General features: G+C 41.3%; 4 protein-coding genes across 6 annotated transcripts; 1 reads left to right on the top strand and 3 right to left on the bottom strand.

Annotated features, from left to right (window-relative positions):
* Window positions 1–19,822: 19,822 nt before the first annotated feature.
* On the top strand, window positions 19,823–93,331 carry agap3 (ArfGAP with GTPase domain, ankyrin repeat and PH domain 3). The gene is made up of 18 exons (XM_085253249.1): window positions 19,823–21,973; window positions 29,163–29,221; window positions 31,642–31,729; window positions 34,888–34,973; window positions 38,363–38,504; window positions 38,937–39,071; window positions 42,375–42,502; window positions 42,776–42,931; window positions 47,880–47,963; window positions 52,212–52,316; window positions 54,088–54,259; window positions 60,075–60,224; window positions 66,118–66,273; window positions 77,829–77,983; window positions 78,469–78,559; window positions 79,317–79,539; window positions 89,090–89,345; window positions 90,315–93,331. The coding sequence occupies exons 1-18, from the start codon at window positions 20,398–20,400 to the stop codon at window positions 90,537–90,539; spliced, it is 3,987 nt and encodes a 1,328-aa protein (XP_085109375.1). The 5' UTR covers window positions 19,823–20,397; the 3' UTR covers window positions 90,540–93,331.
* Window positions 93,332–97,832: 4,501 nt separating this feature from the next.
* gbx1 (gastrulation brain homeobox 1) lies at window positions 97,833–100,099 on the bottom strand. Its single transcript, XM_085253974.1, has 2 exons — window positions 99,431–100,099; window positions 97,833–98,774 (listed from the first exon to the last, which is right to left on the bottom strand). Exons 1-2 carry the CDS (start codon window positions 99,879–99,881, stop codon window positions 98,260–98,262), a joined length of 966 nt encoding a protein of 321 aa, XP_085110100.1. The 5' UTR covers window positions 99,882–100,099; the 3' UTR covers window positions 97,833–98,259.
* A 1,808-nt stretch (window positions 100,100–101,907) lies between these two features.
* On the bottom strand, window positions 101,908–110,957 carry asb10 (ankyrin repeat and SOCS box containing 10). Of its 3 annotated transcripts, XM_085255655.1 has the most exons (6): window positions 110,878–110,957; window positions 106,413–106,514; window positions 104,551–104,818; window positions 103,627–104,131; window positions 102,998–103,111; window positions 101,909–102,621 (listed from the first exon to the last, which is right to left on the bottom strand). In XM_085255655.1, the coding sequence occupies exons 2-6, from the start codon at window positions 106,498–106,500 to the stop codon at window positions 102,436–102,438; spliced, it is 1,161 nt and encodes a 386-aa protein (XP_085111781.1). In that variant the 5' UTR covers window positions 106,501–106,514; window positions 110,878–110,957; the 3' UTR covers window positions 101,909–102,435. The 3 variants fall into 3 exon arrangements, with proteins under 3 accessions (XP_085111779.1, XP_085111780.1, XP_085111781.1); XM_085255653.1 differs by lacking the exon at window positions 110,878–110,957 and having other exon boundaries at window positions 101,908–102,621; window positions 106,413–107,140; XM_085255654.1 differs by lacking the exons at window positions 106,413–106,514; window positions 110,878–110,957 and adding an exon at window positions 105,508–105,835 and having other exon boundaries at window positions 101,908–102,621.
* Window positions 110,958–111,528: 571 nt separating this feature from the next.
* h2bk1 (H2B.K variant histone 1) lies at window positions 111,529–112,136 on the bottom strand. The gene is made up of 2 exons (XM_085255224.1): window positions 111,950–112,136; window positions 111,529–111,850 (listed from the first exon to the last, which is right to left on the bottom strand). Exons 1-2 carry the CDS (start codon window positions 112,061–112,063, stop codon window positions 111,614–111,616), a joined length of 351 nt encoding a protein of 116 aa, XP_085111350.1. The 5' UTR covers window positions 112,064–112,136; the 3' UTR covers window positions 111,529–111,613.
* Between the last annotated feature and the right edge of the window lie 774 nt (window positions 112,137–112,910).

Here is a 112,910-nt window from a genome sequence, read left to right as displayed (position 1 = left end):
GGTTGGTTGGCAAATGTAAATTAATTTACTTGGACTTAATCATGAACCGATTTGCTCACTGTGACCTCACATCTACAGAATGTATCCACTAATAGTCTAAAATGACAATTTGATGACATTTTATATCTAAAAAGGTCAAAGGTCAAGACTGAACAGGCATGGATGTAAAGTGCAAGCTGACTCGATGGTGGAGGCATACTTTTAGTTTTTGATTAAGGTGATAATCAGCGCATGGCTCCTCCTCTAAACTAGAATGTAACCTTGCTGTTATCATCAGTAGCAGCTACAGTTCATGTCCCCATTTGCACCATCAGACCAGTTTATGATCTTTTAAGATTTTTAATATGGAAAATAAATAGCCTTGCATAACACGACCGCACTTTGTTTCCCCCGTTGCTGCTTCTTAATTATGAAAGCCGCGTTTCACAAACAGATTTCATAATCTTGCTGCAGTATTCTGAGTTTGAATTCTGTCTAGACAGAAAAAGCAGCGTTTCTTGAGCATTGCTACGTTAGAAAAACATGGAAGCTGGAGTTGTTCGCTTTCCCCCCCGTGAAAATCAATGTTGTTCTGACCTGAGGGATAAACAGTACCTGAGTCTGTTGAAGTGGATTTCAAACAAAATGAGTTTCCTTTTTCCTTTAATTTAATTAACCAGAAAATTGCTGAAGTTCAGGAAGGACAAATGTGTTCCCCGCTGTATATACATAAAAAACCCCAAAAACAAAACATAAACATAACCTATTGGTGAACACATTTAGAGTTTGCGTATTTCCCTTCTGGCTCTAGTCAGCCGCTCAAACGGGGCGATAGTAATCAAGGCCTGGCACGCCGCCTTCGATGTGTATAATATGCGAGCGTATTGTTTGTTCGTGTAGTCGTTTGTAAGAAAAACAGCATGGAGCAATATGGTTTGTCCTCCCATAATGTATTGTTGGTGTCTTACTGTGAAAGCAAGGTTTTCTCCTGTACTCCCTCCTACTCTAACTCCCTCCCTCTCTATCTCTCTCTCTCTCGCACTCTGCAAGGTTGAACGTGGGCGGCTGTACAGAGCATGACAGCAGTGCTCTGTTGAATGTAGACTTGAAATGAGGAATAAAGAAATCCAGCACCCATGGAAACACTGAGACAGTCTTGATAATGGTGCTTGTTTGTCTTTAGGGCAGTGGATGTGCAATTGTTGAGCCGATAGTTGCAGCGCCATTTTGTGGTTTTTGTTTTGTAGTATGTCCACGTTTAGGGAAAAAGGTGGATTGCGAGACTTTCCATTCTATTTTATTTTATTTTAAAAAATTTGAACGTGAAGTTTGTTTTTTTAATCGATGCTGTGTTTGTGGGCCAATTTCTAGTTTGAGTGTGTTCGTGATTTTCTCTGTCATGCTGTATATTTTGTTTGTTCATGCCAGGGGATGTTTGCATCCCATAAAGCCTTTGTTTCTATGTTCGCCTTTATGTAAGCATCCTTTTTCTTCCATCGTCTGCGCTCCTGCTGTGAATTGTTCAGCGAGGGGCTCAGCAACAGTGACACTGATGAGCACAGCATCAGCCTCCAGCAGTGTGTGTGTGTGTGTGTGTGTAGTTGGGGTTTTGTGTGTGGTTGTCTGTGCATGTGCCTCATAGTGAGTTTTTCTATTTGTGTCACGCCCCTCTTGACAGTGCGATGGCATTGATGAATGCAATTGCAGCTGGGCTGAGCTGAATGTTGCTTGTGATTGTGTATCTTTTCTGCCTGCTCTTTTGTTCTTTTGGTCTCACCCAAAGTCAAACAGCAGAAAGACGTTTTTCCAATTTCTTGACACACTTTAGTTTCTGATAGAGAGAGGGGAAATGGTGTTGATTAGTTGGATGGCTGCACAGCAGTCAAACTGGGTGTGGAGCAAAGGCTGCAGTGGGGAGCTAGTTGATGGGTGACTGTGCAGAAATCGCAGCAGAGTGGATTAAATGTGAATTGAAATTTAACCTAATACTCTTTTAATGTTCTTAGATTTTAGACATTAGAAGGTCATTTAAATGTAAATAGCTAGCCAGAGAATCTCATTTATCATGTGTACAAGTTTATGGAAAGCATTAAACTGTAATTCCCCATTGCATTATGGTAAAACACTGGCAGCTAGATTTTCTGGTGTTAAACTGTTATTTTACTGTGCACCTATCTTATTCCAATACAGTACTGTGCTATTATCTTGGTTTCATAATGTTATTTACTGTTCTTGCTGTAATGTGAAAAAATAACAACAACAAAAAAACTGTTTATTTTTATTGATGTACTAAAGTAATCTGGAACTATGCAAACACGGTGCCTCGGCTTTGTCCGAGTACCCTGAACTTGTGGGCGTTGTAGCCTAAATATTATATCAAGATAGTTCAGGAAAATGTGCATTTTATTGATGCTTGCACCAGTATTTAAAAGTGTCAGTAAATTAAGAGTATTTTCCATCCTTTTTTTCCAGTCAGTTTCTGTCATTGATGATGCATCACATAATTTGAAGTGTGAATCTATTGAAACAAGATGTTAGCACATGCAGCAGCAGCATTATAGTGCAACAGTAATGACACGCCATTATATTTAGTAGCTCCCATTTTAGGTATTAAATTGTAATGGCAGTGTGACACAGCTCTTGCTCTCAGACATGCCCGGGCTTGTCTTGTTGTCTTGTTGTTGGAAGGGGAGTTAAATGTGTGGCATTGCTGTAGCAATGATATCTAGATATTTTTAGTTCATGTTAAAAATTAAGGCCGGTATTGTCACGACAATGAGCTTTTGGCTCCCTTGCTCTTAAACACTTAACCTTATGGGAATGCTCCTGCATTCAACATGTGAACATTTGTACACCTGAGCCTGACATGATTAATTGGACTCTTTCTTTGTAACTTCTTAGAAATCACGTCACACATCCAGAACAGTCACAGTTTAAATGCAGCATTAAGATTGGAACTGAACCATTGTGATACTACTTTATATTTTTAGCTCATCATCTGTCCATCAACAGTTGACAAGAAGTACTAATTACAAACTTGCACAGATTGTGTCAGGGTCACATTTAAACCAGGACATTCTGCTTCTGTGTGTGACTTAAGTCATTCAAATATGATGCAATGTGATTTTTCCCACATGATGTAGGAGCTGAAAGAATTGAACTGTGTTAACTGGGAATGGTAATGCCCAGAATTCCTTTATTTTATTTTTTACGGCAAGTTGTTAGAGTGTATAGTCTACAGCAAACTCTTGGTTTGAGTGGTTTTATTTCCAATACTTAAGAGCTCAATAAGACGCCCTCTTTCAAAAGAAAAAAAAAAAAAATCAGACTCCTGTTATGTAACTGCAATTATGCCAATATCTGCCTGCTTAGTTGTTTTTGTTTGATAATTGATTTTGATCATGACTTTGGCTGTGTTTCACTCCAGCTTCATTTTTGCACATATAATAATTGCTTTGATGGAAACAAGCACATAGTAATTGGAATTCAGATTATACTCATCCATCTGAGCTATTTCAAGATGATCTTAATCATTTTTTTTCGCTGCTCATGGCCTACTTTGTAAAGACTAAAGGCTGCCACTTTTTTTTTAGTTCTTATCATCTCATGACTGATATAAGTCAGCATCTAATTGGCTGTTTCAAAAATTCTCTTCACTTTTATCAGGATGCTGTGGGGTTAAAGTCTGAGCACCAGGTTTTGCTTACAAAAAGCAACAGGCAGATGTGGAAATAAAATCATGAATGAACGGATGAATGAAAAATGAAGTGTTGTGCAAGTAAAATGTAAAACAGAATTTGTCTTGACACTTAAACAGGCACGAGGGCTTTGAGGTTGCCTAGGCAACTGGTTGCCTGTGCGATGGATGGGCAAGTGGGCGTGGAGTCAATAGGGGTTTGTGGGCCGGCGAGAGCGGAGGCAGCCGATTGGCACACAGCACATGCAGCACGGGGGCTTAAAGCAGAGCTCATCATCTGACAGTGGTGTCTACCCGCGTCCATCTGCAGAGAAATGAGGAGGGTCACGGCAGCGCGGCATCCTGGGAGTCCACACCTTTGCCTTTGTATCCCACAACAGCTGTTTGTGAAAATGGCACAGTCATGGGGACTCCCTCCCCTCGATTTTTTTTGATTGCCGCGTTCTCTGGATGCAGCTTTAAAAAGTCACGTACTGCGCCTCTTAACATCAGACTTTTTAGTCATGAGCTTGAGCTAGAAAACAGAATAAGAAATGCTTATTTATTTTTTGATTACTGGTCCATATTCCAAACTAATGTCAAGATTATCCTGGCAATATTGAAACCTATTGATCTCCAATGAAGTCCTGTGATCTAAAACCTCTTCAGAGATGACATACAAAAGCATCAGATCATCACCTACTTGCAGCAAAGGCAACACATTACACACATCTGGCAAAGCTAATGAGTCTTCTATTGTTTGAAAAGCTATGTAATCAGCTAATATTTGCAGCTCTGGTTTACTGTAAAGTGAGACAATGAAAACAACAAATCCTCACACTGGAGAATAATCAGCCTTGAATTGCCTTGCAGTAGTCTCACCACTTTCAGTGTTGACAACCTAGGCATGCAGCAGTGTTTCCAGCAAAAACCACTGAATAGAAATTCAAAGCTCCCTATTAAAGGTCAGAGGTCTTGTGGTTTGCACATTACTGTGCGCTCTAACCGCAGCGAGGACTCCACTGACCCCCACTCTGGTGTTTATTTACAGTTGTGTTGCAAAATGATACCCTTAGCTATAAGACAGGTAGTGGTTTAGCATGAAATAAACAGCTATTTTCACGGGTATATATTTGTTATTCCAGTGCATAAGTGTTGTTTTTGTTTGCAGTAAGAGCCTAATTAGTATTCCCTCCTGATAGCATCTCGTCTGTATAAATACATTTAGCTTATGGGGATGTCAGCAGCCATTTCTCCTCAATCATACAGCCACCCAGGTCATTTGCATTAAGTAGCCTCTTTTTAGGAGCTAATTATTCACATGAATTTCTAGCCTCTGCACTGTTTTTTCCCCCTCAGGCTGTCACCTCAGCCATTTTGTTCTTACTTTGAGTGAGAGGCTGATCAACAGTGAGAGATTCCACTGAGGATGCATTGTGCGTGGGCCACTACCCCACTGATGAGCTCCTTATGTAATATCCGTCTTCCAACCTCTCAGTGCACACTGGTGGTGGATTGTCCACAGTCAGCGCGACCTGGCAGATTTCACTCTTGTGTGGACACATTTAACATATCTCACCCATGCATGTGTAATATAGTAGCTGCACAGGAATCTGGAATTTCTTTTAGGTAGATTCAGATGGGTTTACCCTAATACACACATGCAGTAAAAAATATGCCATGTGTGTCAGAGGTCATCTTTGTTTCTTTCTGTATCTCCTGTCACTCTGGGTTAAAAGGGCCTTTAAATATATATATATTTTTTATTATAGTCTGTCTAGTGTATTTGGTTTTTATATAGCAACAGTGGCCCCCTGTGGTGAGGCTCTGTCACCACATACACAACAACTGAGGCAGGTTTTGACCTTTGGTGTGAAAGCGCTCTTTTCACATTTCATCTCACAGAGAAATAAAGGACAAAGTGAAGCCAGACTGCAGCAGAATCACTGCAACAAGCAGTATTACCCACCAGCACCGGGGTGGGGGGTTTGCAGAAAATGAGGGTGTCTGTTGTGTTGTGCCCTGCACTAAGTGGGCAGAGCTTATGCTGGGATTGACATCAATCTCTTTCGTTTATTGTGTCAAGGCTGCGCTCAGTCGTTGGCTAAAGTCAGATTAGCCATTTATTTACTCTGCAGCTGTCCCTTCTCCAGACGCAGTGCAAAGGCATTATTGTGTTCGGGTTATTATCTCTGGATCTAGCAGGCGATGGAGTACCCTCCTCAAAAAAAAAAAAAGAAGAGTCTGTTACAATAATTCCCTTTATCACTCGTCTGGCTAAATTGCCTTTTTTACCATGTAGGTTTGGTTGGTTGAATGAATGGGAACATCCTTTTCCAACCTTTTAATATTCTGGAATCTGGAATTTTCCGGATCCGGAAGTTTTTCAGCCATTTTCTCTGGTAATTCAGCATTTATGACAGGAGCTTTAAATGACTGTGCTGACTTTGCCTCAAGACGCCCTGCATTTTGATGGCTGAGATGCTCATTGAGAAGTCAGAAGGCATATAGGGACAGACAGAGTGAAGAAATCAATTAAAACATCATTACATCTTCACAGCATTCACGGCATTGCACCGCTGATGGTCTTCACAGCAGCTCTGAATCATGTGACCGTCTCCTCTGATGATAAGGCATAAAATAAGTCAGAGTATCCGAGTCCTAACATGTATAAAGGCGCCTGACATGCAAGTAAAGTGAGGTTCATGAATACTTTGATAGATGGATAAGCCGTAGATGTGTTCTAGCATGAGTCATTGCCGGACCATTAGGAGATATGGACACACCGATAGGATTACAGTGCACTGAGCAGCTGTTTATATGTAAAGAGGATAATTAGCAGCGCTTCTCCCACATATTTTTATTAATAGAATAGACTTCAGAATAGTCAAGAGAGTTTATTTGCGGTCAGTGCCCCACAGGATGCCGGCAAGTACGGCCTCTGTGCAAGTAATGCATTCTCTGTGGTGTTTGTTTCATGCCGAATGTGCGTGTGTCATGACTTTTTCAGTGTGTGCTTTGAAAGCAAAGTCTACTTAGCACAGAGAAAGTGAAAGCCAGCACAAATGAGACTGAATCCCGAGAGCAGCTGCTTATCTGTCAAGTATTTCATGTGCAAACATGTATTTACCTCCTTAGACAGTTTACACAGGATGATGATGATTTGCCATTCGAGCGCCATAGAGATCGACGCCATATACAGTTTCTTGGTTCATGTAAATATTTTCTGTGCTGCTGATTCCCTCACACACACACACACACACAAACACACACACATATACGCACCATTCTGATTTTCATTTACGTTAATTGCACTGTGTATCTTTGTTTTTTATAATTTCCACGCCGGACACCAAGATAATTCTTTGAATAGATGGAATTTAATTTGCGACTGCAGCGGACTGTGTCAGGGTGATTCATGAGAAAACTCATATCGGCCGCTGTGAACCCACAAGATCATCACTTCTTGAATTTATGCATAACAATAAAATCAATTTTAAATCTCTCTGATCACCCCGTGCCTTGGTGTAGCACATAAAAATGACCATCACTAAAATAATCATTCATTTTGACAGCAGCAGCGTGGAGATAATCACCCGATGGCAGTGCAAGATGAAAGCAGTGATGTCACCTGCATGCATGCATGTAGATGTTCACTGGGAGGTTGGATAATGATGAAATACGCTGAGGGCCGCGTGGTTCCTACCGATCATCAATGAAATGCACATCAGTTAATGGAAACCATCGTTCTTCTCATTCACTTGCCACAACTGATATGAAAATGCACGCTTTCAGCTTGTTTTCTATTAGAGCGTCAGCAGTTTTATTGGCTTTCAGGTGCTTTAATCATCTGTTTGATGGCGCTCTTTCCATTAGGTAGTCTGCGTCAGCGTGCCTGACTACATACCAACACAAAGGAAGAACATCAAAGGATGTGGACTTGTTTGTTACACACTCCTTGGGAAACCCAGTTTTTTGTGTTGTAGCTTATAATAATTTCAGTGGAGCTCATTTAATTTTGAGTATGTTTTCTTTCCTGTTGCATCATTTCCTCAAATGTCCTAAATTCCAAGACTGCATGCTTTTTAGTTTGCTTATATCTTTGACAGGAATTTGCCTGAAAGAAAGAAACAGACTTTTTGCACTCAATTTATCCACAGTGGGTCACAGAATCTGTTACTGACTCAAACAATCAAGGCTTTCTATTCGAAAACTTGTACAAGCATATATCTTATACAAGAATCGTGGCCTAAAATTAAGTTTTTAACTTAATTAAGTTTTTAACTTAATTTTAGGCCACAATTTTAGGCTCAGATGTGATTGGCAGCATGGGGATAAACAGTTGTTGAGCTGGTCACAACTGCTACACAGCAACTGGTCACAAGGTTTTGCAATTAGCCATACCTTCTTTTTAAGTGGCCACAAGCCAAAGGGACAGGAAGTCAGTGACAACCCCCCCCCAAAAAGCATAGCATATGACTGAAGTAATGGTTAGCATTTAACAGTAAACCACACTGTTTTTGATATCTGTCACAATACACATCTACTCAGTAGTTCGCTGCCTTCTCTCCTTTTCTATTGTTATTCCTGACCAGCTTCACCAGCTCTCTGAACGTTACCAGCCCTGTGTCTTTACAACAAAACTGTAGATGAGGCAAAAGCGAGCGATATGCCAGCCATCCTGCAGCTGTCACTCTGAAGAGGCGCAAAACCTGACACTGCGGCTGTGCTCATCTCATTGGCATGCACCAGCAGTGACCAGGCAGTCGGTTCAGACTCAGTACAGACAAAAGGGCCTATCAGAGAAAAGCGACAGCAGGCTTCACGCGCCTTTACCTTTTGATCCCCAAGCACTGACCTTGACTCCCAACTGTTTAAACTGCCTTTGTTGCTGCAGAGGTAAGACAGGAAGGGAATGAGGCTTGGGATCTCTGTTATTTTTTTGCACCATGTGGTAGCTTTCCATCATCGGCCCTGAAACAGTGGTGTGCTATGGCACCTTTCAGCAGGTTTCTCTCATACCTGATTCTTCCTGCTGGGAGCCCAGAAATAGTGCACTGCAGCAGTGTGCTTCTCCTAGGGGTGGGCCGCCATGTGACCTCAGAAACTACCTATGGAGATGCCTGAGTAAAAATAGCAGAGCCGTCATCTTCTGCTAATACTGGAGATCAGGCTGTGTGTGTGTGGGGTGGTGTGGGGGGGCTTCCCCTGAATTTCATTAATCTCAGAGTGTCTGCAGTTATTTATCACGCAGGATTGCATAACAGAGAATCGCATTAAAGAGCTGCATCTTCCCAGAAGTGCGGATGAGGCTGATGCATCTTGGAGGGTTTGAGGTAGCAGGTATTTGTAATGGTCCAGTTAAAGAACAGGTCTCCCTTCTGCTAGGGACTCTGCTGATGCAGTGTTCAGCAAGCACAAGAGGGGGATGGAGGATTGTGGGCGGATAGGACTGAGTTAAGGATGAAGAGATGCAGAAGGAGAGAGGAGGAGGAGGTGGAGAAGAACCAGAAGGAGATCACATTCTTGTGTCATTTCTGCTGCTGAGGATTGTGTTCCTGTAGCCTAAACCTAAAATTCACAGCTCATTAGCCTGCTTATTTCACTTTGGAGTACAGAAAGGAAGATGTGGCGTGCGTGTGGAGTGTGTATGTGTGGCAGTGTGTTTATCATATCGAAACACATTAAACCTTAGTGGCAAGGAAAAAAAATCAATTGCTGAAAAGTTAGCATGGATTGGAGGTGTAGGAGGTTATGACACTTCAAATCTCAATGAGGCCATAGTGTTGAATAATAATGCACACTGTACATGCTCTGCATACAAGGTGCTTTCTGTTAAATGGATTCAAGAGGACTCTGGAAAATGAAATGTTTAAAACGGGTTAGATCGGCATCTCAAGTGCAACATTGTTCACTCTTGCTCATTAAATGGCCATTTATTGCAATTTAGATGCAATTTTCTTGGCTTTTAATAATTTGTTACAGGTGAGAGGGCGCTAAAATTTTCAGCAAATGGCTCAGTTACTGATATTAGGGCAGGCTACGCCTAACGTCAGTAGCAGTCTGGCTTGGCGAAGAACACGATGTTGACGTCTCAGCAGTGAAAGCGGAGAGATGATGACTGCATCATTCCCATGGATGTTTCAAGGTCTCAACTGTACTTCTGTGGCAGCTGTCTGCCTGGACACTCTCCACAGAAGTGCAGAAGTTATTAAATTAATCTCTTTGGTACAGCAGCTACAGTATGTTCCTCCATTAAACTGACTAGATTGTGACACATCCAGAAGAGAGAAGTCCCCCATGTCTAATAAAGACCACTTGTCAGCATTTTAAAGAATCCAATCTGTGGTTTGGATGTAAGCCCGAAGAAGTGTGATCAGTTAATATAAATTCCAAGTACATTTTATATTTTGCCCGCAGGTCTGTTCACATGATATCTCACAAGCCTTTTGCCCCTCTTAAAAAGAAAATCCCCCCCCAAAAAATCAAAGTAATAAAAAAACTGATCAGTGCTGCTTCTGTGCACTTTCTGTTTCGCTCATTTGACGGTGATTTTTAAAAGGTCTCTCGTTCAAGCTTTTACGTGTTTTTGTTCCACCTCGTCTGTGTCAATACCCGACAAAGGCGCTGCGGTAAAATATCAGATGGAGGCACAGAAGCTTCGCATCGAGCTCTCTGCGGTCATGAGAACCGTCAGAAGTTGACAAACGGGGGGGAAAGTGCTGAGCTTATGTGTGTGCGACATATTACCGTTGTTTCCGTGATTAAGCAAAGCCGTTGTGCGTGTCCTAGCTAGTCCATTACTCTCCTGCCATTTTCAGATTTGGCTTACATTGTAACAAAAGCCCTCCAGCAGGCCTCAGTTTTTTGGAGAGCCAAATTGCAGGAAACACTGTTTGGGCACCATTACTCAGTGTCTCCATGTCAAGTCTAATCAGGTCAGGTTTTGTGATTCATTTCGGCCTGCTGCTCGTGCCCACACCATGCTGGACAGAAGCAAATAGCACAGCGAAGTGTTTCCTCCTTCAGTGTACCTGTCGGGGACAAGATGATAGGCCATTATGTTAAGGGGACCTAAAAATGTCACAAGGAGATGCACAGCTCCATATTGACTTGCACTAATAGAGCTGTCACGAAACTTCACCAAGTACGATACAGATGTTTTCACTGGTGTCCTCAACTTCTTTGTCATTCAGCCCCTGTAGATAGCAGCTGAGCTGGAACTAAGCCTCTGTGTCTGGCTGTCTGGGTGAGGACGCGTTCTCCTCCAGAATACTGAATGTCTGTCATTTCTGATAGAGGTTCAAAACGTTTACTGCCTTTGATGGATGTTAGTAAGCATGTTTCAATGGCATTCACTCGACTGAGTGCCATTAAACTGGAGCCGCTGGAGTGGGAATTAATTTTCAGTCACCTGTAGAAGTTTGTCTCCCATGGCTTTTCCACAGGCTGAAGATATGAGATTCTCATCAGTCACAGATATGCTAGTTAGGCGAACATAACAACAATTAATCCCACACTGAATGCAGAAATCGACGGTGCGTCAGAATTCTGGAGCCGTTATCTGTTGAAAACAAATTGCGTAACTGTATGCTGTAAGCCAGCAGCACCGAATCTATTCACATGCAGCTTTTATTTTGCAAACCTGGGGTTCATGAACTCAATTCAAAACAAATAAATGCCCCTATTAGCTGCTTCACAGGCGTGCATGAGGACGGGTCACTTGTAGGTATGATTGTATCCTTCCTGACTTCTTGGTTGTTGTTGTTTTTTTTTTAATTAATTATGTTTTTTAAAGGCGCTGTTGTCAGCTTCATAACGAAGCTCCCAGCTTATTGTTTCAGCATGCATGGGCGGCACAGGAACGGAGACAAAAGGCGTGGGAAATTACATGGGAGCTTGTGCCCGAATGTGTCGCTATTCTTGGCCCTCTTTTTGGAACAGCACAGGAAGAAAAACCTTGAAAAGGAGTGAAAAGACTCGACAGAATCAGACAATATACTGTAGATTCTGTGGTAACGCAGCAGAAAGAAATATGGCCCACTTACGTATTTTGCACAATTACTAGCTTGTGAAGATGGAAAGATAAAGAAAACAGTTATATTGCAATCGGAACTAAAGTAAAAGTCTCCTAATAGTTTCGAGTTGCTTTACTGTGCTTTAGCAAGATGACAGCTGCGATTGGCTGCTCCATTTATTTTTCCAACTGCAGGGTTGCTGCAACAGGATGCCAGTGAGATACAAGAATGAAGCTGAAAGCCAGATGGTGCATGACAAATTACATTTTGCTGCTAGTAGAAAAAGAAAAAAAAAACTGAGGGAAAAGATGATCCAGTGATGATCCAAATATAGTCCAACTCCAAGTTTAAAAAAAAGACCACACAGCTTGATTAAAAGGATTTCTTTCTGTTTAAATTGCTTCTCACAAACCGTGCCCTACCTCTGACCTCTTTTTTATTAAGCAACAGTTTAGCTCACACAGATGTCAGCGAATCATTGCACATCCTAGCCATCGCGGCTCGCTATTTTGAGTGGATTAATTCACTAAAAGCGAGCATATCTCTTATCAGCTTCGCAAAAAAGATCATTGAGGATCGCCTTTATGTAATAACACTCCAAATAATGCTTATATTGCTGCTGCTTGCACATTTCAATAAAGATTACACAATATGTGCAATAGCACATCAAAGCTATTAGATAAAAGCAAGTTCGAAGGCAAGTATGAAAAGATGATACCAGAAGTAAGCGGGGGTTTGCAAACTAATGTGGAGAGGAGGAGGACTGGGAGCCACCAGCCCACACAGATCTGCCTGTAAAAAACAAAACAAAACAACAAAAAACAACAAAAAATGTGCATCTCTCTACAGCTTCCTCCTACGTCTTCTTAGTGGTCATTTTGTCATCTTCTGCAAACCAGTATGTTGCCTCCGTGTTTCCCTGCTCATGCCCAGTTAGTGAATTCCAGGCTGACCTTTCCTGCACGCACTTGTTTCATTCTCTTCTGCCAAGTGTGCAAACCTCATCTTTTCTGCACAGTGAATTACTCCCTGTGGCATCACATGGCCAGTAGTATGTTAGCTGGCAGGGGCGGCTGTGATGATTACATGACACGAAACTCAAAAAGTCAAGTCTCCCGCCTATTCATGCCCCCATGCACATACAGTAGACTTGCAGATACAAAACATAAACACACAGCAAACAAACACTGATCCCTGGTACTGTTTTATTTTCTGTCAAAGGGAACAAGAAAATTAGCAGTGAGCAGCTTGGATGTCAAACATTTTAATTAGGGCTTATACAGCTTAGGTTACGCAACTAATACACACTCTTGTCACTGTCCCTCTCTCCCCCATTCAATCTTGTTGCATTCTCTGTCTCCGTCGTTCTCTCACACACACGCTATACAAACGCACAAGCGCTCGCTCTCAAAACCTGAATTTTAGAGACAGAAGCGTCTGGAATTTTTTCACAGCCTCCCACAGACGTCCTCGAACCTATCATTTTCTCTGCAGTGGAGCAATGGTGACGTATGCTCGTCGCTAGTGCAGCTGAATTTTAAAAAGCTCTCCACCCACGCTCAATACCACTACTGCAAGCATAATTATCATAAACTTTCCTTGCTGTCTGTAGCCCCTTCTGTGTGTGATTCTCTTGACTTAATTCATTTGCAGATATTAATTCAGCATCGATGTGGGGAAAAGAGGAGTGGTGGGGTGAAAGTGGTCTGGTAAATTTATGTCTTTTTCAAAATTGGCAGGTCATTGTGTAATTAGCAGCACTGTGTAATCACCTGGGCGAAGCGCTTGTTTGCATATATATATAGATATATGTTTTTTTTCTTGTGCCCGGAGGTTTGTGTGTTTTTACGTGCACAGATCGGCTTATATCCCTCTCAAACTGTTTGTTTACATTGTGTCCGTGGCTGATTCTTGCTTGGGAATAAATACTGTTGCACAATATTTTTTTAGGGGAGGAACACGTTGTTTTAGTCCTGAGCTGTATGCAGTATTCACCTGTGTTTCTGTGTAGGTTTTATTAGATGTTCTGCAGATGTTTGTTGAGGATTTGCAGATCTTATTTGTGGTTTTTGAGGGAAGCCACCGAGTGCTGAATGTGCCACACAGAGACCTGAATATTCACACTCCAGAATAATTCCCCCTTAAGACTGTTAAGGCAATAATTAATTCGAGGGACAGATTTTTTTTCATTTAATTTTTCGGTTTCGCTTACTTGTCCTTGTGCAAGAGTGGCATAATCAGTCAGGAAATACTTCTGTATTAAAAAGATCTGTTGCATTAAAAGAATGTGAGAGCATGCACCGAAGCAATCTTAAAAATAACAGTTACACTATGATTACTGGTTTTCATTTTCACTCATGCTTGAATAAATCCCCCCATACCTTCCCTGGATACTGATTCCTGTGATCTCAAGGCTGTATTATCTCCTGATTGCTTTCCAGATTATTTGATTGCTCTGCAAATCTCATATAGTAGTGAGTTTTGCATAGCCAGTAAAGGTTATATATGTGAGATGTTACTGATATAGTTCCCATTTTCTCCCCCAGTTGCCCTACTGACTCCTGGTCTGTGTAGAGCAAAATTGGGTCTACAGAGGGGTTTTTTAGTGTTAGCACAACTGTTATTATCTCTAGATCTAAATACAGCGTGGAAACAGTAGAAAGAAAGACGTGCAGCTGTGTGAAAACTGACTGCTATGAGTTTGGCATCATTATTTTGCAATATGCAACTGTCTGGAAATCATGCCAGTGATGATTAACGGAGCTGATAAGCTTGGAAGGACATAATTTTGAAGGATTGGGCAATTTGGAACCTGTTCTCATTTCTCATCTCCACCTAAAGCTCCAGGTTAAAACCAACAAAATTGCTTGTTTTTACTGACACATTCTTGCCAGCTAAAATCTTGTTTTCATGATCACTGAGGTAAAGCCCAGATTTTAAACGGGTTGGTTTACTTGAGAGTCAGCCAGGGAATTTAAAGACAATTGACTTCAGTCACTATGTACTGATTTCTGGTTTCTGCTTCTGTAATATTACAGAAGATTCACCTTACAGGCACAGAGTTCAGTTCAGGTTTACATGCTTTGTCTGCCCTGTGTATACGCTTAAGGAGCTACATAGTTTAAAATGCAATCATCCAATTTTATTAAAGATTAAAATTGGTGTTATCAACCTTAAGTTTCCCATGTTTTAATAAATCCTTGTTCAGCCTTATATTTTTTAAAACAAGTGGTCGCTTGGAAACTGTTCCAACCAGTCTTGCCATGTTCAGTCTTTTTTTTCTTTTTTCTGAACCAGGTCAACTGGCAGCACGTTACGTTTAAATGCTAAAGCTTCAGCTAAGCTGATTTGAATACAGTTATCACTAAGATCTTGAAGGAAGCCACACGGGTTCCACTTCTGTCAGCAAAGAATAGGAAACCGAGGCAGCAGTTTACATGAGCTCACCAAAATTGGAAAATGACAGATTACAAATTTGTTGTTTGGCCTGATGGATCTCATTGTGTCATTCAGATGGTGGGGTCAGAATTAAATAGCATGAAAGCATGGATCCATCCTGCTTTGTATCAATGGTTCAGGCTGGTGGTGTAATGGTGTGGGGATATTCTCCTGGTGCACTTTTGGCCCCTTAGTACCAAATGAGCATCTTTTCACCACCACAGTCTACCTGAGTATTGTTGCTGATCATGTCCATCCCTTTATGACCACAGTGTACCCATTTTCTCATGGCTGCTTCTGGTCAGGATAACACGCAGTGTCACAAAACTCGAATGATCTCAAACAAGTTTCTTAAACATAACGATGAGTTCGATGTACTCAAATGGCCTCCACAGACATCAGATCTCAAGCCAATGGAGCATCTTAGGGATGTACAACTGACAAATCTGAAGCAACTGTGGGAAGCTATCATGTTGATATGATCAGAATGTCTGACGAGTGTTTCCAGGATTTATGCCATGAAGAACTAAAGCAGTTCTGAAGGCAAAACAGGAGTCCTCCCTATTTGTGAGGTGTACCTAATAAAGTGTCCGGTGATGGCGTTATTCTGACGAGTGCTCTGAGAATTGTTTTTTGTATTAACCCAAACTACACCCCAACCTTCTCCCTTTTCTCTATCAAAAGAGCACAGCACTTTTTCTTGCATTTTTTGGAAATCCAGAAGATGCCACCAGGATTCCTTTGTTATTAGAGCCTCAGGCAGTCTTGCATGAGGTCAATTAGCAATCCCGAGCTCCTGTGTTTCGTCTGTGATGATGATGATGATGATGATGATGATGATGATGATAATCACAGTACCTGACTCTCTCCAGTGAGGGCAAACATCTCTTCAATCAAGGGGTATTTCTGATAGCTCTGAGTAATTTTCTCCTGTTTCTCCATGCTGCGCTTCCTGAGCAATATATTACATTCACATGTTCACACGAGGCTATATTTAAAGCGTGACATCAACACCTATGAAAAGTCATGAACATTTCTGTTCTCATTAAAGCTTGTTAGTCACTGTGGCAAACTTTGCCACCAATTTGTCACACAGAGCTCAGTTTGAAAAGTTCTGAATAAATGTATTTGTGTTTTTTAGAAAGCAAACAACACTGGAGTTTTGTTTTTTTTTCTCCTTTCTCCCCTCATACGTAATGCTGGAGAATACCGGATGCCTGAGGCTTGAGCTGTGCTGATGTGTGAATGAGGTCAGCAAAAAACCATATTCGAGAAGAGTTGGGCTACAGCCTGCTACCTGCCGAGTGCTAATTATAATAAGTCGGGAGGCCGCCTTCAGTCTCTCTTCCTGTCACCCTGTTTGCCGGAGGAAGCAAACCGTCTCCGCCAAGGAGTTTACATATGTACGCGGCCGTCTTCCTCACACTGACTCATGTTCTAATACTGACGAGGAGTTAGTAAGCTTTACTCATGTGGCTTGAATGCATCATGCAATCTGCTAGACAGCACCAGTGTTTGTCGCACATAGTGTCTGCGTCTTATATAAACACACTAGTTCTGACTGTCTGCTATGTCTGCTGTTGAGACATTTCCGTTATGTGTGTGTGAGTCTGTGTGTGTTTCCAGCTAATGGTTATCCAGACATCATCACAAGCCCCAAAACTGCTTGAGTCTTCCAGATAAGTGATGTTGCTGTAAAAAAAAAAAAAAAAAGGCCTTCCCAATTCAGCCTCTTAGTTACCCCGGGCTTACAGGGCCACAGAGACCAGTCTGAGTGAAGCTTCTTAGTTTTGAAAGTTTTCTTTGTGTTATGAAATACTTTGTTATTTTAATGTAACTGATATAATGTTATAATTAGGATGCAATTCCTTAGCGACGTGACTGCCCCCCACTGGAAATGTGGTATATTGTGTCAAATGATCTAATATGAAGAGAAATACTGCTGACTGGCAAAAGCCTTGATTGAATTCGATTAGAAAGTGAAGGCGAAAACCCCAACAGGCAGTCTAATTAGGGATTTGACGAGATTGTCCAGTCAAATTTTATAATGATGCCTGCTTTGAATTAAATTCTGATGCCGCCATAATAACAAAAATGAAAGTACTGTAGAGATGATGTGCACGCTGTATTTGTGACACATTTAAAATATAATGTCGTCTTATGGGATGCTGGAAAAGTACCAAAGGGGTTTTTTGGGATGTTAACCTGACAAAGAAAGATTCCAAACGTAGCTTATAGATGAGATAATAATCGCATGGCGAGAAAATTGTCTTGCAAAAGTACAGAGCGTACCTTTCTGTTGCTGAACGACTAAGGAATGTAGCCTAAGAAAAATTGAAAGAGAAACTCAGGTCGGGGTGTTGGCAAAACAGCTACGCCTGTGTTTGACAAGGTGACGCACAGAAATGAGATAAACGGCCAACACACACAGTATGACCTCCGCTTACAATCAGGCAGATGTGTACACATACACACAGGGAGATACAGACGCAGAGGGTAATTCTGAAACCTCAGAACATGCCAATCCAGTTTTTCAGAAAAGGTTTTCCCTCCACCTTCCATCAAGATATAGTTTCAAGACGGAGAAATATTTAGCTGCAGGACAGGGTTAAACACAAGAGAGGCTCTGTTACCTGGTCAGCACTTTGAAATGCCAGGATTTACCGCAGCACAGGTTTCCTTTGGACCGGACCACAACAAAGACAACAGGATAGTGGATTAACTTTAATCCTATCAGGACTTCCTATGTAGGACCCTGCTAACCAACACCTGCATTAAGGAAAGGACTCAAAGGGAGCGATACCACATGGCCTTTCTGGGCCGCCTCCTCGGACTGTCCATTAGCCGCTCCGGCTTCTGCTTGTTACCACAATATCAGGCTGGCATGGAGTGCGTGCCAGAAATGACAAAATAGGTTTTTTTTGGTTTCTATGCTGGACAGAAAAAAACTGGGGACTAACTGAGCTGCAGATGTCAACAGAAATGTCTGAAAGAAGCAAAGGAAGATAAAAACCCAGGAGTGGCGCAATGAATCAAAGATGATCAATAATCTGAACGTGGATTCAGGCACCTAAATATCTTTGTTTCTTTTTGGTTATATCACGGAAAAGTGCCTCTGAGGTTATAGCTAGAATATGTTGATGTGCTTCGGGAGTCGCAAGCAAACTCGAGACCGGCACGAGATCCAGTGGAGTGAAAAGGACCGTTTACTCGACGATGAGACCCACATCCTTTCAAACCCCTGCTTCCTAGACACAGGTAAAGGCCGAAATTACAACCTCTGACAGCCTGATATGGGATTCAACTTTGCTGCTGTACTTGCTCACTTCAGATTTTTCTGGCGGTGCACGCGCTTGGTTAGAGTTTCCTGTAACAATATCTAAAATGCTTTTGATTGTTTTCATTCTAACACCGCTGAGTCAGTTGATAAAGAGACATAAGGGAGAAAGAAATGTGCCAAGAAACACTTCAAATATCAGGAATATCAAACGTACTGTAGATGGCACACAACGGCAATAGCAATTGGAGGACTTTAGGGAGACGTTACGAAAAAACAAAATCAGTTCAAGTCAAATGCTGTTGAGATTTAGCGTTTGGCACAAACTGCAGCAGTTGGGCTGTAACTTTCTGCCTCCCGGTTATTCTGGTTTCCCCACAGTGATGCACTCAAGGAATGGCCACTTGTTGTTGTTGTTGTTGTTATTCTTCTTTCCTCATAAGCAGTGTTGTTAACTTCTGATTATGCATCTGTTTTAGATATATGTTTTTTGTCCAGGCAAATCACACCAGCTTTGAATGGTTATCCAGCCGATAACAGTACATGCCCAGTGAACATTTTCCCTTCCAGTGTGCTTTCTCTTGTTGACCACAAAGGGGCAGTGTTCCAGTCTTAACCACACTGGGTGCTGCAGAGTTGTGGGGGTAAAATCTGCCTTGATTCTTTGTGGTGCATGGCTGTCTAAATGAGCTCTGCCCATTACGCTGCACTAATGCACCAGAAGATTGAATAGGCCACGTAAGGCTGCTCAGTCTTTTTATTCTCTGCATTTAATCGAATGCCAGCGTTCTCAGTAGCTCAATGTGCTAATTTTCTCAATGAAGTTAGATGCAGGACTGCCCACGCAGTGAATGTGTAATTATGTTTAGATTCAGAGAATGCCATTTTACATAATGTCCAATGTACTGCTTTCTGCCATGGTAACCATTAGTGCTTTAAAAAGAACAAGTTCCTCAACAAAAATAGCTGTCAGCCAATCTTGGAATTAAGTTAAGCTCTCCCATTGAATGTAGGCTGTATAGTGGGAGCCACTGGAAGGTTGGTGTGTGGTTGTGTGGGTACTCCCATGTTACTCCGTGGCTGTGCTGCATTAGTATTCTCATAGATCCTGGAGCGAGGGAGACATTTTGACTTCTGCGTCCCCGTAAAAGTGTTTAAAACCTAAGCAGCGTATCCCCAAAGCTGATGTGTTTAGGTGAATCAGTCAAGTGTCTAAATAAATACGAGAAAGTTTATAGTTTATTCTTTTCTTCTACCATTGGTCAATCCAAATAAAATGCCCACTTATGGCTGTTTCTTGTGGCTTGTAGTCTGTATATATCAGTGTGTAATCAGCAGAGTCTTATCTCGATCCTGTGTGTTCACTTTTGTCTGTTTATACCTCCGGGGGCTGTTAGCAACTCTGGTGAAATCATGAGGGCGTGTTCAGTGTCCTTGGGATCCACTCCTTGTTTTCCATGTGTCCCGGGGGTTGGAAGGCAGCTGAAAGTTCAAACAGAGACACACTCCCTCATGCTCTACATGGCAAGAGCTCAGAGATTAAGGGGTTTCTCTGCACCGCCAACAACAGGGATTGCTCGCAGTTTGCAACTTGCCAAAGAAGAAGGATGATTCAGTTTTTTTGAGCTGTAACTTTTGTGTCTGTTACAGATATGCCTTTGTTGCAAAATCAGCAGTTAAAGTTTTGTTTTTCTTCTGTGCATCTACTTGCTCGAGACAGGTAGAATAGAGCGGAGCAAAAAGCAGCTACCATCTAAATGCCTGTTTGATTCTGCTGAGGAAAGGAGCCAGAGGATGCAGGTGGCAGCGAGGCTTTGAACTAACTTGTTTGAAGTTGTTTTTTTTTTTTCTTTCCTCATGTCAAAGGTGAAAGATTATACCTGGCAGAGGAATTTAGTCTTCAAATGAAGGACTTCATGAGCTGAATCTCAACTCTCTGGCAGAATGTAACACACTGGTTTCAGTGTGTTAATGAGGATGATTGTGTGAATCCGTCTGAATGAAGTGTGATGCTTTTCCTTAGCAGTGGGAACGTGGATGTGACCCCAAGGAGTACAGCTATAGAACAGCAGCAGCAGGAGATAACTGTATACCAAGTCTCTGTAATCTTGAAAGAAACACATACAGATGCACCGGTGTCAGAGCTGGAAATGGGCCAGGTCACTCACACCCTGGTTGGGAATTGTCAGCCAAATGGAGAAATGACTTGTATAGTCCAAATGGAGAAAAGCCCGAGGTTGGGCAAGGCACAGCACGAGCTCAGCAGGTGGCTCTCCCTCAGTAGCGCCGGGAGGCATAGAGAGGAGGTAGTGGTGGAGGAGGATGAGGAGGAGTTGGAGGAGGTGATTGCGGGAAAAATGAAGACAGACAAGTTTTTTAAACCACCTTCAAAATACACAGGAAACTCCTTACTGCTAACAGCTCAACCAGACGCCAAGGAGCAGCTCATTCAGAGCTCAACATCGTGCTCTGCCACCATCCAGGCTAAAGGACTTGTTCATGGGAATCATGACAGTGCACCAGGAAGAAGGTCTCTGCCTTGGGCCCTGCTACGAAGGTCACATCAGGATGAAGCCCTGCTCGGCAGAAGGACGATGAGCATGTATGACGGTCCGGTCAAGGTCCAAAGAGATCGTCAGCCCGAACAAGAACGACGGCTGCTAAGGCCCAGGAGCGTTTGCATGCTTCCAGGCGCAGTCGCAGTTCTGCCAGAGCCCCAAGCCCAGGAATCCTGCAAATGGACAGGAAGTTTAGACAGCCACCAGCACAGGAGCAGGAAGGCTGAGCTAAGAGCAGTGGATGGCCTCAATCCTGTTGTGGCTCAACGGCCATCAGGCCCTGCGGAGGTGAACCTTAGGGTCCGCCAGAGGAGCTGGAAGCCCAGGCCCGTCAGTATGACAGTACTGGAACTAAAAAAGAGGGGCTCTGATGATGAGATAAACAGCGAGAGGAGTGGCAGCCACAGAGGTGGCGAAGGAGAGGGATTTTTCAAAGGAGGCTTACGACGGAAACTGTTTGGCAAAACCTCTCAAGAGAAGAACAAGGAAAAGCAAAATGACAAAGATGCTAAAATTTCCCCCAAAAACAACAAATCTGATACTTCAAGAAGTACACTGAGCTCTTTAAGACGGAGTCTTAGTCTGCGAATCAGGAGGACTCGTCCTAGGGATTTGGGTCCTGGGGTAGAGTCAAAGGAGTACTCTCAGACTAAAAGTACTGCTGAAGAGGCAACGATGCCTCCTCAACCCTTCTCGTACCTCACAGGAAGAAAGATTTCAACTTCCAGTGATCAGACGGAAGATGGAGGCATGCAGTACATTCAGTATCACAGCAGGGGGAAGGTCAAGGTAATGGAGGTACCTCTCCATCCACCAAAACTGACTTCCAAACCAGTTCAGGAAGAACAAAGTATATGGCAGCTCATAGCAAACCGTTTCAGGAGGAAAGACCAGCCAAGCAGTGGCAAAAGTGAAATTCAGCAGTCCCAAAGCAAAGACAGTGGTCAATATCCCCAGACTGGGAATAATAAGTCACAGCCTGTCACCATAGAGACTCTGGCAGGCATTGACTCCCACAAAGGTCAAGGTAAGACCTGCAAGACTGCTGATTTATTTCTCAGCTCAGTGCTCCATTTTATATACCCCCTCTTGCTCACTGCACAGAAAGTTACAGCTCGATAGAAATAAGGAAGTGCACTTTTTTTAGGCCAAGCAAATGAAAAACATGTGGGGGAATTGTGAGTTTGGATGGCATTCAAAAAAAGTCCAAAGAGTCCTTTTGGAATTTCTATTTCGGGTATTTTATTTCTCCAGTGTTTTTCATGTGTGAACCTCAGTTCGTGTGCACATGCACAGCAATTACTTTGCCTTCTTTGAGGTTTTTGTAGTTCAGTCAAAAAGTAGGTGAAGTGAAATCACCAGTGACTGCAAAGAACACATGATAACAGTTTGTTTTACAGAGGGGCGGCTGTGGCATAACACAGTCCCCGTGCTATCTCTGTGTTATCCTGACCCAGGCCTGCTTATTGGTCTCTCAGAGACGCAGCTTAAAGAAGTAGCATTAAAGCAGTTAGTGGCTGTAATGGGGATGCATTTGGCAGTCTCGCAATGCTAAATTAAGAGGGCTTACATACTGTAATGATGGGGAGAGGAGCAAACGACTTAAGCGCTGTGTTTAAAGGTTAACTCTGACAGTGAAGTGTGTTTGTCCAGTTGCCTGGAAGAGCAGGCAGAGAGGCAAATATTTGTAACTATCTGAATTAATGGCTGTGATTTGCTGCGTTTTGTGCGTCAAGCTCCAATTTCACACCTTTTCAAAGAGACCTAATTAGTCGTCTGTGACAACCTAATAACTTCCCCCGATGTCAAGTTGCACATGTCATGTATATATTCGCAACTTTTGAACCAGCAAAACATTTCTTTTGTTTTAATTTTCATGTTAAATTGAGACTCATGAAGGGGCTGAGGTCAGACTTGTTAATCTCTTGTCTGTTTGTATTCTCCCATGACACGTTACCAAGGATACCTATTGATTTGTTTTCCAGAGTCAAGTGGTATTTGTCCATTTCTTCCACTGCAGTCAGTCAGTCAGTCAAGCTTCAGGAATGTAGGTGTGCCGATCAGCTTCAGTTAAGCTGGGTGTTCAATGCCCTGGGCGGGACTCTGCGCTTGTTGCTACCTGCCTAACTGTTGGTCTTAAAGTAAATTAAATCCAGAAAAGCCGAAGCCCAACTCTTCTGTGACTGAACGCTTGCATACACTCAGGCTGTACTTGAGTGTGTGTATGACGTTTGGGTGGAGGAAGGGAGTTTAACAGGGGGAAGAGTTTGAGGTGTCCCCACCCCCACCTGTCGAGTAAACAAAGCCATCCTGTTGGATCCAGGAGTGGCCAGTGAACTGTGTGCTGAAATGGGGAGTGGGGTGTGGTCTCTGGGGTCGGAGAAGCAGTGTAGGTGGTCAGCGGTGCACATGTGTAGCAGAGGTTGAAATACTGCAGTGGTGCTGCAGATAGAACTCTACAGTAACCTGTACTCTAACCTGTCAATGTAGCTTGCAGACAGGAAAACACTCAGTGATGGGTACTTTTTGGAGTTACCTTTTAGAGAAGAAAATCCCCCCCACGAAGGTGAAATCCAGACTCATTTATCTTAAATCTAACACAAAATATATTCATGAGGATGGAATTCCCTTTGTTTCCCTTTCGCTTTGCCTCCTTCGATATTAATTCATGTGGTGCTTCCTGTATGTGCTTTACCTTTCAGATGGAGTGGGCCTTACTTTAAAACCTGCAGAGGGAAAAATAATTAGAAAAAAATGCTTTTGTTTTTGGCGTTCATATCAGCAGGTGTAGTTGAGTCCCCAGCAGGTAGCTATGTTCAAGATAAATACACTTTCAGGGGAAGTTGAATAAACAGTGACACAGCGATAATGCCCTCTCAGCTGCAGCAGGACACATAGGGAGACGGCAAGATATTGAAAAACCACTGAATCGCAGACAGTCTGGTTAGGAGCAGAGGGAAATCTGTTAATAACTGAATGTAACTTGTATATGAGCAGCTGCCACTGCAAATCTCAGCTCCAGTACATTGTGTTTTTCAGAACTGTGGCTCATTTGAAGCAGGATCCTGCTGTTTCACCAAGAGGTCTACCAACCATTTGCCAAAAAAGCTGCAATTTGTGGATCTTCTCTAACTTTGCTTTCAGTTTCATTCATGCATGACTGATTCCTTTGGTTTTTGTTCTTTTTTTATTATTCCTTTTTGTAGCTGCAACGATAACCTCTGGCACATTCCCTTCTTAATTTGACAAACTGAGTCCGTCAGCCTGGGCATTCCACTGCAAGGCTTCTTGAAAACCCAATTTGCAAATCTCATGTTAAATGTGAATTGGGATGTCCAATTTATTTTAAGGGGAAGTGATCAATGCCTTTCTGCAGACAACACAAGGCTCTGGGAGCTTTAAGTAGGCCAGACCATCCAGGTTGCATTAGACGAGCTCGGGGTAAAGATTTTCCCCTTGTTCTCTGGTGACTGTGTTTGTCACTTACCTAATTTGATGGAAATGACTGGCTTGTGCTTGGGAGCTCAGCAGAAGAAAAGTAAGAGCTCTTATGCTTGTTTTTTTCTGTAATTTCTTTCTTTTTTTTTTTTTTTTGTAGAGCTACAGAAAGAAGATGCTGCAGGACCGTCTTTGTCATGACATGCATGATAAAAGTAGCCAGACAGGGAATGTCAGTTGGTGAATCATCAGAGTAGAAACACTAATTGCTAGCTAAATTCTCACTCTGTAATTCATGACGGAAGGAAAGTATGGTTGGAAAGTTGGTCAGAGTAAGAGTGGAAGTTTAGATCTCAAGGTTGTCCTCTCTCGTTCCCCAAAAAACCACTTCAGATTCACTGCACATTGGCACGCATGCATGCATGTGCATACGCACGGACTTGCTGCTCACATTAGATTTTCTTTTCTCATGGAATAAGTTGGGGCTTCGCTTGTGCTTCGCTACCCTCAGACTGAGTGGTCATTTTTATCTGAGCAGACGTGAGCAGTGAAGTGAAAGACCTGACAAACATGCTGCCAACAGTTTTACCCTCACAGAGACAAAGACACTGGTGTCCTCTGTAGGCATCGCGAGTCCCGGGGCTCCCTTGTTTCCATAGGCATTCTGGGACACAGCGATATGGGGATGGTCATATTTAAAGAATGACGTAATGCTGACCACATGGATTCAATTAGGGGTTTTTCTTTTAGTGGGGGAACAGTTCGGTTCCACTTTATCTCTTTCGGGATGGCAAATTTCAGGCATCTTCACCATGATGCTGTTTCTTTGTTGTGTTCTTGATTTCAATATTATTTTAGTGAAAGGCACTCATTTTCTATTGCTTCCTTTTGTTGTTATTATTGTCTGTGAAAGAATAAGTGGTGCTGTTTTCCGGTAGTCAATGCGGTGCTCCAGAGATGAAGCGATTGTCAGTGGCCAACAACACAATTTCTGCATTGACCTGCGATGACCCAAAATTTCCCTTCATGGCTACACGTTAGTTGGGTTGAGTTTAAAATACTCCTTGTTTAAAATCTGAAAATCATGTTTTTTGGGGGCTTCATTTATCAAATATTATTCTTTATTCATTCTGCTTTATTTCACTAATAACCAGTTCTTCATTAAAAGGACAATCTAGGAACTACTTGCTAATTATATTACTGTACTGACGAAAGCATCTATGTACCCATGATGGCAGGCTTGTGCTAATGATACAGTAACAGGATGTAAACATTAGATGGGCTGTGATGAGACAGTAGAAAGAAAATAGTTCCTATATGAAAGTGCCGGACCATTCTAGTAACAAGGTCATGATACCACGTTTGACAAAAACATATTTGTTGGCACTTTAAGTACAACAAAAAAAGCTGCGTTGAGTTCCATTATATTCAAGAGAAAGCAGATATTACTACAGCCAGTATAAATGACTCACAATCTAGTCAGATAAATAGCAATGCAGCCCAGAGGAACATACAGAAAGTTTGATTTTGGGTGAGCTGTTAACAAAGCCTGAAAGACTGGCACCTTAAGATGGGTTCATGTAATTGCTATTTTTGAGCATTACCGCTGGTTGACCTTTCAATAACAAGAAACAGGAACTGTAATAAAATGGGGCGGCAGCCTTATCGGAGATCGCCCCAGAGAGCCGTGACCTGCATTGAGTTTCCTGCACTTAAAAACTGAGGCAGTTTGGATGTCTCCGCTCATGTTCTGACATGTCAAACCCACACTGAGAGGGCTTAACTGGAGGCGTGCTGTTTAAAGACTCCTCTGCTCCAAACAATGGTTGGTGAAAGGCCCCTGTGTTCGGGATGCACTCTCCTCTCCCACAACAAGTGAGACATCCACAGCAGAGTGACGCTCTTTGTAAATGGATTGGAGAAAAAGTCAAGATTTTAACTGATTTTTGTTTTTGTGGGTTTTTTTTTTAATGGACAAGTCAAGGGGAATTTTTGGCTCATGTCTCCCCGTCTATGAGTCATTTATGCTTTTAGCATATTTTGGAAAAAAAACCCTGAAACATGTCCTATAATGACACTGGGGTCCTTACTGTTTATGCTTTGTGTCTTTTCATATTGGCATCGCCTGCAGCAAAAAGAAAAACCGCCATAGCTGTGTAATGATGGTGTACGAGTAGTTTAATTGTTATGGTTTAGAGATGTGGAGGGGGTTACCTGTGCAAGGCGGCATGTAGGCTCCTGTATTAGAGATGGTATCTTATTTGGGAGGTTCAGATGGCAAGAAAGCCTTGATCCAAAACAGGAAGGTGGTCTTTGTTCTAATAGATGTTATGACACATAGCTGTACTCCATCTCTGTGGGAAATGGGCACACCTTGTGGAGCTGTCATTTGTGTTTTTAGTTCTGAGGGTTCACATTGTACTTTATAGTGTTCTGCCCTTTTTCAGAGCTCTATTATCTAGTCAATGTCTCCAAATGTCACTGGTAAACCTACCATGCTGAATCAAGCCTGATAATAACTGCCTTTTAAAACAGATTAGCAAAATCCCCTCCTAAGATTGGGCTGTACATTGAAATGGCCTTCACAGACTGCATTAACTACTTCTTCACACTTGTGTTGTGTACAAATAAACAAATCTAGAGGAAACAGAAGAGTCGGACAGATTGAAAATCGTGGGGATCGATCCATCCATCCATGCATTTTCTTAACCACTTATTCAAATCAGAATCTGGGGGCTGGAGCCAGCTGACATTAGCTGACAAGCAGGGTAGTGGCTCTTGGGGCTTCATCTAATATCGCCGTTAGTTTTTGGTTTAAGTTGCTTTAATCAAAGTGCTTCTATCATTGAACTAAGCCTGAAAAACTGGCACCTTAAGATTCCTTATACTCTGAATGCAGGGAACAGTTTTTCCAGGTATCCGTTGTAACCAGCAGATACCTGGTCCAAGGTATTTTGTGATGTTTACAAATGGAGATAAACTTTTTAAAAAGTTAATTCGTCTTCAGATGTTAGCTGATGAATTTAAGATTGCATTTCAGTAAACGGGGTTCCACTTTTGAGGGGACCTGCATGCAGCTAAGGCCTGCTTGGATTTGATTGGTCGATTGAATTTGAACTAGGAGCGGACTATAGACTGAAACCAGAAAGCTTCCAGCACTAGAAATCACCAGAAGGTTCGAATTCAGCTCATTCATATGCAGATATGTTTCTGGAGGATTATAAAAAAAATCCTACTTTATGCAAATTATTATCACAGAAATATGAGATGCACTGATTGTAATTTTCTTGGCTGATTTTTATTTCTTATTTATTTATTTATCTACTGATTTATTCATTTAGTTATTTATTTAATTTTATTTTTGCTTATTCCAGTTTTCTAAGCTCTATAAGGGACAGCTTATACAAAAAAATCAACTTTTTTTTTCTATGTGGGATATTTTTACACTAAAATAAATTATTACGTTTCTTAATTTCCCACAAACTGGACATGATAGACTCTCACTGAAAGAACTGAGAATAAAGCTACAGATAATTAGCTAAAATGGGTTTCTATACATTTGCCTTTACTTGACATATTTTACCCTACCAAACAAAAGCAGGTTTATCAGATTTATATATCAACACAAATGCAAGTTACATAAATAATATAATAATTATGTTTATAACTTCATCAGATAGCAGCACGTGGAACCTTTGCTCTTTTTTTTTTTTTTTTTACTTGGCTAAACAATTTTTTTTCTTTTGTTCCTGCTTTGAGCCCTTGCTCATACCGAGTCTGTAGATACTGAGCTCTGGATAGCTTTAGCTTTAGCCACTCTTCCTTTATTAGCCTCTTTAAAATGTCCATGTTCAGCTGGGTGAGGGTGATTTAAGTGTCTCATTAGGTTTAACATTTCATGGCGGTTCCTCCATGGTTTACTTTGGCCAACTTTGTGTCTCCCTCAGAGCTCAGTAATGGCTGTGAGCAACTATTAGCCTGTGCTGCTGTGCACATGTTGCACATGCATAATCAGACATATGTGAGGCTGTCCTATTGGTCACCAGTCAAGAACACAGCATGACTGTATCTTTTTCTTTTTACTTATTTAAAAATTCTACTTTTTTAAAGTTTTTTTTTTTTTTTACCTGTCTTGTCCAACAGCATTTATTATCATAATTATGATCTGAATTCACTGTTTGCCATACAAATTTGGTTTGCCTAAACTCTATAAATAATGTTTTAATAATTCATATATTTGTATTATTATTCACATAGGATATGTGTAATTTAGCAATGCCAAAGCTGACAAGCAGGGAGGGGTTGAAGTGGTAAAGAGAAGAAGGGGGGAAATTAAAGAAAGATAAAAGAACAATGAGGGAAAATAGGAAAAAGGTAAAAATAAAAGGACAAACATTAGAACACGACAGGCCAAATGGCTATATATTCATAACTACACAACTTTTTCACTAAAGTTGGCTCTATCTATCTGCCATAAAACTTTGATTCAGTGGTTCTGGTTAACATGTGTGCAGGAAATCTTTTTTTTAAAAAGGGCAACAACCCCACAATTCCTTTAAAAATGTTTTACTGTAATTGACTGCTGTGTAAGTCGAAATGCTTGATGTGACTGGTGTAGCATTCAGCATAAAACTTATTGCAGACTCTTTAAATTCAGCCGCTAGCAAAAGCTGTCGGTGCCATATTATAGCTGGGGGTCAAATAGAACAGAACGCATATTATCGCTTAGTACTTTTTGCTTTTGTCATTTACGTCTTCATTTGTCTTTTTCTTTTTAGACTCTTTTGTCAACAGCCAGGAATGGACATTGAGTCGATCAGTGCCGGAGCTGAAAGTGGTGAGTAACTTTTTTTTGTTGTTTTTGACAATCCTGGTGTTAATTTGCCCTCAGAGGTTTCATCTTACTAACAGATTTAAATGTCAGTGGGAAAGCATGTTCTCTCCATGTAATACTAGTTTTGCATTTCACATGAGAGGGAACATTTGAGAAATTGGCTGGACTTTTTCCCTGGCACATAGTGGGTGATTTTTAATGAGATGCGTTGGCATGGCGATACAGGGTGGTTTTGCAGCAAGACACAGGATGAGTGACAGTTTTGGGCTAGGCCGGTGACACATCCTGGGTCCGCTCCCACCCGCCAGTGAAGCACACGCACAACCTCTGCCAAATGCACTACTAACATCCTCACATGATTTAATGCCATACCCACATAAAGACTAGCAGCCTTGGAAGGCTCCGGTCTGCCGTTCTCCCAGTGGATATGATATTTTCAGTGTTAGGTGAATTCATTGTTGTGGCACCTCGAAGAAGGGGAAACTTCAATGGGGGGATTCACAGCAAGCACAAAGACAAACTTCCTTTATTGGCTTCAAACACTTTTAAATGCGTCTGTTGCTTTTTATGTTTCTAAGGTGTTAATTGGCAGCTTCCATGCGGGGGTTTGTTAAATGGACCCGGTAAGACTAAATTAAGTGTCGCAAAAATAGTAATCATTCTTTTCAAAACTTTCACAGAGTTACCGTGCAGCGACAAGGTCGTGCTGAAAGGAAGTTGGTTACAACTCTCAGAAGCTTTTAAAAACGATAGGGGGGAAAAAAGCAGGTTTTGCTTTCTTCCTCTTTGATACCACAGTAATAGGGGTCAAAACAATTCCTGTAGATGAATTAAAACGATTAAAACCATGTGAGAAAACCTCTAATTTTTTTCTGCCGCAACAGTGAGCTGTACTCTGGTACTGTTGATTTCGTGCTGGTGACTTGACTGTGGTTAAATCCTGTTTTATTGTCATCTTTTGATCATCTCACATCAGAGCTAAACGTCTACAAAGAAGAGTGAAGGTTCTGTAGTAGCATAATGCTGATACAGCATTTCGAGATCATAAATCCTATATACCAGCGGGCCACAAAGCCCAGCAGTTAAACAGCAGGAGAATGCTGGTTCTGTGGCACATTCAAAGCCTTTTTTTTTTGACTCACAGCTTTTACAGCACCACAACTTTTTGCTAACTTTGAATTTATTCATAGCTTATTCTTCTGGGTACCTCATGATATACATACTTCAGTTATAAAGAAGCTAGACTAGGAAAAGACCTTGAACACACCTTTTCTCTTGTGCCTCAAACGTCCCTATAATTAGAACCATACCTGCTTTAACACCCACTAATGATCTGTGGAAGGAGAGGGCGATGGTGGGTAGAGGAGGAGCTGGAGAGGGAGGAGATGAGGCATGTTGCAGTCTTTGTTCTTCCCAGACATGCTGGCATCGTCAGCCCACCCTCAGCCATGCATCACCCCGAAGGCACTGCAGTTTGGTCTGGTCTAGACGGCAGGGAGAGGTAGAACAGGACAGACTACAACCAAAGTCGGGTGTAAATCAGAGGCACTTGGACAATATTTCAAACTCACATGCCCTACGAAAGGGACCTTTACCCCCTTGAACACAAACCATATGGAGTTTCTTTTACTGCCTACTACCTTCTAAAGTTTTTAATTTGATTTTCTTCCACCTAGCCAACACTTGTTTTCACTTCAGGCCAGTGTGTAATAAAAATCTACTTAGCAGAGAAGCTAAAAAATGGAGTCACCTTTAGGTTTAGTGTGAAAGTTTCATTACTTTTTCAAATAATTACACCTTGACCAATTTTAAGAGTAAAAAAAAATAATAATAGAAAAATCACACCCACAAAACTACATTTTTCATTTTTTGAACAAGAAACTTGCATACTGGTAAAAAAAAAAAAAAGAGTTAGTCTTTTCAAAGATGCCTTAAATGCAGCACTTCTTCTTTTTTACTTATGTTCTTAAATGCACACACATTGAAATATATGCGCAATAAAAATGCCCAGAACGTCAGTCTTTGATTTTTCAGTTGAGTTCTGATGGTATGTCTCTGTAGAAAGAATAATCTCTAAAACTTTAGTGACTCATACAGCTAGGATTTAAGACTTAGCAGCATAACTAAAGATTAGGAATTAAATAAGATGTGGAGATGGTTTTATTTCTGATATTATTGACCTTGATGCAGTGTTTTCCTTTTTGCCACACACAATTTGCACACACTGGGCTGAAAACTTGCAAAGCCTTTATGATTGAGGTTGAAGCTTCAGTTTTTTGGAAAGAAAATATAAAAAAATAAAACTCAAAACAGCACGACTTATGCAATTTCAGTGCCTTTGTGGTAGGATTTTTTTTCTTTTTCTCTGTCAGGTCACTTGAACCTGTACATCATCTCATAGCTTTTTGCTCTTGGACTTGCAGGGGATTGTGGGAAACCTGTCCAGCGGGAAGTCTGCCTTGGTTCATCGATATTTGACAGGGACATATGTGCAAGAGGAATCGCCTGAAGGTAAGAGCCTGCTGAAGAAAGCGTGGGTCAGGAGGTGGATTACAAACATGATGCCCAGCACAAAGATCAGAGCATTGCAGATTAAATGCAGCATGTTTACCGTGGCTCTTTTGACCTCAGCGCCTCAGCTGCCGCAGCCTGTCATATGTATTACATTGTTGACGATGTGTGAAAAGCTGGTTTTGTCAGCTTTCTGTTAGGATGGGACGGTTGGGTGACCATATTTGGAAGAGTGTAATAGGATATTTAAATAATGAAGAACAGCACTGTTTTTTGTTTTTTTTGCCGCTTCTGTGCGTATTTTTATAATTAACTTCCATTAAACTGTTTTGTTTTGGATTTTGTTAAGCTTCCAAATGGCGAGATTGATAACTGGCTCAGTTCTATTTCTCCCTTCACTGAAAATGGAGGGAAAATGACAAAATGTAACATTTCTAGTAATTTGAAGCTCATTACTAAAACATGCAAGTAAAAGTGGCACTGTAAATGAAGGTTTTTGTCACACTCAGGTGCTTTTTACACATTTAAAGCACTTGATATGAAAGGAATCCTTTTATGTGTGTGTATATATATATATATATATATATATATATATATATATATATATATATATATATATATATATATATATATATATATATATATATATATATATATATATATATATATATATATATATACACACACACACACACACACACACACACACACACACACACACACACACACACACACACACACACATATATAAACCAAGAATGCCCCCCTCTGGCCTGAAGACTGCGTCCTCTACAAATTCCAGCAAGATGTTGGCAAACCCAGAGTTAACTGATGATCTTTGAGGGGTTTGCAGTGTTTCATTTTAGTGTAATTATAGTGAGGATGAGACATGAAGCGCATAATTAGTTTCTGGCATTTTGCTGCACCATGGGAGAAGGAAAAAAATCCTCATAGCTTAATTAGTCCTTGAGAAATCAATGGCTGAAATGCTGGGGGAGGAAAAAAACCCCAGATCGACCCTTGTTGCTTTAATCAGGGAAATGTATCGGCTCATATATGTCCGTGTCCCTTCATATCGTTGCTCTGATACGACGTACCTGTCTGGCGAACACCGGGCACCTCATTGTTTCTTGCGCTTCAACACTGGCTTCACTCCAGACTGACTATTAACATTGCAGAGAAGCTTCACCCAGCAGAGGGAAGGTTCATCCGTGGCTGTTTCTTCACTGTTTTGTTCCTGGGCTTTTGCTATGATATCTGAAAAAAGGTACTGGGGTGTGTTACTATGGCAACGCCGGATGGAGCTCCGTTGGATTGTGGCTCTGTGTCAAGGTCTAAGCCTCCGTGTAAGCAGAGTATGCTTACTGCGTGTTAACCATGCCTACCAACTCACCGTCTCTCTGTAGGCTGTGTGTGCAATGTTATCACTCGCCTGTTTTTTTTTCTCCTTTATGAGACGTTGAGCACAAATTCACATTATTCATAATTAGTCTTCATCACTCCAGGAAGAGAGAGTGAGGTAGTCTGCCTCATTTATTCACAGCATTGGCTTATTCAGGCTCTAAATAGAGACGACGACATTCTGGATGATTATGTAACTGAGATGTTTGCTTTGAATTTCCATCCATGTTTTCTCCAGAGCCGTATGCTTTCATTACAGATACTGGTTTCTGAGAGTCTCCTCCATAATCCGTTCTGGAGTACGAACATGTTGCCAGCTTCCATGCAAACCCTTTTCTCTGATAAATCTTTGGTTTGCTCTGATGCAATCAGCATTCACACATACAGATGCATAGTTTCTCAGTGCTTTGTCGGAATCTGCAAAGCGCTTTGACTTCAGTAGAAAATATAAATAAATAAAAAGCTGACTGGTGGTTTATGAATCTCTCTCTCTCTCTGCATGTTATGCAACCAGCATCCAGCAGGCTTTGAGAGCCCGTGCAAAAGGCTGGGAGAATCCCCGATTTGCAGAGCGGGCTAAAATCGACTTAAAAGCGTGGAAGTGTGGCTCAAGTGCACGCTGACACAGGAATAGTGTCCGACTATTAAAAAGAAAAAATCTGGGGCCCCGCCCACTTACAGCTCCTCTGATGTGTGATCTTTAGTTCTGTGGGCTGGTTTAACAACACGATTTCCAACTTGTTCTTACTCAGTCGTTCCAGGAGTGCACACATCTGCTGCCTTCAACATAATTTTCCTTTTTTTTTCGGGGGGGGGGGATACATTTCACGATCATTCGTAGACCTTTTTAAATGTGTGCCTTATTCAGTTTTTGAAACGGCTTTTGGCATATTTTTTTGTATTCATGAGACATCGTTTTCACTCCCAGGGACATCTCTAGCCTCACAACTTTCTCATTTCAATGTTTTTAATCTCCACAGGATCGAGAACCATTCAAATGATATGCAAAATCTAATTTACAGCGTGGTTCTCCCATTGGTGTAGTCTTTATCTGCAGCCAGCTTTGCTAACGGCAAGGAAAATCTATTTGGGCTACAAAAGAAATGAAGAAAAGGGGAGAGAAACTCAAGGCAGTATGGATGCTACGTTCTTAACTTTCCACCAATTTTTCTGGGATGTGACTTAAAGCAGAACAGTTTCGGAGTCACGACACATTTACTGGATTCTGATGTTTATCTCCCATTGCTTCCTTTCCATCCTTTTATCATCTTTTCTAAAATGAAGTCTATTTGTCTTAAGATATCATTTATTACAATTAGCCGGAGAGTGTTTGTGAAGCAAAAGTCGGGCCTTTTCGTGACTCATGGAAGTGCAGTGATAGTGGCGCTGAACTGGTTCCCTCAGCAGCTGTGCATTTGACACGCTAAATGGCAATTTCTCGCCCACATAATTGGCTCCAGAGAGACCTGGTTTCCTGTCAGCATGTGATCCAGGCAACACCGTGTTCAGCAGGTCTAAATTGAGAAGCTGCACTTAAATTCAGATGCATATCAACAAACTTTTAAGAGCCATACATTTCAATTGCTTTCTTCTTCTTCTTCTTTTTTAAATTATCAGTGGGTATGAAATGTGTCTGCTGTCTTTCCTTTTTTTTGACAACCCCCTGGTGGTTGGTTTACGTTCTAACAGACAATTTACACTTTGATTAATTGACTGGCTGTGGAGTAAACTCTTGGAATAAACATCTCTTCCTTTAGGTGGACGTTTCAAGAAAGAAATTGTGGTGGATGGACAGAGCTACTTACTTCTGATCAGAGATGAAGGGGGGCCTCCAGAATTGCAGGTAGGATCCTTAAAAAGGTCTCTTTAATCAAAAGCTGCTGGGTAGAAACTGTCAAGCTGACAGAGCCTGCTTAGAGACAGACCATTACTTCTCTACAGGACTGTTTGGAGCAGACAGAACTCTGTGGGTGTTCTAACAAAAGCAACAACGGATCGATGCAAAAGCCAAGTCGAGATGATTTTTGTGGTCAAAGAAACAACGCCTAATTATCTTATTAGTATGCGAAATCTGAAGAGTTATGGTTAATTTTTAGGAGAAAATGTGATGTTGTGACACGTGTTATGACAGTGCAGCCATCAAAATCTTATCTTCGATTATTTGTGAACAACGGAGGGCCCAATTTTGAGCTACTGCAGGACTTTGTGACATTGGCTGTCTCCAATTTATATACTTTATCCAGTCTAAGAAACTATGAAGCTGAAGCATCAATGTCTTGATCAATCATCCAGGTAAGGAAACCCCAAAAAGTTTATTCTGTTCATCTGGACGTAGCATTTTCGGTGGGAGAAACATTTCATCGCTCATCCGCGTGACTTCTTCAGTCTTAGCTGACTGCAGGTTTCCCCAGCTTTCCCCAAGAGTACATTTGCAAAAGGAAAATAGCACCACTGGCAAACAATCATCATGATCAAAATGCTTTCCTTTGTAAAGCACGATGTTAGAAATGTAGTAGAGAAGTAAGAAGAACATTGTCATGCTACTTTATTATTTATACTTGAAGTAGAATAAGTAAATCCACTTAATTATGGGAGTGCCTGTGATCACTGGCACTGTTTGTGTCAGCAAAGCATGATATCTGACAAATCTCCTTGTTACACCCTACCTTCACTCCTACAAGGCTCTACTCAGACCGATTTCCATAGATGGGAGGATTCAGTTTCCCATAACCAATCATGAGAGACTAACGTGCCCCCCCCCCCTCCCCACCCCATGAATGTAACCTAATTTCAAGTCCACCTTGATGCATGCTAATGGCACCACACTGTTATACAGCTGCATAAACCGTGAGTTTAGCCTGTTCCTTCGTTTAACTGCTGTGCCTCAGGGGTGCCAACAACAAACATGCACTGGCCGTTTAAATTTAATATCGCTGTTGTGGCACAAAGCTTGACTACAGCCCATGTCAGTGATTGGCTAATTGGCACTCATGGGACACCTGTTTTTGTAACTGAAAAACTGTTGTTTCATGACGTAATGTCCGGCCAATGAACACGTCCAAAGAGCTTGACTCATTCAAAGCTGGCGGAGCTTTACTTATAAACTTATCTGAACTGATGACTTCCTCATGAGGTCACAGAGGAATGTGACGACATCTACGGTACCTTTTTGTCGCCTAGCGGCCGTAAGCTCTCGAACACATGAAGGAAGGGTTGGGAAAACAAGGGGCAGGGGTCGTCACACTCCTTACTGTACAAAGTCGGGCTTCCAGCAACACAAGCTTGAAACAGTGTTTGATGACATGGACAAAGAACAAATATAGATTCCTTAAATTTTAGTGAGATAAGAAAAAAAGTAAAGTTAACCCTTATTTATGTTTTTTTTCCATTTGACAGCAGTAAAAATACCATAAAGGTCATTTTTTTAGCTTGAAATTTGATGACTTTCTTAAAGTGCCCTGATATGCCACATTTGCACACAGAGATGGCCAACTTCTGGCTAACCCATCTAACTAATTTTTAAATAATAATAATACAACAGAATAATAAAAAGTCCAAACTTTATGTCCTCCTTAACATTTGTACTTCATATGTACTTAACATCTTCCAAAAGTCATCTAATGGACGGGATTGAAGTGTTCACCGGGCTGATTCTGGCCCCCAGATTTCTGTTTGACACTCCTGTCTTAAACCAATAACAACATATAAAAGGGGTTAGGGTTAGAAAAAAATCACACTGATGTAAAGGTCTAAAAAACACGTGTCAGATGTGATACACTTGGCGTTACAAAGTTAATACATGCTTTGTGGTCACCCATAATTACAAACTCACAGATTTAACGTTGGTTCTACTGCCCACTTCTTAGACATTAGGATTCACTCTTCCCATTCTCACCAGCATGGTTTCCAGCTGCAGCAGGCAGCTGTTTTAAGCAGAATCTGTGATAAGCCCAGTGTATACTAAACAGCCCAGCACTAAACACCAGTTGAGCAGTGTTAGCAACAAACACACAGGGGCACATTTAGCAGGTAGAAGGCTTTATATGAAACAGGACCCATTTGCCTGGTGATCAGAAACAAATTAATTGACTTTTTATGTTCACAGGTTATACTTATTGGCCCCAAGTTGGCTAGTCACAACATCTTTTTATACACTGAGTAATATGTACTCAGTTACTTTGCACCCTTAAAGTAAATAAACTCTCTCACGTGAGTCTTTCTTCTAACTGCAATGTTATTAATATTTTCTGTTGCTAAGCTTACATAGATTTGATGAGGGATTTAAAAAGATTCAAATGTAATAATCGGATTCAATTAAAGGCCCAAGTATCAAAACCACCAGCCCCGGAGAATATAGACAAACTTGCTTGTGGCTTCATTCACAGGGTTCAGTGTTTCCGGTGTATTTACCCTGCAGTTGTTTTAGCGGCTAGTGATGCCTGGCTTGGCAAAGCTCCGATTTACGCTTGCATTACGCTCGGCGAGATTAGGGAATAGAAATGAGTGCAGCTCAGTTGTCAGCTGCCTGTATAATTACTGGCATAATTAAAGGCCTCCATTATGTTCCCACTCGCAGGAGGCTGAGCACAGTTGTGGTTTGGAAGCTCGATTTGCCATTCAGTCCCTGTGGGGGTCTGGGCAAACGTAAAAGCTGAATAAAGAAGAGGGCATTACAGGAGAATAGTTTGTCACTTGATTGTCACCGTTACTAGTACTGTGGAGTCAGCTTAGCCTATTTCCTGCTGTGGATGTTGAATCAGATTGATTCGCTCTGCTCCCTGTTGGATCATAAACTATCCAGAAATTCTGACATATATAGAGATGACACAGAAAATACACATTTTCCTGTATTATGGTAGCTGTGGGGATAAAGAAAGCAGATACGCATTCAGTAGTAATCATTATTCATTCAGTCTGTTCACCTTGGTCTGGTATCTTGCCTAAAAACATGTTTCAGTGTCCTAAGATTGTTGCTACACTGCCCCCTTGTGTAGATATACATGAAGTACAATAACAGTAAAAGTGCTGCAACCTATTATAAGGTAAAATGTATTCATAAAAGCTAAAACAAATAATGGTTTCCATCCCTGTCTCCCATTATCCCTTTTAAAATAAAAAAAATAGTATATTTTTGTGGTCAGTGCATCAGCGATAATAATGCAAACGTTAATTTGTGCAAATGTTCTTGTGGTAGCTTTTTTCTTTAACACATTACCTCTGCTCTGCCCTCAGTTTGCTGCCTGGGTGGATGCAGTGGTTTTCGTTTTCAGCCTGGAGGATGAGATCAGTTTCCAGACGGTCTACAATTACTTCTTGCGCCTTTCCAGCTACAGGAACACAGCAGAGGTCCCCATGGTCCTCGTTGGAACACAAGGTGCTTGCCCTGCATCTGATATGTATATACAAATGTTCTTTATTGCCTCTTACATAATGAAACTATAGCTGTTATATGCTATTCTTTAATAAGTGAGGTATATTGAATTTATATCTTAATGTCAACAAAAGTCAGGAGAAGACCAAAACAGTTTTTGTGGTTTGAGTGCCGATTTGTTTTTGTGCAAAACGGACCTCTGTTGCTGTCCACACATCATTAAAACACACCAGCAAAGCACGCTGTTGCACATCAGTACCCATCAGTTTTGGAAATATGGAAATATGTAGGCGTCTTTCAGATTCCAAGTATATATTCGGGACTTCTCTGTGGGGGTTTTTGGTGAAAGCTGTTGACACTGGGTATTGCCAGCTTCATTCATGGAATTAAATGTTTGATCCACATCTTTTTTTTTTTATTGCTCTCTTCTGCTAGATGCAATCAGTGCTGCCAACCCCAGAGTGATTGATGACTCACGGGCCAGAAAGTTGTCAAATGACCTGAAGCGCTGCACGTACTACGAGACCTGCTCCACCTACGGCCTGAATGTGGAGAGAGTCTTCCAGGACGGTGAGAGGGGGTGTTTTAAAAGTGCAGATAGGTTAAACAGGAAGGTGTAAAGCGTAGCTTGAATGTAAATGTTCGATATACTTAGTAGGTTGTTTATCCTGCAACGCTTCAGTCAGTCGAAAGAGCAAACACTTGTCAGCATTTGCTAATTTTAGAATAAACTAGTTCTTCAAATGTAAGGATATATGCTTAGGAACAATGTTGCAAACTTTGGATAGGCATTTTACATTTTTGCTGTTTGTAATGACCTTCATCTAAATTGCCTTATTCCCAGGTTCCATTGCAGGCAAAACATTTAAATTAGCCTCATTTCAATTCCACTCTCAGACTTCCACTTAGGATTTCTTGACAGTTTCTTGAAGAAACATTTAAATTGCAGTTTTTCAAATACCGGATTTTGTGTGAATCCGACTAAGATATGCAATCTTGTCACCTCCTTCCAATTTTAGGAAACACGGTCCAATTTGGTATAACTTGTATTTGCAAAACTATGAGCCTAGTAATTAGTGTAACCCTTATATTACACCCTCTGGAACTGGCTCAAACTGGCAGGGAGGGCATTCACAGAAGAGTTTTTCTCAAAACCAATGTAACTTAATAAAGCTGAAACTCACAAGTCGGCATTATTAGTGTTAGTTATTAGTGTCCTGTTTGCTGTGGAGGTGCTGAAAGGTGCAAAAAAAATGAAGGGAACAGGAGGTTTGAGGGAATAAGCACATTTTTATAGCCTGGAAGGTCCAGCTGCCAGTCTGCCAATGTCAGCCAGTTTCCCCCTGATGCACAGCCTCCACTGTGTGATGCCGCTCCCTCACATGGGAAAATGTTGGATCAACTCAATAAACTTGGATCAACATTTTCCTTGCTTTCCCGTGTAACTTTGTAAAAACGAGAAGAATTTGTGTCGAAATTTCCATAATGACAGTTGTTTCTCTGTTTCTCTTTACCTCAGGCTACATGCAAAGTACTATAATATTTCACATTCAGTAACATATGATTGTCAGTACTGCAATTAGTCATTGTGGAAGTTAGATTCATGATCAAGGCTCGCATGTAAATGTGGACTTCATTCAGTTCGGCATAAATGGCGGAAAAGCACCATCTTGTATATTGTCTCTTTTTCAACTTTCTGGAAACTCTTGAGTTTTTCCCTGAATCCATAATTGAAGTCATGAAACTGTTATTTGGAAACTCGGCTGCTTCAACTCTGGCACATTTTCCCCTCGGGCGGCAGCTCCTTTGAAAGGCTGTCATCCCTTCAGAAAACATCTGAATATGTAACGCTGTGTTCACTTTGCATTTAACTGACTGTTGATGCGCAGGCACGTTGTCTTCCCCCCCCCCTGCCTTAATTGCTTCCTGAAGCTCAATTTGAAATAATTAAAAGAGATGAAGGGAGCGCTGGCTGTCTGGAGAAGTCGCCCAGTATCACTCGCACCCTCTTTCTGTATTTGCCATGCTGCAGCAGGCAGCCGGGCGTTATGGTCCCAGCTGTCAGCACGACTTCAGATCATCTCCCCTTCCCTCAATGCTAATTCACGTCACGCAGCCCCGAACATCACCTCCCTCCTTCGACGCCTCGCGCTCAACCCAGTCGCGTGTGCAGCAAATTAACGGTTTACGCCACCACCAGCATAGCCAATCAGGCTGTGACACAATAGTTCCATTTGGCTAACATCACACTATAGAGCTCCATGAATGACAGAAAAAAATTAAAGCAAGTCATTTTGTATGATTACTTTTCTTGGTAACCTTATTGTCCCAGGAGACATGCATAAGCAGTATGTTCCTTATTACCTGCCTGGAAAACAAATGGCCCGAGGAGGTCTAGATAATGTGCGTAGTTGGGAGTGCTAGTTTTCTTTCATTGCTTTTAGCGCTCTACAAAGACTTTTTTTGGCATTTGAATTGCATTAAGACTGAATGTTGTGATGCTGTAGTCCAAATCTACAGCAGTCACAAGGTGAGATGCCTGATGTAGTTTTTCTTCTATCTCTTGCTCTAATGCTGTCAAGAAAGAGTGGAGAATTTTACATACATGCGACCTTTAATAGCTTTTGAAAGAAAGCTATGCAAGTAAACGCATCAATCTGCTATTTACTATAACTAATAGAAAATTATGTCTGCTACTAGCATATCCCAAAGTGGAACTGTTTCTCTAACTTTTTATAATTCTGTAGCTGGTTTATACCTGAAACACATTCTTACAGTCATGTCTAAGACTGGTAGCTTGCCAGAGCCAATTCCTGTTAATCTTATTGTACTGTTTTGGACAGTCTATTTGGGCACTCCTGAATCTCTTTTAGACCCTGTGCACTCATATGGGGAGATTAGATCTAGTCTTTTCTGCACCTTTTACTTTCGCACTTTGTTGAGCAATGACTTTATTGTGTTATGCTGTAAAAGATACCCATTGTGCCAATATGAGGACATACTCTTTTTTTTTTTTTTTAATAACAAGAGGATCTATAATGAAGTAACAGCTTCCTGTTCAAAGAGGAAGTTGGTTTTTGTACTTATCAGGTCCAACTACTTAAATAACTGGGAGAAATTTAAAAAAGCATCTCAGACAAGAGCTCGAGTCTCAGGAGATTCATAGTGAGTGAACTGAGCTAAAACCCCAAAGTGTTCTTCAATTTTAATAAATATAATATTTTTGTGTTTGATTTGATGTCTGAATCGAAATAAAAACAGTCAGTTTTATTTGTCAGTTTTTGTCTGTAAAACACAAGGATGCCGCTGACGTGTGCTGATTGGTTGTAAATATTGTAACCAACCTATCAGCCGACGCATTCCCTCGATGGCACTCAGTTTTGTTCAGTGACCATAACAGACATCTGAACTAAAACCACTGAACTAAAACAAAAACTTTTGTGTCAGAAACAGCTGACACAAAAGCTCAAAAGGGAGCGCTATGGGTCCAGAAAGAGGCTTTTGGTTCTGTTATGTCCCTAAAACTTAAAGTGTTTTACTAAAACCTAAACTCCATAAATGGTAAACATAATAAAAATTCATTTTATTTCTGTTTTTACTCCCATGAACATTATATTTTTTGGCTTAAATGGCATATTTATTCTGGACTGTCGCAGAGACCACCTGTTAAACCTGAAGTTGAAGAACGGGAATTCTCTGTCTAGGAATTCATTGAGGTTTCCCACTGTTGCTCAGCAACCGAGCTACTCTGCATCATCACACGTGATCCTGGGTTTCACATTCTCAAAGTGTAACCCACTAAATCCCTAAAAACTCTCCCAAGGTTGGCTGACCGGACTAGTTGACCGTATCTTGCTGTGTGTTTGCCTCCAGTTGCCCAGAAGGTTGTGGCCATGAGGAAAAAGCAGCAGCTCTCTATTGGTCCATGCAAATCACTCCCAAACTCTCCCAGCCACTCATCAGTCCCCGCTGCATCGATCCCCTCTGTTCACATTAACCAGGTAAGATCCAGATATTCACAGCCCACACTTAAATCCTCCACGTGAATATGTAAAAAATCTCCAGTTTATGTAATTCTTCTCATGGTGATTGGTTGTATTGTTAGTGAGTGGGTAATTTTGTCCACATCATATTTTTCCTAAATTGACCTGGTTCTGTCTCCCCTGTTGTTGTTTTTTCTTTTCCTTTTTTCTTTTTACTATCCTCTCTCCTCTTCTTTCCTCCCACTTTTCCTCTGATTCTGTCGGTTCGTGTTAATCCCTCTCGCTCCCCAGGCGGCCAATGGTGGGGGTGCATTCAGCGACTACTCCTCCTCCGTTCCCTCCACCCCCAGCATAAGTCAGCGGGAGATGCGCATTGAGACCATCGCTGCCTCCAACACGCCCACGCCCATCCGCAAGCAGTCAAAGCGCCGCTCCAACATTTTCACAGTAAGTATGCGACAGCTGATGCAAAGCAACACCCACTCACACTACTAGGAGGCATGTTGCCGAGCGCACTTTTTCCACCAGAGGGAGACAGGTAGCTCAAAATGCATAAAAAAAGCCACCTCTCCTGCCTTCAATGCAGGCAAAGACAGTGTCTTGTTCACACAGCACAATGGGCAAAGGAGAAAAAGACAAAATAAATCTCATTAAATCCCTGAAATGCACCAAAAAATAAAAAAAATAAAGAAATAAAATGAAACCTTAAAGCAAATATCAAAGATAAACACTGTGGAAGAAAAACATTAACTCTTTTCATGTCCTTTTTCTTTTCTAATTGGATGTAGTGAGTGCACATGAATTAAGTTCCTCATCTCACCCATAACAAACTGGGCCCTCTGCGCTGTCTAAATCTTTGACCTCCCTCCCCCTACCCCTCTTATTTTTGCTAGATCCTTTCTTTGCAGTGACTTCCCTTTTGGGGGAGAGACGGCAGCGACAAAACCGCCAATGCCACTTCTCCTGCCCCGATCAAGCTAAACTTTAAAATCCCAGCCAACCTGTGGCCCGTTTACACGCTGCTAATAATGCATGCTGGCACCCTTAGCACCCCTGCTTCAGACAGAAAGTGCTCTAACTGGCCACTAATCAACTTGCTGAGTCCCCATTTTACATTTGATTTCGATCGCTAAGATTAACTACCACACCAGTATCCCGACACCCCTGTCTGCCTGCTCTTTACCCCATGTCCTGTCACATTTGCCCTTTGCCCTAACCGATAGCGTATATGTGCACTAACCACTCTAATTTCCTTAGCTGTCCTAAGCTTGTCTTTTACTTGTAGCCTCTGCCATGTTTTTCTACCCAGCCTGTTCCCCTTCTCCCCCTTTTCTCTTCCCAGCCTTCTTCTTTGCTGCTAAGCCTTTCCTAAACTCGCTTAGCCGGACCTGGGCCTCCTTAAGCTCAGGGAGGTCTGCAAAAAAAGTACAAATCAGCAAGCTTTAAAATCAGTACAAACAATTCTCTAAAGTTCCCTGGTTGGGGAAAAACAAATTCCCCTGCGAAACCAGTGTCTCATTCACATGCCATCTTTGTATCCAAGTTTTAAATTTTTTCTCTGCAGAACTTTTTGAGCTTTATGAGACAGATCAGGCTATGTGAGATTACCCCTTTCCCTCTCCCTCCCAGTCATATCCCCTTTCTTTCACCAATCTACCTCCCTCTCACCTCTTGCTGTCACCTGTTTCCCATCTCATTCCTATTTCCTCTCTCCTCTCTTTCTAACCAACTCCTTCTCTAACCCTCCCCGATCTATCCCTTCCCCTCCTCTATTTGTCCTACCGCCTTCATCTTGTTGCCCCAGCTGCTGGGGAGCCGCAGGTTTTGTGGCCACCGAGCAGTACAGGCTGTGTGCTAGCTCCCCTTGTTGTCTCCCTTCCCCCCCGCTAGGTAGTGACTAACCATGTCCACCAGAGAAATGAGCCTCTCCCAGTCCGCGTCATGGAGATGCCGAAGCACGCCACCTACCCAGTGTGGGTGCCAGAGTGGCAAGCCGAGCGGGAGTTTCAGCTCATGACCTTCTGAGGAGCAGCGAGCCGAGGGAGGGAGGAGGGAGGAGGGAGGGGGAGGGAGGAGGAGGAGGAGGAAGGGACGGAAAGTTGACGGGGCGATGTCGACATTTCTTCAGTGACACTCGAAGAGAGCAATGGGCTCAGGAGAGGAAGACTTGCTTTGCAAAAACCTCCTTGCCATTTTACGAAAAACAGCAGAAAGAGAAAATATTTCATCAACACAACAATGCCGAGGATGTTCCTTTCCTAGCTTTGCACGTCTTAAAAAAGAAATTGGTATCTGTGTTACAAGTTCACAAAAAGTTCTGCTGGTAGATCGCAGGTTGCCAGGCACAATCTCGAAAGTAGGTGAGTAGATTGTAAAGCAGATCTCAGAAGGCCTCAAGAGAAGGTCTCCAGAAAAATGCCTTAATGTCATTGATAGACGAGCTCTGGCAGATCAACAATAGACTCTCTTTAGTCACTACATACGAGGTCCGGTCCTGTTATAAATCTGAGATAATAGTAACACATGTAACAATCATGGCACTGGCATTGGGACTCTTAAAAATGAAGAAAAATCCTTTGCATTGTGCAGTTTACTTAGATAATACTGCTCCAAATATACCAGATATGGTTTACGTAAAAAGAAAAAGCCCCTTGAAATAGATCAGTGCTTTGCATTAATACATTTAGATTTTTTTTAAAGTAAGTAAATAAAACTCAAAGCTTTACATCAGAAGATCTTATCACTCCGTCTTTTCACCACCCTCACAAATCACCAAACCACAATCATTTCAAGCCAGTTTCCACCATAACTGTCATTGGCCACTAGGTGTCAGCACAGTACACATTATTCTTTCCTAGTGCTTCCATAGTCAATAACTAAACAATGTGTTTTGTAGTCTGTCTGTGGTTTCCTGAGGTCTTCAGGTTGTCTGTCCCCTTTTTGTGTTGAAAAGCACACTATTGAGGAATATAAATGAATATTACAGCATTTTTATACTTAATTCCATCATTCATTCGACCCATTTATTAATGTCCGCCATTCAGTGTTTCTCCATTCTGTATTTCAGTCCCTGAACTTGTTTCTCGTGTGAAACAAAACTCCAACAACAACACAAACAATATTCATTTGACACTGTTTTTTAATATTTGCAGATTTGTGCTTCTGTTTCCAACCTTTCTTCAACAAAAAGGGCTTTCCAACTCCTTCCGAATTAGAAGAGCATGATGGTTAAAAAAAGAAAGAAAAAAAAAAAGAGTCCCCCTGCTTTGCCAGTCCTGATAGAGAGGAAATTATTGGTTGAGGACTTTCAGCTTGTTGCTGCTTTACCCTCAGTGCCCTATTGCATTTCGGGTAATGCGTAGAACGTGTGGAAAACGTAGGACTTTGCGTCAAATGCAACCTAAAGTCGAGTCCACTCAAGTGTTTGAGTGCACTCAGAGTAGACCGTCTAATATCACAGCATGAGACAAACTGTAGGGACTCTTGTGGAAATGCCCCATCCACCCCCTTTTTTGCCCTGCCCCACCCTCTACTCACTACCCCGTGCTCTCATTCAGACACGCCACACAAAAAAACAAAAAACATGCTGTACAGTCGAGTCACTTTTGGAACTGTTACCCAGCCACCTAAAGGACACAACCTTTTCCTTACATGACATCACGCTGCCTTTTGCCATAAATGAGGACTCAAGGACTAGAGGTGCCAAGTTGTTGTTCTTTTTTTGTTTGTTTGTTGTTGTTGTTTTTTTCCTTTTAGATTTTCCTCGATTCATTTGGTCTGTTTTTATTTGACTCGCTCTCCTTTTCCAGGACGTTTTGAAGTACTGAATGGATGTTGAAAATGTGATCTAAAGGTATTAGCGCAGAGGTATTTTAGATTAAAGCAGTTTGGGGTAAATTTTATGAAGGCCTTCATAAAAACTAGTGTAGATCGTCAGGGTGTTGAGGTAATACAGAGGCATAATATACGAAAAACAAATGAAACTGGGTTGCACCGACTTGTATGAATGTAGTTAAACTTAACAGTTATTTTCCTTTTATTTATTTTTAATTTATTGGGTTGGGGTTTTTTTTTTTTTTTTTTTTTTTTTTTTGCAGATTCAATTTTAATTTATTTTTTAATTTATTTTCATTTTCCTCGGTTTAGGTTTGGTACAGAGATTATGAACTCTTGCATAATCGCTTTTCTATCATGAATGGATTGACAAAAATATAGACTGCTGTATATCTTGTATTGTATTTTATTTACAATGGTACTCTATAAAAAGTACATACATATAAGGAATATATGAAATAACTGTCCATCCTATATTTTGTGGGAACTGCAATGTTTGGCTCAATCTGTTGAATATTTTGAAGTGACTTTGTGACTTGCTTTGTATGGTGTCTGTATAGAAGCTAAACAAGTCATCATAAAAAAAAATAAAATGTTGGAAAAAAATATAAACGCCAGAGTTGGTTTACTTGAACTCAGACTACCTCTTTTCCATTGGTGACTGGACATCTCTCATGTTCTGAGTGAGACCATACACACTCATGTCTGTCCCTACCTGTACCTCATCTCTTTATTTGTGTTGGGGTGGGAAGGTTATGATTAAACTGTTTCATGTCAAGTTTCAGTCGCTGTACCACTGGGTTTTCCCCCCCCTCTCCACAGGCATTCCCGGGAGTTTTAATGCTGATGTATTTTAACTTCTCTTACACTTAAATTGTCTGACTTTGGCAGATTGATTTTGTGTCCTTCTAGGTTTTGCAGGCTGGAGGAAGAAATACTACCAAAGCCTTTTTTTTTTTTTTTTTTAAAGAGAGAAAGAAAAATAACCACTCTCCTTTCTTTCCTTTCTAACCTGTTATGACGTTTAACATATTGATCGTGCTATACAAGCACTTATTATTTGACTATGTGAAAGGCACAGCTGATGCTGCAGTGGGTACAGCAGCAGGTGGTCTGCAGGTCCACTAAGGGCCCGCTCTGGGTCTCAGACAGAGGGAAGGATCTACCAAAGGGTTTCAGGGCTGAGTCATGACTCAATGTGTGGTCGTCTCTGGTCTCCTCTGTGTTGAGATGTGTCCAGTGTGGTCTTGGTTTGGTCTCTATTTTTCTTTAAATTTCTTATTTTCATTTTTTTTTGACTTGCACGTCGGTGTTAATGCTGTTTGTTCCGCTGGTCTGCTTGTCTGTTAATTTGAGGCTTCTTTTGAGACTATTTTTTATTTTGCAACGCTTAGTTTACAGCAAATGTTCCAAACACCCTCTGACCCCCAGTCTCTTGCCCTCACGCACACACGCCCCAACACGCACGACCCCACCCAAATTCTCCTCATACCCCCACGGCTCCCATCTCGTGCTCTGTGCGTCGCTTCGGTGTCTGACTGACTTTCTTGTTTCCTTGCAGTCACGGAAAGCCAATGAACAAGCAAAGAGCGTTGACAGTAAAACAGACAGCATAGGCAGTGGAAGGGCCATACCTATCAAACAGGTAAGCAGTCTTACTAACCCTTTTTAACTACATTTCCCACAGTTCCTGTGGTAAGTATGGCTTCTTTGGTCTGAGTAGAGGTTTAAAGTAATTTTATATTCAGTGATTTTGGAGAAAAGCCGTATGCTACAAAATCCACTAGATGGCAGCACAACCCAATGTAATAAATGCTTTACAAGCAGGCACCACTACCACTATGATATGGAAATCACACACACACACACACACACACACACACACACACACACACACACCTATCAAAGTGTACACTTCCAAAAAACTAAGGCGGAAATTTTAAACCCTGGAGAACTGATGAGTTTGGTTACCTTTGACCATTGTTGGGTCATTTTGTTCTCAGCAAATGACACGATCTGTCAGGAAAAAAAGAAATCAACATTAATATTTGATGTGTGATTTTTCTGAGCAGCAACTATAAATTTATAGATTATATTTAAAAAAACATCCAACTTTGTGTACTGCAATTTTCCAGTCACAGTTTAAGGCTTGTTAGTGGATAATAAAGATTTTTGTGTTTTTCCTCAGCTGTTCCTTAAAGGATATATCTTGTTTTGACTGTGGCTACTAAACAAATATTTACGGGATCTCAGAACATTATTTAGGGTCAGTCTCATCTTGTAGTTGAACCACTGACTCCTCCTGATTGTGCTGAACTAATATTTAGTTCATTCATTCATATCTATATATTGTCCCAATAGGCATTTTATTTGATTTTTTTGAGCCATGGTAAAAATGCTACAGCTTTAATGGTAATGATTATTACACAAACACTGCTGGAATATTAGTCTAATATTGGTTTGTTTTAAAAAATCTTGTCATTATTTATTGATTTTTTTTTGTACCTGTGTTTCTTTATTGTTTCCCTATATTATATTTGTTTTAGTCACACGCTGCAGTGAATGGAACAGATGCACAGCAGCAAACCACCGAATAAAGCGTTTTCTAAATCCTTTCTAAAGGTCCGACTGTAAGGAGGAGTAAATGGTACATTCATTAGTAATCACTCCTGATTATATGAGGGCTTTTGAAAATAGGTCAGCATTCCTGTATTATCATCTTTACCTGCAGCTGATAGAGGACACTGTCCTTTCTTTCGAAAATGTTTTGCCAGACCTCCTCGTTCCCTGTGGGAGAAAATTGCCAAGGCTTTGGGTCTAGCTGAAATAATGGCAGGGTGATGCTTTCTTAATCAAAAACGTTCCTTTGTGTTTAAAGTAGAAATAGTTGGCTATGAGGTGATCACTCCGTGGGCAACGATAGTTGTTTGTGTAATGGATAAGGCTTTTTATTTATTTTTTTATTCAGCAATACGAGTTCAAATTATGAGTCTGAGAACAGCAGCTTGAGAACAGCTAAAAACTCCTTTAAAAATGTTTAATACTTCATGATGGCTGTTCTACAAAGATGTAATTTAGGTCTCAGCGAAGTGGCTGCGTTTTTGTAGATCTGTGTAATTCCCTGCAGATGCTCGTTAGTCCACAGGTGATCAGGAGTTTGATTTTCACAGATTAAACGAAATCCCCCTCAGAGCAATCTTTAGTGTAAACTCTTTCAGTCTTAGCCCGTGCATTAGTGGGACCTCCTTTCTAAAGTGCGCAGCCAATTTCCCTGAGTATCGCAGCCACTTTTGGCAAGATCAGAACCGATGCTTTATCTAAAGAAAAAAAAACACTCCTTCTTTTGGATGGGTAGGGATGCAGTTCACATACAGATGTGGAGGGACAGATGGAGTGTTTTTGTGTGTGTGTGTGTGTGTGTGTGTGTGTGGTGGTGGTGGGGGAGGCATGTGGAGGGGGACTGACTAGCTGATCTCCAGGCCAGTGAAATGCACAATCAAGGAGATCAAAGCATCAATGCGAGCTTAATTACCACTACTCCCCGCGCCCCCACCCCTCACCCTCACACCATCAGGCCAAATTACACATTGCATGCCCCCCCCCCACACACACACACACACACTTTCTATCTATAAAAATAGTGAGTGAGGATAACAATGCACTCACTGCTGAGGAGCCGTCAGCAGCTCTTCACCCCCCACACACCAGCACACACACTTTTTTCCCTTCTCCTGGTGTGTCACAAAGGGCCGGCCTATCAGTCAGCCACAGTGGCAGTTTGCAGCTTTCCTCCTGGTAATCTGACAAAAGGAGAGAAAGACACTATCTCCTCTGTGTAGATATCACAATTGTGTGGACACAGAGAGCGCGTCTGACAACTGGCCCGTTTCCTTGTTTCGCACAAGCTTGACACACTCATCCTTTTGTGTGCGCGCGCGCACCCTCATGTGTGCGTCAGTGTCGAGGGGAAGCGCTGGACTCCGCACCTCTCCTCGTGATGTCACACTATCCCATTTTCTAATCTGAGACAGAGCCCCGATGATTAATTCAATTAAATCGTATGTCAGGCTTCCAGTTATTGAAAGTGACCTGATCTATGATGATATTTATCACAGTCGTAATGGGCAACTGTTCACATAAAATAACAGAAGAATTAGTGTGCATGCGTAGATTTTCGCATAATTGCCTTAGCATCTTTATCGATCTGCTTCACGGCTCTGATGAATAATTTGAAGCTCCACACTGATTGCGTGTATAGATTTGTGTATGGTTCAGTAAGGCCACAAGATGAGGAACATATTTGCTTGTAAAACATGCATTATAAAGTTGCTAGAGGCCCTCTGACTGCATCATTTACTTTGTATGATTAAAGACACGTTTAAAAAGTGTTTACAGTTCTTTTATTGACCATATTGAGAGAGAGCCCGGGCAGTCAGCAACTAATCGATCAAAAGGACACAAGTTTCTTCCTGGACAAAAAATCCTCTTCAAGTATGAATAGTTACAAAAGGGTTAACAGTGGCTTTTGAATATTAAAAAATATATATAGTTTAAATTCTAATTTAATGGCCTGTGTTTTCCCTGTCCTCATTTTCCATCAAAACTTTAAATGGTTTCAAAATATTGTTCTCATTTTTGATTCATCTTGTCTGAAAACTTATGGGTTCTTAAATGTATTCCAGTACAAGTAATTCAGCAATACTTCATCTTAATAAACAACAGGCTGTACCCAGTGGTACGGGATCTGACAGAGCCGGCCTGCTCCCTCATTTTTCAAAGCTTACATTTGGATTTTCTTTTTTTCATTATAAAAATGTTATTTCTACTCTGTAAAGTAAAATTCAATTATTTCAGATGCAGATTTGTTGATAGGATATGAAGCCTGTACTTATGAGCACCAGCGTACAGCCCAGTTGTCAGGACAGTCAGGATTCATTTGTGGGGGGTGGAGGGTCGTGGCAGATGAATCAGGGTCTGGATTAAAATGATTGTCGGCAAACAGCCTGGTGCCCAGGTCACCGAGGGTCAGCTCTTCCTGATGTGTTAATCAGGATTAAAGCCTGCGGGATGGTCCTTACTAGCAAAACACTACCCCTTTGACCCCCCTTTTTTCAGCTCACACACACACACACACACACACACACACACACACACACACACACACACACAGGGCCGGGCTGTAAAAGCACAAACATTGCCCCGACTTAATCCCCTAATTAAGCAGGCCCCTCCTCACTATTTAACCTCAGAGAGAGCCTCCTGGCCCTTGCACTCAGCAGCCTTTGGTCACCTCCAGCAGTGGAACTCTATTGTTTACTAGTGGATTTACTAAACAGATAAGGAAACCTTGTGAGGCCTTAAAAGGCCCCAGAAGATAAAGTTGAATAGAATAAGAGATGAGTGGGCTTTGAAGAGGGTAGATCACACTCTCTAATCCCAGGATTGAGGGGTCTTCCAGAGTTCAGCATGTTATGTGCATGAATGCAGGGAGGAGGTCTGGCAAATTGGATTGTCTCTGTTTCTGAATGGTCCCTATAGCAGAGGAACTTGTCCAGCTTTGTAGGTTCAAAAGGGCGCAGAAGCAAAAGCAGCATTTCATTAAACCTGTCAGCCGCCGAGCTATAACAGAAAGAGATTAATTGCAATTGTTAGGTAATTGCCAAACTGTTTTTAATGTAATTACTTCCATACTGTTTCATAATTGTCATTTAATATGATCTTTGTTTGCTTTATGGTGTACCTCCAAGAAAATTCTCCATGAAAGCGCAATAACAAATCTGTAATAACAATAACAGCACTGTTTTATGGTATTTAACATCCATAATGGCTCATATCATCGACCGCGCTGCTCTGAGAGGAGCATATGCTCACCGTGATGGCTTGTCTCTTACAGGGAATCCTTCTGAAGCGAAGTGGCAAATCCCTCAACAAGGAGTGGAAAAAGAAATATGTCACACTGTGTGATAATGGCGTCCTCACTTACCACCCCAGTTTACATGTGAGTCCCCCCCACCTCCACACACAGACTTTTGCTCCTTCCTTTGCTATTTCTTTTCCACTCGGCTTTATGGGTTTGTTACACCACTGTTTGTACTCGTGGGTGCTGCTGGATTTTTTTAATGCAGGTCTTTTGTAACCGCTGAGCACGATTCTCTTGATGCGATTACATTTGCCACCATTGCTGTAGGAAACTGGATTGCAACCACATATGCACACGATGTCAACAGAGACTTATTGCTGTGTGTAACGTAACGGCCATATTAGCAAACCCTGGGACTTTGAGCTTAGTATTAAAAAACGGGGTGTCCTAGTGGTCATCTCTGCCCACCCTGTGGTGCCAATCCACGGTGTCTGCTAATGGAGACATGGCTGTGCTGCTGCGTGCCTGCCGCGCCCAGGCCTCACGCTGGCTTGTATTTATAATGGTTCTCACCGCATGGCAGCAGAGCCTGACCAGCCTCCCACATCCATCTTTGTCAGAGTCCCGCTGGGCTGCTAATACCTCTTAAACACTCGGCTGGCTGGCAGCAGACAGCTGAAGAGCCCGGTGCTCCACTCAGAAATGCCCGTCTCTGCCCTCGGATTCCCTCCATCACTCTCTGATTCTTCCAGCCTTGCGTTCGGCATGTCTAGATCATTCGGCCACATGAAATGAGCGATATTTTCAGCATCTTGTCTCTAATGAGACAACTCAAACTTTGAAAATGGGCCCAGTGGTTAGACATGAACCCTGTGTGTGGTCTTTTTTACTCTGACATTGTGTTAGTGGTTTAATTTACAAGCAGTTATTAGTAGAGCGGTGCCAGGCTAAAGTGATGTATGTAATTGACTGAACAGGCTATCTCTTGATCATTACAGCTATTACAGGTCATCGGGGCAATCTATGAATCTATGAATCTGTTGACTTACAGAGGGAGGTGAAATAAGGCTGACAGTTACATTAGCTCAAGCTCATTTTGAGCAGTGGAGCAGAGAAGGAGTAAGAAAAGGAGGGGAAAAAAGGGGGGAAGAGAGAGATTGAGGAAAGGCGCGAGGGAGGGAGGCAGCCTGAGAGTGAAAGAGGGGAACCTTTAATTTCGCAGTCAGCCAAGCCATCCACACAATCACCTTCTGTTAATTCTATCTGCTACATCAATTAAATTGTTTGTAGAAACTAATTGAATGTGGCTTAATCACACATCTTAATAGCTTTGCACGCTTCGATCTGGCTGTTAATTCCAGCAATAAAATGAAATGAGAGCGCTCACTGGGTAATTAGCGAGGAGGCTTGGGAAAGAAATGAGTGCTTTATGACACGGTAATAAAGCAGAGGAGCCGGTGGGGGGACGGCAAAGGCCGAGCTCGCCTCTATCTGGATCTTTTTCTGCTGAGCCCAATGATTTTCACCTTGGCTTCCCACATTTGGGCGGCAGTCGCTTTAAACCAAATCAAATGACCAAATTGAAAGAGAATGAGACAGTTTGCATTCATTAAGCCTACCATCTCGCTATTTGGAGAGACGGCGTGGGCACAGGTGATGTATAATGGCTTTACAATCATTTTCCCACTATCACGCAGCCGTAGTGGAAGGTCTAAGATGGGTTGTGACTAATGGGGATGGAAATTGAATAGTCTTTTAATTTGTTTTTCTTCTATAATTCCTGGATTCTTGTTGGTCCACAGACTGTAATCAAGTAGGTAAATTGTGGGATATATCTGGAAATACGAGCTTGTGTAGGGTGAAGGCTGCTTGATACAATTGTCATGCTCTTATTTATTACTTCCTGTAGGACTACATGCAGAACGTGCACGGAAAAGAGATAGACCTGCTGAGGACAACAGTTAAGGTGCCTGGGAAGCGACCGCCCAGAGCAGTGGCCACCGTCGCCCCCACTGCTAGTCCCAAAACCAACGGGCTGACCAAGGACCGCAGCACTTTGCAGCTGGGCATAGGAAACACAGGTCAGAATCCCTGCTTCATTATTTGTCCAATGGGCAGAATTTCTGCTCTTTTTTCACATAAACAGTTATGATACGATAGGATTAATAATTTTAGGGTGCTGTGTCACAACATGAATGACGGTATCACCCTCTTCCTCCCTGCTCTGCGTCCACTACACTTACATCACACTGCACTTTTGTACAAAGAGCACAAATGTGAGCAAAGTCTAATTATTTGAGGAGCTCATAGTTTGCTCAGCTTTGCAGATTTCAGATTTAATATTTTATGTTTAAAAACTTTATACAGCTTAGTAATGTTAATGTTAATGTATCAAGAGAGGCACACTTTGCAGTTTTGGTATAGTTAGCTGGCACACCTGATGCATTCTGCTCATCTAGATCTAAACCTGCACCGTTCTCTCAGCTTTGGGCTCAAATAAACTAGAGCAAAGTGTAGGACTGCACATGTGAAAACACCCTTAGATAGACTACAAATATGGTGGTGCAAGCTTTTTAAAAAAAATTGTATTATGACTTTTTTTACATCATTGTGGTTTTGGACAAATCTCAAAAAACATGTTCTAGTCATCAAGTATTTTTATTTTGTTGTTGCCATAGTACAACCTTCACTTCATCCTTTGGACTTCGGAGTGTCCAAAATGTAGTCTATTGGGAAATGATTTGTATATTTATATAATCTACTGATCCAGCTTAATCATAAAAGTTGCAATTTTAGCCGTGGTATTGAGGCTAGTGCCACATTTATAACACTCACTTATGCTGGTAAATTTAAAAGCATGGACACTTTTAAGTTAAGAGAGATCATATATATACATTTCAGGCTCTTAGAAGAAATAAATCATACCTTGAATATGTAATGGTTACTCAATTAGGCTTTTATTACATTACTAATTTTATATTGCCCTCTGTTTGCGATTAATCACAAAAATGGCTCCCAACAGGTTAATTATCTTTCTGTATGTTTCATATATGCAAATTAGCTGCCGTGTAGTATACACACTGATGACTTAATGAGCATCTATGACAAATCTATTACTTCTCTATATTACTGAACAGGGAATCGCAAGTTGTGTTCAAGTAAATGCTGCAACCATGTTTAAGAAACAGTTGTTTATCGTTGTCTTTTAAGTCACTGACCTACTTATTCTCCATCCTCTGTGGTACTGTAGTGGTCACAGAGACAGCAAGCAGTTTAGTCCTGAGCATCGTGCCAGGATTTTTCCACCTTCAGGCTTAAAAATAGAGCTCTTCTCTCAGCAAGCAGTACCACTGGAGGCTGCTGAGAGTCTGGCAGCCGTATAGAGAGGAAGCCCGTGATTGGATTTAGGGGTTAGGATTAAGAGTAATTAATACTAATTAGCAGAGTGATCCCCGAAGGGAGGTGGGGTCCTTCGTCAGCTGTGAAATGGGCACAGTGTTTCCATCATTCAGGCTAAAGCTAACTGGCTGAGAGTGGGTTCAGTGCCAAAGATGGGCCACCAGGGACCGTTAGGACTGTCCGGGCAGGTTACTTTCAAATGTGGCCAAGGTGCTGCCACAGCTGAATGAGTTAATCAGTCACAAGCAGAAAGATGTAGGAGTTTACAGAGCGCAGGACAGGAGATCAAGGTTGTGTCATCCTGCAAAGTGTTGACCTTGAGTGCAGGGTTGAGGAGAGTCGTCTGAGTGGACGAAGGGCGGTGAAAATCAGGCCAGATAAGGTTTTGGGGAGAATAAAACCCACCACCAACTGGGTTGTTTTCTTTCTTGTTGTTAACGCAAAAGTGTTGTTTTCACCTGATAATCATTTCTTGGAAAAGACTCATCAATGATAAATTCCCAACATTTTCAGTTTTCATCTATGTCTGCATCAGGGAACAATGTGAGAGAGATTTGCCTTAATCTCCACTTAGGAAAAGAAAGGTTACAAATCACATCAGGTCTCTCTCCGGGTGGAGGACCCTCTTCTGATTATGCGATCGGGATTTTGATTTCATTAGACATGCAATTGATGAAGGGAACAAAGGGGTAATTTTTCATTCACAGCGTCCAAATCACAAGCCTTGTCTTTGCCTTTGGTAATTCATTCATTCCTTAGATCTAAAGACCTTTATAATCACTGGGAGAAGAGGGATAGCAACCGGGAGAAGGAGGGGCAGAGTGGATGGGGGGAGATAGGAAGATGAAGAGGAGAGGTTGAGAAGACAGAGAGTAAATGTGGGAACGCACGCGCCCGCGAGTTTGCCAAGCGGCCAGGTTTAATTCCTTTGCTGGGTGCTGAGCGGAACCATTTTAAATATGATCCTCCCTGTTAACATGCGTCCTGCCGTGTCACCAGCGACAGATACATTGTATCAAAGTATTAATGGGCCCAGTCACTTTTAATCAATCCTCTGGGAGGGAGAGATGCGCTCACCACAAGGGAGGAAAAGGAGAAAAGTGTTTCGCCCATTCCCTCCCAGCTCTGCGCCATGATTTGTCTCCAGCTTATATAGTGCTACAGAACTAAGAACCACACACTCCCTAACTAACAGGCCAGTAACAACTTCGGCAAGTTGAAATATTTCCCAATCTCTTCAGTCTGAATCCCTCAACCCTGTTGGGTAAGCGAAAACCATCTCCCATATTCCAAATGTGCTTAGCTTAATTATCTAAAAGTGAATGTTGTTTCTCTAAAGTTGCTTTATTGCAACACGGAAGTGCTGCTGGGGATCCCTCTGAGATCCACTGAGAGAGTTAATTGTTCGTATCGAGATCTGTTTTGTCAATAGAAATAGACGTCATCAGATGGAATCTGAAAAGGAGCTGAAATGGAGAAGAAAGCATCCGTAAAAATGTCTATTTCCAAAGATAATACAGGCTGTACTTTCATACACAAGGGCTAAAATCAATATTTTAATGTTAATTTGTTGCGTACAGTTTAAGAAATCATTGTATAAAATGCATAAGTCTGAATGCAAATGCTGTAGTGACTTGTGATTGGATTAGGAGCCGCAGTATGAGAGGCGAAGGGGGACGTCTGGGCGTTGGTCATGATGATGATGGTGGTGGTGGATTACACAGCCGCAGATGATATGTTGCTCGGCCCACATTAGCATGAATGCTTCATTATCTCACTACTTGTACATAATGGGAACAACTCCACGGAGGGGTCAGGCCTCGTCACGGCTCATCAGCCCACTGACGGCCCGGCCTAAAGAGAAATGAGAAGCAAGGCAGAGCTGCTCCCCGCTAATCCATCGCCTGTACTTAACACCCGAGCCTTGGATCGCCTGCAGTAGAAACTATATGGCTTTTGTTATCTCTTTTTACACATGACAATAAAGTCCACAGTGGGTTTTTTTCTGTGAAGAGTTTAAGCAGGAAATGAACAAAAGTTAAATGTTTAGCGTGCTTTCTTTATAAGAGAATCAGTGTCAGAATGTGTTGAAGAAAAGTAGCAATTTGTTTTGTTTTTTGGTGATATTTTTTTAATAAGTAGATGCAGTGGTAAAAGAATTATAGTCTAACAGATAGCAATATTCCAGTATAATAATGCCCCATTACAAATTAAATTATAATGTAATAATATAAGTAGATCATTATGGTACATAGCACAGTATTTTTAATGACTGTGCAGAAGGGTGGTTTAATCTATAGAAATGCTATTATTCTAAGCTTAATGAGGAAAGCTGTCAAACAAATAAAGCTGGGCAAAAAATGTAACATCCCAGTAGTCTAATATTTAGAACTAAGCAGTCTTTGTTCATCCGGATTTGCTTATTTTACTGTTTATATTTCATGTAATGTCAACATAAATGGCTGCAATGGTTTTTCATAGAGACTTAAACAGCGACTGGACAGAATGAGGCCTCAAACTGGGGTTTTGGTTCACCCACAATTCAAAATAAATCCAGTTATATTGTCAATAATCATTAATTACTAATATTTTGTATTGTCTATGACACCAAAATCCGTGTGAGAGATTTCCAATTGAGTATTAATCCCTTGAATCTCAGTTTGAGTCATAATGTTTCGTCATTGTCAGTCCACCGTAGTGCCACTGTTAAATCTATAAAATGTAAAGGAGTCGGGCCTGGCTGGAGCTTTGAGTACAGTGTTCTTTTAATGCCACAAGCTGATTATTTCTCCACTGTAATTACATTATCCTCCCCTTTATGCAGGAGTGGTCTCTGGGGACTAATGGATACAGCCATGTATAATTCATTAATCATTAGCATCCAATTTGACAATTAGACATGATTGTTGAATTTTAAATATCAATCGAAGTTGCCTTGGAGTTATCTAATCCTTCCCCCCCCCTCTCCTCTCTATTTTAAGGTATCACAGAGTGAAACTTTGCACTCTGTGAATTAAAACACATTTTGAATAGTGGAAAAATGGATTTTCTGTTACGAATGCCTCTAACTTTAAACAGTAACACTAACGTTGGCTCTGGGAAATAACATGCAGTGGTGCACTGCTGTCCAAAATCACATAATAATAAAAAAAACACTTACCAAGAGCAAATGTATAGAAGTCAGAGCTTTTTAAAAAAAAACTATATAATTTATGCGGCACGTTTTTGGAAAACAAAGTTTCACATTTTCTTTTCAATTCTCCTACTCCAAGGCTCTCCCCCTCCCCTCCTCCCCCCCTCCTCCTCCTCCGCTCTGATTTCAGCATGCTAATTTAGTCGGTGCTCCTCAGCATGATTCCCTCGCTCTCTCTCCTATTCTTGCTGCGATTCTGCTCCCTCCCCTCTGGGACCTGAAGATTAATATTCCTGGGCCCAACAAGATAATTACTGATACTAATTAGACATGATTATGTGAATTTGATACACTTATTACTCTAGATAATGAGTAGGACATATTATCCTAACAAGCACCCGTGCCGCTTAGTTTACTTTACACACGAGCCACACACTATATTTTCTGTTATTGTCACCTCAATCAGAAACTGATATTCTCTTGTAATTATTAAATAAAGGGCCTTGATGTGTGTTACCTGTAAGATGAGGAAGCTTTGTCAAGAAAATCAGAAAATTGTGTTGATTTCCATAACAAAACCTCTGATGTTTTAACCTTCTAAGTGCCAGTGTGATATCTATTGGCCTTATTAAACTGACTTGTTTTTACAATGTCATGCAGCATGTGTGTGTGTGTGTGTGTGTAGACGCCCACGCTACTTTTAAGTAGCACTTACTTTCCGTTACTTTTATTTATTATTTATTTTTTAGAACATATTTTCATGTCACATGAGAGATTCCCATTCATCAGATTAACTGTCGGAGCTGTATTTTCCACCTCCGACAGTTAATCTGATTCCGCTCACATGACTGGAAGCATATCGATGAGTTTTTCAGAGTAGTTAGGACGTGTTGTAGGAGCTACTCACGAGCAGGAGGGAAGGACCCCACATGGTTCAGCCTAGCCCATGAATTAGTAAAGAGAGCCAGGCGTCCGTGGCTTGCCTGATTGGAAGTTAGGGGGAGAACGCCTGCTGACGCCAGTGGAGATCGATGTGGCAGTCAGAGGGATGAGGCGAGATAATTAGCGTTCAGAGTGTATCTTGTTAATTAAGGGCTAATTAGAGGCAGAGGCGGAGGGAGAAGGGTTTTGTGTGTGTGTGTGCGCGCGTGTGTGTGTGTGCGTGGGGGGTTGGTTGACAGAGATATGTGCACAAATAGGGTGGCAGCAGTGTTGCAGTGCAGTAGAAACTACCTAAAACTGTTAACTCAATTACATCATTATCCTCTGAGCTTGAAGAAAACAATCCTGCAAGTAAAGAATTCAAACAGCTGTATGCAAAATAAGAAACGAGCATTAATTTTTAATTTTTTTTTATTTTCCAGGCGCTTCTCACTCCAACAGCAGCACATCCCTCCAAACGGGCGGGTCGGCGTTTGGCGGCAGTAAAGATGGCATGCACCAGCGCTCCTTCTCTGTGTCCAGCGCCGACCAGTGGAATGAAGCCATCAACACCAGTACAAGCAGCGGAGCCCGTAAGCCCTCCACCTACGCTTTCTACATCCTCACTCGCCTCCCGAGTTCTTATAATTCGCATATAATTCATTATTGCCACAAAGAACAGAATGTATTAAAATAAACTTAAGGGGACCTGATCCTGAGTTGTGGAGTGATGGAGCTGCCATTTGCTGAGCTTCTTCGGCAGGTGAAACAAGCCTCATTTTCATAATTAGCTGATTAGAGCTGTGATCGCTGTGACCTTTTTGGCTGCTGCTCTTTGATAGAAGCAGCATGTTCAGAGGAGAGGAACGGTGAAGGTTAACTTTCCGCCATCGATGCATCTCCTCTTGCTGCCTCTTTGTCACATTTCGCCCTGTCACTGTACTTGAGTGAAGTAAGAAAATATATTCACCATGTCTGCTGCCCCCCCCCAAATCCCATCCTGTCTTTACCTTCCATCTTACTCTCTGCCCCCCCTCCTCCTTCTGTTTTCCTCTCTTTTTCTTCCGAAGAGGAAAATGAATGCTTTTCGGGGGTACCATTCATCACCAGTTATTTCCCTCTCTTTGTGGTTGGCAGTAAAAAAGCACTTAAATGCACATCAACAGAATAACAGTCATTTCCATGCATGTTTGCACTCTGGTAGTTCTCATTAGCACGGCGGCGGCTCCCCCCCTCCCCATGGGCTCCCAGGGGCCCCGGCAGTTTAAAGAGCGCACTTTACGAGCGCTGCTGGAGTCCAACTGCACGGCCCTCGTGGTTCCGCAGACAAGCCTGTCTCTCATTTGGAGCTGCCAAACGATCAATTCTGCCTGGACGCAGGCACTTCCATCACCCCCTACCCCTGTCTCCCATCAGCAGCATGCCCAAAGCAGAATTACTTAGATTCGTGGGGTCCTCAAATAAATGAGCATGAGTGTGTGTGTGTGTGTTCGTGTGTTTGCATGTGTGTGTGTGTGTGTGTATATATATTCTGTATGTGTTCTTGCAGAATTTTTGTGAGTGGCTGTTTGTATGTGATTTTGTTTTCCACAGAGCGTGTTTGCATTATAATGTGTGTGTGTGTGCGTCTGTGGGGATGTTTGTGAATGCGGGTTGGGCGACCGAACTGCAGAGAACAAATACGACTTCCTAAACATTGTGCTATTGGAAATAAGGAGGCTAGAATTTCCTATTTTCATGTTTGGTAAACTGTAAAGCCTTTAATATTAACATAGCTCATTAACCAGCATCCAGTCTTCAACTAAATCAGATACAATTTGCTCCATTATTTTATTTTCTTCAATTATTTTCATGCTACTTTTAAGGTAACCACAAATGAGCTTGAATGAGGCAAATGAGCTGAAAATAATAGCAGAAGCGATGTGTCAAATGATAGATTATGTTAGAGGAAGAGAAGTGTCTCTGTAATCAGTGCATAGTCAGTGCAGACAGTTAAAGGCTTACGCTGAACGCAGCATCAGAAACTTTGCTGAATATCTTGCCGTTAATGTCTCCTTACAGTTTAAGGACGTGAATTAAAGTAGCGGAGCAGATCTGCAATGTAAAGTGATGCCGGGCTGTCACAACACAAACTTGATTGAAACGCAACCCTCTTATCTTCCTTCCTAATGTGTCTTCAATAATCAATAGAGGGTGTTCCGCAGTAACGGCTGCTCATGTTTTGCCATGTGAATTGACTCCAACCATGCCCAATCACTCCATTATCCTTGGTGAAGGTTGCAGGTTAACATAAAATGTGATTCTGAGATGCAAAAACAGCAGATTGATGATTCACTGGAGAATGAATGCATCTTAGCCAGGTAACCATTTCCATATTATTTAAAGAATGTCCTCATTTGTAAACCTATTGAACGAAGGCAGAAGCCAAGGTAGTAGCATCTCTTGAATATTGAGCGCAGATTTTTGATTAAATCCCGGCCCAATTTTTCTATTGCTTGCATTCATAAAGACACCCATTCTTAATGCACTGGATGCTTGTTTAGATCCTGGTCTCCTTCACGCACCTCAATCTTTGAGCCTGAATTAAAAGCAAGAGGCTCAAACAGTCAATTGATAGGCTGGCTGATGACAGTAACTTAAGTCTTTGTCAATGCGTGAGTGAAAGTCAAAGTCAAAAGACTTCTGCCTTTCAGTGTCACCGATGCCTTGAGCCAGGTCTTAAAACAGGGGAAATTGATTAAGTAAAACTTTACATCATTCAAAGGTTATCTTTTCATGTTTTCTGATATATTTTTGGTTGATAATAATATTTCTAGTTATATTTTATCACATTTTATTTACGTTAAATGTATAAAATTGTTTTGTCAGAAATAAGTGATGCTTACGTGGAACAAAGAGTTGATTAATTAAGAAGTATTTATCAGGTTAACCTGTAATAATTGAAATAATTGTTAATTGCAGAAGGGCTTGTGAGCCGTGTCAGTTTTCATGCCAATATGAAAATATGAATTTTTTGACAATGCTGTGCTGATTATCAAAACCTTAGTCCATGCAAAGTTTGCATCGCTTCCCTTTTTTTAATCCCTTGTGCTCCAATTTATTTTTGCACCATTGCTAATTTATTTATATAAGAGTGTTTTTTTTCTCTCTTCTGAGTTTGCACATCAGCACACAGGTACTTAATGCACAGATAGCCTTTTCCTGTGGCACTGTGTTTTACACCTTGGCCTCCCAATGCGAGGGTGATGGCATGTGGGGCGTTTGATTTCTACGCCAGGCCGTAATGAAGTTTGACATTTAGTTTGGAGAGAGCAGCAGAGCGCGATCAGGCCTTGATTAGTACGCTCTAATTGAGGATAATAAGGGGGAGGCGGTGATTGTTTCTAATTTTTGCCATTAATTGCAGCCGTTGGCTTTGATTGAGGACAGGCAGGGCTGCCATGTCAAGGGGCCTGGCGGAATCATAGTGCTCCTTACCCGGAGCCTCTTGAATAACAATGAAATGACTCCCCCCCCCCCAATTCTCTTCACCCTCTCCCCCCTGCTGCTCACTCTCTCACCATTTTTCATTCTTATTCATTTTGAGCGTAGCGTTGGTAAAGATGTTAGCAGCGCCCTCTGTCTCACCCATGGCCTCCGTTCTGGAGCTGTCATCTCAGTGCTGGGAGTGCAATACACTGTAATCACAGGTTAGCCTCGTACCTACTCTGCTGCCCAGGTGATCTTGGCTGAGTGGGTAAAGAGACTTCTGGTCCCCAGCGTGCTTCATTACCCAGCTTGGTCCTGATGGCCCTCATGCACGCTAACAGCCAGCTAATAATGCCACGGTGAATTCCTCGCTTGCAGTTTGCTTTCAACTTCATAATTGTCAACTTAACAAATTTTAATTAACCTGCCATGCATCATTTAGAGCTGAGAACCACTCAGGGGCTTTATATAAAACTATTATATCTCACACGCTTTGCTATTGTTGCTTAGTGATGTGTGCTGTAGTTTTAAATGTCCTGCTCCTACACCTGAATATCACAAACTTCTTAAAGCCCAGTGGATGCAAACAAAGGGGTGTGTATACCTTTTTACATATATATATGTTTCAGGTGCAGAGCGAGCTGTGCCGGGGTCATTTTCCACAACATTAAGGGCAGAAATTGATAATTAGAGGTGTTTATGACACGGTTGGGCCCCCCTGAGGGGCAGCCCTCCCCTTTAACCTCAAGCGACATTAAACAAATGCTGGCTGTCACTTTGGAGGCAGGTTGGAGCTCGAGTCTTCCACCCGCCATACGGAGCTGTGCTGGCGGGACAGACGCTGGTATGGAGAGGGAGGAGGAAACAGAGGGTGGGGGGTGGGGGGCACATTGGAGGACCCCTGTGCCCCCAGCTGTCTGAGCCAGCTAATGACTCGTCTCAGGGGGGCTGTTGTAAGAGAGCAGGGAAATTGAAACAGACGCCTTGACTAGGAGCTGCTACATGTGTGGCTGCGCGCTGCCATTCAAAACACCAGAGAGCCTAATATATGGGCTCCAGCTCATGCACTAATGTTATGTTTATTAATGTGATGGCATATAATCAATACATTGCTATTTATGCTGAAATATTAAGATTACCTTTAAAGACACTTCTCCTGTTTTCAAACAACTTAGAGATCGTTTTAATGAATTTGTTAATTTTTCCCAGTAATGACTTTACGGTTTGTATACATTAACTCTCATCAAGAATAATTTGGAGGGCAGGCATAATGATGTTCGTCTCAGGTGTCGTTTCCTATATTTTGCCCACACTCGAGCAGTGTATCCCCGATCCTCTGAGCTCCCCCCACCCCCGCTCAGGCATCTTCAGTCCCCCGCTGAGCCCATCTTACTCCTCCAAGACAGCCCCATCTCCCCAAAGGTAATGACCGAATTAGGCCTAATGTTGTACACTGGCTAATGGCACAGTGCCGCACATTATAGCATGTGCAACTGGCAACGACAACAGCAATAATCCCTGAGCCCCTTGTCCTCCTGCACTCCACCCCTGGGGCTGGGACGGTGCACAGGGAAATGAATGGAGTTTGCCACACTACAATGAGCTTTTGATGGGAGACAATGGAGGAGGCTGCCAGCACCACACAGGGTGGTAAGATGAGAGCAATATGGGGCCCATCTACTGGCCCTCCCTCCCTGCTTCCCCCAGGCCCCTGGCCCCCGCTCCCAGATTCATAATGGCATCCGGAGGGGGAAAGAAGGGAAAGTGATGTCAAATGTCAGGAAATCAGAAAGATGGCAAGCTGACATCCCCCTCCTATCGTCCCATCCCTCCTATCCCTTTGCCCAACGGTAGCACAGGTTAATATCACATTTATAAAATCACTTACAAGAAACAAAGCCGACTCTTAGCCCCCTGTCACTCTCAGACAGTCATATAAAGAGCTTTGCCGCAGGCCAACTTAGGTAACCATTTGTTCAGTGATAGCCCCATACCTGTCCTTCAGACCATCTAAAGCTGGAGTTGTTACACAGTTACTTTTAGAGCTCTCGTAGCCATTTTGAACTCCTCCTACTGTAGATGCAATACTGGATTGTGACAAGTCTACATTTACTTTTCATGATATTTTCAATATTGTAAACACTCAGCTGTCATTTCACAGGAATTAACATGGTGCAAACATACTTTTTCACCCTTTTTAGGACATGTGATAAAATGATTATTATTATTTTAGCTTCAATCTCTGTTTTTGTAACTCATTGCGTTAACGCTTGCTGTGCCACTAACGTAAGAGTTTTGAGACATGTGTATATCTGCAAAATATTAAGTCTACATTGTCCACACAAAGTCACCTTGATGATATTGATCTGCAAGGGAAAAGTCATTTATGGATACATATGAAGTCATTTTAAATTTTTTAACCCAGCATTCCCTTTTTCATCCATATTCTGCATCTCTTTTTCTAAATGTATCACGCATCATCATAGCAAAAGACAGAAAATCCCGCATGACCTTGTTTTTCTTCACTGTCTCCGTCAAATTTTTCCTTCAGTAGTCGTGAAGTCATTACTCTGTGTATTCGTTGCCTGCAGAAGCTCCAGAAGAAAATCATAATGTCAATTTTTTTTCCCAACATGTCAAATCTAAAACAAAGTTCATCCTCACAGTTCTTGAATAAATCATGATGTTTTTTTTCTATTGTTTGGAAATATTATCTTGACTAGAATTGATTCTGTCTAAAAAAGCAGAACCTTATTCTACACATTTCTATGAGTGATCCACCAATGGGACAGCTGCATTTAATCAGGTTTAAAACGAGCTAAAATTAATAAACATACCTGTCATACTTTATTTGTTTGGTGAGGTTTGATGCCAGTTAGTAGTCAGAACTACGATCATCAAGCTGATGATCATATAGTAAAAATTAAACTTAAAGATAAGGCTGAAAATCCAGAGTGTGTTTTCTTTCGCTGTTCAAAAACAGTAACTGTTTCCCCTTTTATGCTTTTTTTCCCACAGCTAACGGGACGAGTGATCTGACCGGTTCGAGTGTGGGCAGTGCAACGAGTCCTAAACTTGAGCCACCTCCCTCGCCACACGCAAACCGCAAGAAACACAGACGGAAAAAGAGCACAGGCATCACAAAGCCAGATGGCTTATCCGCAGGCAATGAAGGTATGAAAAGTTACAATGCTACATTAGCTAGATGATAAAAGTTGCAGAATGAACAAAAATATATAAATCTTTCAAGTGCTGCACAGGGGACTGACTGGCAAAATACTCACCTACTATTATAGAGACTCAGTTTCATTTTGTGGAGCAAACACACAAAAAAAATTGCGATTGTACATGTACAGTTTGTGTTTCTATGTTTAACACACAGCACCAAATTTACCAGATATGCCATCTAATTCTTTCTCCTTCAAAGTTTTGGTTATTGGTTGCTCTGCACACACACACAGATACATAAAGTTGCACAGATCTAAACAGTAGCCCTAACTGGTAGGCATGAATGTATACAGACAAAAACTATAGAAACTTCTTTGCATCCTTTTACTGTTTTTATTAACATATGTGCTATTCAGTGATCAGATTTAAAATGACTCCTTATAGTCGTCATGGAATAAGTGCATGTAATCTTCTTTATTTTGGCTGAATGTGGCCTATGATACACATAAAGGTGTGTAGTTTTGTATCTCCCTGTGGCCCCCTGCACAGTTCACCCTCAAAGCCTCCATTTATTTTACTGTTGCGTGAATAGCGAATGTGGCCCTCCTCAGCAGGGGAGTGGCAGTCAACTCTCCACCCAATTAATAATGATTCTTCAGTCCAATGATGAATGGACTAGTCTAATTGGATGGCATTGTGAAAACACTGTGGCGCATTTCAGAGGCCATAAAACTGATGTCACCAGAACGGGATGATCAATCAACAAGATTGATACGCTGGATAACAACAACAATGGCATTGACGCCTCCTAAATGGGGCTTAGCATTTATAATCATTATACTTTTTTATCATGGTCTCTGACAGCTTCTCTTTAAAGTCTGAATGGGTCTGCTGACCACATTGTTATATAGAGGGAACATCATCAGCATCACATAGATAAGTGGTATGAGATAAGTGGTGCCCTTTTTATTGCTAGGGTAGTGTGTGGTGACATCGGCTTCTGTAGTGGTAGTCTGGCACTCTTAAAATATTCTGAGTTAGCCTTCAGAACAGACATCGCTGTTTCCAAAATAGTTGGGACGTTGTATCGAATTGATTTGCAGTCATTTGAAGATTTGTTAAATTCAGAATAGAAATGTTGAAATTGAGACATTTTGCTGTTTTTTGAAATAATATATTTCAATTTGATTTTGTAATACATTTATATATTATTTTTTTATAATGGTCACTATATTTTCAGTGTGTCTGCCGCGCTGTCTTAACACGTGGCATGGTCTCGTTGTCTGGATGGCAGCCATTCTGCTCTAAAACCTGTATTTATCATTAAGCATTATGGTGCCTTCACAGATATATAAGTTATCAGTGCTATCACTGAGGTTAGCTTTATTATATCGATAATGCCACATCCACGATTTGCTAAATAAATTACAAACTGTGTACCATGGTGATGAAATCCCACCTTCCTTGCATTTTTATGCTCTTAATTTATTGAACTATATGCCCACGAAGTCTTTCCGTCTCGTCTCTTGGAGATGTATATTCAATAACGTTCCCAATTAACCTAATTATCTGCGAGCAGATTGTCTTCCATGACGCATGCCCCAATTTTTTTGAACCATGTACTTGGGATCAAATTCAAAATGATTATATACTTTTCAAAAGCAGTAAAATCTAGCAGTTTCAACAGACTATTTTCAGCCTTAAAGTGATTTCCAAAGCAGTGCATTCTGTTTTTATTTACATTCTAAACAGCGATCCAGCTTCCAAGAAATGGGATGAGCTGCTGTGTATCTAATCAAGCATCCTTTTTTTTTTTCCAAGGCACCCGTTTCTTCAGTTTTATTTGACATTACTTAGATCTTAATGTATATCTCCTGACAGAATTACACAGTCACATTAAAGTCTTCACTTAGCGATGGCTGGTATTATCGAACCCCTTTATATCTCGGCAATAAGTGTACCACACGGTGCAAGGTTTACTTCAGAGACCGAAGTATAAGAGTAATCAGACAGGAGGAGGCAGATTCTCAATGTTTCTCACATCATCAAACATGCACATTGTTTTCTGTCTCTCTCATTGTTCTCTGCAAGCTTTTCTATTAGCATCAGCTTGTCTGTTCTGCTGAATGCTCTGGAATACAGACGTATCGCTTAAATATTGGATTCACCCAAGTCTGGGATGTGAGTTGTGTCTCCTGTTAAAAGAACAGGAAAGAGAGAGAGGAGAGATGAGGTGGGATCCTTGAATAAATTGCTATCAGTTTATCTCATTTACGGGGCAAATCAGAAGCATGCAATGCAGGCTGAAATTGAATTTTAGTAGTTGTGAAGCATCATAAATCAAAACAGCGTGAGCGTCTTAAGGTGAGAAATCATTTTGGTCAACATGGGACGTGTGGGATGTACATGGGAGCCTGGAGAGACAGTCGCTGCAACATAATTTCCAAATATGGCACTACAGTAGTTAGCGAGGCTTCTCCAAATCACTGCTAAAGTGGAGAGAAATTTAGACTTATGTTAAAACTAAGTTCATTAGTATGAAGATTACAGGCTAAACACTCGGCAGATGGGCTCATACTTTCAAATGGGTTTGAGTCATCCGTTGTACTCTCTTGTAATTTAGCTTTTATTGTGCTTCAAAATGATTTTATTTCAAATTAATGCAAGGCCATGTTTCCACAATCAATTTGAAGCCATATTTGGATAAAGTCAAAACTCTCTGTTACGTCTAATGCGCTGCACTTGCACCAAGAATAGGCACAAGGGACACAGTCCCTAATATCCTATGCACTGTCAGAGCTGTGCGGTGTAATGAACTTCTCATGTGCTTAAAGAATGATGCAGGATGCATGGCGAGACAACTGACAGCCCCGTAATGTGTTTCCCAGCAGCCGCCCGGCGACGAGCTCTCTCGATGTGTCGCTCGCCATAAACCCACTGGAAAATCGATGGCCGATAAAGAGTTGTGTTCAGGGGGAGCCCCCTCTGATTAATGCAGACTGTCAGGGAGCATCATTAATGTATTTCTCTTTTAAAGAAAGTGTATCAAATGCTCATTGTTTTGGGGAGTTTAGCTTGTGAGCTGGGGTGGGGGGTGTCGGGACGGAGGTAAACTGTGACGAGACCTTCCTTGCTGATGCTTCCAGTTTTATAGGTGGAGATATTTATTCTTGCTAAAGTGGCAGAAATTAAAAGAAAATAAGAATGTGTTTGATGTGCAGACGATAACGAGATCTGCAGACGTCCAGTCAAACAAAGGCCGTCAAACTGCACGTCCATTTTTGAAGACTTAGGGAACTTGCTTCAGACACTAGAACATTTTTATTATTTAAAACTTCTATAAGTCAAATTTAAGATGTATAATATCTGCTATTAGATTTAGAAAAGATTACGGTATGAGATCATCAACTAACGTGCCATTTTGACAACTTTTTTGTTCTATAAGTAGGAGTTTAACGTTTAATTTGAGTCATTGTTTTTGTCATTTTTGAGACTTCAGTGCATCTACTTACCCATAAAACACATAGAAAAAACACAAACCGTAACAGATCAAAAACTCGGGCGATGAAGTCAAAGGAGTGTCTGAATGTAGCTCTTGCAAGAGTGATTAAAGGTTAGTTGCAGCGTCAAAATCAAACACTTCCACGAAAGCGATGCATATTATAAATATAATTTTAGATTTGATGTGACTTACACTCCTAATATTTATAAGTAAATGCTTAGCTGCCTGATTAGAAATCGTAGTAATAGATGCAATTTGAATGTGAATTTGTGTTTTATTGTCTATCAAAGTAACTGTCAGTAACAAAAAGACGTAAAAATTCCAGAAAAAATGAATATGATGAATTCTAGGTGTAAATGTAATGTAATATAAATCTGCATCTAAACATCAACAAATAGGAGACCCTCAGTATAACCTACTGAATCTAAAATTATTAAAGCACTCAGACATGATAATAGTTAAAAACCATTCATAACATTTCACATTAATATGACATATTAAGTCATAATATATGATAAGAAGACATAAATGCAAGATAACATCTTCCTTTTTTTCTCAGTTGGAGGCATTCAGAATAAAGCGTTTGTTTGTGACAGAGCAGAATTGGATTCAGTGTACTCTGTTTCACAAATTAATTTTTGAATTAAAAAAAGTGCAGAAACGGGATAATCACTTTAAATCTTTGAGTAGTTTCATTTAAAATTTGAGCTGATTGAGTTTAAAGTGGCTGAAAGCACTCGATGTAATTTTATCAGCAGTTAAAGGAGAATCGGGGAAATTATTTCTGTGTTTGTAAAAGTGTGGACTCTCAGAATCATAATGGTAACCGCCCTTGTTAAATTACTGGAAAGGTTAAATTGAATCAGTTTGAAGATCGTGGCCAGAATGCTGATGCTGATGGGAACTTCACTTTGGTTGAAAACTGTAGATCATCTTTCATTTAAAAACCATTTAAACTAAATTTGATGTTGTCAGTCTGCCACAGTCGACCCAGTGGAATCATTTTACTTTATATATGAACATGAAGAACTCAAACGGACTTAAATAAGCAAACACTGAAAACTAAATGGGCTTTAATACCAATGTAGCACGTTTCAGATCATCTTTACTGTGGCTAAGGAAGAGGTATAAATGGACTGAAGAAGCTTACCACTGGATGCGGATTAGGAGTGTGATAAGTGTAATAATCTGGAATTAATGACATATTTACCTGCTAGCAACTGGACAAAGAAACAAAACCAATTTGCAGTGATGTTAAATGAGAACGCCTAGCATACAGTGCACCAACCCAACTAGTAACACAATATATTTAAGTGCCTGCTGCAAAATGTTTAACTGCCTTTATAACATTTATAATATTCATTCATCAAAACTTTTTTGGACTATGTTCCCTAACCCAGGCCAGTCGATAGTAAGCTAAAGTTTTGCTTATATTGAGAGTCCGGCTGTAATCCAGTATTCTGTTGTCCTGCACCTTAGTAAAGTAAGGGTTAATATCCTCTGGAGTCCAGCTGGGGATTAGGAAATGGAGGTTTAACTGCCTGTGCTAATGGTGGGTGTTTATCTCAATACTTTGTTTTGTCACTCCCTGACTCGCTCTCATTTCCGAAAGCTGTCCCTGGAGCCTCCACTCTTGTAATGGCTTAGCTTTCTGAGCGCCACAGTACAGAGGGAAAGGAATAACAAGATTCTCATTTGGGCTCTATACACACTGCCCACAGATACATGTATAATTGGCCCTGTTTTCATTCTGCTCTGTTGTTAAATGCACTAGCTATTAGGGTAGTGGTATTGGTGCTGATTTCATGTGTTTGTTTATTGTTGGAAGGTGTGCTCCTCGTTTGTTTGAGCACGAGTGTGTGCGTGTAAAAGTGTGCAGAATTGTGTGTGTCAGATAGATAAAGAGTGTGCTCTATCTCTCTCTTCCTCTCTGCTTTTTTCTTTCGGAGTTTGGTCGTGGTTCCCCTGGGGCCCCTGTCGCAGTAATGGCCTGCTCCTGATTGCTCTGATACAGGTTAGGAATATTGGCTTTAATGATGTGTAAAATGAGCAAGCAGTGCCTGTGACATTTACAGATGGCACCGCCTTGGCCTGTTCTTCCCAACTGCTCGTTAATTCACGGGAACGGCAAGCACTTCTTTAAGTGACTGCCTGATGCATGCATACGACACAAAACAGCACATCCTACACACCAAAACAATCGCTCACCTTATGTACCTCTGCACCTTGTCATTTCAGTGAAGCGCTCACGCAAATAGATGAAATAAAGAGTCCTCAAGGTGAAGAGCTGTTTGCTAAGTCATCTCAAAGGGTTTGTGACACCGGTCTCCAGAGGTCTTTGAAGGGCTTAGACAGATAGATCCAGGGTTGCAGACTGCGTTTTAGACAGCACAGCTGGGCTCAGCACCAAACCCCCTGAGGTGCTAATCTGGTCCACAGGTTCTCGATGGTACATCTGCTGCACATGCACAGCTATAGAGGAAGCACCATCCTCGAGTCACTGTCTTGTCTGTGAGGTTTCAATTTGATTTTTGCACATCAAGTAAATATTTTTAATGGCAACCAGTCAATAATAAAGGAAGTACTCAATAACATCGGTACAATAACACAAAGGAGACAGCTATCCCCTAAATGCACTTAAAGCATTATGTGTGAATAGTGGATTCAGGTCTAGAAACTCCTGCGTACAAAGTGTAGAAGACAGTATACTAAAATAAATAATAAAGCAAACAAAATATATATCTTAACATAACACAGAGCTCCACTTAGAATTTGTAGTAGATCACTATCCAAAAATTTAATGTTTAACATAGAGAGCAGGACTTGAAGCGCTGCTGAAAACAGGCAAAGCACAAACATATTAAAACATGAAAAAGAAACTGTTATATTAAAGTTTCTGTTATATAGAAATATAAAACTGTAAAGAAAGGAACAGAGAGGAAGGAGAGAGAAATGGAGGGGCGAATAGACTTCCATATGACTCTCAGTGCATCTACATAATGAATATTTCCCTCCACCATTGTGAAATCGTTGGACAGAGTAACGCCTGAATCATGCTCCTGCGCTGAATCTATGCAGAGCCTATGACGCAGCCTGTGCTAGTGGCCGACTCCATCGGCAGCATTTATATCTGTGCGAGTTGCAGTTACACGTTACGAGACACATGTCACGTCACAGCAAAGCACACTTTTTATATGAGTGACAGAAACACAATTTTCTGACTGAAACCCTAAATTTGTCTTATTCTACACTTGTATTCCCAAGATGTAATGTTGATTAAATGATCATATGCTTCAGTGACTCTAGATGTGGCTATTATTATTTAGCAATTCTAGTGTCAGATTGAAGAGGTGTGTCTTTAAAAGTATAACGCAACGAGCCGTACTGGTTGCTTTTCTACAATTTAAAATTAGAACGTAGCAAGTTGAAGCTTGGGCGGAACTGACAATAACTGCTGTATCCCTAATTAATTTGTCTCTGTGAGGAATAATGCATGTCTGACAGTTTGGTATTGAACAGTTTGGCACATAAAGCGACTGGCATCAGTGTAACTTGGTCATTTCAGGCTGAATGTGAGAAGCAGTGTACTTCTGAGAAAACTGGCATCATGTGCTTTCCATCATTAAATGTGATTAATAACCTTGTAGCAGTGGTATGGAAAAGCTGCAGCCTTCCTCTAATGTTTTTGGAAGAATATTTACTGGACTACATTACTGCGGTAGTCGAGCCTGCCACAGATGAATGCCTGAACACGTTTTTCAGGATCATAACAAGTCAGAAAAACAGCCGTCTCTCTAAGATGAATGATGGTTGCTCACAGTCTGTCTTATAACTTCACTTGTTCACATTAACATATAACTTAAATATGAAATCAAAAAGGGGGAGGGGGGGTACAGTATCTTCCTTTGTAATTACATTGTAATTACACAATGTAACTACTTAAGCAGAGGTACTTAAAAAATCTGAACTCATGTAAGTCCAGTGTAGTTAATATGTAAAAAAACAACAACTATTTGCCATCTATTTTTGTATCTTGAAGAAATGTTTTGCTAATTAAAGTGCTTTTGTGTTGCTGCGAGGTGCCATCAAGTTGCGAATGAACCTGTGACTGAACAGTTTTATGATGCATTTAATGTCGGACGAAGATGTGTATCTTTATCTGTTCCTTCCTCTTTAGCTTTATGGCCATCACACTATAATTTCTTTTTTATTATGCCATGCTAATTGAGGGAAATCATAGTTTGGTCATTCCTCACAGTTTGTGCCTCCATTGGCTTTAAATTGTGTTCTTCCTCGTCCGCCCACTCGCAGAGCTGTGGTAATTTACTTCTAATTGGCAAGAACTTGTTGACCTTAGGCTCCCAGATTGATATGGTCAGGAGGTTAATGCTTATGTTAATGTGAGAAGGTGATGGTTCCTCTGTTAGCCGTGTGCTAACCGCAACAATTGAGTAATAACAGAAGCGCTAATGGTGCTTGTACAAGCTCATCATTGCAGGTGCCTGCGAGATAGCAGCGATACCTTTGACACTCGGTTCACGCTCAGATTTACTGAAACACTCTGACCTCGGCTCACGTGGAGCTGAATTGCTGCACTGTGTAGTGGAGCTGCATGTAATGACCGTACATGGGTCACACATAAAGATTCCTGCTGCATACAATCGTGTGCTACCTCCGTGGTTACACCATGTTTCACGTGTGTGCATTACTATGCATGGAGAATTGGATTTGTTTTGTCTTGTATACTCATCAGTTTAAGAAACCAGCCATCCGTCGCTTTTTTAATCTCCATAATGAAAGTGTTTTAATGCCTCCAATTTATTGCCTGGGCAGCCAACAGAATAATTAGCTTTGTTCAGGTTTTTAAAAAGATGAAAACACAAGTACAACAACATTTGAGTCTGAAAATCACAAATTATAATCAGATGCATTAGTTATTGTACCTGAAGGTATATTTGACAAGAAAAATGGATTTCTACTGTGGGTATTGCAATTATTCTTTTTTCTAAATGTAATTTTCTTTTATTTTCTTTCACCTATTTGCTTCTTTATCTTTAATGGTAGGCTTCTATCTTTTTAAAAAATATTGTAATCCCATCAGTGTTTTCTTATGTCACACCAACATAAAGACTTTTTCTACTATAAGTCTAAATAAAGAGGCTTCCAAGTCTTTATTGATTCTCTGTGACCTGAAGTCGATTCCACAAACTAAATCAGATAATTGAAGTCGGCGTCGAGCTAATTGGATTATTGCTTTCCCCCTGAAGAGATGGCTCTCCGCCGCGGCACAGGGATCGCTACATTAGTGGCGTCCATCAGACATCTGTCATTTAACAGCACAGGCTCGTGTCTCACAGCAAGGAGGGTGAATTGATTATGAATGGGGGAAAAAGTAGTAATTTCTTTGATTAGATGATTTGCCTGACAATCTTATCGCCATGTGATAGCCCTCATTTTATAACTCATACAGAAGCCGTTTATTGTTAAGCATCTCCTTGTGTTCAGATTTCGGAATGGATTGCAGTAAAAGCATCAATGCATCTGTGCAATTAAAAAACTTTTAAACTTATTTAATGGTAAATTATGTCAACACGTTTGGCAGTAAACAGCAGCACAGATAGCTTATCAGTAGAACTATTTCCATTGGATAAAAGCTACATAGGAGGAGAAGAAGAAAAAACCCTTCCTCTTGTGTCTATTTGCCTCCAGTCCTCCAAGCATGGTTTATGCAAATGAGATGACTATTTGCATAGACATAATTAGGTAATTACAAATCATTTGGCTATGAGCTCAAGCATGTGCAGAGACCAGAGACGTTACACGGGTACAGTACAGAGTTAATGAATTGCTGCTGAACAGCAGAATCATTACAGCATGTGTTGGAACATATGTTGTGTCAGACCTCTTCTTTGCAAACGACAGGTGACATTTTCATAAATCTTAGTTAAACACAGTGAATGGATGGAAAAATGGATTCAAAGCAGCTTGGTTTAAAAATGTATCTGTGTGTTATGACGAGGAGGAAAAATTGGGGGATAAAGGATTAAATTTTTGGTAGTAGATTTTAGCATTCAGTCGATTCATAAAATAATTTTTAAGGATATATGACACAAATATTTATAAGCACCTGCTTATCTTGGACTAATAACTGTTGCTGGAGATGTGGCAGTTAATTTACAAACAATACAAAACATCTACAAAAACTCTTTGAAAGCTAGTAATGGTATACTCTGCATGAAAACCCAAATCTGGCCTTATTTGGTGTTCCGACAGTCTAAATCTTCAATTCTAGACACATTTTTAAGCTGTCTAAGATTTAATTTAAGTCCTGCTATAATACTGTGCAAAATCACTCTAATGAATGGCAGGTGTGTCACAGGAATTAAATGTAAGTGGTGCTCCCACACATTATTGCTTATTGACTAGTGGTTCCCTCTGTGACTGGGGCTAAAGTGACAGATCTGAGGCAGTGCCTTTCAGTTTCTGTTTATAAAAACTTACCAAAATGGTGTGTTAATTAAAATAATATTTATATACACACACACACACAAACAATTAGATTACCATTTCCAAAAAAGAACTGGGCAAAGTTGCGTGTGCCATTAAAGTTGTAGTGCGATTAGTCAAAGTAAGTATCAAATTCCTATGGTGAGAACCAAGATAGTCTCTTCTATGAGTTGAGCAAGTCAAGTCACTGCTTAAGTTATTCAAATCAAAGCCATGAAATGCAAAATTCTGACTGTGTCCACGAGTTAGATGTCGCATTTGGTTTGGAGCGGCTGCTTACTCCACATCCATAAATATATCGGACATTTGTTGACAATTAGTAAGCCTCCTGAAAGAACACACGTGGAAAGCAGTACCACATTAGCTTTAAAATGCTCAAAAGGAAAAACAAATATAGCACAAAAAACTTGCAACAAAATGTTAAGCATCACATCTGATACTGCCACTGTTTGTCTGCTTCATTGTTTACATTCGTGTAGTGAATCATAGCTAAATAATATAATTAAAGTGAATCCACAGATGATTATAGATATATTTTATATTATCATGGGAAGCATTTTTTAAAGTTAAGTTTAAAACACATAAATTAAGAAAAGGAGCAGGATTGATATTTTTCCTCCTCTACTTTTTGTTTTGATCCAGAGGATGCTTAATAAAGATCGAGAGCTAATCTTGGGCTATCATATTGAAGTGAGAGCTGTACAAACATCATTTTATCAAATGCACATTGTCAGCTTTAAGCAATGAACTCTGTAACTGTCAACAAAGCAGCCTCTGCTTTAAGAAGTAAGAACATGAGCTGTAATGCCATTCTTCTGGTGCTCTGCTCTAACTAACCTGACCAGTGCCAGAGCCTCATATCAAAAACTGTAGAGGACAATTGCCTCCCAGACTAGTCTTTCTGGTAAGACATAGGCAAGAGTTGACCAATCCCAGAGTTTTAAGAGAACAAATGTGTCTGCTGGTGAGATTGCCTCTGATAAAGCATCATTTAGTTGCATCTTTGATTACAGAAGGGTTGACGACTCAAAGAATAAGCAATGTCTATCGATGTGTTTGCACAGATAGCTTCTGTAGAGCTCAAATAGGGGAGGTGAAAGTTGGTGACCTTGACTTTAGCAACCTCAAGCAGATAATGCTCGAGACTCTACAGGTTATAAAGCTAACTTTGCAGTGACTGTGACCCTGATGCGGTATAAGTATTTTTTCTGAGTCTCCAGTGGTTTCTGATTGTCTTTTAGCAATGTGTTTCCAGTTGAACCACCAACACAATTTTTCTGTTTAACGTTGGATGTGTCACCGATTTCTGAGCTGAACTTCAAATCATCTGTTTTAGGTCTAATTCATGACTATCAGTGTCAAGTCAAGCTAATATATTAGCTGGTCAACTTTGCAGCACGTCACTCTCATACAATAATTCTTGTCTATCTGTACTATTTATTGTTAAAAGAGGCTAAAATGACCAAAAGATGTTTTATACACATTCTTACCAAGCATCTAATTATCTAATCAATACTAATATATTGTGTGTCTTTTTTGTTTTGTTTTCCAGAGCAAGAGGATTCCTTTGAGTTCGTGATTGTGTCGTTGACGGGTCAGACGTGGAACTTTGAAGCGTCCACGTATGAGGAGAGGGAACTGTGGGTCCAAGCTATCGAGAGCCAGATTTTTGCCAGCCTGCAGTCTTGTGAAAGCATAAAGAACAAGGTACAGTTTGTCATGAAGTATAAAGAATATCAGAGGAACTGGACAGGGTTGGCGATTATCATCTAATCAAAACATCGTCGTGATCGTCATCATCGTGCTACATTTCTCCCACTTAATTTACATTCCTCTTTTTCTCCTTCTTTCCAACCTTTATCACGCCTTCACCCTCCTCTCTTCCCCCACTTCAAGCTGTCACATGTGGGAGGTTGTCAGACAGGTGCACCGCAGTGTGGGGGATCTCTTATTAGAAGTGACAGACATCAGAGATAGAACACGGCTTGTGTCAGCATACTGGGGAGACACATCCTAATTTTCATATTCATATTTTCTCTGCTTGTGTCTTTTCCCGAGACTTTGAAAAACCTTTTCTCTCTCCCTTTGCTTGTTGTCTATAATTTGAGTCCAGCTATAATTGTTTGCTTTCTCGTGATCGCCAGTGAAATAATTAGTTCCCGTTGATTTATTCTCACCTTCATTTCTCACAGTCTCGGTTGGGCAGCCAAAGTGATGCAATGGCCATTCAGTCCATACGAAACATGAGGGGGAATAGCTTCTGTGTGGACTGTGACGCACCAAGTGAGTATAACTCTCTACGGTTAAAACACATCTGAACACATTGTCTATTACATATGAAATACAGATATTAAAGGAACAGATTAAAGACAAAAAACCCAACATTCTTCCCCTCTTTTGGTGACATAACAAAAGGTAGTAGAGGTCAAGATTTTGAGAGGGTTTTTTAATCTTTAATTTATCACGTCGTGCGTAAAAGCAAACAAACAAAAAAAAAACTTCAGTTTTCATACTCCTGTAACCAGATTCCTTAGTTTTGTCAAAAAATACTTTAAAAACTTTCCATACAATGCACCTACAGTGCAACAGGGCACAAAAAAGTCCACTTAGAACATTAAACACTTTGTAGGAGAGTTGGTAATGCTATATGAAAATTATGACGTCATATTATTAGATAATAAAAGTGGGTTGGGTTTGCATTTGGAGGTGCTGCTACATTTGGGAAGGTGCAAAAAACTACATTTTGGGGACCAAACAGCAACTGCAAAGGTTTTATTTGATATCGAGTCATTTCTACCAGCTTTTCTCAAGTTAGAACTAGTATTCAGCACTGTTAGAAGTACTGCATCTTGCAGTTTTGGCAGATACTGATTATTCTTGTCTGACTAATTTAATTGTACTGGGTTTTTTTCCCTGAAGAGGTTACCAACATTAAACCATACTCAAAATAGGTTCATCACAAATTTCCTGGTGAGGCTTTCAAAGCATCTCTTGTTAATACTTTTAATTTTTTTATTAATTCCTATCTTCTGTCACGCAGACCCTGACTGGGCCAGTTTGAACTTGGGTGCCTTGATGTGCATCGAATGCTCAGGCATCCACAGGAACCTGGGGACCCACCTGTCTCGCGTGCGCTCTCTTGACTTGGACGACTGGCCGGTGGAGCTCAGCATGGTGATGACTGCCATCGGTAACGCAATGGCCAACAGTGTGTGGGAAGGCGCTTTGGAGGGGTACACCAAGCCAGGGAGCGACAGCACCAGGTTAGCATACTTCTACAAATAAAGGTGCTGCTTAATGAAGCGTGCAGAGATTATAGAATGAGAAGGCAGCGCTGTCTTCTCTCCATTAGCTGCCATTTATTAGCCACCCACATTTGAACAGAGGCAATTCACATCGCAAAATGCTCCATAAGAAGCACCAGGGGTCCATAAATGTCAGCCTATTGAGCCAAAAACACAGTATTTTATGTCTGAGCGTCAGTCCATCCTGTACACACTGATCGCTGTGCTTCTCTTGTATCAGTCACTGCTTTGTTGTTATCAACAGTCTCTGTTATGCTTCTGACCCTCTGTCCACTGGAAAACCATATTTCACCAGAGGAATGTGACATCATTTTGCACTTGCCTGATAAATGCTCTGACTAGCTTCATATCCATCATGTTTGTCATTTGATATGTAAGTACTAATCAAGAGAAAATTAGCAAACCAAAACCACATCTGAAACAGCTCTCTGTTCAGGCTTTCTTTTAAGATCCAGCATGTGCCGATAAGTCTGGGACTTTCTCAGCACTGTTTGCAAAGCCAGTGTGTTTTACTTTAGATCCTGGCGAGCGGCTCTTGTTAATATGTTTTTCTTAAATGACACTTTTCCATTCACCTTGTGAACGCCTGTCCTAACCTAACCCACCCCGACAAATACCTTTTCCCTTTCTTCTGAGATCTGGTAGGAGGATTGTTTATCTCTTGGTGACAGGTGAGGCCTAGCGTTCCCGCCTGACTAATGATCTGCTGTGTGGCTGTGCAGGTAATTAAGCACACCATTAGGGCTAAACCCCACCCTGAGAGACAAGCCCTCAGGTCCCAAGCTGCCCTGTCACATATCCATCATACAGGCCTGGGTCATCACTCTGTCTGTCACACAGAGACTGTCTGTAGGGTCTCCCTGGTGGCATTAGACTGTTTAACATCACAGCTTTGTAACTTTAAGAAAGCAGGACGTCTGGTTACTTTCTTTGCTAGTACCTTTGTTTTTACATTTCAGAGACTAAAATCTTTCCAAATTTTAATTAAATATATAATAAAATTAAAACAATATGGCATTACAGGGACCCTTTTTATTGCAAACTAATTAGAAAACATTTTTCATACCAACTTGATAACGTAGATGTATTTTGATAGTATCCAATCAATGTGGCCAACCTGTCTTATAATGAAACATAAATAGTGGTTAGGTTTAAAATTTTAATGTAACAGACTTTAACATGGTAGAGGTGTAACATCTTTGTTTTGTCATTTTAAGCCAATGCTTAGTAGATTAAGACAGTATAATATGTTAAATAGCAAGAATGTGTTAAACATAAATGAACCGCTCTCACTTTATAATGGTCCTACTTTGTAACATGAAAGGACTATTGCACTGGGGCAGCTGTTGCTCAGGAGATAGACCGGGTCTTTTGCTGGTTGGAAGGTCAGAGGTTCGATTCCACAGCTCCTACAATTCATGTGTCGACATATACTCAGGCAAACTACTGAACCCTGAGTCTGAGTGTGTAAATGTTACATAAAAGCACTAAGAGGGTGAATTGCAGTAGAAAGTGGTTTGAGTGCTCAACTAAAGCACGATATAAGTACCTGAACCGTTTAGTGAAATTCAAACTGTTGGTGTGGAAGAGAATGTATTAGGAAGATGTCACGTTGGGCTATGAAAGCTTGATGAGCTGGTCATTTATTTTTGTAGTATTTTGGACTACAAATAGGTTAATCGGTTGAAACCTCTAACTCTAATAAGCACTTGAGTGATTATGAGTGGAAACGGTCATCAGTTCCCGGCCTAATTCCAACCTTCGGGTGATACTATGGCTTGATTGATGTGTGCATTTTAGGCCAGTGCACACTTTGTTTACAGTGGTGCTATTTACAAGCCAAAAGTTGCATATAAACAGTTAATATTACACTTATAACATATTGTTGCTACATGCCAAAACTTACTGTTGGAGTTTCATTAATTATGAGTGTAACCTCCATTGCTGCTAATTCATAGTATTTTTTTCCTGTGAGTTTAACCTTTGAAATCACTTATTATAGCTTAGATCTCTTAATAAGAAAGCAGCATAAGGCTGTAAAACTGCAAATTGTATCCTTTATGAACTACTTTCTTTAGGAAATGCATATTTTTCTGCTCACAGTTGGCCCACATAAAATGATCTGTGCAACATTGAGCAAGTTTTCAGTTATTTTTCCTCTTGGATTCATTCTCTGACTCTCCGGCCAGTTCAGACCTGAATGATGGCCTACAGTTGTTTATTGAATGGTATCTGTGTGAAAGTGCTCCACTGTGGACTTGATGAAAGATTATTGATGTTGATTTCTCTCCCTACCGCTGTCAGTCGCACGTCGCCTCGAGCAGGAAGGTTCTTCATTGTCTAAAAAATCCGATCTTATCCCGGAGCAGCATCTCCATTAGTTTTCACTGTCAAACAATAAATCTCATTTGCAGGATAACTAATCTTTAGCCAAAAAACAGAACTTGGAAATATCATATATGGACACCGGTCATTTAGATGCTCTGGACTTTCTGCTCTGCTTTGCATCGGACTATTTTGCTTTATCCTGAATGATGAATTCAAACCAATTTAAAGGGATGCGGTTTCTTTTATTATTTTTATTGAATTCTGACGCCACTTCTGTGGGTGCTTCTCTTAAATTGAGCACCGCGCATAAGGGAGAATTTTAATTGTGTCACACCGGTGACATGCAGCAGCTTTGTGATGGCACCCAGGCAGGCGGTGTATGGCTCCTGACTTCTACTAAACATTAGTGACACCTAATCTAAACGATTCAGTAACTACCTGAATATCAAGTCGGCGTCTGATAGAATGTCTCCTGCAAGACTAGTTTTACCCCTTTTGCATTTTTGAGATTTAACTTAAAAGCACTCATCCACAAGATTGTTTTAGCTTATGATATTCGGGTGCGAAAGAACACAATATATAGATTTGTCGTACGCGGATCTGCACAGCAGTGCAATTGCTGGCGTAGAACAGAATGATTACAGACATCATAATAGAAAGCGTGTTAATATGCATGGATATGTACGTAGGATTACCTGCTTTTGCAGAAGAATGCAAGGTACCAATAAAGCATCATTTGCAATGGTAGTAATTTATTTGCTGTAGTTTTGTTTTTTTAAGCATGAGCTATTAACTAGACTTTTTTGTCCGTGTGAGAATAATGCAATTAATGTAATTCACAAATAAATACCCACGCACCAGTATGCGTGCATTTAAAGGATTTTTGTTATCATTAGATAAATATTTCTCAATGTTTTCTAAGTTGGTGTTAAATTTGAATATTTTTGGAATAGGCATGTTAGACAAAGTCTCTTTGGCTTGTTATAATGCAGTTATAACTGCTATTGATCCACCAATAAATGCTCAGGGCTTTCAGGTTCTAATGAGCCACCAAGTCTGCTGGTTTTCGTGTTCTCTTCAGTTTTTTTAGTCCTCATCTTATAGGATCTCTTCCCAGAACGAAACAAGGAAAGCAGTTCGATTAACTAAACTGCTCTTGTGCTAACGCCTTACAGCCAGCAGATTTATAAATAATTATTTATTGGTAGAGCGGTAAAGCTTCTTCAGTATCAAGTAGTGCCAACATGCTAACAGCAGAAGTCAGATCTGGCCAGGATACAGTTAAATGTGTGATAATAAATCTGCGGGAGCTGTGCATTGTGGCTGATCTCTGCAGTCAGCATATTGCAGGGGAGTTGTTCTTTTAATTAGCACCTGGGAGTCGTTGTGTTTTGCATGTCACCTCTAATTGCGTGGCATGTTTGTGATAGAAAAACACTACAGATTATTTTTACGGAAACTGTGGGAGAGGTCTCGCGGTTAACTTTACCCCTATCCTTTGCCGCGCACACACACACACAAAAAAATGAAACACATACACAAGACACCAAGACTCATTTGGGGGAGATGTCCTGGAGCGTGGACGGATGTGGACGGCTATCCCTCACTGACGTGGGCCTCTCACTGTCACCCTCTGTAGGCTCCGCGCTGCCCTCGGCCACAGGCAGGTAATAGCTCTGATGAGAGCCCTCCACTTTGTTTCAGAAATAATTTGCCACTCCTGCCGCCTGCAGGGGCTGCGTGGTAATAAAAATGAATCACACCGCTAACCTCTCCAAACCTGGCCCCGTTGCCTTTTTTAACCCCTTCTGCTCCAGCAGTGCCACCTTGGCGTGCCCTGCCAAGTTCTTTATTGCTGCTTTAAATAATAATAATAATATCAGCCATAAACTTCTGTTTTAGGATCTCACCAGATTGGCCTCTGTGCTGCATATTAGTTCCCAAAACATGGAGCAAAGCTTCCAGGCTACTCACAGGTTACGAGTGCGGGAACACCAACTCACCAGAGAGATTTTAGAATAGTTGGCCTTGCCAGGAGCCCCGGTGGAGGAAAGGGTAATTAATTAAGACAAATGAATGACTGGGCCTTACCATGTCCTCTGCCTCTGTTTCTCTCTAAATGAAACCCACAGGTCAGTAATTAGCCCTGTGTGGGAGAAGTGGTACTGTAGTCACTAATTGCCCACATGCCACCGGGTTTCAGGGCCAGGTGGACATAGAGGAAGGACTGCTTCATTGAAGAAGGGGCCTAAGCCATGAAATTAAGATTCAATATTGTTAGCATTAAAAAATAAAGACTAATAAAGAAAAAGAATCCAACCCAACTGCTTTATGTGATCGAGATTTTTTTTTTAAAACCTGCGTGCACTGGGACGCACACTTAAGGGGGGCATGTGCTCGTCGTCCCCTCAGCTTTGTATGTGAGGCGAGGGTTCAGCAGGGGTTAACAGCATGAGCATTTAAGGGTGTTAGTCTTGCTGGCACAAAAACACAGCCACTCCATCATGAGGAGGCTGACAACCTCATTAATGTCACAATATATTCAACTCATCCCTCTGCCTGCCTACAGCAGCCAGATGCTTTTCCACTGGCCTTTCTTTAGAGCCCAACACAACAACCTTTTGAATTCTGGTCATCTGTTCAGACCGCACTCTTGAAGCGAGAGAAGCAGCATCAATTCCACTTGTAAAATATTTGTCTTAATTCTTTTGTGTTGTTATTCTCAGAGCAGAGCACACCATGTCTACAGTGTAACCCGCTGGACCATAGGAGGCCTTATTTAGCACTCTTGCTGTGGCGTTTACTGTGTTGCTCCTTCATTTCTTGCCCTTAGCAACCTTTGATGCTTTGGGGCCCAGCTTTCTTTCCCTGTTGTGTGCTCTTTTTTTTTTTTTTTGTTCATCTCAGTAGTTTCCCTCTGAGCCCCCTCTCTGTCTTTCTGCTGCTGCCCCTCTTCCTCACTCTCCCCTCACACACACACACACCCACCCCTCGGTTTGTGGAAGTGAAGCTGCTGGCTGCATGGGAATTGGTCCCATACAAGTCGCCCACCCCCACTGTGAAGTCTGTTCAGGCTGGTCAAACCCAAAGACCCTTCCCTCTGCCATTTCCACCCTTCAGTGCATCTGTTTGATGTATCCACAGTGACTCTGGATGATCATGGACGAGTGGGAGGAGCTTAGACGCTTTGATAGTTTAGGAGGACTCGGCATGTGAAAGATGTGCGATGGCCATCCTCCTGTTCCTCCAGGCCAAGGCACCACTATTGCAGGCACTCAGATTGGTCATTCCTGTGGCTCCTCCACCGTTGGCTCCACCCGCTTTGTCTCAGTTTCCCTTCCCTTCCTATAAATTCCTGCTTGCCTTTGTCTTTCAGGCTTGACTAATTATCCTTGTTTGTTCCTCTTTATTTGAATTCAGTCATGTGTTCTTGACTCCGTGGGCTGGATTTAGGAGAATCATTCTGCCATTTGCCACTTAATTAAGTCAGGGTCAGAATCCATTGCTCAACGGAGAGCTGGAGGGACGGAGCTCTAATAGAATTATAAAAGAGGCCTTTCTCCACTGTTAAGGCTGCTTTTATCTAGGTGGGCTTCGCATAGGAAAATGAAAGGGGACACCAGCTCTAAGCAGGAATCCCATTTCCACTTTAGAGTCAGTAAGTGTTTTGATGTTTGCCCAAAGATTACATTGGAATCAAAGCCAGCGAAAGAAAGTTAAACAGCAGTGATCGGCCGTGAGATAACTCTGGATGACGGAGGAAGTTTGCGGCGAAGCAAACACCTCTTCTTTTTTTGGTTGGAGGCGCAGGCATTTTTATTGGGAACCTTAAGATCCCCTCTAATCCCTAAGCGACAGAGAAATTTAGAACAACTATGTACTCGAGCCTGGGTGGGGAAATTAGTGTCTGTGTGCTTAGATGTCTGCTCGTATATAGAGAACTAACCATCAGTTCAATTTTCAAAATTCCCCCCCATGCTGTGAAGCTCACTCTCCTTTCCCTCTTTACCTCCCCTGCTACTCTGTCCTGGCACTTTGACATGCGAAATCTGCTGATTTTATTTTTCTTCCTCCTGCGGTGAGGAAGTGTCCTTTTCAAGGGTCTCAGTTCCCCCCCCCCCCCCCCCCGACTGTCTAAACCCTGCCTCTGTTTGGATTGTTTTTCAATTTCAAACAAAAGACAGAGGCGGGATTACCATTTCACTTCCTTTCACACTCTTTCAAGTGGCAGCAGCTGAGGTTTTTTTTGTTTTTAAACCACTGCCTGGCTGTTCTAGCTCTTTTTTCTGGTCTGTCTATTCTTGCTGAATTTAAAGCACAGCATCAGCAGTGAGCGAGGCCTTTTTCTGCAGGTCTCCAGGGCTGATTTCGTAGTGAGGGCTAACAAAGTGCCCTCAGGGCTCCTTTCTGAGTTGTTGACGTCTTCCTAATGGCTCTCCTCAGCCTTTTTGTTTTCACATCTTGGTGCTAACTTTCTGCCTCATTTAGCTCATATCAATTCACTGGGCTTTACGGATTCAGCATCTCATTCAGCGTCCAGCTCTCTGAAGCAAACTTTGGACAACAGGTTGTTTTTAACCCTGCTCGGATTTTTGTTAAAGGTTGTAGAGTTTGCCTTCGGGATTACAGCCAGTCAGTCAGATTTCTGACAAACTTAAATGTCTTTGGCTGTAAAGAAGGGAAATAATGGTGGACGGCAGGACGGCCCCTTCCTGTTCTGAGCAGACCACCGATTCTGAGGCCAATTGATTTGCTAACCGGCTTGTCCCCACATAATGACTGAGTAGGGATTGATGGAGGTCTTACACCATAAAACTGAGCCACAGCAATTGCCTGCTATTAGGGCTGTATTGTTGTTCACAGAATACCCTCTGCCTAAAGAAAAGATTTGCTTATGCTGTAGCGGGGGGGGGGGGGGGGGGGGGCTTTCTCCGTCATTGCTGCATTACATTACATTACCACATTCCCTTTGAGGTCATAATGAAAAAAAAATGTACCCATGTGTCTATAGGAGCAATTACTTTAAGGCTGTTTTGAGATGCGGGCTAAGTAGCTTTATGAGCTGCTGGGTTTTTTTGCAGTTAATCAATCTCTGCTTGGGTGCTGATAGAAGAAGACTTGCCCCTTTTTCATCACATCCTTAACTCCTGTAGTTAGGGCGGGTGCCAGGCTGCTCTGTGCAAGACTGACTGCTTTGTGAAGTAAGCCTGGCAGCTGACATATGAGTCTGAACACAGTTGCTGTCTGCGGTAAGTCGGCAGCCTCGACACCGGGCTGCTAAGGCAATAAAAAGTAGTGGCGAAGTTTGGTTGCTGTTTTTAAAATGGTTGTTTCTGATTGAGATGTCGCTAACAGGATCTGTTGCTAAAATACTGTGAATAGATTAAAAACAACAGTGAAATTATCCTTTTCAGTATCTGCGTAGCCAAAAATTTGACCATACCATAGAGCTGCACTGTTGATGGAAAACACTTTGTATAAACGTTCCTTTCCTATGATGAACACAGGGAATGCACTTCTGCTGATATAAATTAGTGTGTGCTTCAAAAGTTTATTATTTGCTTTAATTGACTTTTTATTGGTTAGCGCTCCCTTAAACTTTTCCCCTTTTATTTTCGGCCATTTTTTTGCAACTATTTTCACGTATGTGTGTCTGACCGTAAGTCTGTTTACGTGTCTGTATGTTTCAATATATGTACTTATCTTCACTGCGTAAGTTTTATTAATACTGTGAAGCACCCTATTTTTTTGAAAAGTGCTATACAAATAAAAATATTATTATTATTATTATTATTAACCCACAGATTTTTAATCTGTCCAAGAAATATCCAGCTGTTCGGAAAGAAAAAAAAATATTTGTGAGCTATGTTTGGGCATTTCAGTTTGTGGGGAAATTGGCGAGGGACCTACAGAGTGGAAAATATTAACAGATAAACTAACAAAACTCACAAATGTAATCTTACATGATGGGTAGCTTAAACCAGAGCATGTAGAACTGACTTACTTCATTTGTGTAAACCAGGTCTTTATAGTAAGCTGATACATACACAATGTTATTCACTGTGTAGAGACAGATTCTTCCACTTCTCATCCAAAGGTAATTTTTTAATAAATGATGATGAAAGCTGGCCATTATTTGATGATGAAATACAGTTGAATTGAGTTAGAGTGTCCGTTTGTACTTGCTGCTATGCCTCGACCCGCTGATAGAGAGTCCCACGAGAGCCTTGTCACTCTAGCCAGCGTTGCTGCTTTAACTTATCCTTACAAACCTTCCCCGTTCTGTCACTCACCCACAAATCCAAACAACAGCCTCTTTTTGCTCCTCTTATCACACCGACTGACAGGGTCACCAGGTTAGTACCACACTGGGCATGCTCAGTCATTCGCGTATTGATATTGATTTTTTTTTCTCCCCCTTTCCTATTTGTACAGTTTGTATGTGGGCACAGAATGAAATGGGGGGTCAAGATGGAGAGCAATAGATAGAATTCTGCCTGGTGATAGAGGATGGAGCCTTCCCTCATCCTCTATTCTCTGCTGCGGGCTGGAGTGAAGGAGCCCCACATCCCACTGTCCCTTTCTGGCTGCCATTCAGCCCCATCGATCTGACTCAGGGCCCAGCCACCCCAAGGGAGACTGGGGCTCTGAGACACACTGCCTCTTTTGTGGAGGGGATCCACCAGTTCAGACTGACAGCCGACAGTGCTGATAAAAATACGTCCCCCGCCTTCCCGTATTGTCCACAGCAGACATGCTGTTCAGGATGTGTAACCTTTAGAAAGCTGGCCAGGCTTTAACGGTCATGCTGACGACCATAATCACTAGAAACTGGAATATTGCCCAAAGCGTCACACCCTTTGGCATTCTCTCATCTTTCCAGCACATCTTGCTGTATTATTTCCCACTGTGATAGTGAAGGCTAGTCACTTTCCTGTGCTCTAATAATTTAGAAATGTCACTGCACTCCGGTGAGTCTCTTAGGCCAATTACTCTAATATTTCCCCTGTGTGTCTGCATTTCTCCTTTTGTACATGTCTTTGCCTTTACGTCAAGGCCTCTGAATTATGAGATACGTTTCGAGAAAGTTCTTTAACTTGGGTGCGAAATTGCTCATAGCGTGTTCGTCATGTTTCACCCTGCCTGACCTGCGTTGCCCCTGTCATTTCCTTCCCTCCAGGGAAGAGAAGGAGCGCTGGATCCGAGCCAAGTACGAGCAGAAGCTGTTCCTGGTGGGACTGCCCCAGTCAGATGTGCCTCTGGGGCAGCAGCTGCTTCGGGCGGTGGTGGAGGATGACCTAAGGTTGGTGGTGCTGCTGCTGGCCCATGGCACCAAGGAGGAGGTTAATGAGACCTACGGGGATGGAGATGGACGCACCGCTCTGCACCTCTCGTGCGCTATGGCCAATGTAGTCATCACACAGCTGCTCATCTGGGTGAGTGGGCTCCACTGAGCGTTGTTGGGAGCATTGTTAAAGGTGGATGAACATTTGAAGCAGTGAATTCTGCTTTCACAGCAGAGCATTTGCAACTGTCAGTCATGGAAAAATTATTTTTAAATTTACTTATTAAATGATTTTAAAGTAATTCAAAAGGGATTTTAGGGGAAATTATCTGGAAATCTACACAAACTACTGTTTCATTGTATGTTTTGGTATAAATAGTAGCACTTAAGTACTTAGTATTAGGTGGCATTTTGAATTGGATGGACAACAGAGGTATTTCAGTGAGTAACTGGGCATAATTTCACAACATGGAAGAATTCATTTGGCAATGTGGAAAAAAAGAGGAGAACCTTGGGGGAAGGCAAATGTAGGAGGCAAAATATTATAGAATATTAGTATTTTCAAGTATATTATAGTATATTCAAGTATAAAAACGGCACTCACAACTTAGCAAAGAACCATTTTTTAATTAGTCATCATCACTATGTACAGAGGAGATAAGGAGAAAACAGTGTATACAAGAACTGGACTGAAAATCAGCCCTAACAGGTCTCAGTACATAAGGAGGTCATTACAATGTACAAAGCTTGCCTAATAGAGGCTGTGTCATACATACAGGTGTTCATACCAAATGTTGGCTTTTGTGCTTGTTCAGATGTAACAACGTCTTTCTTATATGCTGTATTTCCAACTTTCTTAGCAAAATACAAAGAAATGGGGGGTGGAGGATGGCTCAAGACTGCACAGTACTGTACCACCGCACCAAAAAAGGGCTTTTCACAGAGTGCTTTCAGGGAAATCAAAAACGTATCACATTATTACTAAATCTAATCAATGAACCTAAATCATAAGCATTAATTCCAGAGGACGTGCCAAAAATAACGTGTAGTTACTTGTACTTTATGCTTATGTCCTAAATTTGGCCTTTGTTCTTTTCTTGCCAACCATTCTCTCCCACAGTACGGTGTGGATGTGAAAAGCCGAGATGCCCGCGGCCAAACGCCGCTGTCCTACGCTCGGCGGGCTGTGAGCCAGGAGTGCGCGGACATATTACTCCAACACGGTTGCCCCAACGACACCAGCAGCCTGACCTCCGTGCCCACACCCAACATGAGCCGCCGCAACCCCAACATCAACAACAACAACGCCCAGTGTGAGCTCAACCGCAGTATCAGCATCATGTAGGAGCCAGAAAGCAGCTGCAGACGAGCACCCACCTAAACCCACCCGTGTCTCCTCCCAGTACTTCCTCCTCTGTTTCTCACACTGTGTAACCCAAAACCAGTACGCACGGATAGGTATCAGGAGTGACGGACCTACTGCAGATATTCCACCGCGCTGACAGAAGCGGGAGCGTTTGGGGTTTCGGACATTGTACATTGTTTATTTTATATTATTATTTTTTATTCCTGTTGTTTGTTAAATTTATTCAATCTCGGTCTGAAGTGATCACGATGAGCTTTAAGCTTTTTTGTTTTTTAAGCGTCAACCAAACAAATGACTTACTTTGGCATTCATACCTACTCTACGAAAAGCATTTCCTTAATGCTTGAACATTTCCTTTTTATGTCTTCCCCTTCTGCGATGTGAACTGATTATACAGTGTGAATGAGAAACTTCCTTCAAATTTCCAATCCTAAGTGTAATAACATAAAACTGTAAAGAATAGTTTTAGAAGTGACAAAACACTGATGTGGGAAAGAAACTAAATCTCTCTTGATATCAGTGGCTGTTGCAGGCTTTCGTAATGATGCATGTCTTCAACACAGCTATCAAACTCTTGACATACTATTCATATACAAAGGCAAAGCAATTATAGTTAAAGAGTCCAAATGATTTAGATACTTAATTTACAGGGAAATGGATTCAGATCATCATAAAGGAGTTGATTGCACAATTCCTATCGGGTGAAATTGAGTCATTTCCTTCGCCACCCTTATTGTGATGCTCGGGTAAAAGTGTCCGTGACTACAAAGGAATTAAAGGGCATAATGTTTTATGACCAGTGAGCCACATGGCTTTGTACGCGTTCCTCTTCAATCAGAATTCATTCAGATTCAAAGGTTTGATTAAAGCAGTGAAATTGTGCCATTACAATCTTTTTGTTGGAGTAATTTCCCAAATGACAAGATTGTGTTGATAATTGACACAGATTCGCGCAATTTCATCCCGTGAGCGTCCTGGAATATCCACTCGCCTCCTGGGGCCGAAGGCTGTCGTATTTGGTACTCTAAAGAAGACTTCCTCTGTTGTTGCTGTGAAATGCATATACTGGTACTGTGTGTGTGTGCGCGCGCGCGTGCGTCCGTACACAACGCTACGATACGTCTGTGCTCGCGTGTTCGTGGGCATTTCTGTTGTTGAAAGGACGCCAGAGAGGAGACAGAAACTGTCAGTGACGATTTGGGATCATAACTGTGTAACAATGTACAGACCACTGTAAAAAGTAGTTCTTCTTCCTTTGCCTTATTCCTTATAAGAAGTTTGAACTTAGTTGATGAGAAGCAGCCTTTTACCTTCTCCTTAAACCTCTGTGCTCTCCCCCTGAGAACCTGTCAGCCCGAAAGCAGGGAGCTAACAACGCGCATTCACGTGACTGACGTGAGACATTTAGGGATTCAAATGAGCAAAGATGTTCATATATATAGAGAGACGAGTATAATTAGTTTGCATTATTACAAATGTACAGTATTCCACAGACGTGATAAGCCAGCTCATTTAGAGTAAGTGGGACTCGGACGTAAAAATGACTTTAGATGGAGTCGGCACAATGTGGGTGTATTTCTCCTTTTATTAAACTGCCATTTGTGAGGTTTTAAAACATCTTGATTTTACGTGTTTACATAGGCAGAATGTTTGTTTACAGAGCAAGTTATGAACTTGGTACCTTATCTACATGGTTTCGTTGTTGCGTTACAGTATTCCTGTTTTCAGAGCCTACTGAAAATGACCATGGGGTCAAAAGAGGGTTTTGTTCATCCAGGCGATGGAGATACTGTAAAGGAAAGTTTTGACATTTAAAAAAAATATATGCTTATTTGCTTTCTTGATGGGAAGATTGTGTACAGATGTTTTTCCAGAGCAGCCATATGAAGTAGTTATCAACCACATTTGGTAAAGGTTCTACTTAGGTACATTGCACCTTGTTTACAGAGCCGTTACCACGATGGAACTAGGCTTAATAAAGAAGTTACTCCATACGTCCCTATATTTCTGGGGTTTCTTGCTCTGGAGTTTATGCACACCTAACAGTCGTATCGATCTTCCTGTCTTCCTCCCAGCAAGAGGCGCATAAGCATATTTAATAAAATGTCAAATTAATCTTTGAAGACATCCCCAAAAGAAATCAAACTGACTTCTTTGAATTTACTAGTACTGTAATGTGATACTGGCCTTATTTCTGATCTTTACTTGACCAACCTGTTTCATTGAGTGCATTTTGTTGTCCAAGGGGATCAGTAAGAGGAGTTAAGCGTGTACAGTGATTACCCTTATTTACATACTGTAGATGATTTAAAAAAAACACTAGAAATCTGCCTGTTTTTCCCCTGAAAACAAGATGAAGTGTAAATATTAGCTTAATGCTTTTATCTGAAGACAAACTCCTGAACTGAAATGGTTTTCGGTCTTCCTGACCAACAAACCGTATTTTGATATGTTTTGTTTTGTTTGTTTGTTTCTTCTTTGGCATATTTTTTTAAGGTACTTCTGTTTGGTCTTGCCGTTATCCGACCATCTTTGGTACTTGTGTATAATGATGTACATTTAACATATTTATAATGCAGTATGTAAATATATTTTCTTGTTTTTGTTTTGTTTTTTGCTCATTTTCCTATTGTAATTCCTTTACATTCAGAACGTGAATCAAAAGCTAAAGAATAACTTGTTGTATGCTTGGATGCTTGGCTGACAGTTGACCTATTAATAAACACTCAAATAAAAACGATGTAGCCTTCCCTGGATTTAGGGAAATCAACGCATTTGTCTTGTGTATGTGTGTGTGTGTGTGTGTCGCTCACTCATTATCCATCACACTCCTGTCTCTCCCATCTCTTGTCTTGCTGTGCCTTAACGGTGAAGGTGAGGCTTTCTTTCAAATTAGAAGTCGCGTTTCCTCTTTTGCGTGTCCCTTCATCAAACTTCGTGTCCGAAACAACTCAGCCAGGCCTGCCTCGAGGTAAGTGAACCACCCTCTTCACTTCCTGCTCGAGGGACCCCCAACAGTTGCTGAAAGAGGATTAAGATAAAGAGCTGGGCTTAGTGTCAGGCAGCACAACACTGTGGGGAAAACTGTGTTCAGAGGAGTCAAGCCCTCACTAATCCACTTCTTATTTCCTGCTAATCTTGTCTCAGCATATCTTCATCCCCTTCCTCTTTCTGTTGGCCAGCATTGTTTGCTCTTTATCACCTGGTTTCTCTTTAGTTTCTCCTCTTCCTCCCTCTGCGCTGCCTTGAAATGGAGACTGACTCCCCCATGTCACGCTTTAAAGCTCTTAAAAACAAATTTTCTCAACCAACTTCCTTATTAGTAATTGGGTAGTATTGTCTTTGCTTACTTCACCTTGCGGATTAGTGACCTTCCTCTGGAGTCTCCTCAGAGGGAGGAAATTAATAGGGCTAATTTAGAATAACATTATCACCAGCTATCCTTTAGCAGCATTAGATGGGAGGTGTTCGGTTGCTGTCATGAAAAATCAAATCCATCTCACATTCCTTTGAACTTATTTTCGTTTATACTCCTTCTCTTTTTGGCCTCTATGCACTAATCATGAGATATATATCTAACAATTCCTCCTGTTTGGCTTTTGATAGCAATGAGCAACTATTTGGAGGAAAAGTTCAGCTTACAAAGAGCTGAGAGTTAACTCAGATTAAGGTAGCAGGCCATGAAACCCAGGGAATGTAAAAAAATGATATCAAATGAACCTTTAAAGGTAGTCTGTGGGACTATTGCAAGATCAGGTAACACTCTTGTGTTTTGTTTAATAATAATAATTGTAGATTTAAGATTTATAAACCTTCAAGGTCTTTAATGTCAAAATTTAAAGGGTTTACTCGCACATATCTAAACTAGTGCTTGTCTGTTCTTACCTAGGGAGAAAAAAAAAGGTCTTGTAATTTATTACCATGCCTCGTGTCTTGGCAGACCCCGGCCACTTGTGTTTGTTGTGGTGAGACTGGAGCGCTTGTTTGCACCGCCGTGTGTTTTGATATTTCATCAGGGCTTGCTAAACAGTGAGGAGGGCTCTCTGCCGCCCACCTCTTCTCAGACAAATTGCCTCCGAGATTGCAGAGGTGGGTCTGAGGCTGATGGATGGGCACACAAAGACCTGACGAGACCATATTTGCAAACATTAAATCCATACTTCCCTTATGCAGAAGCTGCTTGGCCGCAGGTCACCGGCAGTGAGTGATGCACCCAGTCCTGATATGAATGCTGCATCAAGGTGGCACTGAACAAATGTTTATCTTACATGTTCCTTGCTGCCTGTCCTGATGTGGATGTGTTCTGTTGCTCCCTGTTTTTCCTCCTCTTTTCAATCTTGCAGTCTCTTTAACCAGTAATTATATCCTCTCTTGCCCTGACCCTCTCTCCTCTCCTGAATCCCCCACAGACTTAAACATCCATTATCAATTCCAGCTCCATCATGTCTGAGCAGTACATCCATGTTGCACCCTGCCCTTCCTGACTGCCCCACGTCTCCATACTCATTTCCCCATCCTCTCAGTGATCGACCTCTCTTTCCCTACTTGCTGCCCAACCTGGCTGCTTCATACCCACCGTGCCATCTTCCTCTTCACCCTCCTCTCACTCCTTTGTCTTATATAAACGCTCTGTTCCCATCACTCTCTCCCTTTCCCTCCTTCTTCCCTTACTTTTTCTCCCCTTCCCCGTTGGCTTTTGCCTGCATTTTGCTGTTAATTTGCCTGAGAATGCATTAGCTGTAATGAAGGCTGAGGGCCGAGGGAATCCTCCAGGGTTCCATTAATCATCCCCCCTCAGACAGGCAACCTTGATTACAAGTGGCAAGAAATTCATTAGAGCCGGGCCTCTGACAACTCTTATCTCCGCCACTAGATCTGACTCATTAGGCAGCCAAATTAAAGCTATGATGGCCCTGATGAAACTCATCGCTTGTTTATCTTGTGCGATTTGATGCATCTGCCCATACATCACTGTAGCCACGACCGTCCGGACCCTCCCAAGAAGTCAGGCCTCCAGTCGGCGCTGAGCAGCCTGCACACTCACACAACCAAGCCAGTAATGAGCTCCCTCGCTTTCCTCCCTCCCTTTCTCTCTCTCTCTCTCTCTGCAGGTGGGAATGAGGGAATAGTTACACGTCTTTACTGGAAAGAACTTCTGATATTTCAATTTGTGATTCAAGTAGCACAATGGCAGAATATGGAGTCTCGAGATTGAAGTGTTTACTGAATGTGCGGCTTAAAAAGAACAGACTGTTAGAAACTTTGAATGGATTAACACAGTAACCCGAGAAACTCAAGTCTGCTACACATTACTCTCCTCCAGAAAGCTTCTGCACGTTAATAATTCATTAATAATAACAGCAATATTATTTCTTTCCACACTAACAGCTCTAAACCTGCAGGATCTCAGTGATAACAGCCAGTGCCTATCATGAGTTTTGTCATGGCTCCTCATCGTCAGTCCCTCCATGCAGCGCATGCATGGGGTCTGAAATAGCTGCGGCACTCTGGCACAGTGACGTGGAAATAACCAACTATGTTAGTCAGCTCTTGGACCATAATCAAACTTCCACTGCACCTTCACACGATCATCACTCCTTGAATCCCCATGTGAGTGTCACAATCTTAATGCATGAGGTGGACGGTGAAATAAAGTTTACTACTCATGGGTGCCCGGGTCATGAAGTGTCTGTTTATGCTCTGAGGTCAAGCCTGTATTCAACAGAGGCGTGAGGAAAATTAAATGTAAAGATTATTATAGATGTCTGTTGCTATTTGAGATTAGTTTTTTTTAAAAAAAACCCAAACCCACCTTATTGTGGCAAAAGTTTAGTTTCATGAAATATTAATTATCTGAGGAATCCTGCCCCATTATCATATTTCAAATGATAAATAAATAAACGTGATCTGACGTCTACTGAATCTTTCTGGAATCACGAAGACCATCTGATATAAAGTTAAAAAAAAATCCAACATAAGGTTTTGTGCAAGCAGCTCAGAGACAGCGTGTAAACCGAGGACCGTGATGAAAGTTTTCACAAAAACACCAAGCCTTCCTCCTGTAATAGGGTAGCTGTTTCTGGTTAGAGATTATGTTAATACTGCTGGCATGTAGAGTACAATTTCCGATTTGATTTCATTTAGTACCGCTTTTATTCGCTCAGGTCTGTTTCTGTAAGTACAAGACGAGTAACTGCATTTACTAGCTACAGGTCTGTGTATGTATCCTGAAGAAAATCCGCGTTTTAGGAGCAACATAGCTTCTTACAATCATAACATTCATTAGAAATCAAACTTATAAATATCGTCTACTTCGGCCATTGAAACAAAAGATGAAATACTTCATATTTTAGTAAATCTCGAAAGATGTGGACATTTCTGAGGGATGTTAGTTGTATTAAAATGATGCATAAAGTATCTCGTATCTATTAGGTGACACAGCACCAATAAATTATGCCTTCAAAGCGGACTTTAATGCGTCCTATTAAATGACTTCTTGTTCATATTTAGTTCTTTTTGGATCGATTTACAAAAAAACATTTTTAGCGCCACGAGATTAAAGAGCTGATGTCTGTTTGTGTCGGTGCAGTGGCTGATAGAGAAGTTCATTACAGAGTGTTGAATGTGCTCAGCCTAATGAGGATCCATCAGTTCAGTTGAGACAACATGGCCTCCTAAAGAGAAATCAATCACTGCTGCTGCTACCTTAAAAAAGACTGTTCCACGTCTCAGGTCCTTGATGTATCTAAAATAAAATAAAAATAAAATAAAATAAATAATTAATAGATTCTAAAAGAATTTGCAACTTCAGGAAATTAAGACTAACAGATGTGCAGCAGAAGCTATGAAATTACACAAAAACAGACATTAATGTGCTTCTAACGCCTCACTGAAACTCTCTAAAAAATGCTTTAAAAAGGTCTTCTAAGTCCAAAAAAAATGAACAGAAATATTTTTTATGATAAAATTTCAACGTTTCATCAGGATATATTTTTAGTCAAAACAGCCGCCTGACCGTAGTTTTTTTTTTTTAAATGAACTTGTTCAATAATCTTTCGTGATGTTTAAACAGTAAAGGCCACCTTTGTTTTCATTTTAGCGTAATCAAATGATTTCAACAGCTGTTGCTCTACATTTTAATAACAATGATTCAACCTGGATTCCAGCTTTCGTATAAAGCGATTTATTAGGTCAATATACTTTACAGTTGTCTCTTGTTTGGTCGTTAATTCCTTCACATTTTTTTTGTTCTTCCACAAATAGCTTTAAAAGGTGGTTTCTACACTTGCCAAACAAAAAACGCCTTAAGTTACATGCAAATGTCTCCAACAAATTGTACGAAACACAAAACAAACAAACAAAAAAATAAATCCAGAATAGCTTCATCAAATGAGGACATGCACATAACCAACAAAACAGTTTGGCCCTACATATAAATACTTAAAAAAATCTTTACAGTCGCATCTCATAGTGCTCATTTGTACCAGTTTTTACCCATTTATATTTACATATTAACAGAAACAATAAATAAAAATGAGAGCATATTGCCAAATAATTGGTCTGTCTGTGAGTAAATCCTCTTCTCCCTCAGACAAAATAATTGGAACATCCTTTTTGTGCTTCATGCGTTCAACAAATCAGTGGAACCTAGAGTCAAGTGTTTCTAATAATATTCTTTTTTTTGGATTTTCATCTCAGTTCATGGCCTGGTCCCTTGCTCTATTTGTTGATGCTGACTCCTCACAGCGAACCTGTTGACGTGCACCGGGATGGGGACCACAATTTTGGGATTTCTCACCGGTTCTCCCGACCGGTTGTTGACGTTGCCCGCTTTGATCCGTTTCCACTTGGCCCTACGGTTCTGAAACCAGATCTTCACCTGCACCTCGCTCAGTTTGAGTGCGTGTGCGATCTGGGAGCGTTCAGTCAGAGAAAGGTATTTTTTACAGTGAAACTCCTTTTCGAGTTCGAGTAGCTGCTCGCTGGTAAAAGCTGTTCGTCTCCTCCGGCTCTTCCCTGCTGAGCTGCCGGTCGGTAGCGCCTCCTGCGAGCCCGTTTTTAGTTTGCTCTTCTGGGACAGGGCGCCGCAGTTGTTGCCGTCCGAGAAACTTTCGTTCTCGCTGTCCGCGGAGCTGTCCTCTCGGTCGCTGCAAACTGTGTCTGCTGATTTTAGGTCCAGCTTCTCGTCGTCTGAACTGTAGAGTTTGGTCTCGCCTAAAATGCGAAGATAAACAAAGAACACACGCAAACATACGCATTTAGTGATTTTATAGTTTATGATCCCGCAAATCAGCGGTGACAGCTGCAGATGTCTCACAACGTTGGACGACACTTGGTGTGTTTTGGGGAAAAAAGGCTGGCAGAGATCATGTGAAAGAACTTTTTTCAGAAAAAAATTTCAGAAAAAAATCAGATCAGTCATGCTGAATCATCAGCGGTTTGTTTGTGGTCACTCAGTTGTTCCATAAGTTTCCACCGCAACTGAGAAACTTAGAAAATGCTGCATCCACATATAGACTGGAGTTCTTGGCATTTAGCTCTGTTTTATGCTTTAATAAAGACTGGTTCAGAAATCATTCCAAATACGGCCTTTTAAAATAGCAAACGTGCCTGAAACGGCAGTTCCCTCATAAAGCTTCGCTTTATGCTGCATACTCGGGATTTAGTAAAATGCATTTTAATCAAGAGCTCTAAATGTGAAAAGATGAGATTAACTAGAACTATACACTATACCTGCTAATTCATCTTCACCCAAGAGGCCACTAATCTCCGCTTTATCGCATTTTACGCACAGTGGTCACTTTTACGCGGCAGCCCCCGAGGCTTAAATATAATGAAAGAGAATGACTTGTAGAAGTGGTTGAGCCTACCTGATATTGTCTGAAAAGTTTCCGAGAAGTTGAGCATCTCAGAGCTCTTGTCCCGGCTGTGCAGCTCCTCGGAGTGTGGGCTTTCTTGCCTTCTCGCTCCCGGGTCGGCAGCGCTTAAACGTGGACCAGGCAGCTCTTGTGGTGGATAGAAACTGTCCGGGGGATCCGAGAAACTTGGCATCGTTGTTGTGAGCGCAACCATGGACGGCACCCCCTGTCCCAAACTGGCACAGAACGTGTTGGTGAGTCGTCCCGCAAAAGAAGCCAATGGCGCGAGTGGAGGTATACCAGACGATAAAGGAGAATGGGATAAAGCTTGTGGGATAACCAAAGGTCTGTATGGCATGAACATAGGATAGCCCGTGTAGAGCAGGTGTCCCGGTCTGGGCTGAGGGGTCCCTATCAGGGAATCGATTGAAAACGCCGTCCCTTGCCCGCCTGGTCGCTGCATTTTGCAGGCAAACACTTTTGTTCGGTGAAAACTTGAAAGCAAATGTCCTTCCGTCGACGACGAGCAAAACTTTCAGTTTAAAGAGAGCGTGAATTGAAAGTAGATCCTCTGCTGTGTTGTCATCCCTGGAAGTAGACCTCTTCTTCGGATATCTGCGCTCTAAATGCTTCAGTCAGTCGGACGCTTTGTTGTGTGCACCAGCGCTACCCTTTCCCTCTTATTTGTCACACACTGAGACATAAACACACGCTCCCTCTTTCTATCTGTCCCCTCTTTCCAACTCCTCCCTTCACCCCTCTCTGATGCACAGTGTGTGTGTGCGCGAGGAAAGAGAGGGCGAGAGCGCATTGGTTATCATCTGCAATACAAGAAGAATGAAAAGGGGGTGTTTCCCTGGGGGCTCATCCATCTTCCTCAAATTACGCTTCATTTCCTTATTCAGCCTCTGACTTTTTGGCCGTCTTGAGAGGCGGTAGTTTCCCAGTGGAGACCAAATAGACGAGTCACCCCCCTCATCCACCCCTCCTCAAGCCCTCCTCCCCTTTTGCCAGGTTCACCATTGACTGCAAAACGGTGTGAGAGACTGTTCCAGCCCTTCCCCTTCTATAATCGTTGACCACACCAACCCAATCAGCTATTATTAATTTTGATTGATGATAAGTAATTACTCTGGATTCAAGGGACAGCATAAAACAACGGTGGCTTTTGTTGAAATATTGGGACCGATGGGCATCAGAGTCGGGAGGGAGGAGAGGCAGATGTTTCTCCCATTCTCCGCGGCTAAAAACAATGCGTTTGGCTTCAGAAAGAAGAAGTGCCACGACAATCGCTCCCCGGAGAGAGAGCAAGCGAGGTAGAGAGAGAGCGAGAGAGAGAGATGCTGCTTGCGAAATTAGATTCAGATAAAAGCCGTTTGTAAGGTCAACTTCAGTGTGGACACAGACTCACAGTGGCTAAAGTTACTACCGGTAATCCCCAAATCTAAATCTATAAATCTATAAACTTTAATCTCTTTTGCTGGCCATATGCCAATTAAAACAACGTGTGCTTTTTTCTGTCTTTCTTTTTTTAGAAACTAAATAAAGCACTAATTTTACTGTGCGCTTTTGGAAAAGTAATTTGTCCCTGATCAAAGTCGCATAGGGTGGGAAGAAAAAAAATCTCTTTTCTTAAGCACTGGTTTAATCGCAGATCATCTCACCTTTTAAATGGCAATGGGAACTGATGATGATTAGCCCTATTGAGTCCTGGGTGCCCGGGCTCTCCAACTGGTCGTCTGATTGCATGAGGACATAAACATATCACCACCGACTCTGATTAGCAGTGGAGGGCCAGGGAAGGCTAATTCTTATAATTGCAAGTGACTTCAGCAGCACCTCGCTTTGATCTACTGAAACCATTTGCCGAGCTCGTCTTCCTTTCTTTTTCGGGTTATTCTGAGTTTACGTTGCTGCTCTTTGCGCGCTTTGTGAACGAAATTCTGATTGCCTGTTTCATTTCTTAAAGACCAATTAACACTGTGTTAAAATAGGGCCTGTGTTCTCAACCTCTTTATGACTAAAAACAAAGTTTTATACGGCAGGGATATAAAAATGATACCGAACCTCTATCTGCTGTCTGTAAATTCACATTAAAGCTGTTTTCCCCCCGTGTAATAATTTTAAAAAGGTCCAGATCGTCTCCATCTAAACTTTTCCACCCAGTAAGTAATGGAACAGAAGAAGCGCTCTTTTTTTCGCCTGTGTTGTTCTAACCTCAAAAACCAAATCTAAAAATAATTTCACAACACACATTCAAATATCTCTAAAAGTTATTCAACATATTTCTGCTTAATTTGATTTCAATTTTAAATTTTTGAGGGCATACTGGATTGGATACCGGTGCTTCCTAAAATATTTTTGTGTTATAAATGAGTAATTTCCAGAAAAACGCGGCAATGACAAAACAGCCAGTAAACACACACAGAGAAAAATGACTACAAGCAAAAACATGACAGAAAAATATAAAAACACGAAACATGAAAAGAACAATGACCAGATCATGCAGCAGTAGTGGAAAACTTTATTTTCATTTAAAGCCTGTTTTAATCATATATTCATATAATTACAGGCATCTCAAACGATTAATGCAAATATTTTGATAGCAATACTCGATGTGCAAAACATAATTACTATGCTCCCTAGCGCTGACCTATGATAATAACTATGTATACAATTTAAAGCAAGTCGTCCTTTTTAAATTAAAGTGTAAAAGTAAGAGAAAAAGAAAAGAAAAAGTGATCAAAAAAGTAAAGAAAATATAAACCAATATAGCTGCAGCCCCACTGCATAATTTAATAATTCTAGTCTGTAGCGCCCTCTTGTGGTGCAACATCAAACGTGTTTCTGCGCTGAGACATGGATCAAAACATGACAGGAAACGACTCTGCGTCTGCCTCCTGAAAATCTTATGTATGGCAGCACGCAACCTAAAAAAAATCTGTGTATTGATTCACATTGTTGGACTTTTCTCACCATCGATATTTGGTACAAATATTCACACTCAGATTGGACTTTTAGTGAATGTATCCTCTGAAATCCAGGAGAAGATAGTTCTTGATGAACTTGGGCAGATCGAGCTTTGGGACCACTTTGTGTACCCGGCCTTCCAGGAATCTCCTGAGACTGCAGCGAGCCAAGTGTTGCAACGAGCGAGGAGTCATTTCCAGGGAGAAGACTGACTCATAAAATTCTTTGTGTTCCTTTTTTGGACAGAAACACACAAAAAATAGATTTAACTGATGAACTGATACTAGATTGATGGCTCTATATTGATGCTTTGATATTCTGAGTTTAGTTTTGCAATCAGCTTATATTTAAAAATGAATGATTAAAAAATAGCTTTCTGAATATAAAATAATGATAAATTACTTAATGTTCTTTTCATTTTTAAAAGCCCTCATATTTATAAGAAACTACAATATTTTTCTCTACCTAAGATGGGTTGAGATGGGTCACTTTAAAAGTATTAATTTAAAGACAATGAAGACTAAAACATTTAACTAAACATAATAATAATAATAATAATAATTAAAAAATGGTAAACCTAATTCATAATTTCACATTTAAAAAGCTTGCCTTAAACACCTCCTCTGACACGGACTCAACCCAGGTGTCCGTGACTTTGAGGTGACTGTAGGCATTCAGGAGAACCTCAACAGTGCGTGGCGATTTGGAGCAGTGCATCAAAACCTGCAAGGTGCATCACAACTCAGAGCAAAGCAGTACGATTTAAACAATCAACATTTAAGTTCACGAGCAAGCATGTGACTCCATAGAACTGAAGAAATAAAGTAATTAAACACTTGTGAAATGAACAGATTGGTCTTCCCTCCAGGGGTTTAACTGGAAATTATGCAATTAGTGCTAATTAATCTCCTATTAACACTTGCCTAATTAGGAACCAGGCATTTTGTGTAGTGCACGTGGGTTCACTGATAGTTGTAGTCTGTTTCCCGCTGAGAGTGCAACACTTCATGTTGTGCCATGAGATGGTAATGATTTGAATGTGAAGTTGTGAAGTCTGGAATATCGCAAGGAACAGTGTAGTGTTTCAAAGAAATCTTAGTCAAGGTGTTACATGTGCAGTACTTGCTAATTATGCAAAATGAGCCACCTTGATGAATAATTGGCTGTAGCCGTGATAGCATGCTTCTCCACACGTTTTATTCTGATTCCATGTAATATTCAAGCATTTAGGTCCCTACCTTCGGAAGAGCACCGGGCCACACCCGAATGGAGCCGTGGTTGAGCAGAGAGCGGACAATCTTCTCAGGACTATGGGAAATCTTGTAGGCCACCACCTTCAGGATGTTGTGCATTGGAGCTTCACCTCCATAGTCCATGTTGTTAACACAGGCCCCATTTTCCAGCAGCAGATCCACTATGTCTGGGTTCGCATTCTTACAGGCCATGTGCAAAGGAGTGCGTTTGTCCTGTTCCTCAGTGTGGATGTTGGCCCCTGCGTTTATCAGTATCTGACACACCTTGAAATAATTACGGAGATCCTGTGCCTCCTGGGGCTGTGAGCAAGCAGAATTGATGGAGGTGAGACCCTCATAGTTCTGTTTGTCCACAGCAGCTCCATGACGCAGGTACAGCTCAGTGTGGTCTGGGAGGCCATTCCTGGCAGCCACATGGAGAGGAGTGTCATATTCATCTACAGTGCAGCCGTTGATTGCAGCTCCATACTGAAGGAGATACTTGGCACATCTGCAGACAGGATTAATAGAATCAGGTAGATCAGTTGTTCCTACACTTTAGATTTTTTTTCCCTTTCAGATTCAAAGGCATTTTAATGCATTATGCTTTTTGTCAGCTGTTTATATTACAGCAAAATTTACAACTAGGGGCAGCAGCAGTCCCAAATTTAATATATTTTACTGTCACTTGTAGCTTCACCTCCTGCTCCTGGAATATGTAACTCCTGAAGGAGGAAATGACAGAAACAACAGAATGTTTACTCTGCAATAAATACACCTTTTGCTCAGGTAAATATACTCAGGGGTTTTGTTTGCTTTTATATAACCTTGCAGCTACAAGGATACAAGTTCAAGTACTGGTGCTTAAGAGTGACTGAACTAGATGAGGAATGAAAATACCCTTACATAGTTTTACTGGATTTCACTTACTCAAGGGATTCAGGGCTTGTACAAACATGCAAAGGCAGAAGGCCGTCCTCTGAGACAGCATTGGCATTGGCACCGTGCATCAGCAAGAGTTTGGCACACTCTGGTTGGCAGTTTTCACAAGCCTCGTGCAGCGCAGTGGTGCCGCCAGGTGCTAGGTCAACATCTGCGCCGCGCTGCAGCAGGAGCCTCAGGCAGTCCGCGAAGCCTCGGCCAGCTGTGATGTGAAGCGGTGTCGTCAGCTCCTGCTCATAAGTCAGTGACCACAGTCCTGCCAACAGGGAGCAAAAGTGTCATGAAGCCAACATTGAACTCAAGCCATAAAGTATATATGTCACATATATGCTTCAGCAGATATAGTATACAGCAGGGGTGACAAAAATAAGGCCTGGGGGCCAGAATAGGTATGGCAAGGCTTCAATCCAGCCCAGGGGATGGCTTTTGGAAAACATTAGATAGGGAAAACATTTTTGGAAATTCAACTGTATTTTTATATGTTTTACAGCTTTTCCCGCTATAAACTAATAGACATAGTTAAGTAATAGATAAAGAATGAAATGACAGAGAAGTACCTGTTTTTCTTGGTTAAAACATAAAACTTTCAGTGGAACAAAAACCTTAGGTTTTTAAATACATGATAGTCTGAGCTACCAGGCATTTTTTTGTACTTTTACACATTTATCATGCGGGAAAAACTGAGATGTCATGTTGAAACTACACTTCTTTATCTTATATTAAGGTACCTCTGGGATCAGATGTTTGGTTAAACATCCTTACACTGACAAAGTTGAGTTTCACCCGTCTCGCCCACTTAAAATCAAAGTGGACTGTATGTAACCCTCAATGTAATTTGGCATCCCTGGTATACAGCGTAACATTTTAATGTACTCATAACATGTTTCATCAAAATCTAGTTTAACCTTGCTGATGCAAGATTAAACATAAAAATTAAGGACCTACTCAGGCCTCTGTAGTTAAATCTAAAGTTCTTCCACTCCTCCAAGTTGCTGGTGTCATAAATTGCATCAATAAGGTAGCCATACTCATCATCATCCACGATACCGAGGATAGTCAGCTCATCGCCCACGAGCAAAGAGTTCCAGAACTGCAGGATACAACCTGTAGCCTTGGCTGTGGCGATCACATCTTCTCTGTATTTCTTTTGTTTGCGCCACTTCACTCTAGGTGCTACGTAAGCCATATTACAGCGAGCTAATTTGTTTTTAAAATGTATTAGTTGTGAGGTTTCTCCTGAAGCACCACTTATGCAGGTTGTTTGTGCAGACAGGGCTATTTCAGGGAGGTGTTATGTGATATTGTGCTTGACCCTTTGAACCAGTGGGATGAGAGCCAATGACTGCATTGCATGTAACCTGCCTAATTATCCAGCTAATACAGTTTTGCAGTCTAAGAAATTAGAAGTGACACATTATTTCGCAACAACAAAAAAGTCCTTCATGATGTTTTGCCAGTGACGAAACAAGTTATTGAAAACGGACACTGACTCAGTCTTTAATGGAAGGGTCACAACTGAATCTAATGGATTGTCCTGTTGCACAGAACAAACAGATGACTCGCAGGTCTGATTATGTGGTGGGCATATGATGGTTTCTATAAATAGCTCTTCGGGTTCTGTGGCTATAAATATTGCATTGATTTATTGAGCGAGAGGCGCCAGATGCACGTTGCTCAGCAATGCACAGCAGTGATTTCTTTATATGTTTTTGCCTTTAGTTTTTTCGTGAAATCACAGGAAATATCGGTTGTGTTCAAACCATTCTGATTTTGGATGCCAATCTCGAGAAAATACGGTCCGATTCATGTGACTTCTTAGATCACTGATGAAGACAGATGTTGTCTCTTACCTTCCCCTCTGGCAGCCCAGCGCATTTCCCCTCCCTGTGGCTCAATGATGAGGTTTGCTGTGGATCCTCTAGGAAAAAAGTGCTGCATAGCCTCCAGGTCTCCTGTATACAAAGCATTGTGGATGACCACATCGTGGCAGACAGCTGGTGGCAGGGACTTCAGCAGTGCTCTGTTGTTGGCCTCCTTCTTCAGCATATAGCTACTCAGATTATGAGAGGCAAGTTGCCTGCTGTACTTGTATCTCTCTAGCGTGTCCTTGTCAAGTTCAAGAGAACGCAAGGCCATGGAAGTGAAGACAAAGCTGCCTCTCGACATGCTTGTTGTGCGATATGTGTATGATTATGTCTAACAAGTCCCTTCTCTCTGTTTCTGTTGTTATTTCACTCTCTCTGGCTGATGTCCACTTTGTACCCGCCGGCTGTTCACAGGGTTGATTCACCGAGTTGTTTTGATATTCGGCATGAGACCCTCCCTGCAGCGTGACAAGTAAATGCTATTTTTATGTCTCACACGCAGCCACTCAAACCTCTCCTGTTTGCCTCCAGCAAAGTTATAAAGTCTCTCTGTTAGGCTGCTAGTATTAAACCCAGTGCATGCTGTTTTAAAAGTAATACAATGTTTACTAAAATTACATGTAATTTAGCAAAACTTTACCAAAAGGAGGCTTAAAAACTACTGATTTTCAGTGTGGTTCTTTCAACTTTTCCTACTTTAAATCTATTGAGCATAATAAGTCTGAAAAGTCAGTGGATGTGAACCTTTTTGTCCACTGTTCACCTTCACTGTTTTAACAAAAAAAAAAAAAAACATGTTAAAAAATAAAAAATCTCCAGACCTATAAGGTCAGATTTTGCCATGACATTTTTCTTAGAGGAAGAGCAAATAAGAATGCCCCTGAGTAGCTAGCAGAATGCCTTTTTCAGCTCAGTATTTTTTTTCCAAGAGCTTTAATGGATTTTATGTATCCACATGGCTCCCTGCATTAGAACATTAGGCTGAATGACTGGCAACCGCTGTGTCACTCTGCCCCACGTGTAGTGTTCTGATGGCGGAGGGACGGCACATAATTAAGCCTCTTAAGCCTACTCGCTAGGCATCTGACAAACATCTCTTTTGACTGATGAACAACCATTTTCCAGTAGTAGAAATTCTACCCAGCAGAAAAAAACTAAACAAAACAAAAAACCCATAACAAAACAGATCTCACAGCTCTGTAGACACCAAGGATGGAAGGGTGACCTTCAATTTGACACCATCACCATCTAATTTTAGCAGTATTTGATACATTGCGTATCAAAAACACACTTTTTAAGGTGTATTTATCCGCCTTCATGTTGGAGTCTATTAAGATGCCTGCAAGCTCTGCGGAAAACAAAGTTTGCGCCACAGGTGGAGAAATACACGATATTGGCGAAGAGGTTTTACCTTCTTTTCTACTCGAAAACACAGAGGCAGAGCCGCATCTCATCTATACCTTAACGACTGTTCTGGTATGGAAATCAAGGTCATTTATTTTATGTTACAGTTGGTAATAGATGCCACATTAAACTGAAGGCGAGTAAGAGTTTCAACTTTGAAAACACACATTACCAGAGAGAGACTAGGAATATTGTTTTTGCGGCTGGAGTACATCCTTTTAAATGATATACATAATGAGTTTATAATATGCATCTGGGCTACCTCCTCTCTACTTTGATGTCTTCCAAATGGCCCGGGTGTCATCAGCAAAACATGTAGGCACTTTCCCGCCTCATTGACTCCCAAATGTATTTTAAATATCATTCCTGGTAACGCAATTATTTAAAACGCTGAACTAAACACTTACTAATGGGGAAAAAGACAGCCACTTCGATAAATTCATTTCTCAAATGGTGGGCATTCGTGTTTCCTTTTTTCCCCCCTTTTCTCTCTCTGTGAAGCGGAGGCAACTCTGATGATAACAAAAAAACATCAGCAGCAGTAACACCCCCTGCCCTCACAGCCCCCTGTGGACATATTAAATCTATGGTTTCCTCACATTACCCACCAGTAGCTGCCTCTCCAAGGCTTTCTGCATTGTGGTCAACCACCTTCCTATCCCAAGGCAGTCAGTAAGAGGCTGGACATCAGCAACGGCCCTGATGAGCGCGAGGCACTTCATTTATGCAATCATAGGCAATTAGTTCCCTCTGATTATGAGGCTCTTAATGCTATTTTGAGTACTGTGTGCCACAGTACTACAGAAAGAAATTAAACTAGAGCCCTCCCTCCACACTGAGCAGTCATTTAATATACTGGGAACATAATGAAATGTACACAGTAATTACAGTAATATTAAATGCTAATGTGTTTGCAATTGGCTCTGCTGTTAGCTTAAGAGAGTCAGAAAGACCGTCCAAGTTTAGACATGGATCAATTATCCATCAGGTGTTTCTTATCTTAGTGGTTTATGTGTTATTTCATGTTATTCCTATCAGAAAAAGCGAGATCAGTGCCTGAGCAACTCTGTGCTGGTTAATACGCTAGATACACATTTCAGCACATGCCTGCCATGAAGTTTGCATTCAGGTCGTGGAACAACTGATAAGAGATGATAGGCAAGTTTAATTGGCTATTGACATTATCTAAAGACAAGCTAGCTGTTGCACTTACTGTATGTATTTTCCGATTTTAATCCGGGCTCACTTGTTCTAATTTTCCTTGTATCATACTATAGTTCATCCAGTTGTATTAAGCTAGGCACACACAATCTGCTTTGCATATTTCATACCATTAAACATCTTGGATAACTAATCAGCAATGCTTTGCTTCTATACATGTGACACATAAAAGTCTACAACTGGGCTTAGGTGAGGTTTCCTGTTTGCAAATTTTCCTCAAATCTCATCACAATGCTTGAGATGTTGGTGAAGAACCTAAATGAATTTATAGAGCCTTGAATTGAACAGTAGCCCCAGACCATTCAGTGGAAGCATGATTACTTTTTCTGTATTCTTTCAGCCCTTAGCCCACTACCTATAATGTATTGTATGGGTCTTTGCAGATTCCAATTGTCTCTCAATGCACTGATCACCACGCAAATAGCCCTCTGTTTCATCATGACAATTGAGAGGTTCATATTTCAACCTAATAGTCCTGTATAACTTTAACCATCTATCACAACCTCATTTCATTGCGGTTGCAGTTAATACGCGCTTCCCTGCCAAGTGGAACATTTTCTAATGATGCACTCTCACATGAAAACAAGGCAAGTCATCCCAGGCTCTGCATCACTCACTAATGCACCCATCCATAATGTGTTCATAGCAGTCTGCCTAAAGGAGACAGCGATGACTACTACTAGGCATGGGCATAAGAGGGGATATGGGGAAGAGTGCAAGACACAAAACCTAAATGGCCACGATTATTATGAACAAAGTCACTGCCATTAAAGGCCGTATCACCCTCATAATAACGTCTCTAGATGTCATATCATTACCAAGAATACTAGGAAATATCTGAGATGGTATCTCAACAATAACAGTCAGTGGCAACCTGCATTATCACAGTAAGTCTGGCTTTGTGGGACGTTGATAAGTGCAGTCTAATAGGTGTATGTAAAGCCCGATGTAAACACCATCCTAATTAGAGAGACCTTTATCAGTTCCTCCGCTTTATGCAGATTGAACTGGTGCAAACGCTAGTGTCATTATCCTGTAATCAAGTAGCATTCAGCTGATGGTGCCGTCTCTTAAAAACCTGATTATAATGCATAACAAGGACACAGTGTTGCTTTATCTCCTCTGTTAGTTTATAAATATTTCAATTTTAAGGATGACCTAGCCAGATAAAGATCTTGCAGAGGTTTGCATGAACTTCATCATAAGTGAAAAGATTGCTGTATTTTAAAATATAAGTAAACAGAGGGCTAGTGTGTATTTAGTCAAAAACAACACAAAACAAATGTTGACAACATACCAAACTTCGAAACTTATAAACACCACTAAGTTTTCCTTCAATTAAGTAATTGCTTTTATTTTATAAAATTATCATCTCATTTTTTCCATTATCATGATGGACAAAATTTCAGAAATAACTTTTAAAAATTATTTCTTTTACTTTTTTTTCTTCTATTTTCTCGTAGCTGGACAGACAATCCGGAAATGAGTTCAAATGATTAGTGACCAAAACCAAAGACACTTTTTTTGTTTCAGTACATGGCATAAGTCAGCATACACTCACACATGTTAAATAAACCTCCCTTCATTCTTTCATCGTCGTCAGGGTTAACAGGATGACTTGCTAGCTAGCTAAGCTATAGTTTAGCTAATTTTCTAACGTCACTTTTCATAGTTACAACCGCTCAGGTGCTTCTGATAATATCAAAACTGTTATGACGATGACGATGTCTGAAGTGAAAAAGAGACTATTATTTGTGGTCGTACAGACTATGAGGTCTCGAATCATAATAGAAAGTATACGTTAAAAAAATCAAGGCGATATTACCTGGCAGTGATCAGGTTCAAGTTTACATGGTGAAACTGGAGACACCTGTTTAAGTGCCCACCTGTGTCTGCTGCTGTTGTAATCTGCATCTGTAATCAGAAAGAAAGTGTGATGTCATGTTTTAATCAGAACCATGTTTTCAATAGGTTTGTTATGGACGGCATCCAGCAGACATATAGATCCATACATTAGACTGTACCGGTGAAATATGGCAGACCTCTACCACACCATGTTCGCTCATTGTGGTAAGAGAAAATTCGCTAATGGAGCTTAATTTGGACATTCTTGATATATAGAAATATTCAAGCTCCCCGACAAAACATGATAGCATTCAGTGCACTAATGGGTTGCTAAGGTAGAATTTCTAAAGGGTTATTGCTGTTGTATTGACTTTATTGGCTTTTATAAAAGTTATCAAGCCGGTGAAAGGAATGTTAATGTTTAAATGCGGAGTGCTACTGGCTTCCAAATGAGTAATTTCTAGTTTGCCATCACACTGCGGTATACAACTTATGCAAGGATGAAATGCACAAGTCCCCTTTGAAGGTGCATCTGAACGAGATAGATCCAATTACCCCATCTAGTGGCGACACCAGCCACGATGGCTTTACTTTATTGGGGGAGGGGGGGGGGAAAGAAAATAGAAGATCATGGCTTTGTGAAATATTTTAATGACCAGCTTACAAATCTGCCAACTCTCAAGTTTAAATTCCTCAACATAACGCACTGGAAGTTTTCACTTGGAGCTGGTGTACTTGGTGACGGCCTTGGTTCCCTCAGACACGGCGTGTTTAGCCAGCTCCCCGGGCAGCAGCAGCCTCACCGCAGTTTGCACCTCTCTGCTGGTGATGGTGGAGCGCTTGTTGTACTGAGCCAGGCGGGACGCTTCTGTGGCAATCCTCTCGAACAGGTCATTGACGAAGGAGTTCATGATGCTCATGGCTCTGCTCGAAATCCCCGTGTCCGGATGAACCTGAGGGCAGGAAGAAGGGTTGCCATGCAACTTAATTAGAGGACAAAGAAAACCGAGGCAGCCGTAAGGTTCGTTGCGCCTTTCTTCTTCTTCACCCACCTGTTTCAAAACTTTATAGATGTACATCGCGTAAGTCTCTCTTCTTTTGGCTTTTCTTTTGGCTTTTTTCTCAGTTGAACTCTTCCCCTTCTTTTTGGATACGTCGTTAGTCATGTTAACTAGTCAAAACTGCTATATCCACTTATTCAGGAGCGGTTATCCCAAAGCTTGGCTGACGGGCAGCTGCTTATGTAGCGTGCCTTAATTAGTCATTAATTTACTTCACCTGGTTTGCTTCTCTAGGCTAGACTGATAGACATCAAAGTATAGCCAAATACTGACCATGAGAACGGTTATTTATCACAATAGTATTATTCCTTTTTTCCTTCGTATTCTGTGTTTTAGTGGCTTTATTTATTTAGTTTTACATTTTTTATTGCAAGTGGAAGTAGATTTCTATATTTAGGATGTTGCGCCTAACAATGGTGTCCACTGGGTGGCGGACTTGCATTAGTTTTAAAGACTCGACATGCGCTTGAAAGCGGATTTCTATACTTGCTTTTGATTTAATTGCAATCCACTTTAATCTTCCTTCTGCCTCGTGGGTCATTAAATGTACCAAACATGTGGATGCTATTAAGCATCATAACATTTATCAACAACACCTCTGAGTTCCATTTGCAGTCATATCCAGTGTTTAGGTGACAATCAGCCAGACATGTAAGGTTATACGGTTTTCCGATAGATTAATGCGCACTGTGTTTATTAAAAATGCATGCCATTATGCGCAAGGTTGAATTAAAGCTTTAACCCCAGCCCCAAAGCCCAGAGTTCATTTTGTTCACAGTAGTATTTTTTAGTGTGACAAAATTAACTCTGCACTCTTAATGGGGCACAGTGGTGCAGAGGATTGGACTGCTGCAAGAAGGCTCGGTAACCCCAGGTGGCCAGCTGGCAGTCTTTTTGCCATCTCCTTGTACCTGTGAAGGTTTCCCCTAACCGCACCACTCTCCTCCCACAG

This window comes from Mchenga conophoros, linkage group LG18 (assembly GCF_057382185.1).
Source record: "Mchenga conophoros isolate Kocher_MC1m ecotype Shallow Benthic linkage group LG18, M_conophoros_male_GT1.1, whole genome shotgun sequence".
Classification (NCBI taxonomy): domain Eukaryota; kingdom Metazoa; phylum Chordata; class Actinopteri; order Cichliformes; family Cichlidae; genus Mchenga; species Mchenga conophoros.
The sequence above is the reverse complement of the archived record's forward strand: the minus strand, read 5'-3'. Positions and strand labels throughout refer to the sequence as shown.

Coding starts and splice junctions, on each gene's coding strand:
- agap3 (XM_085253249.1), top strand. CDS start 20,398: ATGCTTTTCCTTAGCAGTGGGAACGTGGATGTGACCCCAAGGAGTACA. Junction 52,317..54,087: donor CTTACCACCCCAGTTTACAT/GTGAGTCCCCCC, acceptor TACTTCCTGTAG/GACTACATGCAGAACGTGCA. Junction 79,540..89,089: donor CCAGGGAGCGACAGCACCAG/GTTAGCATACTT, acceptor CCTTCCCTCCAG/GGAAGAGAAGGAGCGCTGGA.
- gbx1 (XM_085253974.1), bottom strand. CDS start 99,881: ATGCAGCGACCAGGCGGGCAAGGGACGGCGTTTTCAATCGATTCCCTG. Junction 98,775..99,430: donor AACTTTTCAGACAATATCAG/GTAGGCTCAACC, acceptor TTCGCATTTTAG/GCGAGACCAAACTCTACAGT.
- asb10 (XM_085255653.1), bottom strand. CDS start 106,728: ATGTCGAGAGGCAGCTTTGTCTTCACTTCCATGGCCTTGCGTTCTCTT. Junction 104,132..104,550: donor ACAAGCCCTGAATCCCTTGA/GTAAGTGAAATC, acceptor TCCTGTCTGCAG/ATGTGCCAAGTATCTCCTTC. Junction 103,112..103,626: donor GGCCCGGTGCTCTTCCGAAG/GTAGGGACCTAA, acceptor TGCACCTTGCAG/GTTTTGATGCACTGCTCCAA.
- h2bk1 (XM_085255224.1), bottom strand. CDS start 112,063: ATGACTAACGACGTATCCAAAAAGAAGGGGAAGAGTTCAACTGAGAAA. Junction 111,851..111,949: donor TCTATAAAGTTTTGAAACAG/GTGGGTGAAGAA, acceptor TCCTGCCCTCAG/GTTCATCCGGACACGGGGAT.